Source organism: Nomascus leucogenys, chromosome X (assembly GCF_006542625.1).
Source record: "Nomascus leucogenys isolate Asia chromosome X, Asia_NLE_v1, whole genome shotgun sequence".
NCBI classification, from domain to species: domain Eukaryota; kingdom Metazoa; phylum Chordata; class Mammalia; order Primates; family Hylobatidae; genus Nomascus; species Nomascus leucogenys.
In genome coordinates this window covers 107,728,204-107,872,382 of record NC_044406.1, presented here as the reverse complement: position 1 = coordinate 107,872,382, position 144,179 = coordinate 107,728,204, and positions in this window count along the sequence as shown.

Sequence of the window (144,179 nt, the reverse complement as noted above, 5' to 3'; positions counted from 1 at the left end):
TCTCTTGCCTGATTGCTCTGCCTAGGACTTCCAATACTATCTTGAATGGGAGTGTTGTGAGACAGCGTACTTGTCTTGTGCTACTTTTAAAGGGAAATGCTTCCAGCTTTTGCCCATTCAGTATAATGTTGGCTGTGGGTTTGTCATAGATGAGGCATGTATATTTTCCAAAATTCCTCTTGTAATTAATTTCTAGACTTATTCCATTGGGCTCAGAGAAGATGCTTCACATGATTTCAGTTTATTGAATGTTTTAAGACTTGTTTTGTGAGACCTAATATACAGTCTATCCTTGACAATGATCAATGCGCCAAGGAAAAGAATGTGTATTCTACAGCCATTGGATGAAATATTCCATAAATATCTGTTAGGTTCACTTGGTCTATAGTGCAGACTAAGTGCAATGTTTCTTTGTTAATTTTATTTCTAAAAGATCTGTTCAATGCTGAAAGTGGGGTGTTGAAGTCTCCAGCTATTATTATTGCATCAGGGCCTATCTCTCCCTTGAGCTTTAAGCTTTATATATCTGGGTGCTTCAAAGTTGGGTGCATATATATTTGTAATAATTATATCCTCTTGCTGAATTGACCCATTTATCATTATATACTGACCTATTTATCATTATGTACTAAATTTCTTCCCATATATAATACAAATCCCCCTATTTGCAGCCCACAATAGTAATTTTCTCATATCTCTATTACCCTTCAGTAAGTTTCCTTACCACTGTTCCAGTTACTCAGTTCAAAAACAATGACATACATTTCAAGTTTTTGTTGCAGACACACCCCACTTCTGGATGCCAGTTATGTTTCAGTTATCTATCACTCTGTAACAGACATTACAAAAGCCAGTAACTTAAAATAACAATGATTTATTTCATACAATTCTACAGATTGACTCAGCACGTGTTCTGCTCCAAATGGCATCAGTTGGAATTATTCATATAATTTTACTGAACTGGGAGTTCAGTTGGGTCACCTTAGTTCTCCCTGTATTATAGATTTTTTGCCAGAAGGCTTCTCATCTCCTGGGGTTTTTCTACATGTTCTCCCTAGTAGAAGAATGAGACAGATTCTCTTACAAAAGAGCAGGTGGTTTCCAAGAGCAAAAGAGGAAGTACACAGGTTCTGATGATTCCTGGAAGTGGAAGCAGCACCACTTCCACTGTATAATATCAATCAAAAACTCACAAAGACAATTAAGATTCAAGGAAGGTGATAATAGACTCTAATCTGTTTATGAGAAGAGTACCATACCATATTGGGAGGGGGAGGGAAATTTTTGACAACCAATATTTCGAACATAGCAACCTACAGAAACAAGGACCTCAGCAACCCCTGATTAAGATACATACAAGAAAACCCCAGCTGAGTGCTTATAGTAAAATGGCTGCTAACTAATGAAAATGATAATCTTAAAAGCTTCCAGAGAAAAACTAAATGCTACATAGATGGAAACAACAATAAGAATGGCAGCAAAATTATTATAAAAAGTAAGTTGGTGTAGAAGATGATGGAATTACATACATAAAGTGTTGAAAAACATATTAAGTTATAATTCTATACATTGAAAATATATTTCCCATCAAATAGACTAAATCAGGGCATTTGCAGACATACAAAAGCCAAGGAAGTTATTTCCAATAGGAGTATACCTCAGGAAATGCAAAAGAATGTTCTTCAGGAGAAAAAGTAATAATACTAGATGGAATTGTAAATTGTCAGGAACAAAATGAAGAGCAGCAGAAAGGGTAAGTACATGGTTAAATATTTTTAAATATATTAAATAAAAATCAAAGATTACATATATGTTTATAGCAATAAATTGAGGGTTTTATAACGTATGTGTATAATAAACTGTATTACACCAGATTATATATATTGGAAGAGAGATATGGAATTTTACAAATGCAAGGTTCTTATATTGTATATAAACTAATGAGATATGTGAAATTAGACTGTAATTAGTTCAGGATTTATACTATCGTATTTTAGAAAAAGCACTAAAAATAACACAAAATATAGCTGAAATTCAATAAAGTGATAACATCAAATGCCAAAATAACCTTAGTTAACACAAAAGAGAGAAGAAAAGAAGAAATGGAAAAACAGACTACACAAATACAAAACAAATAGCAAGATGGTAAACTAAACCAAACCATAGGAAAAATTATACCAAATATAAATGGGCTAAAACACAACCATTGAAAATCAGATTATCAGATAAAAAAAATAAAGCAAAGCCCAACTCTGTGTTTTACAAGAAATACACTTTTAATATAGGAACATAAATGAAATTAAAAGAATGGAGAAAGACATACCATGGCAGTACTAATATTAATATCAGAAAATGTAGACTGTATGGAAAAGGGTAATGCCAGAGAGAGTGAGAGAGTCTGTTCATACTAATAAAATGGTTACTTTATCAAGAAGACAAAATGTGTATTCACCTAAGAAGAAAGCTTCAGAATATCAAAATAAAAACTGAAATTTAAAAAGAAATATATAAAGACATAATCATAAACAAATATTTTAATGCTTCCCTCATAAAGATATGACAAGTAGATACACCAGTAAAATATAGATTTGAATATTACTCATCTTGATCTAATGTACATAAGTCAGAAAACACAATCTATTATTCAAATTTACATAGAATATTCACCAGTGCAGAACAAATTCTGCGCTATAAAACAAGCTTCAGTAAATTTCAAAGGAATGAAATCATATAAAGTATGCGCAGCGGTTACATGGAATTATATTACAAATCAATTAATAATCAATTATCTATAATATCCAGAAATACTTGATAGTTAGTTGATATATCTATGATTCAAAGAAATTATATGAAAAATTAGAAACTACTTTGAACTAAATTATAAAGAATGCAGAGCATATCAAAAGTTGTGGTTGCCTGGGCAACATGAAGAAACCTCATGTCTACAAAAAACACAAAAATTAGCTGGTTGTGGTGGCACATGCCTGTAGTACCAGTTATTTGGGAGGCTGAGGTCGGAGGATTGCTTAAACCCAGGAGGTGGAGGTTGCAATGAGCTGTGATCACAAGACTGCACTTCAGCCTTGGTGACAGAGCAAGCCTTGTCTCAAAAAAAATGTGGATGCAGCTAACATAGTGCTAAAAAGTAAACATATAGCTTGAAATGCTTAAATAAATAAAAAAGAAAGACTTTTTATTTTGAATTTCATACATAAGTGAGATTATACAGTATTTATCTTTCTCGCTCCGACTTACTTCATTTAGTAGAATGCCTTAAAGACTCATCAATGTTATTGCAAATGGCAGGTTTCTTCTTTTTATGACTTAACAATATTCCAATTATTATTATTATATAATACACAGACAGAGACACACAATTTTTTATCCATCCATCCACTGATAAATACTTGGATTGTTTTCATGTCTTAGCTATTGTGACTAATGATGTAATGAGGAGATGTTGGTCAAAGGGTACTAACTTTCAATTATAAGATGAGTAAGTTTGGAGGATCTAATATATACAGCATGGTTATACAGCTAACAGTACTGTATTTTATATACGAGGAGAGTAGATCTTAAATGTTCTCACCACACACACACACACACACACACACACACACACACACACACAATAACTATGTATAGTGATAAATAGGTTCATTAGCTAGATTGTGATAATTATTTCACAATGTATACATATATCAAAATGTCATGTTGTACACAGTAAATAGCTTCAATGTTTATTTACCATTTATATCCTGGTAAATCTGGAAGTAAGAAGAAATGTTTAAAACTAGTGACCTCAGCTTTAATCTTAAGAACCCAGAAAAAGAAGAGCAAATTCAGCCCAAAATAAATAGAAAAGATAAATTAATGATAATTAAAGTCAATGAAATAGAAATTGAATAAATGACACATAAAATCAACACAGTCAAGCATTTTCATTTAAAATTGAATAAAAATAATAAATTACTAGTAATACTGATAGAGAAAAGGAATAACATTATGATATGGTTTAGCTGAGTTCCCACCAAAATCTCATCTTGAATTCCCATGTGTTGCGGGAGGGACCTGGTGGAAGGTAATTGAATCATGGGGGCAGGTATTTCCTGTGATATTCTCATGGTAGTGGATAAGTCTCATGAGATCTGATGGTTTTATAAGGGGGCGTTTCCCTCCACAAGTACTCAAGCACTCTTTTGTTTGCCTGCTGACATCCATGGAAGATGTGACTTGCTCCGACTTGCTCCTCCTCACCTTCTGCCATGATTGTGAAGCCTCCCTAGCCATGTGGAACTGTAAGTCCATTAAACTCTTTTTCCTGTGTAAATTTCCCAGTCTTGGGTATGTATTTATCAGCAGTGTAAAAACGGACTAATACAGTAAGTTGGTACCAGTAGAATGGGGCACTGTTGAAAAGATACCCAAAAATGTGGAAGCGACTTTGGAACTGGGTAACAGGCAGGGACTGAAACAGTTTGGAGGGCTCCGAAAAAGACAGGAAAATGTGGGAAAGTGTGGAATTCCTTAGAGACCGGTTGAATGGCTTTGACCAAAATTCAGATAATGACTTGGACAATGATATCCAGGGGGTCTCAGATGGAGATGAGGAACTTGTCAGGAACTTAAGCAAAGGTGACTCTTGTGATGTCACAAGAGACCAGCAGCATTTTGCCCCTGCCCTAGAGTTCTGTGGAACTTTGAAGTTGAGAGAGATGATTTAGGGTATCTGGCAGAAGAAATTTCTAAGCAGCAAAGCATTCAAGAGGTGACTTGTGTGCTGTTAGAGGCACTCAGTTTTAAAAGGGAAACAGCATAAAAGTTTGGAAAATTTGAAGCCTGATAATGTGATGGAAAAGAAAATCCCATTTTCTGAGGAGAAATTCAAGCTGGCTGCAGAGATTTGCATAAGTAACAAGAAGCCCAATGTTAATAGCCAAGATGATGGACAAAATGTCTCCAGGGCACGTCAGGGGTCTTCACGGCAGCCCCTCCCATAACAGGTCTGAAGGCCTAAAATGAAAAAATAGATTCCTGGGCCAGGCCCAGTGCCCCCCTGCTGTGTGCAGCCTAGGGACTTGGCACCCTGTGTCTCAGCTGCTCCAACCATGGCTAAAAGGAGTCAAGATACAGCTTGGGCCATGGCTTCAGAAGGTGGAAGCCCCAAGCCTTGGCAGCTTCCACGCGATGTTGAGACTGTGGGTGCACAGAAGAATTGATATTTGGGAACCTCTGCCTAGATTTCAGAGGACGTATGGAAATGCCTGGATGTCCAGGAAGAGGGGTGCTGCAGGGCAGAGCACTCATGGAGAAGCTCCACTAGGGCAGTGCAGAAGAAAATATAGAGCTGAAGCTCCACACAGGGTCCCCAATGGGGCACTGCCTAGTGGAGCTGTGAGAAGAGGGCTATCATCCTCCAAACTGCAGAATGGTAGATCCACCTACAGTCTGCACCACTGTGTGCCTGGAAACCCACAGACGCTCAACACCAGGCCATGAAAGCAGCTGGGAGGGAGGCTGTACCCTGCAAAGTCACAGGGGCAGAGATGCCCAAGACCACGGGAACCCACGTATTGCATCAGCCTGACCCGGCTGTGAGACATACAGTCAAAGGAGATCATTTGGGAGCTTTAAGATTTGACTGTCCCGCTGGATTTTAGACTTGCATGGGGCCTTTAGACCCTTTGTTTTGGCCAATTTCCCACATTTGGAATGGGTGTATTCACCCAATGCCTGTATCCCCATTGGATCTAGGAAGTAATTATCTTGCTTTTGATTTTACAGGCTCATAGGCAGAAGGGACTTGCTTTGTCTCAGATGAGACGTTGGACTGTGGACTTTTGAGTTAATGATGAAATGAATTAAAATTTGGGGGACTATTGAGAAGGCATGATTGGTTTCAAAATGTGTCAATATGAGATGCGGGAGGGGCCAGGGGCAAAATGATATGGTTTGGCTGTGTCTCCACCAAAATCTCATCTTGAATTCCCACATCTTGTGTGAGGGACCTCATGGGAGGCAATTGAATAGTGGGGGAAGGTCTTTCCCATGCTGTTCTCATGATAGTGAATAAGTCTCATGAGATCTGATGGTTTTATAAAGGGGAGTTGCCCTGCACAAGCTTTCTGTTTTGGCCTGCTGCCATCCATGTAAGACATTACTTGCTCCTCATTGCCTTCCACCATGATTGTGAGGCTCCTCCAGCCACGTGGAACTGTAAGTCCATTAAACCCTTTTTCCTGTGTAAATTACCCAGTCTCAGGTATGTCTTTCTCAGCAGCATGAAAATGGACTGATATACAGGGCAAATTACTTGCATGAAGAATGAGTGAGGGGACATCATCACAGTTTCTGCAGACATTAAAAATATAAAATCAGGAGAGGCCAAGATGGCCAATTGGAAGCAGCTGTGGTCTGTGGTCCTTACACAGAGAAATAAAAGGAGCGAGTGAAGTTAGCACCTTTAACTGAGATATCCAGTTCTCGCACTGAAACTGACTAGGCAAACAGCTCAACCCACAGAGAGTGAAGAGAAGCAGAGTGGGGTGACCGCCCATCCGGGAGCATCAGGGAGCCAAGGGAACTCCCACCTCCAGCCAAGAGAAGAGGTGAGTGATTGTGTCACCCCACCTGGGAAATCATACTCCTCCCACAGATCTTTGCAACCTGCCGATCACAAGATCCCCTTATGAGCACACACTCCAGGACCTTGAGTGCAATACACAGAGCTGTGTGGAGTGTCGGCAGAGCAGCCACTCAGGCACACACAGAGACACGGAAGTTTTGCATACTCCCACCCTGGGATCTGCAGCAAGGCGGGAAATCCATCTGTGCATGACACTAGGAAGGGGGCTGTAAGTCCAGGGAGCCAAGTGGCATCATTCATTGGGACCCTTTCCATGATGGCTCTTGGGTTGAGACCCACTGGCTTGGAATTCAAGCCATCCAGCAGCAGCAGGCTGGAGTCTGCCTGAGTCATGACTGAGTTCCCAAGGGGAGGGGCTGCTGCCATCTCTGAGATTTGGTAGACTCGGTTGTTTCAGCCTGTCAGCTTTGAAGAATACTGGTGATCTAGATGAGAAGTCCTCCACAGTACAGCACAGCTGCCTTTCCAGATAGTGCCCAGACTGCTTCTTTAAGCAAAACTCCAATCCATTGCTCCTCACTGGGTGAGAACTCTCTGCAGGGGCTTCAGCCACTCAAGCAAGGGTTCTACAGACAGAGCTCTTTTCTCTCCCTGGGATGAAGTTCCCAGTGGGAGTAGGGGCTGTCATCTCTGAAATTTGGTAGACTCAGCTCTTCCAGCCTGCTGCTTTTGGAGAATACAAACGGTCTGGATGAGGAAGGGTGCCCCCAATGTGGTGCACTTGCTCTACTAAAGGGCAGCCAGCCTGCTTCTTTGGGCAGGTTCCTGATCCTGTTTATCTTGACTGGGTGAGCCCTCCCTGCAGGGGTCTCCAGGCACCTTCTACAGGCATGTTCAGGATGGCAACAGGTCAGTGTCCCCCTGGGACAGAGCTTCCAGAGGAAGGAGCAGGCCGCCATCTTTGCAGTTTTGTAGGCTTCACTAGTTATACTTCCAGGTACAGGAAAAACTGAGGCAACTAGGGTCTGGAGCCAACTCCCAGCAAAATGCTGCAGCCCTATGGAAGAATGGCCTGACTATTAAACGAAAAACAAACAAACAAACAAACAGAAAACATTAGCAACAACATCAATAAAAAACACCCCACCAAAAAAAACCCTCCTTTAAAGGTCAGCAGCTTCAAATATTGAAGGTAGATAATCCCGTAAAGATGAGAAAGAATCAACACAAAATGCTGAAAACTAAAAACACCAGAGTACCTTTTCTCCTCCAAATGACTGCAAGACCTCTCCATCAAGGGCACAAAACTGGGCTGAGGCTCAGATGACTGAATTGACAAAAGTAGGTTTCAGAAGGTGTGTGATAACGAACTTTGCTGAGCTAAAGGAGCACGTTGTAACCCATGCAAATAAGCTAAGAATCCTGATAAAACAGTACAGGAGTTGATAGCCAGAATAGCCAGTTTGGAGAGGAACATAACTGACCGGATAGAGCTAAGAAACATAACACAAGAACTTCACAATGCAATCACAAGTATCAATAGAAGAACAGAATAAGTGGAGGAAAGAAACTCAGAGCTTGAAGACTACTTTTCTGAAATTAAGCAGTCAGAGAAGAATAGAAAACAAAGAATGAAAAGTGACAAACAAAAACTCCAAGAAATATATGATTATATAAAAAAACAGACATATGACTGACTGGGGTACCCAAAAGAGATGGGGGAGAATTTAACCAACTTGGAAATCATACTTCAAGATATCATCCAGGAGAACTTCCCCAACCTAGCAAGAGAGGCCAACATTTGAATTCAGGAAATGCAGAAAATTCCGGTAAGAAACTCCACAAAAAGATCAACCCCAAGACACATAATCATCAGATTCTCCAAGGTCGAATGAAAGAAAAAATGTAAAGGGCAGCCACAGAGAAAGGCCAGGACACCTACCAAGGGAAGCCCATCAGACTAACAGTGGACCTCTCAGTGGAAACCTTACAAGCCAGAAGAGATTGGGGGCCAATATTCAACATTCTTAAAGAAAAGAATTTCAAACCCAGAATTTGATATCTGGCTCAACTAAGCTTCATAAGTGAAGGAGAAATATGATCCTTTTTAGACAAGCAAATGCTAAGGAAATTCGTCACCATGAGGCTTGCCTTGCAAGAGCTCCTGAAGGAGACACTACGTACGGAAAGGAAAAACCATTACCAGCCACTACAAAAACACACTGAAGTACACAGACCAGTGAAACTATGAAACAAACACATAAACAAGTCTGCAAAATAACCTGCCAGCATCATGATGCCAGGATCAAATTCACACACAACAATACTAACCATAAATGTAAATGGGCTAAATTCCCCAATTAAAAGGCAAAGAATGGCAAGCTGGATAAAGAGCCAAGACCCACTGGTATGCTATCATCAAGAGACCCATCTCATATGCAAAGACAGATAGGTTCAAAATAAAGGGATGGAGGAAAATTTGCCACACAAATGGAAAACAGAAAAAGGCAGAGGTTGCAATACTAGTTTCTGACAAAACAGACTAAATCAACAAAGACAAAGAAGGGCATTACATAATAGTAGAGGGTTCAATTCATCAAGCAGAACTATCATAAAAATATATCACCCAATACAGGGGCATCCATATTCATAAAGCAAGTTATTAGACACATACAAATAGACTTAGATCCCCACACAATAATAGTGGGAGACTTCAACATTCCACTGTCAATATTAGACAGATCATCAAGACAGAAAATTAACAAAGATATTCAATGTGTGAACTCAGCTCTGGATCAAGGGGACCTGATAGATATCTACAGAACTCTCCACCCCAAAACAACAGAACATACATTCTTCTCATTGCCACATGGCACTAATTCTAAAATTGATCACATAATTGGAAGTAAAACATCCCTCAGCAAATGCAAAAGAACGGAAATTATAACAAACAGTCTCTCAAACCACAAAACATCAAAATAGAACTCAAGATTAAGAAATTCACTCAAAACCACAAAACTACATGGAAATTGAACAACCTGCTCCTGAATGACTCTTGGGTAAATAATGAAATTAAGGCAGAGATCAAGAAGTTCTTTGAAACTAATGAGAACAAAGAGACAATGTACCAGAATCTCTGGGATGCAGCTAAGGCAGTGTTAAGGGGAAAATTTATACCACTAAATACTCATATCAAAAAGCTAGAAAGACCTCAAGTTAACAACCTAACATCTCAATGAAAAGAACTAGAGAAATGAGACAAATACACTCCAAAGCTAGCAGAAGACAAGAAAAAACCAAGATCAGAGCTCAACTAAAGGAGATAGAGACACAAAATACCCTTCAAAAACATCAGATTCCAACCTCTTCAAGGAGAACTACAAACCACTGCTCAACGAAATAAAAGAGGACACAAATGGAAGAACATTCCATGCTCATGGATAGGAAGAACCAGTATCATGAAAATGGCCATACTGCCCAAGGTAATTTATAGATTCAATGCCATCCCCATCAAGCTACCAATGACTTTCTTCACAGAATTGGAAAAAACTACTTTAAAGTTCATATAGAACTAAAAAAGAGCTCGCATTGCCAAGACAATCCTAAGCCAAAAGAGCAAAGCTGGAAGCATCACGCTACCTGACTTCAAACAATACTACAAGGCTACCGTAACCAAGACAGCATGGTACTGGTACCAAAATAGAGATACAGACCAATGGAACAGAACAGAGGCCTCAGAAATAACACCACACATCTATAACCATCGGATCTTTGACAAACCTGACAAAAACAAGAAACGGGGAAAGGATTCCCTATTTAATAAATGGTGCTGGGAAAACTGGCTAGCCATATGCAGAAAGCTGAAACTGGATCCCTTCCTTACACTTCATACAAAAATTAATTCAAGATGGATTAAAGACTTAAATGTTAGACCTGAAACCATAAAAACCCTAGATGAAAACCTAGGCAATACCATTCAGGACATAGGCAGGGGCAAGGACTTCATGACTAAAACACCAAAAGCAATGGCAACAAAAGCCAAAATAGACACATGGGATCTAATTGAACTAAAGAGCTTCTGCACAGCAAAAGAAACTACCATCAGAGTGAACAGGCAACCTACAGAATGGGAGAAAACTTTTGCAATCTACCCATCTGACAAAGGGCTAATATCTAGAATCCACAAAGAACTTAAACAAATTTTCAAGAAAACAAACAAACAACCCCATCAAAAAATGGGCAAAGGATATGAACAGACACTTCTAAAAAGAAGACATTTATGCAGCCAGCAGACACATGAAAAAATGCTCATCATCACTGGCCATCAGAGAAATGCAAATCAAAACCACAATGAGATAACATCTCATACCAGTTAGAATGGTAATCATTAAAAAGTCAGGAAACAACAGATGCTGGAGAGGATGTGCAGAAATAGGAACACTTTTACACTGTTGTTGGGAGTGTAAATTAGTTCAACCATTGTGGAAGACAGTGTGGCAATTCCTCAAGGATCTAGAACTAGAAATACCATGTGACCCAGCAATCCCATTACTGGGTATATACCCAGAGGATTATAAATCATGGTACTATAAAGACACATGCACACATATGTTTATTGCGGCACTATTCACAATAGCAAAGACTTGGAACGAACCCAAATGCCCATCAGTGATAGACTGGATTAAGAAAATGTGGCACATATACACCATGGAATACTATGCAGCCATAAAAAGGATGAGTTCATGTCCTTTGCAAGGACATGGATGAAGTTGAAAACCATTATTCTGAGCAAACTATCACAAGGACAGAAAACCAAACACCGTGTGTTCTCACTCATAGGTGGGAATTGAACAATGAGAACACTAGGACACAGGGTGTGGAACATCACACACCGGGGCCTGTCGTGGGGTGGGGGGCTGGGGGAGGGATAGCATTAGGAGAAATACCCAATGTAAATGACGAGTTAATGAGTGCAGCACACCAACATGGCACATGTAAACCTATGTAACAAACCTGCATGTTGTGCACATGTACCCTAGAACTTAAAGTATAATAATAATTAAAAAATCAATTATTCCAGGAGCTGGTTTTTGAAAGAATTATTAAAATAGATAGACTGCTGCCTAGACTAATAATGAACAAAAGAGAGAAGAATTAAATCAACACAATCAGAAATGATAAGGGGGTTATCACCACTGACCCCCAGAAATACAACCATCGGAAAATACTATAAATATTTATATGCACATAAACTAGAAAAGCTAGAAGAAATGGATGAATTCCTGGATGCATACACCCTCCAAACGCTGAACCAGGAAGAAATTTAATTCCTGAATAGACAAATAATGAGTTCTGAAATTGAGGCAGTAATAAATAACCTACCAACCAAAAAAAAAAAAAAAAAAAAAAAAAAAGCCCCAGGACCAGACAGATTTGCAGCTGAGTTCTACCAGAGGGAATTGGTACCATTCCTACTGAAACTATTCCAAAAAAACTGAAAAGGAGAGACTCCTCCCCAAGTCACTCTATGAGGGCAGCATCATCCTCATACCAAAACCTGGCAGAGATACAACAAAAAAGAAAACTTCAGACCAATATCGTTGATAAATATCAATGCAAAAATCCTCAATATAACACTGGCAAATCAAATCCAGCAGCACATCAAAAAGATTATCTGCCACAATCAAGTAGGCTTTATCCCCAGGATATAAGGTTTGTTCAAAATACACAAATCAATAAATGTGATTTATCATACAAACAGAACTAAAAACAGAAGCCACATGATTACCTCAATAGATGCAGAAAAGACCTTTGATAAAATTCAACATCTATTCATATTAACAATTTTCAATAAACTATGTACTGAAGGAACATATTTCAGAATAAGAGCCATATACGACAAACCCACAGCCAACATCACAGTAAATGGAAAAAAAAAAAAGTTTAAAAAAAAAAAGTCAGAAACATTCCCCTCGACAAGTAGCACAAGACAAGGATTCCCTCTCTCACCACTCCTATTCAACATAGTATTGGAAGTGCTGGCCAGGGCAATCCGGAAAGAGAAAGAAACAAAAGGTATTCAAATAGGAAGAAAAGAAGTCTAATTATCTTTTTTTGAAGATGACATGATCCTAAACTCCATTGTCTCAGCTCAAATCTTCCTAAGTTGTTAAGCAACTTCGGCAAATCTCAGGATACAAAATCAATGTGCAAAAATTGATTGCCTTCCTATACAATAAAAACAGGCAAGCAGAGAGCCAAATCATCAATGAACTCACATTCAAAATTGCTACAAAAAGAATAAAATACCTAGGAATATAGCAAACAAGGGAAGTGAAGGACCTCTTCAAGGAGAACTACAAACCACTGCTCAAAGAAATCAGAGTGGACACAAACAAATGGAAAAAAACATTCCAAGCTCATGGATAGGAAGAATCAACATTATGAAAATGGCAATGCTGCCAAAAGTAATTTATAGATTCAATCCTATTTCCATTAAACTACCACTGACATTCTTCACAGAATTAGAAAAATCTATTTTAAAATTCATATGGAACCAAAAAGAAGTCCGAATAGCCAAGACACTCTTAAGCAAAAGAATAAAGCTGCAGGCATCACACTAACTGACTTCAAACTATATTACAAGGCTACAGTAACCAAAACAGCATGGTACTGGTACCAAAACAGCATGGTACTGGTACAAAAACAGACATGTAGACCAACGGACCAGGATAGAGAACTCAGAAATAAGACCACACATCTAAAACCATCTGATCTTTGACAAACCTGACAAGAAACAATCAAATGGGGAAAGGATTCCCTGTTTAATAAATTGTGCCGGGGTAACAGGCTAGCCATATGCAGAAAATCGAAACTGGATCCCTTCCTTACACCATATACAAAAATTAACTCAAGACGGATTAAAGATTTAAATGTAAAACCCAAAACTATAAAAACTCTAGAAGAAAATCTAGCCAATACCATTTAGGACATAAGCACGGGCTAAGATTTCATGATGAAAACATTGAGAGCAATTGCAACAAAAAGAAAAGTGGCAAATGGGATCTAACTAAACTATAGAGCTTCTGTGCTTCTGTGCTTCTGGGCTTTCTGTGCAGCAAAAGAAACTGTTATCTGAGTGCACAGATAATGTGGCAATTCCTCAAAGACCTAGTGGCAGAAATGCCATTTGACCCAACAATCTCATCCCTAGTTATATACACAGAGGCAAATAAGTCATTTTATTATAAAGATGGATGCATGTATATGTTTATTGCAGCACTGTTTATAATAGCAAAGACTTGGAAATAACCTAAATGCCCATTAGTGACAGACTGGGTAAAGAAAATATGGTACATATACACCATGGAATACTATGCAGCCATAAAAAGAAATAAGATCATATCCTTTGCAGGGATATGGATGGAGTTCAAAGCCATTATTCTCAGAAAACTGAGGAACAGAAAAACTAAACACCAAATATTATCACTTATAAGTGGGCACTGAATGGTGAGAACACATGGAGGGGAACAACACACACTGGGGCCTGTTGGAAGGGTTGTTGGAGGAGGTAGAGCATCAGGAAGAATAGCTAATGGATGCTGGGTGCAATAAGTAGGTGGTGGCATGATCTTTGCAGCAAAACATGATGGCACACATTTATCTATTTAACAAACCTGCACATCTGGCACATGTATCACTGAACTTAAAAGTTTAAGGAAAAGAAAATAAAGAACAAAAAACATGAAGTGGAGATGTTATGAGCAGCTGTATGCCGAAAAATATGACAACATGGAGGTAATGATAAGTACTTGGAAGACAAAAATTAACAAAATTTATCCTAGAAAAAAATATAAAGTGTAAATATCTTTCTATCTATTGAAGAAAATAAATCCAAAATCAAAATCCTTCACACAAATAAATCTCTAGGACCATACGGTTTCCCTAGTGAATTATATTAAACATTTAAGGAAGAAATACCAATTCTACACAAACTCTTTCAAAAATTAGAAGAGAGAACACTTCCCATCTCATTTTATGGGGCTATTATAACACTGTCACCAAAATCTGACACAAAATTACAAGGAAAGAAAATTAGGGATTGATATTACTCATGAATATAGAAGCGAAATTTCTTAATAAAGCAGTAGCAAAGAAATACCACCAAAGTATTAAAATGATATTGCATCATTACCAGGTAGAGTCTATTCTAGCAATACAAGTTTGATCTATCACTGTGAACTAAATTTATGAAATTCACCATAATAATAGTCAAACTAAAACCATATGATAATCTTGATAAATGCAGAACAAATATTTAATGTACTTCAGCAGTGACTTAATTAATATTAAAACTTTCAGCATATTAGGAATAGAAGAAAACTTACTGAACCTGATAAAGGGTGTCTATGAAAAATTTACCATCTCAATTAGTCTAGATTTTTCAGGTAGAAATGTTTGGCTGTACCTGACTGGAATTGAAAGTAAAGTCAAAAAGAAAAAAGAAAAAACAAAATAATTATAAAGCACAAACTAATATCCCACTTGGATTTAAGCCCCAGTCAGAACCTTATACAAGAAGTGTGTACACATAAACACACACACACACACACACATACACAACAGATATATGTTTACAGATATTAAATAAAGATAGTTACTGGAAATTTTTAATTCTGCTTTTCAAAATGTTGTAACTCAGATGGAGACAGCAAGTCAGGTGTGCCATATATGGTTGAGCAGCTTGTGCACTGCACAACTAATGGGTCACCATTCACAAACAAAATGACATCTCCTGGAACAGTAAAATGTTGCAGCCCTTTACTATGATATTTGCCTCTGGTAAAAACATAAAGGGGATATGAATTACACCTACCAAATTTCTTCTTACCAAACTTGTAGTCCAATACTAGATAAAGAAACCTGGCTACTACTTAAAAATAAAGTAGACTTTCATATTTATTTCTAAATTTGTTTTCATTGTTCTGCAAACCTTGTGTTGCATTTTCATCCAAGGTACAAAAGGAAGCACCACCTTTGCCCTTCCAAAGTAGTTGTCTGATGCAATATATGTATCACATTTTCCTCCCTCAAAATAAAGTGTGTCTTGAGCGATATGTTCTCAAAAGGGAATCTGAAGAATTACTGTCAAGGGCTAATATTTGATAATTTTTTATTCTCTTCTATTATTTACAGAGATTAACAGAGTTCACAGTATCTTCCAGAGTGTTTTGTTTTGTTTTGGTTTGGTTTTTAGAAAAAATAGAAAAGGTATATCAAACATCTGTTTCTTATACTGGCCCTTCATAAAACTCAAGGTCAAATCATTATGCTATAACTCAAGTGAAAGTATTTTCACTGTATACTCAGTTAATAGAGCCAAGGTCTATTACACTCTGTAGATCTAACTTGATATAGAGATAGAACTACAATTTAGAAAAATTGGTAGATAATATAGCACAGGCATTGTCTCCCAGATAAGTTGTCTCGATTGCACTTTTGGCAGGATCTGTGTAGCAGTCACTTGAAGGTTAAGCTCTCAAAAGTGTCTAGAATTCTGATGCCCCAAGCTATTGATTAAAGTGAAACCCATATGCTTTAGATGAATCTGACATTATGTTATATGACAATTTAAAGACCTAACTTGTATTGTTGCTGAGGCAGAGAACCAGCCCACCCATACATAGAACTGACTGCAGGGGTGCTTTCAGGCATGGCCAAATGTTTTCTTAAAAAAGAAATTTTGGAGACACATGGCAGAATAGGAGGCTCATGACTAGCTCTCATTTCACAGTCACACTGACTAAGCACCTACAAATGGATCAATTCTCTCCAGAGAAAACCAGAATGCAATGGAAAGACTCCTACACACAGGATGACTAAAAAAAATCCACATCAAAATGGGTACAAAAAGTGGAGATTCACTTACATACTAACACCACCCTGAGCACTGCATCTTAAATATGGGAAGGAAATCTCAACTCCTAGCTTCTTCCCAAGAGGTGAGGGGCTTGTACCACACATATAGTGTCCAATTTTTATTGTCCCTGCAGGAGGGATCTTAAATAGCCATACTTTAGGAATACCAGCAACAGTTCATCACAGGATTTCCCTCAAGCACAAAGAACAAAGGAAGGGTTTGGCCATACCAGCACTCCCAACAGTTGTAGTCTGCAGGATGAGTCCAGCTTTAAATTTCCTTCTGGAAAGGGTTTGGCTGCATGCTTCTCCAGCAACTCCCTGTGGCTCTGGCCTCTAGCAAACCAGTATATGGGAGTCTACATAGGAAATAATAAATGTCTTCTAGCCTAAAGGGGATGGAGGGAACTCCCCATGCCTTCTTTCCAGGGTTGCTCCAGTGACAATTTCACCCTTACAATGTCTCCTTGGAAAGAGATTGGAGGCCTCGGCCAGCAAGGAAAGGAGGGCAGCACTTCCCACACTTTCTTTCATGACTTGCTCCCGGGACAAATGTCTTCAGTCTCTCATTAGAGGGAGGCTAGGGTACCTCCCTGTGCCTGAAAGGGAAAAGAGGGCCTCCCTGTGCCTTTTTCCCTAGAATCTGTCAGCAATAATTCTAGACCAGAAAGCTCTCCTCACAAAGATGGTATGAAACTTCTTGCTTGAACAGAGAAGGGGCATTCCCAGCACCTTCTTCCTTGACTTACTGATATCATAATTCCAGGCCTACAATATCTCTGTATAAAGACATTGGAGGCCTCTGCCAGCAAGAACAGGAAAGTGGTACTCTCCACACTTTCTTCCCTGGCGTGCTCCTGAGATAAATTTCTGTGGTCTCTTATTAGAGGAATGCTAAGGGACTTCACAGTGCCTGAAAGGAAAAGAGTACACTCCCTGCACCTTCTTCACTGGTGTACTTCAGATTTAACCCCATATCAGAAGGTTCTTTCTGCAAAGAGGGTGTGAAAATACTGCTTGTTTGATCAGGATAAGTATTTCCTTTACCTCTCATTCTGCCTTGCCCTAGTGATAATCCCAGCCCTAAAGTCTCTTCATACAAAGGGGTGTGGAAGCTTCTGCCAGGAAAATGGCAGAAATGGCACTCCCTGCACCCTCTTCCCTGGCTTGCTCTAGAGATAAACATCTCTAATCTCTCTATGAAAGCAGCCTGGGAAACCAATGTGTCTGAAAGAGAAAATGGGCACTCCCTGCGACTTCCGCTCCAGCTTGTTTTAGTGACAAGTTCAAACTAGAAATCCATCCCTGCTGGAAAAGTGTGAGACTTCTGCTTCCTCAAATAGAAGAGTAGGCACTCACCTCCCATACCTTCTTCACTGGCTTGCTCCAGCAATAAATCCATATTGGCAGGCTCTCACTAGAAGTAGTTTTTGCATGCATTGAGTGTCCCTATTTTTACAGCTTTTACCTAACTGGATCCTAAATCATCTAGCTATGAGAGTTTATGGAGCTGTGCTCTGCTGAGTCTCCTAGACCACAGAAAACAAAAGATGACTTTTAAACTTGTAAACATTGTAGATTCTGGATATTAGCCCTTTGTCAGATGAGTAGGTTGCGAAAATTTTCTCCCATTTTGTAGGTTGCCTGTTCACTCTGATGGTAGTTTCTTTTGCTGTGCAGAAGCTCTTTAGTTGAATTAGATCCCATTTGTCAATTTTGGCTTTTGTTACCATTGCTTTTGGTGTTTTAGACATGAAGTCCTTGCCCATGCCTATGTCCTGAATGGTATTGCCTAGGTTTTCTTCTAGGGTTTTTATGGTTTTAGGTCTAACATGTAAGTCTTTAATCCATCTTGAATTAATTTTTGTATAAGGTGTAGTAAGGAAGGGATCCAGTTTCAGCTTTCTACATATGGCTAGCCAGTTTTCCCAGCACCATTTATTAAATAGGGAATCCTTTCCCCATTTCTTGTTTTTGTCAGGTTTGTCAAAGATCAGATAGTTGTAGATATGCGGCATTATTTCTGAGGGCTCTGTTCTGTTCCATTGATCTATGTCTCTGTTGTGGTACCAGTACAATGAACTCAAACAAATTTACAAGAAAAAAACAAACAACCCCATCAAAAAGTGGGCAAAGGACATGAACAGACACTTCTCAAAAGAAGACATTTATGCAGCCAAAAAACACATGAAAAAATGCTCTCATCATCACTGACCATCAGAGAAATGCAAATCAAAACCACAATGAGATACCATCTCACACCAGTTAGAATGGCCATCATTAAAAAGTCAGGAAACAACAGGTGCTGGAGAGGATGTGGAGAAATAGGAACACTTTTACACTGTTGGTGGGACTGTAAACTATTTCAACCATTGTGGAAGTCAGTGTGGCGATTCCTCAGGGATCTAGAACTAGAAATACCATTTGACCCAGCCATCCCATTACTGGGTATATACCCAAAGGACTATAAATCATGCTGCTATAAAGACACATGCACACGTATGTTCACTGCGGCACTATTCACAATAGCAAAGAGTTGGAACCAACCCAAATGTCCAAACAACGATAGACTGGATTAAGAAAATGTGGCACATATACACCACGGAATACTATGCAGCCATAAAAAATGATGAGTTCATGTCCTTTGTAGGGACATGGATGAAACTGGAAACCATCATTCTCAGTAAACTATCACAAGGACAAAAAACCAAACACCGCATGTTCTCACTCATAGGTTGGAATTGAACAATGAGAACTCATGGACACAGGAAGGGGAACATCACACTCCGGGGACTGTTGTGGGGTTGGGGGAGGGGGGAGGGACAGCATTAGGAGATATACCTAATGCTAAATGACGAGTTAATGGGTGCAGGAAACCAACATGGCACATGGATACATATGTAACAAACCTGCACATTGTGCACATGTACCCTAAAACCTAAAGTATAATAATAAAATAAAATTTAAAAAATAAAAATAAAAAAGATAAACTTGTAAACATTCAGCAGCTATTTCCCCAGGTTCAAAGTAAGCCATCTGATCAAGAGTATGGTAAACTGCCACAGAGCCTCCCATTGGTGTAGGGCAGAGCAAGTGGATTATAATCACTGGCTCTGAGATTCTTTGCAAGGAAAGAAGGAATTGGACTACATATCTAAGATTCCAGCCCCTCCAACTGCATCTCCAAAAAACTGAGTTCTATTCCACCTTTCTCAAGGCAATAGCAAGACTTGACACTCTCTAATTTCTTGGGGCCACTAAGAACAAAGATAGCTAGTTGGAAAAGCAAAAAGAGGCACCTAGAATCACTGGCTGAGCTAATTATGGAAAAATATCTCCTACAAAAGACCATACTAACAAGACTGGGAGAGGTGGTTCTCTTATCTAATGTGCTGAACCAACATAGTCAAGGAAAATGAATGAACAGGAAACTATGTTCCAAATAAAAGAACAAGATAAATATCCAGAAGCTGATACTAGTGAAATGAAGATATGTGACTTACCTGACAGGGAATCCAAAAGGACAGTAATAAAGATGCTCACACAAATAAGGAGAACAATGCAAGAACAAGCTGAAAATTTGAACATAGATAGAAAATATTAAAATGTACCAAACATACACAGTTGAGCTGAAGAATACAATAACTGAACTCAGAAATTCAATAGAGGGGTTAAACAGCAGATTATATCAAGGAGAAAAAAGAACTAGCAAGCTCGAAGACATGTAATTAGAAATCACCTAATCTAATGAGCAAAAGAATAAGAAAGAATTTGGAAAGCCTAGGAAAGTTATGGAAGACCATCAAGCAGAATAATGTATGCATTATTAAAGTACAAGAAAAAAAGAAAAACTTCCCAAGTCTTGGGAAGAAATGAGAAATCCAGACCCAGGAAGCTCAACAGACACTAATACAATGAATCACAAGCAACCCACACTGAGACATAGTATAAGCAAATTGTCAAAAGTTATAGACAAAGACAAAATATTGAAAGTTATAAGGCAAAAATAACTTGTTACATACAAGGACACCTCCATCACACTATCAGCAGATATTTTAACAAAAACCATGCAGGCCAGGATAGGATGAGATGATATATTTAAAAAGCTGAAGGAAAATAAAGCTGAAACTAGAATACTATACCCAGTAATCCTGTCTTTAATAAAGGAGAGATTAACAACCTTCTCAAGGAAACAAAAGCTGAGGTAATTTATCACCACTAAAACTGTCTTGCAATACATGCTAAAAAGGGTCCTTCAAGGTGAGAGAAGACATTGGTAGCAACATAAAAATATATAAAATATAAAACATTGCTAAAAGCAAGTATATAATAAAACTTAGACACTTGTACTGGTGGTGTGAAAATCAACTATATCTCTAGTATGAAGATTAAAATACAAAGCTATTAAAATCAGCTATAGCTTAAATTTATTGAGGTATATGTACTATAAGAGATACAAAATATATCATCACAAAGAAATGTGGGAGAAGGGAATAAAAGAATATTGATTGTATGAGTGATAAATGTTAAGTCATTATCAGTTTAATATAACCTGTTATTATTATAAAGTGTTTTAAGTAAGCCTCATGGTAATCACAAAGCAAAACCTCCTTAGTAGTTACACAAAATATGAGAAGAAAGGATTCAAAGCATGCAACTACAGAAAACTATCAAACCAAAGAAAACATTAACAACAGAGAAAGAGAGGAACAAAGGATCTTGAATTAACCAGAAAACAATTATCACAATGGCAAGAGTAAGTTGTCACCTATCAATAATTATAGATTAAATTCTCCAATCAAATGACATCAAATAGCTGAATGGATTTAAAAAGCAAGGCCCACCTACATCCTGCCTGGAGGAATCCACTTCACCTCTAATAACGCACCTACACAGAAAGTGAAGGGATGAAAATAGATATTCCATGCAAATGGAAACCAAAATAGAGAGGGTGTAGTTATATCAGACAAAATAGATATTAATTTAAAAACTGTAAAAAGATACAATGAAGGTTATTACACAATAATAAAAGGGACAATTCAGCAAGAAGTTATAACAATTTTAAATGTATATGCATGCAACATCAGAGCACCTAAATATATAAAGCAAATATTAACAGATCTAAAGGGAAAGATGGAACGCAATACAATGATAGTAGGAGACTTCAATTCTCCCTTTTAACTTAGAGAGACCATCTAGAAAATAATTTAATGAGAAAAGAGTGGACTTGAATTACACTTTAGGACAAATGTACCTAACAGATATTTACAGAACATTACATCCATAAGCAACAGTATACACATTTTTCTCAGGAATACATGGAACATTCCCCTCGATAGATCATACATCAGGCCACAATACAAATCTTAAAAATTTAATAAAATTGAAGTCATATGGAGTATCTTTTCAGACCATAATTACATGAAACTGGAAATTAATAAGAGGAGGAATTTTGGAAAATTCACAAATATGTGGAAATTGAGTAACACAATCCTGAACAACCAATGAGTCAAATGAGAAATTAAGAGGGTAAGTTAAATATATCTTGACACAAATAAAAAGGAAACATAACATAACATACTTATATAATACAGCAAAATAAGTCCCTAGAGGAACGTTTATAGCAATAAATGCCTAAACCAAAAAAACAGAAACTTTTGTAAAAGTAGCCTGAAATTACACCTCATTTCTCAGAGGAACTAAAAAAAGAAGACAGTAAGTGGAAACTTAGCAAAAGGAAGAAAATAAAAAAGATAAGAGCAGAAATAAACAAGATAAAAACTAGAAAAACACTAGAAAAGTTTTTAAAAACAAAAGTTGAATTATTTGAAAATATACACAAAATTGACAAATCTTTAACAAAGAAAAAAGAATACACAAAATCAGTAGCATTTCTATTTGCCAATAGCAAACATTTTGAGAAAAAAAAAACAAGAAAATAATTCAATTTACAATAGCAACAAATAAAATGCAATACCTATGAATAACTTTAATCAAAGGTGTGAAAGATCTCTACAATAAAAACTATAAAATATGGATGAAATAAATTGAATGGGGCACACAAGAAATTAAATGATATTCCATGTTCATACATTGGAAGAATGAATGCTGTTAAAATATTCATACTTCCCAAAACAATCTACAGATTTAATGCAATTCCTATCAAAATACTATGTTATTCTTCACAGAAATGGAAAAAAAATCCTAAAATTTACGTGCAATCACAAAAGATTGAGAATGGCCAAAGAAATCCTTTGCAAAAAGAATAAAACTGGAGAGAGAACATTAGCAGACTTCAAATTATAGTACTAAGTTATAGTAACCAAAATAGCATGCTACTCACATAAAAACAGGCACTTAGACTAATGGAAATAAATAGACATCCCAGAAGCAAATCTACACATTTACAGTCAGCCCATTTTTGAAAAAGGTGCCAAGAACATATATTGTGGAAAGAAGAGCCTCTTCAATGAATGGTGCTAAGAAACCTGGATATACACATGCATAAAAATGAAACTAGACCCCCATCTCTTATTATATACAAACCTCAAATCAAAATAGATTAAACTTAAATCCAATACCTGAAACTATGAAACTACTAAAAGAAAATATAGGTTAAACACTCTGGGTCATATGTGTTGGCAAAGGTTTCTTGAGTAAGATTTCAAAAATATAAGCAACTAAAGTAAAAATGGACAAATGGGACCACATCAAGCTGAACAGCTTCCGCACAGCAAACGGAACAACATACAAAGTGAAGAGACAACCCATAGAATGGGAAAAAATATTTGCAAACTATCCATTTGACAAGGAATTAATAACCAGAATATATATAAGGAGCTCAAACAACTAAATAGGAGAAAAGAAACAATCTGATTTTAAAATGGGCAAAATATTTGAATAGAAATTTCCCGAAAGAAGACATACAAATAGCCAACAAGTATATGCAAAATGCTCAACATCATAACCATCAGAGAAATGCAATTAAAACTACAATGAGATACCATCTCACCCCAGATAAAATGGCTTTTATCCAAAAGACATTCAATAATGAATGCTGGTGAGGATCTGGTAAAGGGAAAATTCTCGTATGCTGTTGGTGGGAATATAAATTAGTACAGTCAGTATTAGAAATAATAAAGTAGTTTCTTAGGAATCTAAAAATGGAAGTACCATATGATCCAACAATACCACATATTTATGGTCAATTCATTTTCTACAAAGGTGCCAAGAACACATGATAGGAAAAGAACAGTCTCTTCAATAAATGATATTGGAAAAACTGGATATCCATATGCAGAAGAATGAAATTAGATCCTTATCTTAGACCAAAATCATACCAACATAGATTAAATATTAAAAGGTAAAAACTGCAAAATGTAAAACTACTAGAAGAAAACATGAGGTAAATATTCCCTGACATTGTTCTGTGTAATCATTTTTTTAAATATAACCCCCAAATCACTGGCAATATAAGCATTTTAAAAAATGGAATTATATAAAACTAAAAAGCTGCGTAACAAAGGAAATAATCAACGGACTAAAAGAGACAACCTAGATGGAAGAAAACATTTGCAAACTATGTATCTGATGAGAAGTTATTACCCCCTAAATATAACGAACTCAAACAACTCAATACTTAGAAAACAACACAATTAAAAAATGAGCAATTATCTGAATAGACTTTTTTCAAAAAATGACAGGCAAATGGCCAACAGGTATATGAAAACATGATTTTTTGGCTCGTAATGCCTTTCTTATTTCCTATATTATTAAAAGATATATTCGCTCAGCAATAATTATAAATCTATGTTGGTGGGCATACAATATACACAGATGTAATACGTGACACTATCAACATAAAAGAAAGGCAACAGCACTGTATAAGAGCAGAATGTGTTATTACCACTGAAGCTAAGTTGATTAATTCAAACGTTTCTTTTTTAAATTTAAAATATCAGTTGCGGTCCTTATGGTAACTACTAAGAATACAACTAAAATATACAGAAAAGAAAATGAGAAGTAAATAAAAATGGCACACTAATAAAACTCAATCAAACACACACAAAACAGTAAATAGAGGCATCGAGGAACAAAAATATATGGTATAGAAATATAAATAGAAAATGGCAGGAGTTATTTCTTATCAGTGATTATTTTAAGAGAAAATGGCTTAAACTTGTCAATCAAAAGACAGAGCGACAGAATGAATTAAAAAATAATCCAACTATATGTGATATACAACAGATGCAATTTGATCTAAAGACACAAATAGGCTGAAGTGAAAAATAAAAAAGATATTCCATGGAAACAGTAACCAAAAGAGAGCTAAGGTAGCTATACTAATATCAAATAAAAAATCACTTTCAGCAAAAATTATTGCATAATACAGTAAAGACATTATATATTGATAAAGGGGTTAATTCATGATGAAGATATAACAATTATAAACATATAGTACCTAACAACTGAGCTCCAAAATATATGGAGCTGCAGAAAGGAGAAACAGATGGTTCTACAGTATTAGTTTGAGGTTTCAATGCACCACATTCACTAATAGAACAACTAAATGAAAGGTCAATAAAGAAGAAAACAGGAGACTTGAACAACATTATAAACCCAGAAGACCTGAAAGATATGCCAAAAAATCCACCCAACAACATATAAGTATACATTCTTCTACAGTGGAAATAAAACATTCTCCAGAATAGACCATATGTTAGGTCACTAAACAAGTCTCAATAATTTTATTGAGATTAATTAAATACTGAAATCACCCAAAATATTTTTTGACCACAATGGAATGAAACCAGAAATTCATAATAGAAAGGAAATTGAAAAATTTACAAATATGTGGAAATGAAACAATGCAGCCTTAAATAGCGAAAGGATGAAAGAAGAAATTTTAAGGGGAATTAGAAAATACATAAAGATGAATGAAAATGAAAACATGATATACTAAAACTTATGTGAAACACCAAAAGTAGTATTCAAAGGGTTACTCATAGTGAAAAGTGCCTCACTGAAAAATAAGTAAGATTTAAAATATTAACCCAAGTTCTCATCTTAATGAAAGTAGAAAAAGGAGGGCAAATGAAACTCAAAGGTGTCAGAGGAAAGGAAGTAACTATTATAGTAATGATAAATCAAATAGAGTACAGAAATATAATAAAGTAAATGAAACCAAATACAGATATTTTGAATAGATCAATAAAATTGACAAAACTTAACTAGAAGGACTAAGAAAAAGAGAGAAGCACAATTTACTAACAGCAGGAATGAAAGAGGGGACATTCTTATTGACATTATATAAATAGAAAGGATTACAATACTACGAATAATTGTATGTCAAAAATTAGATAAACTAGATGAAATGAGCACATTTCTAGAAACACACAAACTGTCAAAACTGATTTAAGAAATAGAAAACCTAAATAGTCCTGTAACAATTATAAAGATTAAATCAGTAATCGAAAACCTCCCCAAAACTAAAAATCTCAGGACCGGGTGGCCTCATCAGTGTCACTGAATTCTGTCAAACATTTAAAGAAGAAATAATCCAAATCATTCTAAAACTTTTCCGAAAAATGGAATAGGAGGGAACACTTGCTAACACATAACATGAGGTCATCATTACCCTGATACTGAAGCAAAACAAAGATATAATACAAAAACTATACACCAACAGTCTTTAAGAATATAGATGCAAAAACTCTCAACAAAATATTAGCATGCTGAATCAAGCAGCATATTAAAATGATTATAAACCATAACAAAATTTACTTTATCCCAGAAATTAAAGGGCTATTCAATTAATGAAAATGTAATATACCAGAATTAATAGAATAAAAGGGAAAAAAAGGACTTGATCATTTTTATCGATCCATAAAAAGCATTTGCCAAAACCTAGCAGCCTTTTATGATAAGACACTCCAAAGCCTAGGAATAGAAGGAAGTATCCTCAACCCAATAAAAGTCATTTATAAAAAACTGACACCTAACACCATACTCAATGGTGAAAGACTGAAACCTTTCTCCTAAGATCAGGAACAAGACAAGGATATCTTCTTTTACTACTTCTGCACAACATTGTACTGAAAGTTCTACAAAGAGCTATTATGAAAAAAAGAAGAAGTATCCAAATTAGAAAAGAAGATAGCTTTAATCTCTATTTTCAGAGAACATGAGCTAGATAGCCATATACATATATATATATATATATATATATATATACACCTTCTTAAGAATCAATATAAAATAAATATATTGAAATTAGGATCTCAAAGAGATTTTTGCACTCCCAAGTTCACTGCAGCATTATTCACAATACCTAAGATATGAAAATAACCTAAATGTTCATTGATGGATGAATGGACAAAGAAAATGTGGTCTATGCATACAATGGAATAGTATTCAACCATTCAAAGAAGGAAATTCTGCCATATGCGACAACATGGATGAATTGTGTGGATATTATGTTAAATGAAATAAGCCAGCCACATGAAAAATATAATATGAGTCTATGTACATGAGGTAACTAAAGTAGTCAAACACATGAAAGCAGAAAGTACAATGGTGTTTGTAAAGAGCTAGGGAGGGGAGGAAATGGTGAGTTGCTGTTCAATGGATATAAAGTTTGAGCCATGTAAGATAAAAATGTTCTAGAGATCTGCTGTAAAATTTGCTTTAAAAATTTGTCCTTATAGTTAACAATACTATACTGTACACTTTAAAAATTGTTAATAGAGCTTATAAACAAAGTAAGAAAAGTTTCAGGATACAAACTCTACATGCAAAAGTTAGTTGTATTTTGACATACTAGCAATTCTTAAACCTGAACAATAATTTTTTTAATTCCTTTTACAACAGCTTGAATGAGAAAAACTTTAACCAAAGAGGTACAAGATTTGTACAGTGAAAACTACCATACATTGGTGTAATAAATTACAGAAGACCTCCATAAATGGAAGAACATAATATATTCATGGATTTGAAGAATTTATATTGTTGAATTGTCAGTACTCTCCAAAGCATCTACAGACTCAATGCAATCCTTATCAAAATCCCAATGACCTTTTCTCAGAAATAGAAAACACAATTCTAAAATTCATACAGAATCTCAAGGGAGCTTGAACAGCCACTTCCCAATTTCAACTTACTCCAAATCTCTATAGTCAAAATACAATGGTAATGCATAAAAAGACATATTAATCAAATAGATAAAATTGAAATAAACTACAAATAGAACTACCATATGATCCAGCAATCTCACTGCTGGGTATAAATCCAAAAAAAGGGAAATCAGTATATGAAAAAGTCATCTGTCTTCCCATATTCATTCCAGCTCTATTAATGATAGCCAAGATGTAGAAAAAACTTAAGTGTTCATCAACAAATAAATGTATAAAGAAAATGTGGTATATGTCCATAATGAAATATTATTCAGCCATATTGTTTCTTAGCCTTTTGGCTAAGATGGAGTGGAATGCCATTCAGCCATAAAAAAGAATAAACTCATCGTTTGCGGCAACATTGATGAGCCTGGAGGACATTACATTAAGCAAAATAGGCCAGGAATATAAGAATAAACACCAAACGTTCTCATTCCGATTAATGTGTGGAAGATTTAAAAAGGAGCACTCTTATAGGAGTAGTGCATAAAATAGTGGTTATTAGAGTTGGGAAGGGTAGGGAGAAGGGTGGCTAGGAAAAGGTTGGCTAAAGGATACAAAATTATAGGTAGATAAGAGAAACAAGTTATAACACTCTACAGCTCTATACGGTGACTATATTTAACAACAACTTATATATTTTCAAATAGCTAGAAGAGATGAATTTAAATGTTCATAACACAAATAAATGATAAATGTTTGAGGTGATGAATATGCTAATTACTCTGATTTGACCATTATACATTGTATATATTAAAATATCACTGTGTACTCCATAAATATGTACAAGTATTACGTGTCAATTAATAAAAAAGAAATTAAGAATTGGGAGTCCAGAAATAGGCCCATACATCTATGGTCAATTTATTTTTTACAAGGGTGCTAAGATAATTCAATGGAGAACAATGGTCTTTTCAACAAATAGTTCTGGAACACATGCAAAAGAATGAAGTTGAGTACTTAACTCATATCACATAAAAATTAAGTCAAAATGGAGTACAAGCCTAAATATAAAAGCTACAATTATGTAACTCTTAAAAGAAAACATTCTGATAAATTTTCATGAACTTAAATTTGGCGATGTTTTCCTAGATGTGATACCAAAAACACAAGCAACAATGGAAAAAATAAATAGGAATTCCTCAAAATTGAAAACTTTTGCACATCAAAGGACACTATCAAGACAGTATAAGCCAACCCACAGCATAAGAGAAGATATTTTCAAATTGTATATTTGGCAAGGCCCTGTGTATCCAGAATATATATATATATAACTCTTACACTAAAAAACAAAAGTCATACAGTTCAATTAATAAAGTGGGAAAATGACTCGAAGACACTTCTGCAAAGAAGATATTCAACGTCCTTAGACGTTAGGCATCATTAGACATGCAAACCAACACAACAAGGAGGCATCACTTCATGCTTGCTAGAATGGCTATATTAATTTAAAAACAAAAACAGGAAATAACAAGTGTTGTTAGGATATTTAAAAATTCTTACTCTCATAGATTGCTGGTCGGAATGTTCAATGGTGCAGCTTCTGTGGGAATCAGTTAGGTGGTTCCACAATAAGTTAAATATAGAATCATATAAGAGCTATCACTTCTACTCAGGAGTGAATAGCCAAAATAATGGGTTTTCAAAAAGAGTTCAAACAAAAATTTGCACACAGATATCCATAGTACCATTGTTTATGACAGTCAAAAAGTGGAACCAACTTAAAGGTCCATCAATTGATGAATGGATAAACAAAATATGATATATCCACACAATGGAATATTATCCAGCCATAAAAATAAATGAAACCCTAATGATGGCTACATGATGGATGAACTTTGAAAGCAGTATGTAAGTGAAAGAAGCCGGACACAGAAAAAGTTACATATTGTATGATTCCATTTACATGAAATGTCCAGAAAAAGCAAATCCAAAAGGATAAAAATAATATAGATTAGTGGTTATGGGAGGATGTGAGAAAAGGGACAACAGGGAATGATTTCTGAGTAGATACAGGGTTTCCTTTCAGGGTGATGAAATTGTTCTGGAACTAGATAGTGGTGATTGTTTCACAACATTGGGAATGTACTAAATGCCACTGAATTGTACAGTTTAAAATAGTTAAGACGGTAAATTTATGTCATGTGTATTTTACCACAATAAAAATGGGCAAAGTTTCTGAATAAATATTTCTCCAAAAAAGATATACAAATGGCCAATAAGCACATGAAAAGATGCTCAAACAACATTAGTCATTAGGGAAATGCAAATCAAAACCATGTGATACCACTTTACACCCACTAGGATGGCAATAACCAAAAAGACAGATGTCTTTTGGAGCCCTCATACGTAGCTGGTGGGAATACGACATGCTGCAGCCACTTTTAAAAAGAGTTTGGCAGTTCCTCAAAAAGTTAAACATAGAGTTCCCATATGACCCAACAATTTGCTTTAAAATCAAGAGATATAAAAACATGTATCCACACAAAAATCTGTACATGGATATACATAGCAGCATTATTCATAATAGCAAAAAAGTAGAAACCATCCAAACGTCCATCAACTGATGACTGGATAAAAATGGCATATATCTATATGGCAGAATATTATTCAAACATAGAAAGGAATGAATTACTAATGCATGCTACAACATGGATGAACCCTGAAAACATGATGCTATGTAAAAGCAGACAGACACAAAAGGCCACATGTGATTCCCTTTGTGTGAAATGTCCAGAATAGGCAAATCCATGGAAATAGAAAGTAGATTAATCATTGGCAGGAACTTGGAGTCTGGGCAGTTGTTGCAGGGCCGGGGGATGGTATGAATGAGTAGTAACTGCTATAACTGCTATTGCATGTTGGGTTTCTTTTTGGATGATGAAAATATTTTGAATTTAGATAGTGATGATAGTTGATAACCTGGTGATTCTACTAAAAATCCACTGAATTGTAGAATTCAACAGAGTCAAATGTATGGTATGTAAATTATATCTCAATAAAGTTGATTTTTAAATGTTATTTCTTTGAGAAGAATGGTTTTATATAAGCTGAACTTCTAAAGTACGATGACTTGCAATGCACAGATCTAAACATTATCTTTTAATGATTATAGAGACGACCTACTATGAAGCAGACACCATGCTCTATGTACATTTTCTCATTTAGTCCTTACCAAAAAAAAAAAAAAAAAGATACGCTGAAAGCCCCATTTGATAAATAAACTTAAGCTCAGTCTGCTGAAATAGCTTGCCCCAAGTCACAGAAGACAGCAGACAAGTTTTGGTTAAAACCCATGGTGTTTTAAGTACATAGGTAAAACTTCTGACTACTGTGCAATCCTGCCTTAATTTATTCAGTGAATGAATTGTCCCTTAGAATGTCGTAATAAACTGCGGGCAGCTACTTCTCCCATAATCCTGATTTTTAAGTCAATTATATGCAGTTATTTAATGTGTGGTATGACATGGAGAAAAAAATGGTTATAATAGATGCTGCACTGCTTAACCCATATATTCCTTCATGATTGAAGGAGTTATTCCTCAAGTAGCCAGGATGCTGACTGTTGACAACCCTTAGCTTTTAGTTCTATCCAGGAACTGACCTTCACTGTAGAGACCCACCACACCTAAAATCACATCTCCTTCCTCGAGCAGCCCATATCCAATCGTTGGTGAACTCCAGAGAACAAAGGGCCAGTGTCCCTTGTAGAACTTGGGACAATTCTCAAGGGCCAGCCCAGTTTACGATTTCCCCATAGAATCAATTGAGGCCATCTTGTGTCTGCACTTGAGACAAACTTCTTCCTCTGCCCAACCCTGTTCTTTTCCATTCTCTTCCCCACGAGTGTGGATCCCAATAAACTTTGAATTCTCACCTCTATCTCAGAGTCTGCTTTTTTGGGGAATGCAACTCACAGAAATAGGGATATAACATTTTCTGTCCCTATGGAATTTAATGTTCTTTAAATTCTCAACAATGTATAAGAAAGAAAAAGCAGTGTGAGCTTTGTAATTCCAAATAACAGTTATATTACAATTTCTAGAACATATAAAACAAAGTAGATTGTGGTGACTGTCACATTCGCCTTCCTTGAACATTTCATAATAATTCCCTTGAAAAATAAATAATCTATAGCCACATCTGTCCTGTCATGATCTGTTTAAGCCACTGCTGGGCAGTGGATTACTCACAAAAAATGAACAAGAGCATGAATTTATAATAGAAAGGTGGATTTTAAGGATGTTATACTAATGCTTGAAATAACAAAAGACACCTGAGAAGTGGAATACTTAAATTTCTAGATCATTCCTTTGGGGAAACCCAAAGTGCAAGGGAGAATAATATTTTTATCCCCACATACTCTAAGTGACAATGAGAATCAAGAATCCTGGGGTAGTTCTAGCTCAAATTTCCTGTCTACCAATGAGAATAATGATACAAATGTCAAAGAATAGCATTTATGAAGTTCCGTGAAAATGAATGATGTAAAATGGTATGTATACTATATTACAGTTATGTAAAAATTATGTGTAAGTATGTTGTACATTCCTATGGCATTATACGCTTCTCTTTAATGTTTTTCTCACTTATTTCTAATTACTTATTTAAAGTCAATATTTCCCCTTACTTGAATATAAATTCCATTAAGGCAGTATTCATGATTGTCATATTCATTGTTGTATCCCCAAAGTGTCTGGCACTTAGTAGGCACTCAATAAATATTTGTTGTATAAATGAATAAATGCATGAGGAAACGAGTGAATTAATTTAAGAAGGAAGAAACAAAAGGAAGGAGGAAGGAAGGGAGTTATGGAGAAAGGAGGGAAGAAAATATATAGTCATACTTAAAAAGCATAACCATGGGAGTCTTAAAATTGAATACATATCAGAATCATTCTGGAATCTGGATAAAATTATATTCCCGGGATACACCCCCAGATACCCTGATTCAGTGGATGTAGAGTGAGGTCCATGAATCTGTACTTAATAATGGTTTGCCAACCACTAATATACTGAGCTATACAAATATAAGGGCTTGCTTATTATTATTACTCAGCAATAATCATAAAGTAATGGGGTTCCTAGTTTAGTCTGAATCTTCTACTTATTCAATCTGGAAAACTGCCATTTTAGTGGCTGATGGTAATCTCTGCAATGTGACCTATAAATGGAAATTTATCCTTGAAATAAACTGTCTCTTTAATTTGGGGAAAAACATCTGAGTGCCTCCTTTTAGTGCATGGAAGTAAGTTTCATATCTAATACTCGTGGAAGCTAAGGACATAGTTGAACATTATAGGCTTTGTAAGGGCCTTGAGTTGCAATGTTTTTGGTGGCTGAAGCCAGACCCCTACCACAAATGTCTATTTTTATTTACAGGTTTTCATAGGCCTTAGGAAGCTCCTAGGAGAAGAACTGGTAAATATCCAACTTTTTCCCAGGTAATGTCAAGGTTAGTAAACCATGTCTGATAGACTGAAATGACCCCAGCTAATACAACTTGGCAGGAAATATTTTGAGCCTGGAAGACAAGAAGAAGCCTTAACTGATATACCAAACTTAATATATGGGGTTAAATCATTGAAAGGAAGATCTGATTCTGGACATAGTGCATGACTATTTTAGACTTGTTCCTGACACTGCTATGCTGGCACCACAAACACTGCCTCATAAATGGTTGTATGTATTCTTTAGAAAATATGATTAAAATATTTTCTAATATAGAGTGAGCAATTTTACAGATGGGTTATCTCTGAATAAGCACAATAGTTTAAAAAAAGATCTTTCTCCCTTCAAATTTAAAGAGAAAAATGAATGGGGCATTTAGATTTCTTCGATTCTGAGGTGATGATATTTATATCTAGTGGTGAGCAGGGACTTTATTTTAATTCTGCCAGGATTTTCCAGGCTTTAGGGATGACCTCCATGCTCTCCGACTAGAAGCGAGGTAACACTCAAGACAACTATGACTAACAGAATGAGTTGTAGAGACGTCAGCATTGGTGAAGGTTAGGCTCCAACAATTTTGGAAGATGGATAGTGTTAAGAAAACCAACGTATAGACTAGGAAATCTAGGAGGTCTTTGAGAACATCCATGGAGAAGAATAATGGAAAATTTCCTCCTAATGTGGACCACTGGTTTCTGTGAGTTATGGTATTTTGGTTAAATCAAATTATCCACCTCTTCAGTGCCTGTAACCACGGACCTGAACATGTCTGGAGAAGAAGACATAGCCACAAATACAAGGCCACAGATTTTGAGTAGGCCTTTAATGCTGCCCAATTTTATCTAGTTCATTCACTCAGACATCTTCCTAAATTATTATTTCACATTTTTTTCTTCTCACACTTTTAGCACCTCATTCTTCATCCTCACTCTCAGCTGATGCTCTTTTCTCCTACTTCATTGAAAAGACTTATGCAATCAGAAGTTTTCAAAACATCCACCACCTCCTCCTGCTTATCTGCATCTAAAATCATATACTCTTCTTTCTCTTCTAGTATAGTAAGTGACTTCCCTGTATTCATAACTAATGTCAATCCATTCTCTTATGCATTAGATCCCATCCCATCTTACCCACTCAAAGACTATTTCAACAGTGTCCTCTCTACTATATCACCCATTTTTTCTGTCTATTGAATCATTCATAATTTTTCTTTTATAGGAGAAAAAAAACCCTTCGTTGGACCCCACTACTTCTGCCAGCTACTGCCTCATTTCTCTGCTTCCCTCTAATAGTAATACTCCTTAAAAGAATTGTCTATACCAACTGTCATCAACTCCTCTTTAGTCATTCTCTTCTGAATTTACTCCAAGCTAACCTTTACAAGTAAGATTATTAACTATTGGTAATTCCCACAGTCAATTCTCAGCCCTAATGTTTCTTGAACATATCAGTAACATTTTCCACTCTATATCACTACTTTCCCCTTGGAAACACTTTTATTTCAGGATACCATACTGTCTTGATTTTCCTCTTACATTATTAACTTTTCAAGTTACTTTTTCTAGTTTTTTCTCTTCTCTACATTTATTTACTATGGACTATTCCAGGGCTCACTCCTTGAACTGTTTCTTTCTCTACAATCACTTCATAGGTGATCTCATCTATTTTATGTTTTTAAATCCAATCTGTACATTGTTGACTCAAATTTTTATCCTCTTCTTAGACATCTCCCCTGAAATACAGACTCCCATATCCAGCATCTTCACCTGTGTGTCTAATAGGCAACTCAAGCTTAACATGTTCAACATGTAGTTCCTGACCTTCACTTCCACCAATTTGTTTCCTTTCTTAATTTGTAATCTATTGCTGCATAAAAATTTACAAGACATTTAGTCGCTTAGCACAACACAAACTTATCATTTTATAGTTTCTGTGGATCAGGAAAGAGCTTTGCTGAGTTTTCTGCTTTCAGTGCCTTTCACAAGGTTGCCATCAGGGTATCAGCAAGGCTTGGGGTCTAATCTAAAAGGTTAACATGAGAAGGATCCACTTCCAAGCTCACATTGTTTTTGATAGGATTCAGAGCCTTGCTGGCCACCTGCCAGAAGCCACTCTGGTTTTTTTTTTTCTTTTTTTGTCACATGGACCTCTCTAATACATTTACTTGCCTCATCAGAGCCAGCAAGGGAGAGAGTCTGTTAGCAGGATGGAAGTGACTATCATATCTGTAATGTAATCTTAGAAGTTACTACCATCATTTTTTTTTCATATTCTATTGGTTAGGAGGAAGTCACTGGTTCCTCTCACACTCAAGAGATGGCAATTATAAGAAGATGTGAAGAGACATAGGCCTGAATCACATGGTGCCATCTTAAAGTCTGTCCACTACACTCAGTTAATGGCAATTCCATTTAAGCCCAAAATCCTTGACATTGTTCATGGTTTCCCTTTCTTGTATACACCATATATCCGATCAGTAAGTAAACCCTGTCAGTTCTACTTTCAAACTATCCAGAATCCAACCAGATCTCACCACTTCCATTTGTACCACTCTAGTACAAGTGTCCATCATTTCTTTTGGATTATTTTAATAGCTCTCTTACTGGTTACCCTGCTTCCATGCTTATCATCCCTTCATGGTCTAAGTTTCATATAGCAGCTGTAATGATCTATTTGAAAGATAAATCAACTTACATCTCTTCTTTGCTCAAATCCCTCCAACAGCTTCTGGCCTCACTCAAAGTAAAAGCCAAATTTCATACATTGATGTACAGGCCATACACAATCTGTGCACCTGAACTTCTTTGACAGCATCTCCTACATTCCTTCTCCATGATAATTCTACTTTAAGCATACTGAAAATTTGTTAGTTTAACATTTTACCGTTACATCAGGTTTTTTACTGTTACATCAGGTTTTTCCTGGATGTTACTGCTACCAGGAACACTTTTTCTAGGTAGTTACATGTCTTTCTTCCTCTATTCTTCAAAATTTTTGCTCAAATGATATTTTTTTCAGAAAGGCTTACCCTCATTGCATAATGAATTTTGTAAGCACTTATTCGTTTTTATTCTAGCACTCCCAATCCCTTACCCTACTCATTTTTTTATCCCACAGGACTTAATGTCTTCTAATATACTACATAATGTACTTATTTATTGGGTTTAGTATGCTTGCCTCAAAAAATAAAAGTACAAAAAGATTAGTAATATTCAGTTTTATTTGTTGATGTATCTATAGTCAGAATAGTGTCTCGTACAAAGTACATGCTTAATAAATGTTTGATAATAAAATAAATGAAAATCTTTATTTTGAAACCACAGGATAGTGATTTCCAGGGTCAAGTGAATAATGGAAATAACCACTAACATTTTTTCAGCAATTACTATAGCACCAGAAATGTTAAAATTGAAATTTCACCTACGTTATATTATTTAATTTTAAAACTGTACATGGTAGGGACTATCCTTATGCGTATTTGATATTCAAGAAAACTGAGATACTGACATTTTCACTGATGTTTTTCAGTACTGCACGGGTATATAAGTGATGAAATCAGTTTTAACTACTTCTTATGTGATGAAAACTATGTAGTATGTTAATTCTATATATCTAGCCTACTTATAATGATAGTAACAGTAACAGCTATCATTTAATGAATGCTTCCTATAAGCCAAGCACTGTATGATGCACTTTACATGCATTTTTAAATTTACCCCTTACTATAACCCTGTGGAATACTACTACTATTAGTACACCCATTTCACAAATAAAGAGTAGAGACATAGCCAAGGAAACATAGGTAATGCAGCAGAGTAAGTTATCACACTCAAATCTGCCCAACTTCAAACTTTATCTTCAATTTTTTTTGGTCACAACAAATATTTATTTATTTAATATGTACAATTATTATTTGCGAATTAAAAATATATTTTTGATTTGCTTGTCCCTGATGATTAGTGATGTTGAGCATTTTTCATATATTTGTTAGCCATTTTTTTGTCTTCTTTTGAGAAATGTCTGTTCAGATCATTTGCCCATTTTTAAAATGGGATTGTTTGGGTTTTGGTGCTGAAATGTTTGAGTTTCTTGTATATTCTGGATATTAATCCCCTGTCTTATTACTAGTTTTCAAATATTTTCTCCCATTCTATATGTTATCTTTTTACTCTGTTGTTTCCTTTGCTGTGCAGAAGCTCTTCAGTTTGACATAATCCCATTTTAAAAATGGTTTTGTTGCTTGTGCTTTTGAGGTCTTACCCATAAAATATTTTCCCAGACCAATGTCTTGAAGCATGTTTTCTTCTATTAGTTTCAGAATTCCGGGTCTTACATTTAGATCTTTGATACATTTTAAGTTAATTTTTGTAAAGGGTTGTAAGAGGGGGCTTGTTTCATTCTTCTGCAAACCACGATGAAGCATCATCTCAAATTAGTTAGGATGGCTATTATCAAAAAGACAAAAAATAAATGCCAGCAAAGATACAGAGAAAAGGAAATTCTTATACACTATTGGTGGGAATGTAAACTGTCTCAGGAACTATGGACAACAAGATGGAAGTTCCTTAAAAAACTATAAACAGAACTACCACATGATCCAGCAATCCCACTACTGGGTATATATTTTTAAAAGTATATTGAAAAGACACCTACAGCCCCATGTTCATTGCAGCACTGTTCACAATATCCAAGATACGGAACCAACCTGAGTCCATCAATGGTTGACTGAATAAAGAAACTGTAGCATATACACACAATGGAATACTGGTTGGCCATAAAAAAGAATAAAATCCTGTCATTCACAGCAACATGAATTGAACAAGAAGACATTATGTTAAGTAAAATAAGCCAGGAACATAAAATTAAATACTACATGTTCTCATTCATATGTGGGAGCTAAAAAAAAAAAGTTGATTTTATAGAAGTAAAAAGTAGAACAGAGGATATTAGAGGCTGGGGAGGGTAAGGGGAAGAGATGTATAGGGAGAAATTTGTTAAGGAACAACAAATTACAACCAGATAGGGAGCATAAGTTCTAGTATTTTATGACACTTTTGAATTACTATAGTTAACAGTAATATATAGTTTCAAATAGCTAGAAAGAAGAGATTAAATGTTGTCAATGCAAAAAAATGATAAATGTTTGAGATTGATATGTTAATTACCCTGATCCATCCACTACATATGTATCAAAAAGTCACTATGTACCCATAAATAGGTACAATTATTAGTTGTCAATTTAAAAAGAAAAAAGAAAAAATTAAAAATCTATCTTTTTAATCATTAGGTTTGAGTTCTTCAGAAATTTTATTTCTGATATGTGAAATCTTAGCAAGGACAAACTTCTTTAGAGTAATCTGGTGTAACTTTTCTCATTTCCCTCCTTTTCTCTCCTAGTACTTATTGTTCTGTTCCTCAAGTGTTGGCTCTAAAAAATTAATGTACAAGTTTTGCAAACTCTACCCCCTCCTTGGTTTATATATTACAATCCATTCAGATGCATGGTATATTTTCCCCCTCATTTTCCTTCAAAGAAATCAGAGACTGGATAACACAGTGAGCTGAAGTGGACAGAAATAGGCAATTCTTTCTAACAGTTATACCAGATAAACAGAAATCACATAATTAGAAACATATTTGAAATTGATTCCCATGGCAAGCTAGTCTCATTTCAAAGTAAGACTAGCAGATACAGGGAAAATTAATACTTTAGTCAACATTCTCTGCATTTATGATCTTTGCAAAAATCAAAGGAAAGAAACAACTCAAACTCCTCATTTACCATGGACAGCATTTGTATCAGAGACCTCTTGGGGCTCTAGAGAAGCTGCTTAAGCAAAAACTAGTTGAAGCAATAATTTACACAGGAAGCCTGGAGAAACCTATTAGCTAAAAGAAGGATCTGTGCAGCAAATTGGGCCTGTTTAATTTATGAAGGCCACAAACTCCTGGAAAAAGAGAAGTCTTTTTTCAATGACTGAACTCATAGAGAAGTATGGGGTATCTGAACACCTACAGACACCAAGAGCTGAGAAACAGCAACAGCAGAAGCAGCTCCAGGTTAATTAAATAGCATCACATAGCCTCTTGATACATGGCAGAGGTGGTGGTAGGGCTGGAAAACTGAAATTTGCTGCAGTGTGTTTGGGGGCACTGGGTTACTGGAACTAAGGTGAGCTCTACCATTACAAAATCAATTTACATCTCTTTTTTATTTTTTTACAATTTCCACATAGATAAGCAATAAGCCTCTCTGTGGTTTCTAGATTCTAATAAGAGAGATAACATGTGACGGAGATATTTTTTAAAAACCTGCTGATTCAAGCCATACATTTGAAGAACACAAATGGAAGACATCCTAGTGGATAATTTTTAGAAATTTCATGGAGTACTGAGAGAAAGGGTAAGCATGTAGAATTCATCAATTCGTCAACCTCAGTCACAGAAAGTCTCCAGGCAAATACATTAATTTATTTCCTCATAGGAGTTTAGTTCACAGCCTGTGTTCCCACTCTGAACACATGTTCCTTTAAACTGTCAACCTTTTGTTTTCAGAGTCCTACAGATCCCATTTACTAACCTAAAAAAAATGCACTGCTTAATTTCCTTATTATAGCTAGAATAGGTGATGGTGTTAACAGCTGCAGTATTTTGAAAGAATTACAAGCCCACAAGCAGGATATTTCCACACTATAGTATTTACATCACACAGGACTTGAAGCAGGAAAGAAGAAAAGAAATCAAGGTGGCCTGTTTGTGTTTTTTAAACTCTGAATCTTTTTCAAAAATTCTCCCCCTACCCAGGTCATGTCTGCATCTGAGGAGAAATGAGAAGGGAAAAAATGAGTTCTAGTGGAGGAAGGAAAATAAAAAGAGTAGAACAGGTAGCATAAGTGGCACATTAAAATGGTCTGTAGCTGTGTTGCTTTTGGGAAATAGAAAGTTAAAAAAAAAAAGAAAGTTAAATCTCACTCCCCAATTACCCTCAAAACTCCATAAAATGCTACCATACTGTCTATTGCATAATGGCCACAAATGAGGGGGCATCATGCTAAAAGATATAGACATTAAACTGGTTAATCAATAAATAAAATTATAATTACAAATAGTGATAAGTAATGTAAAAATAAACAGAACGATACTATAAAACATAATGAAAATGGTCTAGTTTGGACTAGTTAGGGAAATGTTTTCTGGAGAAATGACATGAAGGAAAAATAGGAATAAGCGATGGTGGTGGTAGGAGTAGTGCTGGAGTAGCTATGTGGTATAGATGAAATTAAGCATGCATTACATTCATCTTTTCTTGCAATGTAATGATATAATTTTCCACTATCTTATTGCCTAACTACAACCCTACCAGGCAGTAAGGGATGGTTCAATACCATTTTATAAATGAGATGAATGCTTACTCAGAGAGGCTGTTTACTCAGTAACATAGCTAGAAAGGGATGTATTAGGCCCTTAGTCCAGGGTACATTCTAGAACACAATTATACCTGAATGAAGTGGAAAGGGAAAACAGAGATAAAGGGAAGGTGTGTCATTTCTACTGGGTCAAACCATTTCTTGTCACACTGTATACTGAATTCATGACAGAAGCTTTGTACTTTCAACATAAATCAGTGATATAGCTGTATACAGAAATTAGTTTGTTTGCATACATTGATCCAATAAAGAAGAGATTCTTAATCATAAATACTACAAGAGGAGAGCTGATCATAGTAGGGTAGTTCATAATGCCAATCCACAAGAGGCCTCAGGGTGGAAGTGCTCAAGTATATATATTTTTAAATTTTCAATATTGATAATAGCTAATGCATACTTATTATATGCCAGGCACATTTACAGGTGCTTTACGTAGAACTCATTTAATCCTTCCAACTATATGAGGTAGGTATTATCATGACCCCTATTTTACAGATGGCATAGAAAAGTTACTTAACCTACCTAAGGTTATGCAGCCAGTACACAGAAAAGTACAGATTTGAACCCAACTGGATTGTCTCTGGAATCCCCACCCTTAAAATTATGCTTCTGTTCCTTCTATTACTAAATTGGAGACTGGCTCAAATGCCCTCTTAATGTATGAGGATGAAAACATAATTGGTGATGTTACTTGAGGTTATTGTACTGTACAATAAAAAGTAAGCCTTCCACCACAACTACCCCCCTCTAGCTGCAAGAACAACTCTTTAATTGATTGATCTGGGGGAAAAATATAGAGATTTCACATAATGATGGGCCAATGTCCCCGGTTCTCTAGAAAACTCCTACAAGGGGTTGGATTGGTGTCTAATTTGGGGTATAGAGTGGCGTTAAACCCTGGAAGAACAAGACATAGGAATTACCCTTAGTTATTAACAATCTGAATCTCATGAGTGAGAGAGACTTCTTCATAGATGGCGTTAAGGCCCAGAGCAGAGCGAAGATCTGATCTGGTATCTCCTTCAGCGTCAAACCCCACAATCCACACTTAAGAGTACTTTTGGAATGATATAACTCTCTGGTTCAAATGTTAGATAATTCACTATAATTAGGCTAAATAAGTGTTAAATCATCCCCACCCCCAGGACTCACAGGTAAACATGCAATAGTTTTAGCTTCTCTGTCTCTGTTTCAGTCCGGGGTTGGTGTCAATTGTAGACCAATAATCACCCTATGGATACAAATAACATTAGTGGTATTCAGAATAACCAAGAATATTCAAGAGAGTGAAATAGTAAGCTACAGCCTTTCCTCCGCTCATAGAGCCACTGGGTTAACAACAATATATGTGCCAGAATACCTCTGTGAGAACTGTAGAGACCTGGTGAGAAGCTAAAGTACTCAGGCAACTGTAAAAACAAGAATGGATTCCAACAAAAGGAATAAGCAAATTTGTAACATTTGCCACAATCTTTTGTGTCTCTCTCCCATATAGCACAATGTGGAGCAACTGGGAAGAAATCTGCCATAATGAAGTTTCTCCCTCAGGACAAAAACAAAAGAGTGAACCACAGACCCAACAATGTACTGGCTTCTGTGGGTGCTATCTGAGGGATTGTTTTCTGTTCCACCTGACATGGACTGCTGATAGGACTGATACCAATTTGGAAACTGCTGAGGAACAGAGGCAAGGAGCACATTTGAGCTGCAGCTCCAGGGGCAGATGCAAGGGGAAGTAAGACATGAGAAAATGTCTGAGAGGTCCTAGAATTTCCAGCAGGGAAGACTGCCGAAGGTCTTCCCCTGTACAACGACCGGGAGTGACTATTGTTATTTCGAATGCCGAAACTGCGGCAAAAATTAACGAGCCATACAAAGGAACAAGCAACATGGCCCCATTAAAGGAATAAGATAAAATTCCAGAAATTAAACCTAAAGAAATGCAAATCTATGATCTGCCTGAAGAAGAATTTGAAATAACTGTCATAAAATGATCAATAACTTAAAAGAAAACAGATAGACAAAAAAATCAGGAAAAAATGAATGAACAAAATAAAATATCAATAAGGAGATAATTACTTAGAAAGAATCAAACACAAATTTTGGAATTGGAAAATAGCTGAGCTAAAAAATTCATTAGAGAGGTTTAACAGTAGATTTTATTAGTAAAAAGAATCAGCAAACTTTAAGACAGATTATTTGAAATCATTGAGTCAAAGGAGAAAAAAACAAGAATGACTGAAGTGAGCATCAATAGATGAATGGATAAAGAAAAGGGGGCTATATACACAATGAATTACCATTCAGCTATAAAAAAGAATGAGATTCTGTAATTAGAAACAACATGGATGGAACTGGGGGAAATTATGTTAAGTAAAACAACCCAGGCACAGAAAGACAAACTTCACATGTTCTCACTAATCTGTGGGAGACAAAAATTAAAACAATTAAACTCATTGAGATAGACAGTAGAATGATGGTTACCAGAGGCTGCAAGGCAGTGGGGATGCAGGTGGGGAAAGTGGGATGGTTAATTGGTACAAAAGTATACTTAGATAGAATGAGTAAGATCTAGTATTTGATAGCACAACAGGGCAACTACAGTCAACAATAATCCATTATACATTTTTAAATAACTGAAGAGTATAATTAGGATGTTGGTAACAAAAAGAAATGATAAATGCTTCAGGTAATGAATACCTCATATACCCTGATGTGATTATTACACATTGTATGCCTGTATCAAAATATTTCATATATTCCATATATATGTGTATATATATATATATATATATATATATATATATATATACGCCTACTATGTACCCACAAAAATTAAAAATAAAAATACTTTTTTATATAAAATAAGAATAAATTAAAGCAAGGACGGCCTAAGGGACTTATGGTGAACTTCAAAGCAGACTGATATTTGCATTATGAGAATCAGAGGACAAAAAGAAGAGAAAGAAGCAGAGATCTTATATGAAGAAATAATGCCTGAATAAAAAAGGAAAAAAAGGAAAATAAGTAATAATAAAATGGTTAGTTTTTTTAAAGAAAACTTACAAAATCTGACAAAACTAAACTCACATCCCTGCACAGAAGTTATTTTATTTCTGAGTTTTTATTTCCTCATCTGCAAAAGGAAGATAATGATATCTAATTCATATAATTGTTATTAGGACTAAATTAGATAATATACCAAGAGAGCCTGGTACATATTAAGTATCTGACAAATAATAATAATAATCTGTCATTGATTAGTGACTGCCCTCTGTAGATAGGGCACGTACACTCTGATTTGGTGCCCATCTTTTCACACCAGATTTTTCTCCCAATACTGACAATGAACATTAGTTACCACTTTATCAGTACACTTGCACTGCCATGTTCCATATAAAAAGAAACCTTCTATTTTTCTAAACAAATTATAAACTGAAAGGGCTTTTTATTTCAAGAAAAATAGGGAATAAAAACACTAAAACACAAAATGATCTCCAGATATTTCAAATACTGATTTATAAGCAAGGTGGATTGTAGTCACTCTGAAAAGTGCTACTTTAGTTCTTCTACCCATTTGGAAGAATGGTTGTCCTCACACAGTGTGTTTCAAACTGGTTGTTTTCAGTCTCTAAGTTTTAGGATTTCAAAGATCCCAAGATACCTGACTAGTGCATTAAAATAGAAGCTGGCATTATTTGCTTTCAAAAATTGGTTTGAAGCCCAGATGCATTCAAGAAAAAAGATGTTTCACCTTCTGAGGCTGTGATACTTATTCCCTGTTTGTCCCTATCTTCTCTTCTGCAGATCCATTCTCTACCCTTTCTTGATCTGCTCTGTGCTCTTGGAAGGCTCATCTTTTCTAAAATAATCACTGGAACTCTTTTCCAGGCTTTCATTTTTTATTATTATTATACTTTAAGTTTTAGGGTACATGTGCACAATGTGCAGGTTTGTTACATATGTATCCATGTGCCATGCTGGTGTGCTGCACCCATTAACTCGTCATTTAGCATTAGGTATATCTCCTAATGCTATCCCTCCCCCCTCCCCCTACCCCAAAACAGTCCCCGGAGTGTGATGTTCTCCTTCCTGTGTCCATGTGTTCTCATTGTTCAATTCCCACCTATGAGTGAGAACATGCGGTGTTTGGTTTTTTGTCCTTGCGATAGTTTACTGAGAATGATGGTTTCCAGTTTCATCCATGTCCCTACAAAGGACATGAACTCATCATTTTTTATGGCTGCATGGTATTCCATGGTGTTTATGTGCCACATTTTCTTAATCCAGTCTATCGCTGTTGGACACTTGTGTTGGTTCCAAGTCTTTGCTATTGTGAATAATGCCACAATAAACATACATGTGCATGTGTCTTTATAGCAGCATGATTTATAGTCCTTTGGGTATATACCCAGTAATGGGATGGCTGGGTCAAATGGTATTTCTAGTTCTAGATCCCTGAGGAATCGCCACACTGACTTCCACAATGGTTGAACTAGTTTACAGTCCCACCAACAGTGTAAAAGTGTTCCTATTTCTCCACATCCTCTCCAGCACCTGTTGTTTCCTGACTTTTTAATGATGGCCATTCTAACTGGTGTGAGATGGTATCTCATTGTGGTTTTGATTTGCATTTCTCTGATGGCCAGTGATGATGAGCATTTTTCCATGAGTTTTTTGGCTGCATAAATGTCTTCTTTTGAGAAGTATCTGTTCATGTCCTTCGCCCACTTTTTGATGGGGTTGTTTGTTTTTTCCTTGTAAATTTGTTTGAGTTCATTGTAGATTCTGGATATTAGCCCTTTGTCAGATGAGTAGGTTGCAAAAATTTTCTCCCATTTTGCAGGTTGCCTGTTGAAGGCAGAAGTAAAGATGTTCTTTGAAACCAGCAAGAAAAAAGACACAACATACCAGAATCTCTGGGACACATTCAAAGCAGTGTGTAGAGGGAAACTTATAGCACTAAATGCCCACAAGAGAAAGCAGAAAAGATCCAAAATTGACACCCTAACATTACAATTAAAAGAACTAGAAAAGCAAGAGCAAACACATTCAAAAGCTAGCAGAAGGCTAGAAATAACTAAAATCAGAGCAAAACTGAAGGAAATAGAGACACAAAAAACCCTTCAAAAAATTAATGAATCCAGGAGCTGGTTTTTTGAAAAGATCAACAGAATTGATAGACCGCTAGCAAGGCTAATAAAGAAGAAAAGAGAGAAGAATCAAATAGATGCAATAAAAAATGATAAAGGGGATATCACCATCGATCCCACAGAAATACAAACAACCATCAGAGAATACTACAAACACCTCTACGCAAATAAACTAGAAAATCTAGAAGAAATGGATAAATTCCTCGACACATACACCCTCCCAAGACTAAACAAGGAAGAAGTTGAATCTCTGAATAGACCAATAACAGGCTCTGAAATCGTGGCAATAATCAATAGCTTACCAACCAAAAAGTCCAGGACCTGATGGATTCACAGCCGAATTCTACCAGAGGTACAAGGAGGAACTGGTACCATTCCTTCTGAAATTATTCCAATCAACAGAAAAAGAGGGAATCCTCCCTAACACATTTTATGAGAGGCCAGCATCATCCTGATACCAAAGCCTGGCAGAGACACCACCAAAAAAGAGAATTTCAGAGCAATATCCTTGATGAACATTGATGCAAAAATCCTCAATAAAATACTGGCAAACCGAATCCAGCAGCACATCAAAAAGCTTATCCACCATGATCAAGTGGGCTTCATCCCTGGGATGCAAGGCTGGTTCAACATATGCAAATCAATAAATGTAATCCAGCATATAAACAGAACCAAAGACAAAAACCACATGATTATCTCAATAGATGCAGAAAAGGCCTTTGACAAAATTCAACAACCCTTCATGCTAAAAACTCTCAATAAATTACGTATTGTTGGGATGTATCTCAAAATAATAAGAGCTATCTATGACAAACCCACAGCCAATATCATACTGAATGGGCAAAAACTGGAAGCATTCCCTTTGAAAACTGGCACAAGACAGGGATGCCCTCTCTCACCACTCCTATTCAACATAGTGCTGGAAGTTCTGGCCAGGGCAATCAGGCAGGAGAAGGAAATAAAGGGTGTTCAATTAGGAAAAGAGGAAGTCAAACTGTCCCTGTTTGCAGATGACATGATTGTATATCTAGAAAACCCCATTGTCTCAGCCCAAAATCTCCTCAAGCTGATAAGCAACTTCAGCAAAGTCTCAGGATACAAAATCAATGTACAAAAATCACAAGCATTCTTGTACACCAATCACAGACAAACAGACAGCCAAATCATGAGTGAACTCCCATTCACAACTGCTTCAAAGACAATAAAATACCTAGGAATCCAACTTATAAGGGATGTGAAGGACCTCTTCAAGGAGAACTACAAACCACTGCTCAATGAAATAAAAGAGGATACAAACAAATGGAAGAACATTCCATGCTCATGGGTTGGAAGAATCAATATCATGGAAATGGCCATACTGCCCAAGGTAATTTATAGATTCAATGCCATCCCCATCAAGCTACCAATGACTTTCTTCACAGAATTCGAAAAAACTACTTTAAAGTTCATATGGAACCAAAAAGGAGCCTGCTTGCTTTTAGAAAGAGTTCACTGAGCCACACTTGCTCAGACCTTGCCCAAATCTGACTTTGTCCTGAGGGGCTTTTTCAGTTGATAAAATTCACTTACTATCAAGTTCACTATTTAAAAGTATATCACTTAGTAGTTTTTAGTATATTTACAAGGTTTTACAACCATCACCACTGTCTAAATTGAGAATGCTTTCATCATCACCAAAAAAACCTCCATACACAGTAACAGTCACTCTCTACCCACTGTCCTCAGACCTTGGCTGGCACTAATCTACTTTATGTCTCTATGATTTTGCTTATTCTGGACATTTCATACAAATAGAATTGTACGACATGTGTCCTTTTGTGTCTAGCTTCTTTCACTTAGAATGTCTTTGAGGTTCATTCATGATGTGGCATACATCAAACTTCGTTCCATTTTATGGCTAATATCCCATTTTATGAATGTACCATACTTTGTTTCCCCATTCATTAGGTGATGGACATTGGGCTTGTTTCAACATCTTTAATATTATAAATAATAGTGCTATGAACTTTCATGTACAAGTTTTTGTGTGAACATATCCTTAATCTTTTAGATTAAATATCCTCTTCTCAGTGAGCCCTGACCTAACAATCTTATCTAAAATAATAGCATCTCCTTCCATTTCCTGATATTCTCTATTCCTATTCTCTGGGCTACTTTTTTGCATGACACTGGTGGCATTTTGCTTATTGTTCATCTTTCTTCACTAGAATGCAAACTATATGAGAGCAAGGAATCTTTTTTATTTTTTTTCACAGATTCTCGCTCTGTCAGCCAGGCTGGAGTGCAGTGGTGCAATCTTGACTCACTGCAACCTCTGCCTCCCAGCTTCAAGCAATTCTCCTGCCTCAGCCTCTCGAGTAAGGAATCTTATCTGTCTTGTTTAATGCTATAGCCTCAATGCTAGAAAAGGGCCTGACACAAAGTATATATACAATATGTGTTTGTTGACACTTTCTATGTCCTTCATTCAGAGCTATTACTGTCCCCACGGCCCCACATACACCATGCCATGGAAGGCCAATCCCAAAGAGAAGATTTTGCTCATACACCTTCTATACTAAAGGAACTGAAAGAGATATATGTGTGGATATGCTCTAGACACTCGATCTCCTAGATGCCACTATGCTCTCCTAAGCAGAATGGAGGAACTAGGAGTAACTTTGCAGGCGGATATGGGAGGAGGGCACATATTCCTCCCTCCCTAAAGAGAAAACTAATGTGATAGAACTGTCTAAATTTCATGAAATGTGTACTGTGGAGGATGCACATATGGGCTTTGGAAGCAAAAGGCCTGGGTTTGAATCCCTACTTTGTTGCTTTTTAGCTGTATGACCCAGAGTAATTTAGTTTCTTTACTTGAGTTTTCTGATGTGTAATACAGGGATAATAATTGTACCTATCTCATGGGGTTGTTGTGTGAACATACGTGTTAAGAAATGTAAAGCATTTTTAACAGTGCCTGGCATATAGTAATTATTATCATTATCGTTGTCATCATCATCACCATCTTATAAAATGTAAAACAGCTCATAATATTCTTTATTTCATAGTAGCATAGAAATTACAAAATTTCCATCAATGTGGAAAACAAAGAAAAATCACACCTTGATATCAACCGACAATGGCACTTCAAGCAAAGAATTTCAGATAATAATCAAAATAATTATATCAACTAAAATTTAATGAGATTCAGTGCAGTATGGTAATTAAGAACACAGTCTCTGGAGCCACACTGCCTGGGCTCAAATCCTCACTATACTTTTTACTAGCTATGTGTCCATGGGCAAGTTATTTAACCTCTTTTTGCCTCGGTTTCAATTAAATGAGGATAATAAGAGTACCTAGTTTATCGGGTTGTTATAAGAATTAAGAAAGTTTATACATGTGATGAGCTTATAGTAAGCACTCAATATATTTTAGCTGTTACCACTGGGTAGTATGTGCTAAGCACTGTGCATGAAGACCTCCACGACAACTACATCTAAGTAACCTAAATCACTCACAAATATTTCATCCATGCTGTACCTATAATAAAAAGCTTTAAGTAACAATGAATTTCTATCTTTTTTAAGTAACTACATCTCCTTAAGGGCCTATATCATTTATCTTCGTATCTCAAGTATCTAGGAGATTACTTAGACTATAGAATGTGACAGTCCCTAGAATATGGTAAGTAATTGATAAATGCTTGAGAGTAGAAGGACAAGGGGACAAAAGCATATAGGCCCCATTCAAGCTTACTGTTGCTACTGTTGCTACCCCTCTGCTCTGGAGTCTATTTCTCCATTTATTTTATACACAAGCTTTCTGACTCGTGGTTCTCTATGTTCTGCTCTCTTGAGCTACTAGGCTAAAGGGCTAACACAGGTAGCAGAGAAATCTCAGAGGTTCCTACCTCATTAGCAAATTAGCCATACATGTATCTAGAATAGTTAAGCCCCAATATGTAAGTTTCCAAGCAATAATTTGACAATTCTAACACTATTTTTTATGATCTAAATATGTACAGCCTCAGTTTTCAGTAAACTCAGAAATAACTACACTGATTCTAATAAACTTCTTCATAAGAAAACAGGAGACTCTGTCTAAGAAATTTTAAGATAGACTAAATTGCCAGGATAAGGCCTAGAAATAATGAAGAAATAATGAAGTAAAACAGGTCATTTTATAGTAAGTTTGGTCAACATCTGTCAGAGTAATTGCAAAACAGCATGATAGGGCAGGTCTAATTTTTACATGAGGAAATCAAAACTGACAGACAGTTGTATTTATGATTTTACATTTGAAACGAGCTGTCAGTATCAAAATCGAGTAGTTGACAATCCCACAGCAAACTGAAAATCACAAGCCAAATATAATAGTCATCATCTTCTGAAGTTTCTCAAATTTGATTTAATATACCAATATAACATCTAAGCTTTTAGTTAATACTAAAATAGATCATACAGAGAATTAAGTTACTCATTTCTCATTAAAAAAATTGCTATGGCAAAATAGCAGTGATCAGGGAAGTGTTTAAATCCAAGGCCTCCAAACAAAATTTTATTATTTTGAGTGGGTAAGGGGAGCAAAAGAAAAATAATTCTTCTAGCTTTATCCCCAGAAATGACATCCCCTTCTCCCCAAGCAATGTCAGAGGAACTATACTTTATGTAACAAAAACAAACAAAAAACACAAACAGAAACGCGTATTTTCCTGTGTTTGATTATCATTTCTTTTGTTATTCCCCAACCTTCAATGGTGTATGAAGAATTATCTAGCAATTCCAGGCTAACAAAGAGCAGAACTTCTGATCTAGAAGTGACAAACTACAAATAGGAAATGATGTATGTATAGTTGGATGCTCCTAAAAATGCTGAGGATTTACTCTTTCCAGGCTCTCTTGAACTTGTGAATTCAGCATTGTTACCTTTGATTTGGATATCCATCTACTATCCTCGTTGCCTGATTGAACTCTTTTTATTTTTTAAATATATTTTTAAGTAAAATATACGTATATAACTTACAATCTTTATCATTTTTAAGTGTACAGTACACCAGTAATAAATGCATTTATACTCTTTTTTTCCTCCTTTCTCCTCCTCCGTCCTCCCCTTCCTGGCCTCTGGTAACAACCAATCTATGCTTTATCTTCATGAGATCAATATTTTTAGCTCTCACGTGAGTATTTGTTTTTCTGTGCTCATGTCATTTAATGTAACATAATGACCTTCAGTTTCATCTATGTTGCTGCAAATGATAGGATTTCGTTATTTTTATGACTGGATAATATTTCATTTTCTATATATGTACATTTTTATTTTCCCTTATCTGTTGATGGGCACTTAAGTTGATGGGCAGTTAAGTTCTATATTTTGTCTATTGTGAATAGTGCTGCAGTAAACATAGGAGTGCAGGTATCTCTTTGATATATTGATTTTCTTTTTTCTGAATATACACCCAGTAGTGCAACTGCTAGATCACATAGTTGTTCCATTTTTAGTTTGTTGAGAAATCTCTATACTATTCTCCATAGTGGCTGTACTCATTTACATTCCCACCAACAAGTGTAACAAGAGTTCCCCTTTCTCCACATCCTTGCCAGCATCTGTTATTGCCTGACTTTTTGATACAAGCCATTTTAACTGGGGTGAGATGATATCTCATTGTGGTTTTCACTTGCATTTCTCTGAGGATCAATTATGTCGAACACCTTTTCATATACCTCTTTGTCACTTTATGTCTTCTTTGGATAATGTTCATATCTTTGCCCATTTTTAAATTAGATTATTTGTGGGTTATTATTATTATTATTATTGAAATTGACTTATTTGTACTCCTTCTATATTCTGGTTATTAATCCCTTGTCAGATGGACAGGTTGCAATTTTTGTCTCCCATTCTATGGATTGTCTCTTTATTTTGTCGATTATTTTCTTTGTTGTGCAGAAGCTTTTTGGCTTGATATAATTCCAGCTGTCTATTTTTGCTTTGGTTGCCTATGCTTTCAGGGTCTTACACAAAACAGTCTTTCCACAACAACGTCCCAGAGCATTTTCCAAATGTTTTCTTCTAACAGTTTAATAATTTCAGGGCTTACACTCAAGTCTTTAACTCATTTTGTCTTGATTGTTGTGTATGGTGAGAGATAGGGTTGTAGTTTCATTCTTCTGCATATGAATATCCAGTTTTCCCAGCACAATTTATTGAAAACACTGTCTTCCCATTATATTCTCTTGGTGCCATTTTTGTTTTGTTTTTTTTTGTTTTTAGTTTTACAATTTTTTAAACTTTTAAGTTCAGGGATACATGTGCAGGCTTGTTACCTAGGTATACTTGTGTCATGGGGGTTTGTTGTACAGTTTATTTCATCACCCAGGTATTAAGCCTAGTACCCATCAGTTATTTTTCATGATTCTGTCCCTCCTCCCACCCTCCACCCTTCAGAAGGCCCCAGTGGGTGTTGTTCCCCTCTATGTGTCTGTGTGTTCGCATCATTTAACTCCCACTTATAAGTGAGAACATGCGGTTTTTGATTTTTCTGTTCCTGTGTTAGTTTGTTAAGGATAATGGCCGCCAGCTCCATCCATGTCCTTTGTTGAAGATGAGTTGGTTTTAAATGCATGGATTTACAGCTGGGTTCTCTACTCTGTTACATTGGTCTATGTAAACTCTTTTTATTTTGTAAAGTCCTACTCAATTACCACTAATAGTTATAATATAAAGTAGAAAGTTGTAATACAAGGTAGAAAGTGGCACAGGCTGTGAAATGGTACAGTAAAAGTACTGTGGAATTCTAAATGTTAAAAAAAAAGACAATTAGTTTAAGATAGTATCTGCCAGATCTCTCCACAAAGTTACTTGCCAAAGAGCTTTCTTTGATTTTTGTAGTCAAAGGAATATCTCTTGATATCTTGATGTCTTAGAGTCCAGGGCTGGCCAGCAGCTGGAGGATAAAGAACAAAAAGCGAACTTGGTATCTCAGCTAAAGTATTGTGCCTGCTCTATTGGAGGAAGGGGATTGGCTATTTTATGCACATCCAAGTAAATGGGGTTTCTTGATTTGAGCTATAGCCATGGTTATTCAATTCCTTTCAACCCAGTGACTATTAATCAAGCACTTAGTAAGTGCTCAACTATGTGTTTGATGCTATTATGGGGAAAAGGAATATCAATATTGTTCCTGCCCTTCTGGAATTCATAACCTCATTGGATTAACAAGCATACACTGAAGTTAAGTAATGATTAAGTGTCCACCTGTGATGTACAGATTATACATTCTGAAGTAGTTCATAGGATGGGAAGCCCTGGTAAGTTAGACTAGTCAAGGAAGACTTCTGAGAAGAGAGAGAATGTGAGGTGGGTCATTAAAATATAAAATAATTTGAATCATGTTCTGTTTGAAAATATGTCTATTAACTGGAATTAGCAGAATGGTTAAAATATTTGTGAAAATATTTATGATCTCAGTTATTTTAGAAACTCGCAATAAAGATCTTAGGCAAATTGCTTAGCCTCATTAGACCTCAGATTTTCCATATTTAAAATGAGGGAGTTTGGCTAGATGATTTCTAGGAACCCTGGGAGTAAGACCACATTCAAGCTATGATTCAGCAATTAGTTTCATGCTATGAGAAATTATGTGCTTGAAAAGAATAGCTACCTTCTTTAAAAAGTATTGTAATTTTAATCTTTTACTAAGTCAAATTTTGTTTTACCCAGATAACAAGGTCTTTGGCAGTGTCAAACAGTTGCCTACAGGGGCCGACCTGTTGCATAAATATGTGAAGTGACAGGGTGTTTAAAACTTAGGATTTGTGGAAGTTGTGGTAAGTTTTAGAGTTCCTACCCTAGGTGCTTCTTAACTCTAGCTTACTATTGCCAGCATGAACGTGAGACCAATGTGGCAAGATCTTCCATGTTCAAAGGAAATCATAAATTTAGATTTTTAGGTAAAATATCTAGACTTTTCCAATTTTTCAGCCACGTGGAGGTCTACACACTCTTGCTAAAGCAATGCATGTGTGTGCATGCCAAAATCAGCCCAAGGATCGCCAGTTTGTAACCTCTCTTATACTAATACTCTCTATTGTTCAAGATAAAATTAATTCTTAGGTGTCATGACTGCTATAGTGTTGTCATTTCACATAGTTCAGGATGAAAACTTTATTTCACACACAGATGACATATCTGAATGAGCATCGGGCAGGCAAGAAGCTTGAGTCCGTTATGGGACAGAATTTATCCCAAGTCACCATACCTTCTCATAATAACTATCATGTGGCCAATAGCATATACTTGTAATATGGCTGGCTAAAGCCAACACAGGAGAGTTTATAAAGACTTTTTGTCTCTGCATGGATAAGTTATTCTATACCATGAGGTAGAAATGAACACATCATATGTCATTTTAAATTCTTGAATAGAAAAAATTTTGGTTTTGACCTATGTTCATTTTAGAGATCAAGCATAATTCTCTTGCTGTTCTTTGCAGCTGTTACTAACAGGCAATTAATAGGGAGGGATCTTCCCGCCCAGGAAAATTTTTAGCTTATTCCTAGAGAGATTTATATCTGAGATCTGATCCAAGCATCACTTCGAAACAATTTGAGAAGTAAACTGCTAATGTGTGTTAGAAACAGATACCATGGAAAAAATATACAATTTTCCACAACATCAGTGAAACATAGCGTGAGAATGTACTATCAAAAGTCACCTAGTATTGTCCAGTATTCCAAATCCTTGCAACGCTCTTCTCCATGACAACCTTAACATTTTAGACATGCTGTTCTCCCTGTGTGGATGCTTTCCCCTCTAATTGAAGTTAGCTAATATTATTGAGCACACATTCAGTACATAGCAATGTAATAGTCACTGAGAATTCTGGAATAAATAGGACATGACCCTTCTGTAACGTAGCCTCCAATCTCATGTTGTGTAGTATATCTAGCAAACTAAATATATCAATGAATTCAAGACTTGGCTTTAGACTCCTGTTACCCAATAGAAAGCTTTTCACAGCCAAGTGCAATGACATCACCATTATGATAATGGTGATAGTTATGAAGGTCATTAACTTTCTTTTGTTTATTTGCTACTTTGCTCTCATATTGCCTCAAATATGTATGGAGATCTAAGCAGCTGGATGTCAAGTTCTTCAAAGTGATTGACTAATCTTTAAAGCCTTTGTGTATACAGACACACACACACACATATGCTTTAAAGACTAGACTATGTATATATGTGTGTGTGTATAAAATATGTGTGCGAGTGTATGTGAAGAGCTGGGTGTGCAGCATAAAGTGGTTAATTCCACAAATATTATAGAATTAATAAATCTCATGTCATTTTGTTTCTAAACTGAAAGGCAAGTCCTCATATTGAGTAAAATGATAATTTATATCCACAGAATACATCTAGTTCAGAGAAAAGAGCATTACATATGATGAGGGAACACAAGATCAAGAGCTGTCTCTGATTTACTGTGTGACTTATGGTAAATCACTTCAAATGCCTGAGCTCCAATTCCCATCTCTGTAAAATGGGATAATGGCTTTCTCCTTTTATTGAAGAGTTCAGAGACTAAAGTTGCCAACCATGAAGTTTATTCTAAATTGGTAATTATTTTTCATTAAATATTGCTCCTGCTTTTCAATAATAATTGTTATATTTCATTAACACCCTTCCTTGTGGTTTCACTTCTTTCTACCAAATAACCTCCATTCTCTAAATATTTCTGCAGATTGCTTTACACTCCATCTGTATTACAAAACATTCCAAATAAATAAGGTGATAAGATATGTCTATACATGTTTTTGTAGTTAATCCAGGATCTCCCTGATTTCTATTAAGCCTTTAATAATAAATCCATTCTTTAACAAGAAAAATAATAAATGATGCACTCCATGTAATTATACTGTTTAATCACTGTTAATAAAGCTGCCAGGCATGGCATGTATACCTCGTTTTAATTTTTTTTTTTTTTTTCCGGAGACCGAGTCTCACTCTGTCACACAGGCTGGAATGCAGTGGCGGGATCCCAGCTCACTGCAACCTCTGCCTCCCGGGTTCAAGCGATTCTCCTGCCTCAGCCTCCCGAGTATCTGGAATTACAGGCGCACTCTACCACGCCCAGCTAATTTTGTGTATTTAGTAGAAACGGGGTTTCACCATGTTAGCCAGGCTGATCTCGAACTCCAGACATCTGGTGATCTGCTTGCCTCAGCCTCCCAAAGTGTTGGGATTACAGGCATGAGCCACCACACCCAGCCAAGCCTTAATTTTTTTAAAAAATATAGACTATAATAAAGTATTCTGATAAAAAATGTTTTATAGTTAAGAAGGCAATTAAGAATTGACAAGCTTATCTTAAAATACATATGGAAATGCAAGGTATCCAAAATAGATAAAATGATCTTAAAAAATAATAAATTTGGAGAACTCAAACTTTCTGATTTCAAAAGATATTACACAGCTGCAGCAAGCACAACAGTGTAGTAATAGCATAGGACTGACATATAGACCAATGGAATATAATTGAGAATCCATAAATAAATCTTTGTTGATTTTACCAAGGATGCTAAGACAATTCAATGAGGAAGAAACAGCCTCTTTAACAAACAGATCTGGGACAACTGGATATCCACACGCTGAGGAGTTTGGCTGCAGGCCAGACTTTTATGTGATCTTTCAGGACAGAACACAAGCAATTACAGAGTCTTTGTCTGGCAAGCTTCATAGGGGAAAGTTGCCTTCCCCACACCAGACTTGATACAAAGCCAGTGCATTTCAAGCTCTGGAGGGAGTTGCAGTCCAGGACCCAGCTCCCACTCCCACTCCCACCACCCACCACCCTCACTGTTCATGCTCTTACACATATCTTTATTTATGTCCCAGGTGTCTCAACACAGAGACTTCCTCATCAAGGACGTTGAAGGCAATTATCTCTAGTATGTAGTACTTTTTCAGGACAAGCCCTTGCCTTAGGTCCATAAAACAGCAGGAGCCCTTTTTTGGGGTGAATTCCTCAGTAAAGAGATGATTCCTCACCTGTGCTGATACACTTAATCTTCACCCTATGCCCTTCTCTGGGAAACAAATGGAATACTGGGGGATCTGGCACCTGCTTTCATGCTACTGTATGTTAGCAAGTTAATTAAGGCTTGATTGTTACTTTCAGTTTGGCTTTCTGTCCTAATTGAACGCCTTGATACCTGACAACTCATGATACATACAACAGAATGAAGTTGGACCCCAACCTCACAATATGCACAAACACAATCTCAACATGGATCATAAACCTAAATGTAAGTGCTAAAAATATAAAATTATTAAAACAAAACCATAGATATAAATCACCAAGACCTTGCCTTAGACAAAGTCTTCTTAGACACCAAGCACAAGCAACCAAAGAAAAAAAATAAGATAAATTTGGCTTCATTAAAATTAAAAACTTTTCTGTTTTAAAGAAAGCCAAGAAGAAACTGAAAAAACAACCCACAGAATGAGATAAAACACTTCCCAATCATATATCTTATAGGGAATTTGTATTCAGAATATATAAAGAACAGTTGCAACTCAACAATAAAAAGGACCAAGCACAGTGGCTCATGCCTGTAATCTCAGCACTTTGGGAGGCCAAGGTGGGTGGATGCTTGAGCCCAGGAGTTCAAGACCAGCCTGGGCAACATGGCAAAACTCCGTCTCTACAAAAAAAATACAAAAAAAAAATTAGCTGAATGTGGTGGTGTGCACCTGTATTCCCAGCTACCTGGGAGGCTAAGGTGGGAAGATCACCTGTGTCCAGGAGGTCAAGGCTCTAGTGAGCCATGATTGTGCCACTGCACTCCAGCCTGGGCAACAGAGTGAGACCCTGTCTCAAACAAACAAAGAAACAAAACCAAAACCCCCAAAACAAAAAGAACAAAGAAAAAACAAAAACAAAAACAATAAAAAATGATCTGAATAGATATTTCTCCAAAAAAGATATACAAATGGCCAACAACCACACAAAAAACTGTTCAACATCAACATCATTATGCATCAAATAATACAACTCAAAATCAATGAGACACCAGTTCATATTCACCAGATTGTCTAAAAAAGATAATAAACTGTCTAGCTAAATAAGAAACAGTCTTTTAAATATATATGTATATATATGTGTATATATATGTACATATGTGTATATATATGTATATATATGTGTATAAATATATATACATATATAGGGATTAAGTATTGTAATGGAAGTAGGCATGTCAGAGTGACATATGGTCATTTATTAAGATGGCCTCATCCAAACCAGATCCATAATAATATTAAAAAGCTTCTACCAAAAGGAGGGAGGCTCAGTCTGACAGAAAACCCACCAAGGAGAAAAAGTGAGTCATGGAACAGGAGAACTTAAAGGGCTCAAGTGAGTACCATGCACTGGTTCCAAAAATCACTGATTCTTTCCAACTGTGATGTTTTTTTACATCCCACTTCTGACACCACAAAAATCAACCTAGATAATAGGGAGAAATTTTCTAAAAGAAAATATATTTACTTGGGAATAAAGGATTATAATGTGAATACATATGTCATAGTAAACTATGTATGTACTCAGGGAGATAAAGGAAGACAAAGGCTTTTAAAGGGAAAAATGAGGAAGGTGACATAATTGTTTTGAAACAATCAGCCTTGACTATAAAGATCAATAACAAGAGTGATGCCAGTCTGAGGGTGGACAGACAGTTGCTGGGAAGATGCTCTACCAGAAGTATTTTTTTTGCATAAGGTTGTAATAGTCTTTGTGTAGATTTCTGATTTTGCAGTCTTTTTGTAATCAGGCTTATAAGCATGAAAATCCTATCTTTATAATCTTTTTCATCTACATTTGTCAAGATTTTCTTAACAATGGTGACTATTTTGATTTTGACAACTTTTACAAAATATTGGCAATGATGTGAAGAAATGTAAACTCTTGCATATTGCTGGTGATATTTTAATGGTTTAGCCATTTGGAAAATAGTTTGGCAGTTTGCCTAAAGGTTGAACAAAATAGCTATAATAAGATCCAGTGCTTCAATTTTTAGCTAAATAACAAGGAGAAATGCAAACATATTTTTGCAGAATAACTGTACATGGATGCTCATGTCAGTATTATTTATAATAGCCCAAAAGTGGAAACAACCTTACGGTCTACCAACTGATTAATGGATAAACAAATATAGTACATACATACAATGGAACATTATTTAGTTGTAAAAATAAATGAAGTATTGCATGCTATAACATGGACAATACTTGGAAACATTAGGCTAAGTGGAAAAAGCCAGTCATAAAAGATCATATATTGTATGATTCCCTTTACATGGCATTACCAAAATAGGCAAACCCATAGAGATAGAAAATAGGCTAATCATTGCCAAGGGTTGTGTGGAAGGGGCAAAATGGGGAGTGACTATCATTAAGTACAAGCTTTCTTTTTGAGATGATAAAATGTTTTAAAGTTAGATATAGTGATGGTTGGTCAACTCTATGAATGTACTAAACATCATTGAATTTTATATTTAGCAGGGTTAATTATATTGTAGGGACACTTTGAGATCAGTATCTGGAAAGTCAATTATTATGACATTTAGCCAAACAATAAAATGCAAGTTAAGGGATTTGACAACGGATAGAATTCTTGGCAAATCCCTTTCATTGATCCTTTATTCATGTACACATCAAGCCTTTTTTCCATTACTAGAAATTATAACTACTTATTTCTCTGTTTCCAAAATAATATTATCTTATATATCTGAGCAGCAGAATGATATAATAAAGAATGGGCTATTACTGAAAAGTCCAGGATGCTAGTCCCGATTCTGTCTCTGTGTGACTATATGCAAGAAATAAGCTTCCCTTATTCCAACCTCCATCTGAGAAATTGGAACCCTTGTACATTGCTGGTGGAAATGTAACAGCCACTGTGGAGATAGTTTAGCAATTCCTCAAAAGATTAAACATAGGATTAACATATGAACCAGTAATTCCACTCCTAGGTATATACTCAAAATAATTGAAAGTGGGAACTCAAACAAATACAAGAATGTTTATAGCAGCATTATTTATAAAATTCAAAAGGTAGAAACAGCCCAAATGTCCATCAACAGATGAAGGAATAAACAAACTGTAGTATATATGTACAATGGAATATCATTCACTCATAAAATGGAATGAGGTACTGACAAATGTTACAACATGATTGGGTCTTAAAAAAACATTTTGCTAAGTAAAGGAAGCCAGACAAAAAAAAATGTCACACGTGAGAGAAGGGGAAACAATTGGTTAATGAGTGCAAAAATACAGTCAGATAGAAGGAATAAGTTCTAGTATTCGATAGTACAGTAGGGAAATTATAGTTAACAAAAATTTATTGTACAATTTAAAAGCTAAAAGAGAAAATCTGTAATGTTTACAACACAAAGAAAAGATAAACATTTGAAATGATGCATATCCCTATAGCCCTGATTCATTACACACTGTATACATGTATCAAAATATCACGTGTACCCAAAAAGTATGCAGAACTATAACATTAAAATTCACATATTATATGAGTCCATTATATGAACTATCAAGAATAGAGACCAAAAGCAGATTGGTAGTTGCCAAGGGCTGGTACAGAAAAGAAATGGTGAGTGACTACTTAATGGATATAGGGTTTTATTTGGGGTTGATAAAAATCTTATAGATCTAAGATGAAGATGGTGATTGTACAAAATTGTGAATGTACTAAATGTCACTAATATGTTCATTATAAAATGGTAAATCCTATGTTATGTGAATTTCACTTAATAAAATTAACACAGTAGGATATGCATGTCTGAAAAGATAATTGCCTAGAGAATCTGTAAAGATTATCTGCAAACACATAAATCCTTAGCCTCACATACCTTAGTAATAAAGCTGAATAAAGCTGGATGCCAACTTTTTGAAGCTGTCATATCCTAGGATAAGTTCTGAAACTGTTCCTATAAAATTTTCATCCAAAAAAGGATGTACTGATGGAGAATGTGCAAAATGCCAACTTTCACATTGTTCTATGAAAATAATTTATCAGTCTACATAAAAAACAAAAATTTTTGTAAAGAATTTAACAGTATAATCCCTACTTAAATGTTATTCTTAAATGACTATAATTTTTATGTATATTTCCTTGTCATACCCATCTTCTCTGCAAGAGTCTCCCAGTCATTGTAATAAGTATTACTCAGAAATAACATGAAGCGCCTGTGGTATATAACATTATCAATATTAAAAAGGGTGCTGGACTCCTAAATTTGAACTCCTCTCTACTACAGACAGGTTGCTAACAACTTAGATCTAGTGAGCCTAACAAATTGAGTACCATTAAATCTGATACTAGCCAGAATTCATGAATGCATATGCATGTTTTCATTTCTATGTATGTTTTCATTTCTATGTGCATCCATGCAATCCCCACTGCACAACCTTCTAGCTACATATTCCTTTTTAAAAGCATCTTTTCCCGTGAACGGAAAGTGGACTACAAAAGTTTCATCTCTGAGATTTACTCCACAGAAAGAAAGAAATAAAACTAGCAGAATGGCAAGATACATGCCAACTATTGGGTATGAGCCCGGTTACATAGCACTTCCTTCTACAAACTCCAGAGGCAGAGTAGGCTTAGAGAAGCATTTCACTCTCTAAAAAGTGTTTTATCGTCTACATACCAAGACTACAGGTTCCTTCGAAACACAATAATATGGAGATAATGTCAATTCTAAATATGAACACTCCAAGTGTGCAATTATTCCATTAGCTCATAGAAGACTATCTAATCTAAATTGCCTCTTTTGTGAAAATATAGGGCAGGTATTGCTGTTTGGCATTACATTTTTACTTCACTTATCTTGGTACTACACTTAGTGAAGAGAGAATATTTGGTTAAGTGTGAAATTACAGTTATCCAATTGAAGAAAAACCTGCTGCTTTCACATACTTCTAATTTCTGAAAAATATGAGAAGTGCCCAATGATGTCCCCACTGTTATTTAGATAAAAGAAGGTATAAAATGCCAAAACAATTAATTACCCATTTACTTATATTTTTGCCTGAGAGAGAAGAGGTCTTACTGAACTAATTAAAAGTGAAACTAAACTCAGGAGAGCCTACATTACTCATTCTTCTCAACTGTCTTCTAGAGAAAATAGGAACTTGTTACAATGTGAAGTTTAGAGATACTTTCTCCAGTTCTCATTGCATTCTCTTCCACTGGTCAAATGGGTAATGGTTTACTTTGTCCATCCCTGTTAATATTGTGATGTCGGAGAAAGCAGGAAAAGAGAGAAAGGGAAATTATGAAAATACACATTGGATATACACATTTGAATGATACATTTACGTCTTTTCTGGATGAAACTTCAGATAATTACAATGAATGAAAAAAAGCAGTTCCTAAAATGCTATATATTTCATTCATATAACATTATTAAAAAAAAAACATAGAAAGCAAAATGTATTATAATTAAAAGGGGAAATTAACAAGTCTACCATCATAAGGTTTTTTTTTTTTAAATTTCCATAGGTTTTGGGGGAACAGGTAGTGTTTGTTTACATGAGTAAGTTATTTAGTGGTGATTTGTGAGATTTTGGTGTACCTATCACCAGAGCAGTATACACTGTACCCAATTGTACTGTTTAAATGGCAATATCATACAAAGTGTAACAGATAAGTTGCCACATGATAAGAAAGGGTGAAGGTAGGGGGAAATAATGAGAGTGGGTGGTACTCTATTAAAGAGCAATATGAAGGATCCCTGTGGTGACAGAAATGTTCTGTATCTTGACTGTATCAATGTCACTATCCTGGTTGTGATGTGCTATTACAACATCACAACATGTTACCAATGAGACAAACAGGATAGAGTGGAAGGGAGAGTTCTTGGCTTCATTCAGGAAGGAATTCAAGAGCAAGTCAAGAGTGAAAGAAAGCATGTTTATTAGAGCAACAGTATACAGCAAAATGGCTGCTCCATAGACAGAGCAGGGCTATCCCATAGGCAGAGTGGCCCAGAGTAGCACTCATGGATTGCTGGCTAGCTGTATTTATACCCATTCTTAATTATAGGCTAACCAAAGGGGTGGGTTATTCAAGAACTTTCTGCAAAGGGGCAAGGAGTTACCAGAATCATGAAAGGTAGCTTCTGGATCATTGCCATGGCATCATTCACAAACTGTCATAGCACTGAGTATCTTATGCAAATGTATTATAATTAGTGTGTAAGAAGCAATGAGAGCAACTAGAGGTCTCTTTTATCACCATCTTGGTCCTTGCTAGTTTTGGCCCGTTTCTTCGCTACATCCTGCTTTGATTAGCAGGGTCATGACAGGCTCACAAATCAAGTCCTACTGATCTCCCACCTCAAAATCATTCTTGCCAAAATCACAGACATCCTTGTAGTTTAATCTAACGAATCCTTTCACAATCCTTAACACAGAACCTTCAGATGCCGTTGACTACCAGCTCTTTTTCAAGGTGTTTTTCTCCCTTGCTTTTCACAAAACCACATTCTCCACATTTCTCTCTTTTTAACCTGTTTTGATGGCTACTTTTAATATGGCCATCCCTTAAACAGGGCTTACTTCTCAGGGATCTGTTCTGGACCCTTTTCCTGCTAGTCAATGTACTCTTCCTGGGATCTCCCAACTCAAAGGGCTTCAATCATTGCCCATATGTTAATGACTATCAAATCCATGGACTCCACACATACTTCCAACAGCTTCCTAAATTATTTCAGTGGAATGCTTTACTGGGAAAACTAAATTATTATCCCTCCCATTCCTTAATCTTTCTCCAACAGTGTTGTCTGTTTTAGGAAATGTTCAAACCAGAAACAGAATGTGTTACTGGGTCTCTGATCTCTCACCACATGCCTTGGCAGACACATCACCAAATCTTGTGAATTGTAACTCCAAAATCTCTTGAATCCACCTTTATTGCCACAACCCTAATACGTGCCTCCATTTTTCACACGGATTGTTACAACAGCTCCCTTAATGACTGCACTGCCTTTGCTCTTGTCCTCCCACTCTGCCTTCCTATGCTGCACACAACAGTAAGAGAGATCTTTTAAAATATATCTGGTTGTGTCACTCCCCTGCTTAAATTTATTCAATGATTTCTTTTTGTAATCAATATTAAGTCTAATACATGGCTTTATGGTTCTTATTGTGTAGCTTCTGCTTCCCCTCCAAGCCTTTGTTGTTGTTGTTGAGACGGAGTCTCGCTCTGTCGCCCAGGCTAGAGGGCAGTGGCGCGATCTCGGCTCACTGCAACCTCTGCCTCACAGGTTCATGCGATTCTCCTGCCTCAGCCTCCTAAGTAGCTGGGATTACAGGTGCCCGCCACCATGCCCGTAAAATTTTTGTATTTTTAGTAGAGACAGGGTTTCACCATGTTGGCCAGGCTAGTCTCGAACACCTGACCACAGGTGATCTGCCCGCGTAGGCCTCCCAAAGTGCTGGGATTACAGATGTGAGCCACCATGCCTGCCCCTGCTCCAAGTCTTACCTATTACCACTCTCATCCTCAAGCTGTCTTCTGCAGCACTAGAGATTCTGAGCTTGTTCTCATATCCAAATCTTTTTATAATCTGTTTTCTCTATATAAAACCACATCAATTCCTCCATTATTCTCTTAGCTAACTATTCTATTATTTACTATTTATATCTCATCTATGTTAATTTCCTCTAGAAAGCCTTCTCTGAAATTTTGGCAGACTTAGATACTTTCAGTCTGTGTACATATTACTCCGCACTTCGATCTTTGCATTTATCACGCTGTATTACAATGTGTTTACATGTCTATATTCTATATTACACTGTAAACTCCAAGATGATATGGGCCATACTCTTGTTCACCAATAAATCACTAGAGTTTAGCACAAACACCTGACACATAGTAGATGCTTAATAACAATTTTCTGATGAAAGGAAAGGAGAGGAAATAAAAGACAGAAAAGAGAAAAATTCTAAAGAGCCAGTCAAAAAGACTTACCTCCTTATTAACTGTTTTATTAAGTATCACTAGCTCAAAAGACAATCTGGCAGTTTCTTGAAATAATAACTTTGTATTTGTATGTTTATTTTTAACCTTTTCTATTAAAAGAAGAAATAATAGTCCTCATCCCCCAATTCTTGCCTGTACAAGCTTTAAACTTCTGATAAAAAATAATAAATTCTTCCAACACCATGGCATTTCACAAGTCTTCCCAAAAGAATATGCTGCAGCAACCCCAATATCAATTAAAAGTTGTGATTTTCTAGAAAGACAGTCAAGACCTTATTACTAGCAATATAGTTCATCTCATATATAGGTCAACTGCTTGGAGGCATGAGGAACATTACCAATTCCTCAGACATCATATGTTACTTATGGAAATTTTTTAAAGCACAATTTCAACTTTTTCCCCAACCAATTTATTATACTTTTCCATTTTAAAAACATATTTGCCTTATGTATACTGTATGAGCCTCACAGGTTAATTTTAATTTGTTTAAAATATTTCCTTTAATTCATTTTTTAAAAATTTAACATGATTAATTCCATTTCAAGGATTCTCATTAAAGTTACTAAGTGGAAAACACATTTATCAAAATCCAAATAATGAAATTATCCATTCTCTCAAATCACTTCCCAGTGTGCTTTTTCACTGTACGACGCTTTTTCATTGTAATTGATTCTATACAGCCTTTATTGAGATATTTAGTTCAGATTATTTATGACCTTGACTCTATTCCCACTAGTGCATTTCATTCCAGAGGTTTTTATTTTCTTGGGAATGTGTCGAGAGATTACTTTTCAGAGTCCAAGTTGGAGCAACACAGTAGGATATGAGTGTCTGAAAAGATTATAATTGCCTAGAGAATCTGTAGATTATAGCATAGCTCCCTGATTGACATTATAAAACAGATACAATTCTGCTCCTTATTACATTATCTCAAAATCATACACAGCCTGTATTAAAGGTCTGAAAGAAGAATGAGTAAAGCAACATTTGCTCTTTAGGCTCTTAAGATTAAAGCTGTGTCTACAAGTCAACTCCAGGGGCCTGAAAAGGAAAAATGTCCTGTTATACTACCACTTTGATGTATTAATTTGTCCACAGGACCCAAATAATCTGTTTCACTGAACTCTATCACTGGATTGACCAATTTCTTACAGAAAGTGCAAGCGATGGGACCACAATATTTTTTAACTACCATAATGAATTGTTTCTGAGTAATGAAATCCCCAGCAGTTGATCTGATTCAGTAGTTCAGACAATCCAAACATATCCGTTATGAACATATTCTTTTGGACAGAATTGGGCAGGTAGGATTTATAAATCTTCTTGCATCCAATTAGCAAATACACATAAAAATTGGTGTTGTCTACGTTTTCCACCTTGAGAAACAGAGTCATTGATTATTTTTCTTTTTCCTACCCCCAACCTATCATAGCCACTGCTTTTTTGTCTGACCTATCTTACTGCTTTTGTTTATATTTTGAAGTTTCCTCAAATAGCACAACATATTGACTTGGCTATGTCAACATATTTCGTTCCCTCTTGAGAAATAATAATTCTAAGTATCCTATGAAATTGTAAGAATTTATACCTAGGTAGTATGGTGACATACAGACAAGCATGGATAGTTTTACCTAAACTCAAATCTAAGACTGGTCACATATCAACTGTATGATTTTAAGCAAGTTACTTAGTTTTCTCAAATTTCATTTATAATCATTATAAGAATAATAATAATAATGATCTTACAGGGTTGTTATAATTAAATAAATTATATGGGATATGGAAAGTGATCAGTAACTCATGGTCCTTTCTCTTCCTGTTTTGTGAATTCATAGAGTTTTCTAAGCACTTTTTAAATTAATATAAGTCTGTCACTTCCTCTACACAGTAGAAACTGATGTATTCCCACTGGGTATGACCCACACACTGTCCACATTTGATATAATGTCCTAAACTATTGAAGTACACACCAAATGCAGCTACTTTATTTATTGAAATTTTACTAGTTAATCATTTCTCTTGCTCCTTGTAGCTCTTGTCATTTCCTTTCACATTGAATAGTTCTGGCAGCATTGATGTTCTGCAATTCCAATCACCATGACAGGGCAATTTTGAAAGTTTAATATAAAAGCAACCATTCAGCCATGATCCTTTAGTTTTATTTTCTCTAAATTCAGACAGTAAAAGTTACTGAAATTTCCTAAATGCTAGGGCAAGGGAAAAAAAACCAGGAACATTTCTATGTCAATTTACTTAATTCTACAATTGTGTAGTCATGAGCAAAAATTGCTTGGTATCACAGAAGACTGGTCTCTATATAAGGGTTTCGACTTTATTCAATGTTGGGAATATGTTAAGAAAATTGTAAATCTTATGCAAGTACAAGAGTATAGGACGAGCATGGTATTTGGCATCCAAGTCTAAGGATTATTGATAAGAGGCAATTCTCTGAGTTTCTCATTTTCTGCACATCTGATTAGAAGCATTGAGAGCTTTTTACCAGACTATCTTTTCACAGATATTTGCATAGCAAACAACTCTGGAAGATGGAAATAGTGTGTTCTTCTAGGAGAGAGAGCAGGTCTATTTGCTGTTGTCTGGGATAATAAAGACAATGTCTTCCTCCAAGTGCAAATGTTGGGGAGGTTAAAACATTGAGGTTTCCTAAGCTCAGGGTTCCTCATCTGCGAATTACATTACTGAATGTGCAGCAGCCACCTAAGCCACATCAGATTACTCCAGTGATACTTGAAGGGCAATGGGAAAAAAACAAATTTTTAAGCTTGCAACAAGCAGAATAAAATCTGATATTTCACAGTTCTTGACAATTACGGTATTGAACGTTCACGAATTCCTACAAGCTTCAGTTCATTTATTTGTTCAAAGCAAATGATAATCATAATTAACACATCTATTTTGTAAAGCCATTAAGAAGACTAAATTAGATAATGGTTTGGAAAGTTATTTGTAAACTAGAGAGCACTGTACCTATAAGATAATAATTATAGTAGTCATCTCATTTTAACTATTAGATTAATGTGCTTTTCCTGCTTAAACCTTCAGTGTTTCCCATTACCCTTAGAATAAAGCTCAAACTCAAAAACTGGCTTGTAAGATCCTTCATGATCTGGCCCCTGCTTCTCTCTCCAGATTCATATGTCCTGTTCACACTAGTGTATTATATGCACCTGCTGTATTGAATTCTTTCTAGTTCCTTAAAAGTCCCACATTTTTTTTTTTTTTATCTCTGGGATTTGTCATATGCTGTCCTATCTGCCCAGGACTCATTCCCATCCTCCCAGCCCTTGGTTCACTTATCTACCTCCTGCTATTTCTTTAGGATTCAACCTAGAAGGAGAAAACAGAACTTAAGAGTCTACCCTTAAATAAATCACACACAGACATTCACACACAAACACACACACATTCACACACACTCACACACACACACACACAAACACTCCTTAAGAAGTGAATTGCTCTGGATACATGCTATTTGTTTCTTTCTCTATGTTAGCAGGACTTCAATCATTACCAAGTTTTTTTTTTCACAGCATGCCTATTTAGTAATTTTTCTGATAATGATTACATCCAAGCAAAACTTATATCAAGGGATGTTTAACTTGAGATCATGAGTTATACCTTCATTCAGGAGCGCTAGTTGCTCTTGGAGAATCAAAGTACGAAAATCCTCTGAGAAAACTAATATTTTGAAAAGTAAATCGATAAGCTCATGAGAGTAAGCGTTTTCCACAACAGGATTTGCTCTTTGCTGACACTTTCCTAATGTCATAATGTTGTCCTAAAGTACAGAACCCATGACTTCAGCACTTTCAGGAAACCTTTAAAAATAAGATTATGCCTCCAGAAATCTTGCCTAAGACAATTCTTATGAAGCTTCTGTCCCAACAGAGAGACTTTATTTCCTGTGAGCTTTGCACTCAGACTCTAGCTGTTGAGAAAAGACAGAGTAACACTGCTCAAAATCAGACTTCAGTTCCTGCCAACTTCTGGCTACCTAAGTTCTCATTAAGAGAGGCCCTATAAGTAGGTTCCATTACATAAGATAACCAACATTTCTTCACCTTGAATCATGGGCTGTGGTTACAAATTATACAAACTGTAATGAGCCTGAGAATTTGGCACATAGCATTGAGGAAGGTTTGGCTGGTAGACAGTAGCACTTCTTACTAAGCAGAATAAAAATATGACCTCCTTTTCCTGATAAGCACATTCTCAAATCTTAGAATTACATTTTACTATAGATCTAGAGAGAGCAAAGAATTTCTATAAATTTCAAGAATGACCACATCCTCTTTCAATACTGTTAAGGCTAAAAATAATAACAATGTCATGGAAGAGGAAGAATAAATTTGCTGGTCATTCAAGGTATTGATTGTTTGCATTAATAATGGGGAGCACTAGTGCAGAAAACAAAAAAAACAGGTAATACAATAAATGTCCTCATTATTCCATATCTATGGTAAACTAAAAGTAAAAATTTAGGTTAATATAAAATAACCTCTTCAACATTTATTTATCATCATGTAGGGTTCTGTTTTCCTTACCAAATGGTCACTGAGTAGATAAACTAAATAAATTACGAGGCAGAAAACTGTAGCAAATTAATGATGGGCAAAAATAAACCCCTGGAAAATCAGAATGTAATGGAGCTCATCTGTTCATCAGCAAATGTAACAAATGCATCCCTGACTATAGTGGGGGGTGACCTTGTTTTCTCTTCAAACTTTTTGAGCCTCAGGCCAAATGCCATGAATTCAGTTTGATATGCCATCCTTAAACTTACAATGTTCTAGCTGAAATATTTAGAATCCTTCCTGTGTCTCAAAGTGAAAGCAAGTTCAGACCAATATGTTTCTGATTAATTTACACTGACTCATCAAAACATACTTCTTCCTCTTGTGGCACTTTATACACAGACTCCTTGGATTACTGTGATGAACCATGTTAGCATTGTTCTCCTTGTATAAACAGGAAATCCCATTTTACATGAACAAACAAACCATAGATGATCTCGTTGAGAGATGGTATAAGCTTTAAGTGATTTGAGTCATTAAATGTGTGATTTTAGATGTGTATTACAAGTCTCCCCACCTCAATCTATTGTATACCCAGCACCATCTAGTCTCACCACAATACTGCTTACTTTTCTTAGTCAAAAAGTCTTATCATAAATCAATACATTGTTTTACTAGTTAAACCACAAATGTCCGTAGTTATATTCCAAAGGCCACTATTTAAATGGATGACAGAGAGCACTATATCAAATTAGTATGTTTTTTCTCTTGAAAGGTAAAGAAAGTGGTGCCCTTAGGCAATGGGCAACAGAAGGCAATTTTTATCTTTGGCAAGAAGTGTGAATTAGTAAAAGAGGAACAAGTAAAATAACTATGAAAAGCAGGTCAAGATACTGTGAAGATCAAGGCTTCATACAATAAGGTAGATGGCTATGGTGCCAATCAGTTTTCTAGTTTCCCCTTTTTTATATACAGTTGGCTCTGTGAATTTCAAAGGAAATGTGCCTGTGTACAACTGTTACAGACTCAAACCTTATTCTGATTATACATACATTTAATTCTGAAGTTATTGTGGTTTTTCTAATCTCTATTTTTATAAATTTGAATGTATGCATGGTGTTCATTTAATATAAAATACACAGCCAAAGGAAAACTAATTTTATCACCTCTCAAAGAAATCTTAGCAAGGCTGTCATAATCTACATGATATTATACTATCTAATGGATTCACTGCTATATTAGTTCTACTCAGGTCAGAAGTAACTTGACACTGTCTTTTTAAAATTGCTTTTTATCCTTTATCCTGATTGCAAAAGTAAAATAGAATTTAGTAAAATACTCAAATAACACAAATGCAAATGAATAGAAATGGGAAGTTCTTTGAAATTCCACCCTATCTCAACCCCAAAATATAAATACTTCCTTCAATTTAATAGAGTTCAACTTGACCACTCGTGACCATTTACAAAGTAGCAGGTTTCTACAAGTGCACTATGTCATATATATAATTTCCCTAAAAGCATTCAAGCAGGAACTGTGCACTAATGATGTATATTAAATGAAGAAGTGAATATTCAGCATTTTATATTGCTTGAGTACACAATAAACATGTCTATTATAGAGCAAGTAAGCATATAAATAATAAACAGAAATGTTTTTATGTGTACACACACACATTTATACACACACATGCACCTGTTTTATATAAATAAGCATTTAAATGAATTCAGTTCCTCAGATGATCATTTTCCCAAACTGCTTCTCTCAGGAGTATCATGCCTCTATACTACATAAATATTCCAACAAGACGAAAGTGTGACAAGTCTCAATGTTATTTATATGGGGGTATTTAAATAGATTGAGTCAAAATTCAACAACAATTTAAAATCAAACAATTAATTTAAACCATGTTTTATTCAACAAAATTAAATTACTTTCTGGGATCTAGCTTTCTCTTTGACAGGAATAGTATATGTGTGTCTGTGTGTTTATATGTGTGTGTGTGCATACAAGGCCAATTGGTATGACTCAGACTAAAATATGGTATGCTCTTCCCTCTAAAAATAGTTATATTTGCAGAAATATCACTATTCATGTGAACTATAAATACACAACCACTGGAACTATTTAATAAATGGCAAAAATCTCTCCCCCAGTCCCTACTGCAATATCCATTTGAATACATTCATTTGTAAATGTCCTTTGCGTACACTCATTTCCAGCCTCAGGCCTTAGAAATTCTGATCTCTCTTGTCAGTCTCCATATTTGTTAGATAAACGTTTCTAATTAAATTGTCAACTGCTCACTCTTTGCTATCTAAATACTGGGTACACAGAAATGAATAAGGGACATTCCCTGGCCTAGAGAAACATACAGACTACTGGGAAGATAGACAAGTAAATAGACCATATAACCTAATAAGTACTTGAATAGAAGAAAACACAGAGTGCTACATGATCACAATGGTGATGCATTAACTCAGACTTGGAACGTAAGGCTTCAGTGAAGACTTACCAAAGGAGGTGATGATTGAACTAATTCTGGAATACCAATAAAGAATTACAGACAGATGATTTTGTGCAAAGGTACAGAAATAAAGAAAATATGACACACTATAATTGTACATTGCTATGGTTATAGGAAGATCACGGCAGAGGCCAGATCACGTGGAGTCTTGTATCATGCTAAAGTGATTTTATTTTATCTTGAAGACTTCTACCCCAAATTATTACTACAGCGTATAATGCCTTTATACTGCATATAGTCATTTCAGCTCCATCCTATGCTTACCTAAAATAGATATTTGGATGAAGCAGGTTTTTAATGAAGGAAGATAGCATATCCGAAAGATCTACAAAATGCATCTTAGTCACTTGGTAACATGGAAAATATAACTCAATATAGTTACTTGTGAATCAGAGAAATTTTCCTTTGTAAAATTCTACAGGCTTCTACTCTAAAACAAGGAAATAGTGAAGAATCAAGCATCAAAATTTCATTTTGGATTACATGAAAACCTGGAAAGTCCTGAAGAAGAACCCAAAGGGAGATTTTGTGATACCAAGAGAGAGGAATCTGGGCAAGCATATGTTTTACTGGGAAAATAAAGGAGGAGAAAATATAAGAGGGAAGGAGGAGAGTATTCTGAGCACAAAATGTAGCATCAAGAAGAAGAGCTGATTCAAAGCCTCTGGATCTGAAACTGCACCTGAGACCCTACTCAGAATGTACCTGAAGCAACAATGGGGTAAGAATCCAAAGCCAGACTAGGCATGAAAATAACCTTTGGATTGGAATGTTTGAAGTGGTAATAAAGAAGAACAAACTGGAATTCTAATCAAGAGAGTAATATTTGTATCTTTAATGAAGTCAAGCTACTAGACATAAAGTATATTTCAAATAAATAATAATAACATAATTTCTTAGTATGTACCATGAACTAGGTGTTAAATATAGCATTTCTAAGTTTTATTACTTTTCTTTCCAAGTAGACAGCACTATCTACATTTTACAAAGAAAAAATTAAGGCTAAGAGATAATAAGCAATCTTCTAAACAACAAGTAAATTATGGAGTCAAATGTTGAACATAAATCTGATTCTATGGCTATTCTTTTTCGACTGTTCACCAAGCTACAAACTATCCCTGTTTGTATATAAGGGTGGTGATATTTCAAGACTCCTGGGAAGAGAATGGGAAAACTGGAGACATATCAATGTTATTCTTTTTTTTAAAAAAGGAAAGAGATGGATGGGGCAGGAGTTCATTTTATCATTGAAAAGATGATTTTATGATCACTTTTATAGGATTTCACATGGATTCATGGAGAACAAGTTACACCAAAGTAATCTCATTTCTTCTTTTGGTAGGTTTTAAGTGACTGGTAGATAAGGGAAAGTGTTGTAAGTGTACTGTATCTGGCCTTTAGCAGGGCACCAGACAAAGCCTGTCTCAATACCCTTAATGCAAAAATATAGCAAAATATGAACTGAGTTTTGGTAGACTTAGACTGATTTGTGTTTGAGATATCTCACAAGAATGTGGTAATATGTGAAGTAGTGTCAACCTAAAACTTCAGTGGCATTTTATGGTAATTCTTGTCAAAAATTATTATTAATTAGTTGAAAAAAATGTTGCAGTTTGGCTTACGATTTTGTCAGTGATGTGGAACTTGAATCAGAGTGAACACTTTGGATGACAGAGGCAAGCACCAAAAAAATTAACAAGAAGAATTATACCCAGGATTGCTATAGAATCTTGCCCCTGGGTCTAAATAATAGTGTTCAAGTAAAGACTGAAAAAATCATGAATCTGCAAGCACATATATCAACAAACTAAGATTTGAGTAGACTGACTACACAATTAATATGAGTCAGCTGTCTAATATGGCTGTTTAAAAATTAATGTGATCCCGGGATACTGCTGTAGTTTGAATGTGACATCTCTAAAATTCATGTGTTGTGAATGTGATAGTATTAAGAGGTGGGGTCTTTAAGAGGTGATTAGGTAATGAGAGCTCCTCCCTCATGAATAGGATTAAACACCTTACGAAAGAGGCTTGAAATAGTCTTCATCTTTCTTTCTCTTACACCATGTGAGGGTGCATCAGGAAGGTCTTAACCAGAAGCCAGCAACTTGATCTTGGATTTCTCAGCTCCCAGAACTCAGAGAAAATACATTTCTGTTCATCATAAATTACCCAGTCTGTAGTAGTATGTTACATAGCACAAAATAAATAAGACAGATGCAATCCAAAAACTTTGATTAGTAAAACAAGTGAGATGATAGACCTGTATACTCTAGAATAGCCAGATGAACTACTGTGTTCTTTGGGACTAGGTCATTTCTGAACTCTATATTGGCAAATCACATATTCAGAGGAGAATTAACACAATGGTGAGGTGGAAAGAAACCATACTATCCAAAGAAGAGCTTAAAGAACTAGGGGTATTGAGCCTAGCAAAAAATAGGATTGTGAGTGGCTTCAAATATCTGATGGACTGTTACATAGAAGAGAAAATCAGATTTGTTCCATTTTCCTTCTATGATCAATGTATGGAAGTTATTGGAATGCAGATTTTGGCTCTACATAAGAAAACTATTTTCCAGTGAATAGAGATGTATACAATCGAAATTAAGTAATTCTACAGATAATGAGTTTCTTGTCACTAGAAATGTTCAAGTGAAAACTGATTAACAACTTAGAATTTTAGAGTTCTAGAATCTTGAGAGTTAGAAGGGATCTTAAAGATAAACTTCTAGCCCAACATTTTTATTTTGCATTTATACAGACTAACCTAGAAAGGAGAAGTGACTTCTCCATGGTGTCACAGGCAGTACTTAAATCCATGCTCTCTGATTCTAAGTCAGGTACTCTTTACTCCATAAATGGCAAATCATGCAAATGCAGCAACTTACCCTTCAACTTAGAAGGAATATTTTGATATCCTTTGTATCAATCAACCCTTATAAATTTCACTGAGATAGAGGACTCCTGAAGTTTTGTCAGATTTTTTTTTCTTTTTCTTTTCTTTTTGCGGGGAGGGATGGAGTCTCACTCTGTCGCCAGGCTGGGGTGCAGTGGTGCGATCTTGGCTCACTGCAACCTGCGGCTCCCGGGTTCAAGCGATTCTCCTGTCTCAGCCTCCCGAGTAGCTGGGATTACAGGTGCATGCCACCATATCTGGCTAATTTTTTTGTATTTTTAGTAGAGATGGGGTTTCACCATGTTGGCCAGGATGGTCTCAATCTCTTGACCTCATGATCCACCCACCTCAGCCTCCCAAAGTGTGGGATTACAGGCATGAGCCACCGTGCCCAGCCTTTTTCTTTTTCTTTTTCTTTTTTTTTTTTTTTGAGATGGAGTCTCACTCTGTCGCCCAGGCTGGAGTCCAGTGGTGCAATCTCGGCTCACTGCAACCTCCACCTCCCTAGTTCAAGCAATTCTCCTGCCTCAGCCTCCCGAGTAGCTGGGATTACAGGTGCATGCCACCATGTCTGGCTAATTTTTTTGTATTTTTAGTAGAGACGGGGTTTCACCATGTTGGCCAGACGGGTCTCGAACTCCTGACCTCAGGCAATCCGCCTGCCTCAGCTCCCGAAGTGCTGGGATTACAGTCGTGAGCCACTGTGCTTGGTCTGTCAGATTTATTTTCTATCCTCTGATATGCAAAGATCTTACCAGTAAGTCTAGCTACTACTTGCTCACCAGGTCAAATCAGTACAAAGTAATCAGTGAAAAAGAGCAGGGTAGTATCTTGTAGAAATGAAAGATGATCAAAACCCCTGCAAACTAAATTATGATGTAGGGCTAGAAATAGGACAGTTATGGTATGTTGATGGCCTTTCCAGTTCAAAGCAAACTGGATTTGGTGGGCCTTTTTAACATGTAAGGAAAAAAAGTATTTGTTATTTCAGTACCTGCATACCAGGAACCAAGGGATGTGTTAATTTATTCAAGCAACGAAGTCATATTTAGTATAGAAGTTGCAGTCAGAGGCACCACCTGGTTAAACTTAAGATAATCCACTGTCATTCTCCAAGATCCATTCATCTTATGCACAGGCAAAATAGGTGGGTTGAATTGGGAAGTAAGTGTGTCTTTCAAGTCCTTAGTGGTAGCACTAATCTCTGCAATCCCGCTACGAAAACATTGCTTATGTTTTACTATTTTCCTTGGTAAAGACAGTTCTAGGGGCTTCCCTTTTGCCTTTCCCGACATAATAGCTCTCACTCCACAGGCCAGGGAATTAATGCAGAGTTATGACTAGCTGCTGAGTATATCTATATCTGTTCCAATTATGCATTCCAAAACTGGGTAACTGACCACAGGACAGGTTTCTGGTCTATTTTTTCCACTTGAGATAAAGCTGGCCTAAAACTCAATCGAACACCTAACCTCCATGCCCCTACTCTGACTGCTAGACCAAAGTGGCATTCTTGGTCTCCTGGAGGCAGTGTCAGTTCGGAGACGTTGTCCAGTAGTCTTCAAGAGATCTAATTATTTCCTTCACCCCAATGTACCCCCAATGTACAATTACCCTAACAAAAGGCCGTAGGTCCTTTTGGGGGATGCTGGAAGAAAGATTAAGATGAGTGGGTCAGTGGGGCATAAACACCTAGAAAGCAAAAAAATTGACTACAATATGGATGTCTGAAAAAATTCATGGAAATATATTCATGTTTTCCTTTCAACCAATTACTTTGGCAAATCATCTACTTCATAAAAAATTGGGTTGAGCTTTCTAATCCTAGCCAAGGTGGAGTAAGTCAGCTACCCCTTATCCTTCCCACTAATTACAATTTTTGATCAAAATATACAAGTTTCTACCTGAAGGCTCTGAAAAGTAAATAGGAGACAAGTTGGGATGATAGTTACAGCTTAAATAATAGTAAGCTTCACATATTATTTTCCTCTTTGTATCCTGAATTTGACCTAAGATGAGATATAAATGCACAACTGTGTAGTGAACACTACATACACAGATATTCAGGATAAGCTGCCTATTTACAGCCAGAGAACATTTAAGAGAGTCCCGTGAAAGCTGAAGAATATAGCACAATCTTCATTCTTTCTGTTTTTTTTATTTAATATAGAGCAGTTTTAGATTACAGAATTACTGTGAAGATAGTATAGAAAATTCCCAAATACCTAATATCAGTCCCATTATTAACCTCTTAGATTATAAGGTAAATTTTCCACAATAATGAACCAATATTGATACATCACTGTTAAAGTTCATACTTTATTAAGAGTTCATGTTCCCCTAGATACTTATTAACTGTTTCTTAGACGTTCCTCATTGCTGATGATAATAACAGATTTGAAAAATTACTGGTCAGATATTTTGTAGAATGTCTCTCAATTGGGATTTGTCTAATGCTTTTCTCATGATTAGACTGACATAATAGGTTTTTGGGAGAAAGATTATAAAGTGCCATTCTCATATCATCATATCAAGGGAACATAGTATCAATATGACTTCACACTCCTGATGTTAAGCTTGATCACATGGCTTGAAGCAGTGTTTATCAGATTTTTTCATTGGAAATTTATTTTTTCCCTCTTTTTTCATAATGTAATCTTTGAAAGAAAGTCAGACACTATGTGCAAACCAAACTTCCCAAATTGGGGAGCCATTTTCTATCTCCTTAAGGGCAGAACATCTGCATAAATTATTTATGATCCTTCTGCCTATGTGATTTGTCTCTTCTCTATACATTTATTTGCTCAATCATTTATTTATATCTGTACTTATGAATATTTATCTTCTACTTTAGGTTATAATACTACTTTATTTATTTTGTTTTACAAATCATTCTATCTTTGGCAATTGTAAGCTCTATTACTTGATGATATGGTTGGATTCCATGTCCTCATCCAAATCTCATCTTGAATTGTAATGCCCATAATCCCCATGTGTTACCGGAGGGACCCACTGGGAGGTGATTGGATCATGGGGGCGGTTCCTCCATGCTGTTCTCATCAGAGTGAGTGAGTTATCACGAGATCTGATGATAAGCATCTGGCATTTCCCCTGCTTGTACTTCTCTCTCCTGCCACCATGTGAAGAAGGTCCTTTCTTCCCCTTCTGCTATGATTGTAAGTTTCCTGAGGTCACCCCAAACAGGCAGAACTGTGAGTCAATTAAACCTCCTTTGTTTATAAATTATCCAGTCTCAGGAAATTCTTTATAGCAGTGTACAAATGGACTAATACAGTAAATTAGTACTGCAGAGAGTGTGGCACTACTATAATGATACTTGAAAATGTGGAAGCAAGTTTGGAACTGCAGAATGAGCCAAGGTTGGAACAGTCTGAAAATATCAAAAGATGACAGGAAGATGTGGGAACCTTTGGAACTTCCTAGAAACTTGTTGAATGGTTTTGACCAAAATGCTGATAGTGATATGGACAATAAAATCTAGGCTAAGGTGGTCTCCGATGGAGATGAGAAACTTGTTGGGAATGGAGGCAAAGGTCACTCTTACTATGCTTTAGCAAAGAGACTAGTGGCATTTTGCCCCACCCTAGAGATACGTGAAACTTTGAACTTGAGAGTGATGATTTAGGGTATGTGGCAGGGGAAATTTGTAAGCAGCAAAGCATTCAAGAGGTGACAGAGTGTAAAAGTTTGGAAAATTTGCAGCCTGATAATGCAATGGAAAAGAAATTCAAGCCAGCTGCAGAAATTTGCAGAAGTTACAAGGAACCAAATATTAATCACCAAGACAATGGGGAAAATGTCTCCAAGGCATATTAGAGACCTTCATGGCAGCCCCACCCATCACAGGCCTGAAGGCCTAGAGAGAAAAATGGTTTCGTGGGCCAGGACCAGAGACCCCTGATGTATCCAGCCTCAAGACTAGGTGCCCTGCATCCCAGCTGCTTCAGCTCCAGCCATGGCTAAAAGGGGCCAAGGTATAGCTTAGGCCATTGATTCAGAGGGTACAAGCCCCAACTCTTTCGCATGGTTTGGGGCCTGCAGGTGCACAGAAGTCAAGAATTGAGGTTTGGGAACATCCACATAGATTTCAGATGATGTATGGAAATGCCTGGCTGTCTAGGCAGAGGTCTGTTGAAAGGGCAAAGCCCTCATGGAGAATCTCTGCTAGGAAAGTTTGGAAGAAAAATGGGTTGGAGCCCCAACACAGAGTCCCCACTGGGGCACTGCCCAGTGGAGCTGTGAGAAGAGGGCCACCATCCATCAGACCCCACAGTGGTAGATCCACCAACAGCTTGCACCATGCGCCTGGAAAATCTGTAGACATTCAATGCCAGCCTGTGAATGCAGCCAAGAGGGGGGCTGTAGCCTGCAAAGCCACAGGGATGGAGCTGCCCAAGAACATGGGAGCCCACCTCTTACATTAGCGTGACCTGGATGTGAGTCATGGAGTTAAGAGATTATTTCAGAGCTTTAAGATTTAATGACTGCCTCTCTGGATTTCGGACTTGCATGGGGCCTGCAGCCCCTTCATTCTGGTCAATTTCTCCCATTTGGAATGGGAGCATTTATCCAATACCTGTACCCCCATTGTATATTGGAAGTAACTAACTTGCTTTTGAGATGGAGTCTCACTCTGTCGCCCAGGCTGGAGTGCAGTGGTGTGATCTCTGCTCACTGCAACCTCTGCCTCCCAGATTCAAGCGATTCTCCTGCCTCAGCCTCCTGAGTAGCTGGGATTACAGGTGCACGCCACCAGGCCTGGCTAATTTTTGTAGTTTTAGTAGAGACGGGATTTCACCATGTTGGTCAGGCTGGTCTCAAACTCCTGACCTAGTGATCTCCCCGCCTTTGCCTCCCAAAGTGGTGGGATTACAGATGTAAGCCACTGCGCCCAGCCACGGAAGTAACTAACTTGCTTTTGTTTGTACAGGCTCATAGGCAGAAGGGACTTTTCTTGTCTCAAATGAGACTATGGACTTGGACATTTGGGTGAATGCTGGAAGGAGTTAAGACTTTGGGGGACTGTTGGAATGCATTATTGTGTTTTGAAATGTGAAGACATGAGATTTTGGAGGGGCCAGGAGCAGAATGATATGGTTTGGCTCTGTGTCCCCACCCAAATCTCATCTTAAATTGTTATCCTCATAATCCCCACATGTCAGGGGAGGGACCCAGTGGGAGGTGATTGGATCATGGGGGTGGTTTCCCCCATGCTGTTGTCATGATAGTGAGTGAGTTATCATGAGATCTGATGGTTTTATAAGCATCTGGCATTTCCCCTGTTTGTACTTCTCTCTCCTGCCACCATGTGATTAAGGTCGTTGCTACACTTTTGTCATGATTGTTAAGTTTCCTGAGGCATCCCCAGCCAGGCAAAACAGTGAGCCAATTAAACCTCTTTTGTCTATAAATTACCCAGTCTTGAGTAATATATTTATAGTAGTGTGAGAATAGACTAATACAGTATGTTCCTGGCATCCTTTAATATATATAATCCTTGTGTTTTGGTTATTTTTTTGGAGTACGGGGCATGGGTAGTACTTTCTCACTTTCAGGCACTATAAGATGCTTAAAGCTCATCTTATGTATGTCCTGCCACACCCTTAGACTCAGCCATTTCTCCAAGGGTCTCTAGTTCCTTTTGTTGGAGAATGGTATTACACACCACGATCTGGGTGATAGGTGTGCTCACTGGTACAGGATTGTTGTTGCTTCTAGGCCTTATAAACTGACAGAGCAAAAATCTTATGGGTATACACTAATCCATATATATACATAGATCTATAAATATTTCTGTATATATCAATTTGTACCTGAATTAAGCTAAACCCGAATTCACACTAATCTCTCCAACTCTAATTCATTAACACACTGATCATTCTATCCTATTCTCTTGCTTATTTGTGATCTCTCAATCCAGCAGTAAAAAACCTGGTTTCCACCACCTACTATCCATTTACTTAATTCTTCCTGTCCAGTTTACATGTATAGTAATTTCAGAATTGTCAACCAATGTCCCAAGAGAAAACAACATTATTAGGTAGAATGTAATGTTTATATATGGTTACCAGTTGATTTAGTCTTATAGACTCCACCAATTTTCAAAGTTACCTGTGCCAGCACATTATTCCCTCACTCCTTTTAGGTATTTTATATATTCATATTCTTTTAGAATATAACTAAAACACATTTAGACTCTTTTAACACATCCTGCATTCAATCCTGGGTTCCCCTAATCTCCTAAAGAATTTTTAAAATATGCGTGCAGAGTCACTCTTTCCTATAAAGTTTTATGGTGTCTGAGAAATTCATAATTTAAATAGCCACCATACCAGATACAAGAATATATAATATAAAAAAGTTAACCAATGAAAAATAATTTTAGGTGCTTCACTTATTCAACCTCTCCCTTCCCATAATCCTATGCAACCACTAGTATTTTTTTTTTATTTCTGTGGGTACACAGTAGGTGTATGTGTTGTGAAGTACATGAAATATTTTGATACAGGCATACAATGCACATTAATCACATTAGGGTAAATGAGGTTTTCATCACCTCAAGCATTTATTATTTCTCTGTGTTACAAATAATGTAATTATACTCTTTTAATTACTTTTAAATGTGCACTAAATTATTGTTGACTATAGTCACCCTTTTGTGCTATGAAATACTAAATCTTGCTCATTCTCCGTAAGTATATTTTTGTACCCATTGGCTATCCCCAATTCTCCTGCAATACTATCCTTCTGAGCCTCTACTATCTCCATGAGTTCAATTGTTTTGATTTTTAACTTTGAGAAAAAAGTGAGAACATGTGAAATTTGTATTTCTGTACCTGGCTTATTTCACTTAACATAATGGCCCCAATTCCATCCATGTTGTTGCAAATGACAGAATCTCAGATTTTTATAGCTGAATAATACTCTACTGTGTTTAGGTACCACATTTTCTTTATCCACGTATCTGTTGGTTGGCACTTAGGTGGCTTCCAAATCTTGGCTAAGGTGAATAGTGCTGCAATGAACATGGGAGTGCAGATATCTCTTTAATACGGTGATGTCCTTTCCTTTGGGTGTATACTTAGCAGTGGGATTGCTGCATCACACGATTTTATTTTTAGTATTTTTAAAGAACCTACAAACTGTTCTCTATAGTGGTTTTACTAAATGACATTGCCACCAACAGTGTACAAGAATGTCCTTTTCTCCACATTCTTGCAAGCATTCATTATTGCCTGTCTTTTGGATAAAAGTTATTTTTAACTGGGGCAACACAGTATGTCATTGTAGTTCTGGCTTGCAGTTCTCTGATGATCAGTAATGTTGAGTACCTTTTTATATACCTGTTTCCCATTTGTATATCTTTTTGGAGAAATGTTTATTCAGATCTTATGCTCATTTTAAATTGGATTATAGTTTGTTTCTATTGAGTTCTTTGAGCTCCTTATATATTCTGGTTATTAATCCCTTGTCAGATGGATAGGATGCAGATCTCTTTTCCCATTCTCTAGGTTGTCTCTTAACTTTGTTGATTGTTTCCTTTGTTGTGCAGAAGCTTTTTAACTTGATGTGATCCATTTTGTCCATTTTTGCTTTGATTGCCTGTGCATGTGGGTATTACTCAAGAAATATTTGCTCAGACCAAGGTTCTTCAGTGTTTCTGTAATGTTTTCTTTTAGTAGTTTCATAGTGTGAGGTCTTAGATTTGAATATTTTGATTTTTCTACATGGTACAATATAGGCATCTAGTTTCATTGTTCTGCAAGTGGATATTTATTTAATATCCATTTATTAAAGAGAATGCCTTTCCCTAATGAATATTTTTGTCATCTTTGTTAACAATGAGTTCACTGAAGGTGTATGGATTCATTTCTGGATACTCTATTCTGTTGCACTGGTCTATGTGTCTCTTTCTATGCCACTATCATGCTCTTTTTTGAAAAGAAAAAAAAAACTCTGTAGTATAAATTGAAGTCAAGTAATGTGATTCTTCCAGTTTTGTTCTTTTTGCTCAGGATAGCTTTGGCTATTATGAAACTATTGTAGTACCATATAAATTTTAGGATTATTTTTCTATTTGTTGAAAGAATATCATTGGTATTTTCATAGGAATTGCACTGGATCTGTAGGTTGCTTTGGGTAGTATGGACATTTTAACAATACTGACTCTTCTAATCCATGAACATAGAATATTTTTCCATTTTTTGTGTATGTCTTCTCTGAAATTTCTTGCATCAGTATTTCCTAGTTTTCATTATAATGATATTCTGCTACTTTGGTTAAGATTATCCCTTGGAATTTAATTTTATTCGTAGCTATAATAAATGATATTACTTTCTTGATGTTTTCTCAGATGTTTACTCTTGGCATATAGAAATGCTACTGATTTTTGTATGATGATTTGTATCTTGCAACTTTACTGAATTTGCTTATCATTTCTAATGGTATTTTGATAGAGTACATTTTTCAAAATATAAGATCATCTCATCTGCAGACAAAAATAATTTAACTTCTTCCTTTCCAATTTGGTTGCCCTTTGTTTTTTTGTTTTTTCTTGTCTGATTGCTGTAGCTAGGATTTCCAGTACTATGCTGGATAACAGTGGTGAAATGGGTCATCCTTGTCTTGTTGTAGATCTTAGAGGAAGATCCACCTTCATTATGATACTAGCTGTGGGTCTGCCATACGTGGCTTTTATTGTATTGAGGTATGTTCATGATAGCTTTATTATGAAAATATACTGAATTTTATCAAATGCTTTCTCAGCATCGAATTAAATAATCATATGTTTTCCTTTATTCTGTTGATATAGTGTATCACATTTGATTTACATATGTGAGACAATCCTTGCATGCCTGGGATAAATCCCAATTGGTAATAATGAATAAACTTTTAAAATGTGTTGTGGAATTCAGTTTACTAATATTTTGTGGAGAATTTTTGCATCAATATTCATCAGTTATATTGGCCTGTAGTGTTATTTTTATGTGTCCTTGTCTGGTTTTGGTATTAGGGTAATACTAGCCTCAAAGAATGAGTATGGAAGTATTCCCTCCTCTATTTTTTGGAATAGTTTAAGTAGGATTGGTAGTTCCTTATTTTCCAAACACAAATGAAGTCTCTCTCACTTGGCTGAGCTCTCTGGTGTGGGTAGGCAGGTGACACAAGCACCTTTGCAGCCACCACAATTGGAACTATGCTGGGTCAGACCCAGTCAGCACAGCACTGGATCTCACCCAAGGCCCACAGTGACCGCTGACTGGCTACTGCCTATGTTCACTCAAGGTCTCAAGGCTCTAAAATCAGTAGGTCACTAATCCAAATGCTTCTGTCCTTTCCACCAAAACAGCAAATTTACCCCAGCCTTGGGTGGGTCCAGAGATTCTGCCTGGGAGCCAGGGCCTGGATTCATGAATCTTAGGAATCTACCTGGTGCTCTATTCTCCTGTGGCTTAGCTGGCACTCAAGCTACAGGAAAAAGTCCTCCCCAATCTTCCCTCCCTTTTCCTCAAGCAGAGGAATCTCTCCCCATGGCCATTGCCAAAGCCAGTGCTGCCCGGCTAGTGCTGATGTTTACTCAAGGTCCAAGGGATCTTCCATCAGTTTATGATGAATGCTGCCTGTCCTGATTCTCTTCCTTTAGGGAAGTAGGCTCCCTTCTTGCCCAGGGCAGGTCCAGAAACGCTGTCCAGGAATCAAGGCCTGGAATTGGGAATCCCAGGAGCCAACCTGATGCTCTGTCCCCACTGTGGCCAAGCTGGTACCCATGCTGCAAGACAATGTCCCCTTTTACTCTTTCGTATGCCTGGGTGAGAATCAGAGCTGGCTACCACTGGTGAGTATTCGAGGACCGAGAGCGCTTTAGTCAGCAGGTGACAGGTACGGCTGGGACTGGGATGTTCCCTTCAAGGCAGCAAGTTGCTTTCTGGCTCAGGGTATGTCTAGAAATGTCATACAGGTGCTATGGCCTGGAATGATGCCCTCTGGACTCTGCCTGGTCCTCTATTCTATTGTGTCTTACTCGGTATCCACTTGCAAGACAAAGTCCTTTTTACTCTCACTTCTCTTGTCTTCAAGCAGAGGGATGGTGTCTGTCCCATAGCTTTGAGCTGCTCCGCCTGTGGTTGGGGGAGGGTAGACACTAGCACCTTGGCTGCTGTAGCTGGTGTCCTACTAGCTCATGTGCACCCCAAGTTGGCTGTCTTTGAGCCCAGCACAGTACCAGAACGTGCCCAGAAATTGTGGTCTTTGTGGCCTAGATGGCCTTTCAAGTTCATTTAGGACTCTAGAGAACTTTAGCCTTGGTGGTGGGGCTTGTTGGAACTCAGGTTCCAATAGCTGGGATGGGCAATTTATCTCTGCTTAGGGCTTACCTAAATTATGTCTTCATGGGTCCTGGCTGACTTCCGCCTGATGTTGTTTTCCACTGTGACAGGACACCATTGAGTTTCAATGCAAAGTCTCACAACCACTGCAGTATCCATTCCTTAAACACACAGATTCTTTGTGCTACACAGCTACTGGTAGGAGATGGGGGAGGTGAGGTGTAGACAGTTCAAGACTATCTTATGCTTTTCAGTGCCACCTTATTTGATACAATGTTAAAAACTGGTAAGGTAATTGCTCACCTGATTTTTGTTTTTTACGAAGGTGCTCTTTTTTGGATGTATAGTTATTAAATTTGGTGTTCCTTGGAGCAGGGAATGATTGTTGGATGCTTCTATTTAGTCATATTGCTCCACCTCCAACATCCACTAATATTTTTTACTGTCTATAGTTTTGCTTTTTCTAGAATGTCATGTAATTAGAATCATAGAATATGTAACCTTTTCAGACTGAATTGTTTCATTTAGCAGTGTGCATTTAATGTTCATCTATGATTTTGTGGTTTGAGAGTTCACTTTCTTTAAAACATCACTACATTTTAATGTAAGAATGTACCAAAATTTGTTCATCCATTCACCTATTTAAGAACATATTACTTGCTTTCACATTTTGGCAATTATAAATAAGGCTGCTATAAACATTCATGTGAAGGCTTTTGTGGGGATGTAAGTTCATATCATTTAGATAAATACCAAGAAGTATAATTGCTGGATCATATTACCAGACTATATTTATCTTTGTAAGACACTACCAAACTATCTTTCAAAGTGATTGCACCCTTTTGCACTCCCACAGTTCGTTGATGACAGTTATTGTTCTGTATTCTCACTAGCAGTTGATATTATCAAATATATATATTTTTTATTTTAGCCATCCTAATAGGTATGTAGTGGTATTTCCTTGTTTTTAATCCTATATTTTGTTTTACTTTTTTTTTTTTTTTTGAGACAGAGTCTTGCTCAGTCGCCCAGGCTGGAGAGCAGTGGCTTGATCTCCGCTCACTGCAAGCTCCGCCTCCTGGGTTCACACCATTCTCCTGCCTCAGCCTCCCAAGTAGCTGGGACTACAGGCACCCGCCACCACTCCCAGCTAATTTTTTGTATTTTTTAGTAGAGACGGGGTTTCACCGTGTTAGCCAGAATGGTCGCAATCTCCTAACCTCGTGATCCACCTGCCTTGGCCTCCTAAAGTGTTGGGATTACAGGCATGAGCCACCGCACCCAGCCGTGTTTTACATTTTTATAACTCTTTTCTCTTTATTCTTGACCCTGGGTAAATTTCTATGCCCTAAGTTGCACTGCTGTGGTGGCAGCAGCCTCACTTTCTAAAACTCCAAGGAAAGAGCTCTCTGGATAGAGGAATAAAGACAAAGTATCACACTGTTCAAAGTGTTTATGAACAATGTGACACTTTCTACTGATTCATTATCTTAAGAGAAACAACTCAGAAACAGAAAGACAAATACTGCATGTCTTCACTGATAAATGGGCTCTAAATAATGTGTATACATAGACTTGGAGTGTAGAATAATGGACATTGAAGACTCAGAAGGGGGGTAGGGGATGAAAGATGAGAAATTACTCAGTGGTTACAATATACATTATTTGGGTGATGGTTACACTAAAAGCCCAGACTTTACCACTAGACAATATTTCCATGTAACAAAACTTTACTTACAACCCTTAAATTTGTGCAAATAAGAGTGTGTGAAGTATCCTTTTTTATTTGTTTTCTCTTTCTTTTTTATTGCCACTTTACTCCAAATGCAGCTAAGTTGAAAAGACTGCACAACAGTGCAGGATGCTAACCCCTCCCCCCCCAAAAAAAAACCTTTCTTTCTAGCCAGATAAACTGGTGTAAGTGGCTCTTGGGAGCTGGGGAATATGGTAAGAAGGCCTCTGAGAAGAGAACTGGAATAGGAGACCACCTAATTCTGTGAAGTAACTGACTTAAGTCCCAAGCTCACCCAAATCTGTGCATGAAAAGAACAGACATAGAGTAACATAGAGTAACACTGCAGAAGTTTTGAGAAGAAAAATACAATATCAATCTGACAATCTGAGTCCCAGAGTAACTGGTGAGTGGTACATGTGATGGTCAGACTCAAACAGAATAGCAAAGGCTAGAGAAAATGAAATGACATTGAAGCCACCACTCACATAAAGCAAGACAGAGCTGGCAGTCTGAACACAATTGTGGTAAGCTAATAAGCTAACAGAATGAACTTTCTCCAGTAGATTTTAGGAAGATCTGTACTCTCACAAAATAACATTCAAGATTCCAAGAATACAATCCCAAAGTATATGCCCTAACAACAACAACAACAAGGAAATCTGGCCAATTCTGAAGGGTAAGGACAATTAAAAGATGCCACTCCCAAGACAAACCACATGTTGGAGTTATCAAACAAAGAAATTAAAATCATCCATCACAAGGTAACATACACACTTTACAAATTAAAGATATAATAAAAGTTTTAATCAAATGATCAGATATTATAACAAAATAAAAAAATTTCTTTTGAAACTGAAAAATCTGATATCTAAAATAAAAACTTCATTGTGATGGACACAATAAGAAAATGGAGAGGATAAAGAAACTATTAAGTATTTTGAAGATGATTAAACATTATATAATCTGAATAACAGAGAAAAACAAATTTTAACAAAATGAACAGAGTTTCAGGGACCTTTTGGACAATATTAAAACCCTAACATTTGTGTTCATGAAGTCTCTGAAAGAAAAGAGGAAAAGATTAGTACATAAAACATGCTTGAAGAAAATAATAGCTGAAAACTGTTCAAATTTGATTAAACACATAAATTCACATATTGGCCAGGTGTGGTGGCTCACACCTGTAATCCTAGCACTTTGGGAGGCCAAGGTGGGTGGATCACTCGAGGTCAGGAGTTCAAAACCAGCTTGGCCATCATGGTGAAGCCCCGACTCTACTAAAAATACAAAAAATTAGCTGAGCATGGTGATGTGCACCTGTAATCCCAGCTACTTGTGAGGCTGAGGCACGAGAATTGCTTGAACCTGGGAGTCGGAGATTGCAGTGAGCCGAGATTGTGCCACCGCATTCCAGCCTGGGCAACAGAGCAAGACTCCATCTCAAAAAAATAAATTAATAAATTAATTAATTCACATATTCAAGAAGTACAGGATACCTCCAACAGAATAAACTCAAAAGAAAACCATGACCAAATACATCATAATCAAACTGATTAAAATCAAAGATTAAAATATTTTAAAAGCATCCAGAGAAAAATGCAACATTATATATAAGAAAACAGCCATTTGTATAATTGTGGATTTCTTATCAGAAACCACAGAGGCAAAAATAAAGTTAAAAAACAGCACTGAAAGCCTCAAAGAAAATAAACATCAACCTTGAATTCTATATCCAGCAAAGTTACAGGCATTTTTCAAATAACATAAACTAAGAGAACTTGTCATCGGTGGATTTGAGTTTATAGAAATGCTAAAAGAAGTTTTCAGGCTAGAGAGAAATAATACCAGAGGGAAATTTAGAACATCAAGAATGACAGAGAATTGACAGAAATGATAAATATTTAGGCAAACTGTAATAAAGCATTTTTTCCACTTAAATTCTTTAAAATATGTGTGACTCTTGAAAGCAATAACTTTGCCTGTGGGAGGGTATCAATACATGTAAATAAAATGCATTATGACAACTTGAACATCACGGGCAAAGAATAAAGAGCATTCTATGGCTGAAAATCATCTACATTTTACTTAAAGTGGTAAAATATTTATGTGAAATAAAATTTGAAAATATAAATATACATATTTTAGTAATTTGAGAAACTACTAAAAATATGAATGCATATGGGCAAAAGAAAATAGATGAATTAAAACGAAATACTACATGCTATGCAAATAATCAAAAAGAAGACAGGAAATGAATATCAGAGAAACAAAAAAACCAAAAAGAAAGAATAAAATAATAGTCCTAATTCAAGCAAAAAATAATTAAATTAAATTTAAATGGCACAAGAACACAAACTAAAACACAGATTACCAGATTCATTTAAAAAATCAAGACCTAACTATATGCTTTCTATAAGAAACTCACTTTAAATAAGAAGACATTGATAGGTTAAAAATAAAAGGCTAAAAAAATATATCAGGCAAACACAAGCATAAAAAAGAGGTGTAGTAACTATATTGAGATGAGACAAAGTAGACTCACATATAAGGAACATTAGCAGAAATAAACAGGGACATTACATAAGAGTAATAGGGTCACTCCATCAAGAAGAAATAACAATTCTAATTCTGCAGTCACCTAAGAATGGAACTTTTCAGTAAATGGTTCTGGAACAACTAAATATCCTTATCCAAAATATGAATTTCTATTACTCACATCTTATATAAACATTAACACAAAAAGAATTAGAAACTTAAATCTAAAATGAGAAAATACAAAACTTTTTGCAGAAAACAGGAGCAAAATATTTGTTGGGGGGATCTGTCAAATAATTCTTAGATTCAACATCAAAACGCAATGAATTCAAATTAATAAATTAACAATTTGGACTTCATCAAAATTAAAATCTTTATCTCTGGAAACAACTCTACTAAGAGGATGAAAATACAAGCCATGCACTGAGAAAAAATAATTAGGTAACACATGGTCCCACAATAGGCCATCTGCAAGCTGAGGAGCAAGGAGAGCCAAGCCAAGTTCCAAAACTATCCTATCAAGTTGACACTGCATATTAACCATCACAGGAGTGCAGAAGGGAAATGTGGATTTGGAGCCCTCACACAGAGTCTCCACTGGGGCACTGACTAGTGGAGCTGTGAGAAGAAAGACACCATTCTCCAGACCCCAGAATGATAGTTCCACTGACAACTTGCACCATGTGCCTGGAAAAGCCTCAGACACTCAACACCAGCCAGTGAAAGCAGCCCAGAGGACGGCTGTACTGTGCAAAGCCAAGAGAGTGGAGCTGCCCACAATGGGAGTCCACCTCTTTCATCAGAATGACCTGGATGTGAGACATAAAGTCAAAGAAGATTATTTTGGAGCTTTAAGATTTAATTACTGCCTCATTGGATTTCAGACTTGCAAGGGGCTTGTAACCCCTTTGTTTTGGCCAATTTCTCTGACTTGCAATGGGTGTATTTACCCAATGCCTGTACATCACTTGTATCTAGGAAGTAACTAACTTGCTTCTGATTTTACAGTCTCATAGGTGGAAGGGACTTGCCTTGTCTCAGATGAGACTTTGGGCTTGGAATTTTGGGTTAATGATGGAATGAGCTAAGACTCTGGGTGACTGTTGGAAAGGTATGATTGTGTTTTGAAATGTGAGGACATGAGATTTTGGAGGGGTCAGGAATGGGATGATATGGTTTGGCTGTGTCCCCACCCAAATCTCACCTTGAATTGTAGTTTCCATAATCCCCACGTTGGTGGGAGGGGCCAGGTAGGACGTAATTGAATGATAGGGGCAGTTTCCCCCCTGCTATTCTCGTGACAGTAAGTTTTCACGAGATCTGATGATTTTATATGAGTCTTTCCCTTTGCTCAGTTCTCATTCTTCTACCTCCTGCTGCCTTGTGAAGGACATGTTTTCTTCCCCTTCTGCCATGATTGTAAGTTTTCTGAGGCCTTCTCAGCCATGCAGAACTGTGAGTCAATTAAATCCCTTTCCTTTATGAATTTCCCACTTTTGAGTATTTCTTCACAGCAGCATGAGAAAAAACTAATACAATATTCCTTTGGATATATTTCTTATTTATTTCTGAAGGATAGCTTTATAAAGATATGTACACATGCATGTTCATTGGCACTATTCATAATAGCAAAGACATGGAATCAACCCAAAAGCCTATCAATGATAGACTGGATAAAGAACATGTGGTACACATACACCATGGAATACTATGCAACCATACAAAAGAATGAGATCATGTCCTTTGCAGGGACATGGATGGAGCTGGAAGCTGTTATCCTCAGCAAACTAATGCAGGAACAGAAAAACAAATATTGCATATTCTCATTTATAAGTGGGAGCTGAACAATGAGAACATATGGACACATCAGCAGGAACAACACACACTGGGGCCTACTGGCTGGGGGGGTGGGGAGAGAGGGAGCATCAGAAAGAATAACTAATAGATGTTGGGCTTAATACCTATGTGATGGGTTGATCAGTGCAGCAAACCACCATGGCACATGTTTACCTGTGTAACAAACCTGCACATCCTGCATATGTAACCCAAAACTTAAAAGTGATAAAAGTTGAAGAAAAAGAAGAAGAAGAAATAAAAACTTTACCAGACAAACAAAAGCTGAGAGTTCATCATGACTAGATGTACCTTATGATACATGCTAAAGTTATTTAAGAAGAGACAAAGGATTACAATGAGTAACACGAAAACATCTGAAAGTATAAAATTCACTGGTAAAAGTAAATAAATAGGAAAATTCAAGACTCTCTAATACTGCTAGGATGGTGTGTAAATTATTTTTAATATGAAAGATAAAAGATAATATATTACAAATAATAAGTATAAAAATAAAATGTACAATATAAAAACATGTAAATCATGGCATCAAAAATTTCAAATGTACAGGAGGTGGAAATAGAGTAAAAGTGTCATGTTTTTACATTTTCAATCAAAGTTAAATTATTATTAGCTTAATATAAACTATGATAACTATACTATGTTTTATGGAATAACTATACTATGTTTTATGGAATAACTATACTATGTTTCATGGTAATCACAAAAAAAACCTAAGATAGATTCTCTGAAAATAAAAAGCAAAGAATTTTAACATATAATTAGAGAAAAATCACTTATTTATAAAGCAAGACATTATGTGAGAAAAGAAAGAACAAGAATCTACAAAACAACCAGTAAACAATTAATTAAATAGTAATAATGACTTCTTACCTATCTATAATTACCTTGAATGTAAATAGATTAAATTCTCCAATCAACCTGTAGAGTGACCGATTGGATTAAAAATGACAGGTCAAACTATGTATTGCCTTTAAGACGATTACTTCACTTGTAAGGACAGAGACGGAGTAAAACTGAAAGGATGGAAATAGATATTCTATTGAAAATGAAAACTGAAAGGGAGCAGGAATAGATATAACAGATAAAAGAGACTTTAAGTCAAAAACTGTGAAAGGACAAAAAAATGGTCATTATATAATCATAAAGGATTCAATTTAGCAAAAAGACATAGTAATTATAAATATATATACATCCAATATTAGAGCACTGGAATATATAAAACAAATTTTAATGGATGTGAAGGAAAGACAGACTAAAATACAATTATAGTGGGGGCCTTAAATATCCCACTTTCAGCAATGGACAGGTTATTCAGACAGAAAATCAACCAGGAAACATTGGACTTAAATTACCCTTTAGACCAAATGGACCTAGCAGGCATATGCAGAACATTCCATTGAACAGCTGTAAGAATACACATGCTTCTCAACTGCACTTTCTCCAATATAAATAATACGTTATGCTATGAATTTTTTTTTACAAATTAAGAGAAACTGAAATCATACCAAGTATCTTTTCTGACCACAATAGTATCACTTGAAATCAATCAGAAGAGGAATTTTTGAAAATTCACAATACATAAACAACTTGCTTCTGAACAAACAATAGGTCAAAGAAGAAACTTAAAGGGATATTTAAAAATTTCTGGAGAAAAATAACAATGGAAACACCATCTACCAAAATCTATGTAATACAATAAAATCAGTTTTAAGAGGGAAGTTTATAGCAATAAAGGCCTACATCAGAAATAAGAAAGATCTAAAAAAAATTTTGATGCTGCTCCTTAAGAAATTAGAAAACCATAAACAAGCTAAGCCTACAGTTAGTAGGAGCAAGGAAATAATAAAGATCACGGTAACAATAAATAAAATAAAGGTAAAAGCAATTTTAAAATTCAAGAAAATAGTAAGTTTTTTGAAAAGGTAAAATTAACACTTTTAGTTATAGTACCTGATTGGAAAATAGAAAAGATTAAAATGTTAAGTTAGTGCAAAAGTAATTGCAGTTTTTGCGTTTTTGGAATTTGACTTTTGATATTAAAATGCATTATTAAATAAATGTGGTTATGTTATACATCATTTTAATGTGCATTTCTCACTTTTTTGTTTGTTGCTAATGACATTACTTGCTGCTTATTTTATGTTTATTTTAGACTATGGGAATAATGTTAGACAAAAAGCAAATTCAAATAATTTTCTTATTCAAGTTCAAAATGGGTCGTAAAGCAGCAGAGATAACTTCCAACATCAACAACGCATTTGGCCTAGGAACTGCTGACGAACATACAGTGCAGTGGTGGCTCAAGAAGTTTTGCAAAGGAGATGAGAAACATGAAGATGAGGAACATAGTGGCTGGCCATCAGAAGTTGACAACAACCAATTGAGAGCAATCATCAAAGCTGATTTTCCTACAACCACACAAGAAGTTGCCAAAGAACTCAATGTCAACCCTCTCCAGTCATTTGGCATTTAAAGCCAAGTGGGAAGGTGAAAAAAGCTCGATAAGTGGGTGCCTCATGAGCTGACCGAAAATAAAAAAAAAATCATTTTTAAGTGTCATCTTCTCTTGTTCTATGCAACAACAACAAATCGTTTCTCGATTGGATTGTGATGTGTGATGAAAAGTGGATTTTATACGACAACTGGCAACAACCAGCTCAGTTGTTGGACTGAGAAGAAGTTTCAAAGCACTTCCCAAAACCAAACTTGCACCAAAAGAAAGTCACTGTTTGGTGGTCACTCTGGTGGCCTGCTGCTAGTCTGATCCACTACGGCTTACTGAATCCCATTAAAACCATTACATCTGAGATGTATGCTCAGCAAAACTATGAGATGCACCAAAAACTGCACTACCTGCAGCTGGCATTGGTCAACAGAAAGGGCCCAATTCTTCTTCATGACAACACGTGACCACACACTGCACAACCAATGCTTCAAAAGTTGAATGAATTGGGCTATGAAGTTTTGCCTCCTCTGCTATATTCATCTGACCTCTCACCAACTGACAACCACTTCTTCAAGAATCTCAACCACTTTTTGCAGGGAAAACGCTTCCAAAACCAGCAGGATGTAGAAAATGCTTTCCAAGAGTTCGTGGAATTCCAAAGCACAAATTTTTTACTACAGAAATAAACAAACTTATTTTTTGTTGGCAAAAATGTGTTAATTGTAATGGTTCCCATTTTGATTACTAAAGATGTGTTTGAGCGTAGTTATAATGATTTAAAATTCATGGTACAAAACCGCAATTACTTTTGCACCAAGCTAATAAATAAAATCAAAGCTGAAAAAGGAGACGTAACAACTGATACCACACAAACACACAGGATTATAAGAGACAATTAGGAACTATTATGCACCAACAAATTTGATACCCTAGAAGAAATGGAAACATTCCTGGACACATAAAACCTATGATTATAAAGAAATAGGAAACCTGAACATGCCAGTAATTAGTAAGGAGATTGAATCTGTAATAAAGTGTCTTCTATCAAAGAAAAGCCCTGGACCTAATACCTTCACCGCTGAGTTCTACCAAACACTTAAAGAGGAACTGGCCTTTCTCAAAAGAAAACATACAAATTGCCAAGAGGTATATGAAAAAGTGCTCAGCATCACGGATCATCAAAGAAATGCAAATCAAAACCACAATCAGATATTAACTCACTTCTGTTAGAATGGATGTTATCATTATGACAAAAGATAAAAAGCGTTATTGAGGATGTGGAGAAAAATAATCCCTTGCTCACTGTTGGTGGGAATGTAAGTTAATAAAGCCATTATGGAAAAATAGCATGGAGGTTTTTCAAAAAATTAAAATTAGAAGTACTACATAATCCAGCAATCCCGGTGGTGAGAGTATATATACTAAGGAAATGAAATCATCATGTCAAATAGATATCTGCACTCCTATGTTTATTGCAACACTGTTCACAATAGAAAAGATATGGAAACAACCTAAGTGTCCATCAACAGATGAATGGACAAAGAAAATATGGCATATATGTACAATGGAATATTACTTAGCTTTAAAAGAGAAGGAAATCCTTTCATCTGTGAAAATGTGGAAGATCCTGAAAGACATTCTGTTAAGTGAAATAAGCCAGGCACAGAAACACTAATACAACATAACCTCACTCATATGTGGAATCTAAAAAAGTTGGTGTCATGGAAGTAGAGAGTGGAATGGTAGTTACCAGAGACTAAGATGGTTAGGAGAAAGGTGGATGTTGAGATGTTGGTCTAATGATGCACAATTGCATTTAGATAGGAAGAATACATTCAAGTGGTCTGTTATGCAGCATGATGACCATAGTTAATGACAATATATTCCTGAAAAATGTTAAGAGAGGGGGTGTTAGATGGTCTCACCTCAAAAATGATAACTATGTGAGGTGATACATTCATTACTTAGCTGGATTTAACAATTTAATAATGTATATGTACTTTATAACATAATACACAATAGGTTAATACATTTTTATAAGGCAATTTAAATAAATAAATAAATTAGAAAAAATCTATCATGATGAGATGGCACTACCCACCTATTATAATGACAATACCAAATTTTCGGAGAGGAGTAGAGCAACTGGAACCGTGTAGCATTGCTGATGGGAATGGAAAATGATAAAGCTACTTTAGAAAACAATTTGGTAGTTCCTGATAACAATAAACACATACTTCCCATTTGACCTAGCAATCCTACTCCTATGTATTTATCCAAGAGAAATGCAAACTTATGTTTACATAAAAGCCAGTATGAGAATGTTTATAGCAGTTTTGTTCATGATCAGCAAAAACTGAAAATGGCCAAATGTCCATCTGCAGATGAATGTATAAACAAACTGTGGTGCACTCATGCAATGGGACACTACTGAGCCATAAAAAAATACTGATATATTCAACAATATATAAATCTCAAATACATATATTCTGAGTAAAAAAAAAAAAAGCATCAAAAAGCTACATACAAGGTATGATTAGATGTCTATGTCATCCTGGAAAAGAAAAAATTGTAAGGACACAAAATGGATTGCCTGGGGTTAAATGTGGGAGGAAGAAGTGTTTGCTTACAAAGGCATAGCACAAGCATTCTTCTGGAATGTAGAAATTATTCTGTATGTTCATCTTGGTGATGGTTATATGACTCTATGGATTTGTAAAGAATAGGTAAACTTATTGCGTATCAGTTTTTAAAAGTCAAGGTGAGACAAAGGAGGGAATCATAATCATTTTATAAACGTTTATGTTCCAGAAGAACATCTGTTATCATCTTTGGTTTAGATAAAAGTCCACTTTTTGATTTTGTTGCTTTTGTTTTTATTCTGAATATACTGCTATGCTTTCCATGGTGCAAAATCTTAGTGGTGGAGATCATTAACTGGAAATCATAAACTAGCTCTCTGGCCTTTATTTCTGTCCTCCTGCATTAAGTAGATAATGCATTTCCGTATCTTATACAGTACAAAGGCTTTAATTTCAACCTACTAGACAAAACACCTTTTATAAAGAGGGCACAGCAGCCCAGAACAGATCTAAATGCTTTTCATTCTTTATAAACAATGTATTATATAGAGTTCAGCACACAGTTTATTTATAAAGAGTGAAAGAAGTAGTCCTAAACTCGCCTGATAAATTGGCAATTCCATCTCCTGCATAATAATATAAAAATATCTGTCATTTTCAGTTTTATTGTAAACTCTAAAACTACTTTCCACTCCTGCAATTACTTTCAGCTGAGACTGTTAAGAAGCTTGCTGTCCAAGTACTAAGGCAGGCTTGCCTTATAATCAGAGCTTGATATATTCTCAAATAAATATTCCTTAACATTTGTATATTGCTGAACTTTTAAAATGCTCTTATATTTAACATTAGTGGATTCTTTAAGCACAATCGCAAATGTAGGTAGGGCTGATTTTCAGTGTCTTCTTTTTACAAATAAAATCTGCATCTCCGGGAAGTTATATAATAAGCACAAGATCACACAGTTCAGAAGTAATGCAGCTGGGACCAACATTCAGATCTTGTGACCCTGATGGAGTTCTGAGAATATTTTAATTTAAAGCAGAAACTGATTTTGGTTTCACCCATAATTGAAGGTTTGTTTCTCCTGCTTTGGGACGAATAGTATATTGAAAAGAATTTTAATCATTCCTGGATGAAGACTTTATAGTGGTTCAGGGTCTTCAATTGTCTGACCATTCACACTCATCATGATGCCTATGATTATTTATTATTGGGGGCAAGATAAGAGTTTGAAAATACACAAGTTAAAGCAGAGTTCATGGATATTGATTCCGTGGATGAAAGAGCCTCAGTTTGCCTCTAATCTCAGATTACTGGAAGCTCTTTGACCTTTACTCTGACCTCCTGATTAGAGGCCCATAGCTTAATTCCAGCCACATCTAACTCCCTGAACTCTGCCTTAAGTTCCAGTTTCCCAGTTCTTGCATAATTTCTTCCCCAGGTAAAACTGCCACTTTATTTAAGTCCATTCTGTGCTACTATAATAGAATACCACAGATTGGCTAATTTATAAAGAACAGAGATTTATTTCATACAGTTCTGAAGTCTGAGAAGTCCAAGACTGGGGGGACTGACATCTGGTGAGGGCCTTCTTGTGTCATCCCATGACAGGAAGTCAAATAGAGGGTAATAGAGACTGAAGAGAGATGAAGATATTGAACTCAGAACCTCAATTCCTTTCATAATTGGCATTAATTCACTCATGATGGTGGAACCCTCATCGCCTAAACATCTCCCATTAAATCCCACCTCCCAACACTGTTGCATCGGGGAATACATTTCCAACACACGCTTTTGGGAGGACACATTCAAACCACAGCATGCCTTCTCCCCCAGTTATTTATTAAGGAGACTGAAGGTCTGTCTGATTCATTCTCAATCAAAGACATAGCAAATTTCCTTTGGGACACTTTCCTTAGTGTCACAAAGAGCTACACCTTTGTCTATTATTAGAAGTATTTTGAACTCCACTATAACTCTAACACCTAACAGAGTGCCCAGCATATAATAAAAGCTAAAATATTTGTTGAGTTGTTAAGTTAATGAATCAATGAAATATACATGGTTCTTATCTCCTGGGAAGAAAGTTGGCACCTAAATGTATTTTGATACCTTACCACTAAGGAGATAAAAGTGGTGGCCACTGTACCAAGCATACTGAGAAATATTTGTAGGTGGTCAGGAAATTTAAAACACACAAACAAAAACGACTATAGCTATAATTGTGCTGTGATCCAGACTGGAAGAAGAGTCATAAATATAGGATCACAGTGATGTTAGATTCCTTTGTGTCTTTTTACTGTGAAAAGGACAGTTCAGTAGATATTTTTAATGAGCATAAGCCTTGAACAACTTTGCATTTTCCCTATTTTGGTTTAAAAAATGATATTCACGTTTTAATTTTTTCTCTAAAATCCTCTTGGAAACTTAAAAAACTCACAAATGTTGTCAATCTAAACAAATATCTCTGATTGAAAATTTACTTCCTAAACACTCATTGAGGATTATGCATTTCAGGGTTTTTATAACTTAATCTGCATAACCTTGAAGAGTCTCTTCATCTTTTAGTTGATTAAAAATATTTTTCACAGCCTGTAAAGCAAGATATGACTTCATTCTATGGCTATGTGTATTTAATAAAGGAAATATGCTTTATGTGCTCCATTAAGTCGTTTGTGAAATTGCATTAGTGCCATGCCATTAGTACACCTCTTTCAGATACAGCTGTGGCCCTCTCTTGACAGGAAAATTAACAGTTTCATTAATCTACTCATAGATTTGTAATGACCTTCTAATATAAAGAAAAATATCTGTCTTATCAGGAATTGCTGAAGAAATCAAACATAATTTTCAATAGAATGCCAGAGAAATGAATGGGACAAGATAATATCATACTTCTTGATGGATGATAATGGCATATTTTAGAGACATTATTAAATTATATTTATGAGGCTGAAAAACAAAATATAGCATGCCACAAAATAGATAATTATAAGAATGATGTATAAAATATGGTGACATTTTTAATATTCTAAGAAAATTATTAGAACAGAAACCAAACATGTTTCTGTAGCATGAAAACTTAAATTACAAGCATACTGTTAAATGCTGACAGTATCCACACAGCAAGTGTTTCTTTTGTAAAAATCACCCATTGCTCATTCTAATTTTTTGGCTATTGTATGAAAGCCCAGTATTGCAGCAAAGTAGTATCATCTTTATCTCTCTTGCCCAGTGCTTTTAATATGATTCATTTTGTAACCATTTGGAGGTAGATTTCAGTTGTTACTTCCCAATTCCTGTCTTTGGTTCTTCGTTGTCTGAACATTTACTGTTAGTGTATATTTTTCCATAATAAAAAATTATAGCAGAAACAACTTTTTCTGCTGTGTCATTGTCTCAAATCATCAAGTATCTTTATAGTATTTTCGCTTCCCTATACCACTCTCACCTCACAATTTGTGCTTTATTATGGACTGAATGGCATAAAAATTAACATCACCACCTTCTCTGTGTCCACTCCAGTCCAAAGTGCCTTCCTTTGAATTTTCACAACACTTAATGTCTATTCAGCTCATTTTATAAATGTCATTTGGTATTGTTAGTAATAATTTCTTAGGTATATCTCTTATCTTTTCAACTAGAGTATAATTTTTTTGTAGGTAATACGTAAGATGGTTGAAACTCGGGTCCAGCACCAGATAGGCTTGGGATCCATTCCTAGGTCTGCCAATTGACTAGTTATGTTACCTTGAATAAGTTGCCTTATCTCTCTACATTTTAGTTTCCTCAGGTGTAAAATGAGTATGACATTACTGCCTGCATTAGAAGATTATGGTACCCCCCGACAGTATTTAGCACTCTGCTGCATATGTCGATGAAACACCACAAAAATTGTGGATGGACAAATTGTCTTACTTCAGTGTAGCCTTTGAAATATATTGATACAAAAGTCATATGACTGAAATTATATTAATTTTATTTTTTAATTTTATAAAACTGAGTTTCAATCTCATCTGCCTAAAACTCTAGAGCCCACTAGAAGAAGTGTGCTAAGAATATAGGATCTGGAGTCACACTACCTATGCTTAAATCACACCTTTGTATTTACTCTCTGTGAGACATTGGGTAATTTGCCTAAACTCTTTAAGCCCCAGTTTCTTATCTGTAAAATGGTTGGTGATAATAATAGTATCTTTATCATAATGTAATTGTAAGGATCAAATGAGTTAATGAATATTAGTCATTTTGAGTATCATTTGGCACACAGCACTAAATACAATGTTAGCAATAATTGTTATGTATGTGCTATTCTTTCAAATATGCTGGGTTCTCAAATTTTGATCCTTATAAAAATTTTTTTTTAACTGTTAGCATTTAGAGAAAAATTATTATGGGTAAGCTCATAGAAGGAGTGAAAATCAGACTGCTGTTCCCATCTGTAGGTTCAGGAAACTCATGGAGTATCCAAAGCATTAAAAACTACCTCCTAAATTCTGTTTCTAGTTACTTACAGTTGGTAGCCCATACATTTTTCTGAGTTACACGTTGTGTAGCACTTATATTGTTTGCTCTAGGGATATAAGAATTACCACTCCAAATTAGATTTATGATCCATTTATTCTCTAAGACTAAGTTCAAGTATTGCCTTTTATAAGAAACTCACCATACTAGCTAGCATCCTTCTTGAGATCCTACAGTATTTTATCATCTATAGCAAAAGCCAGCAAACTAGTATCTCTGGTCAAATATAACCTCAAGACTGTTTTCGCATGGTTTGTGAGTTAAGATTGGTTTTATATTTTTAAAGAGTTGTAAATTAAAATAAATAATATGTGAAAGAGACCATATGTGACCTGCAAAACCAAAAATACATGTATTTACTATGTGCTCCTTCACAGAAAAAAAGTTTGCTGAACTGTGAGCTGTTCACATGGCTAGACAGGATTTTAAGTTATATCTGTTTTACTTGAAAACTCATGTTTTTTGGGTTTTTTTTTCTTACTGTGGCTCACTGCTGTTTTGTTCTCCTAAACCATTTAAATTGTGTGCATGTGTGTGTAGGCCTAGATTACAAACTCCTTAAAGGCAAAGACCACTTGTCCTCTACAACATTTAGAGAACGCTTCCTGCATAGTGGATGTTTAAAAATATTTAGTAAATGCATGAATAAATTGATTTGGGACAATGTTCAATTTTGTTTTACAGGTCCACTGAGGGATATGTTATTAAACAACATAATCTTATATTCATAAATTAGGGTTGTACCTAACACTTCATAGCATTCCCCAAATCCCTAAGTAAATCTTTCTAATTAGGCCTTTTTTTTTTTTTTACTCTAGACTAAAGCAATGTTCAAAATGTTTTCCATAAGTTACATTCCCTAGCTCCTCCCTCCCTCTCTCTCCCTTAATTCTTTCCTTTCTTCCTTCCCTCCTTCACTTCCTGTTTTTTCATTAAGCAGATATTTAGCATATTGCTTAATATATGCAAGTTAAAGTGGTAGACAAAATAAACATGGCCTACATAAAATAGTAGTCTACATCCCTTTGTTCTTGCTTGTATTTACCTTAAATGGATCATTTTCAAAATTTAAAGCATATCATTTAGCTCTCATTGACATCTAGATGTCAACTGGAATTACCCTCCCCTTATGGTCCTGGTAAATTTGCCTTAAAAGGACAGTTGTCATGGGACTCTAATATATTAATCTGATATTTCTGCATATCCTGGGAATTTAAGTTTTTGCTAATTTTCTGTGGCACTGATTCATAGATTCTGCTGAATCTTCTTTTCCACTATGCATCTTACTGCTGCTCCTTTATCAGTGCCCAGCCTTCAACCAATTACCAGATATTGTTCCTTCTCCTTCATACTAATCCAACTTCCACTCTCTAGCCATCGCACCCAGTAGCATGCATGCAATAAAAGTGAATGTAATAGACTTTAACTGGAGATGTAAATGCAGTGATATTTGACCTTCTAATAAACAAATAAACAAAATATAACTCTTACTCTCATGAGCCCCACAGTCTTTACAGAAAACACATATATTTATTCATAATAGATCTGCCACCATGACCCAAATACCTCCCACCAGGCCCTGCTTCCAACACTGTGGATTACATTTCAACATGAGAACATACCTAAACGACATCACATGACTCATGACAGTTTATTTCTATAAGCCTAGAAGAACATTCTAAAAAGTTATAGACCAAACTTTCATCAGCAGTGATTTCAAGAGAGCAGGATTGTTTATACAAGTAGTGTTATGGTTTGAATATGTTTTCCTCCCACCAAAACTCATGTTAAAGCTTGGTTCCCAATATAATGGTAATTGGGGGGTGGTGCCTTTAAGAACTGATTAGGTTGTTAAGATAGATTCTCTTTCACAGAAAACGGTGTTAGTTCTTGTGGGAATTGATTTATTTCCCCAGGGAGCAGATTGTTATAAAGCAAGATTGCCTCTTATGTTTGGTCTTTTTGGCATGCATGCTTCTACTTCTCCACCATGTTGTAATTTAGCACAAGGCCCTCACTAGAAACTGAGCAGCTGCCAATGCCATCCTATTGGACTTTCCTGGCACCAGAATTGTGAGCCAAACAAATCTGTTTCCTTTATAAATTACCCAGCCTGAAGCATTCTGCTATATTCACTGATATGATTTGTCTCTGTGTCCCTACCCAAATCTCATCTCAAATAGTAATTTCCACATGTGGAGGGAGGGACCGACCTGGTGGGAGGTGATTGGATTATGGGGGTGGTTTCCTCCACACTGCTGTCATGATAGTGAGGGAGTTTTTATGAGATGTGATAATTTAAAAGTGGCAGTTTCCCCTGCATGCTCTCTCTAACCTACCACCATGTAAGATGTGCCTTGTTTCCCGTTAGACTTCTGCCACGATTGTAATTTTCCTGAGGACTCCCCAGCCATACAGAACTGTGAGTCAATTAAACCTTTTTTCTTTATAATTACCCAGTCTCAAGCAGTTCTTTATAGCGTGTGAAGATGGACTAATACAGCGACATTAAAGAGACTAAGATAGCAGAGAGAAAACACTTTCACTTTTTATCTTTATACATTTCTGTATTTAAATATGAATAGTGGACACATTTTATAAGTAAAACATAAATAAAAGTCAACCAAAGGGTCATCTGGTTGACATAAACTGATTGTAAAGGCACAATCATTTTATTGAATTTATTAGATTTTTTGGTTGTGGTTATACTTGCACACAACAAGGCACTTTTTGCAGTTTAGGAGTGGTTCTAATATATATTAAAGAAATTTTTCTAATTTGGGTCATTGCTGTTTAAGTACTTTCAGAAAGTCTCATTCTTCATGGTACACGAATGTTAATGTTACCAATAGGTGAAAAAATTGTGAATAAATAGAAATATTCATTTGCAAGTAGTATATCCTTTGGACCAATTTGTCATTTCCACTCATTACTTTTTCTTTTTTTTTTTTTTGATGCAGTACCACACTCTGCTGCCCAGGCTGGAGTGCAGTGGTGTCATCATGAGTCACTGCAGCCTTGACCTTCCCAGGCCCAGGTGATCCTCCCACCTCAGGCTCCTGAGTAGCAGGACTACAGGCATGAGCCACCATGCCCAGCTAATATTTTTTTTGTTATTGTTGGTCTTTTGTAGAGATGAGGTCTCAGCATGTTGCACAGGCTGGTCATGAAGCCCTGGACTCAAGCAATCCTCCCACATCAGCCTCCCAAAATTCTGGGATAACAGGTGTGAGCCACTGCACACACCCTATTTTCAACCATTTTTTTTTTCTTTACCAATTCACCTGGAAGTACTTGGTAGGGGCTTTTCAGGATTCACTGAAAAGGAATATGGGCATATATCCTGATTTGATGAAGTGCTATCTTTTGAGATGCTAAAATGTAGAATGGAATGGGTATGATTTTGTATGTTGAATGACGGTATATGGATAAAAATAAGAACACGAATTAAAAATGAATGGAATGGTGATTGCTTTAATAGAAAAGGACTAGAACCAGTATAAACAGCCATAAATAAGTATTTGAATAAATGAATTCACTATGATACATCCATGTTATATAACCATAACAATGAGGTGAGTCGCTGGGTGTGGTAGCTCACGCCTGTAATCACAGCACTTTGGAAGGCTGAGGCAGGGGGATCATTTAAGGTCAGGAGTTTGAGACCAGCCTAGCCAACATAGTGAAACCCCATCTCTGCTAAAATACAAAAATTATCTGGGCGTGGTAGTAGTTGCCTGTAATCCCAACTACTCGGGGAGGCTGAGGCAGCAGAAACTCTTGAACCCAGAAGGTGGAGGTTGCATTGACCCGAGATCATACTACTGCACTCCAGCCTGGGCAACAGAGCAAGACTCTCTCAAAAAGAAAAAAAAAGAGGTGAGTCTATATGTATTGTCATAGAAAGGTTTTCAAAATACATGAGAGATTTTAAAAAATGCAAAAGAGGACATGTAGTATGATGGCATTTTCATAAGCATAATAGATTGATAGATAGGCTTCTCTGCCTGTAGAATATATTTGAAAAGATATACAAACGTCTAAGGAAAGACCTTGGATGGGCCAGGGTTGAAAGAGGGTGGGTACAAAAGACAAAAACTTTACTTCTTATCTTATTCTCTTATCTACCATTTAAATTATTTACACAATGTATAGATTGCTTAGTTAGTAATGAAAGGGGAAAAGATATCCCAGGCAGACAAAATAGCATGTGTAAAGGTTTATTATCAACATCACAGCCTATTTTTCTTTGTTTTTCTTTTCTCTCATCTCATTACCACTTATAAGGTCTTCTCCTTTGCTTTCTTTGCCAATCTCCTCATTGACAGCTTGTCAAAACCTCCTCAGTTTCAGCCCCAAGTGAATTGTCTATCAGTGCAGTCCCTTTAAAAATGTGCCAGTTAATTGTGAGTAAACAGAAAAATTGGGGGTGGAGACACCTTCCCAGTTATTTAATAAATGATACAAAAATGGATCTACACACCACTCTAGGTATAAGGCCAACTACTTACTAAGCTGAAGTAAAAAATATTTGGAATGGAAGTAATTATTTGAACACAATATTGAAGATTAATTTTTGCTCACCCAGGCAACAATATCAGAAAGGAAATCTTTAACCTTTGTTGAACTGGCAAACAATGTATCTACAGAAGAATAGACCACCCACTGCCCTCTTAATGCCCTTTCCCTAAATGCTAAAGTTGTTCAGTGAAATAGTGTTACAGAGAAAAGATGCACTGGCTTAGAGGCAGACACATCTAGATTTGAATCCATATATATGGTCAGCTGTGTGATGCTGAGCAAGCTAACTTCTCTGAGCTTCATTTTCTTCATCTATAAAAGGGAGAGAGTAATACCTAACTAACAGGTTTCCATGTGGATTAGAAATGGTGTCTATCAAGTGACTATCACAGAACCTGGAACATATCAGGTGTTTTGCTCAATGGTGGTCATTATTATTAACCATAATTTCAAATGAAGACCATTCAGGTATTTAGCTCAGTTGAGTAAGTAGGAGGACATCTTGTGCAAATAAGAGGAAAGTCTTGTCTCAGAATTTATTGAGCCTTTTTAATGCATCATTGTGTTTAATAATCACAACAATCCTTTATGAGGTAGGTATAATTATCATCTGCTGAGATTTTTTAAGAAAAGAGATATTCAGAGAGGTTAAATTTTTATCTCTACAGCTGCTAAAACAAGTCACAGTCATGCCATTTTCCCTACTCTGTAACTTCAACTCATTCACCAAATTTCATATCACCTATTCAAAATTACAGATTTGGGAGAGAAGAGCCAAGATGGCCAACTAGATGAAGCCTGGACAAACATCTCCCAATGAGAAACCAGGCTATCAGGAAGACTGGAACACTATGAACAGATCTTCAGAGAGAAGGCACTGAGAGTGGATGGAGAGAGGATACAGAACCTAGGCTGAGTGGGAAGGAAACTGGGAACACTGCACAGGGCTTCTGAGCACTGGGACTCATTCCTGGCATCCTTGGAGAGGGGTGAGTTAAACAGGCGAGGAGTGGCATGCTGTTGCCATAGACCTCTGAAATCCTAGCTTCGGGACACCCCCACGACCTTCATGAGCACTAGATCTGGAAGGGAGAGATGTATGGAAAGGAGGCAGGGATAGGACTCCAGCCTGTGAGGAGCCCAGCAGGTTTGGAGTGGGAACAACTGCAGTGAAGCATAGCCCTGGATACCCATCTCCTAAGACTCACCATGCTCCTCTAAGTGACCTTGGCATTTGGTGACTGCCACATCTGGATAGAAGATGGCAGTCTTGCTTGTGGGAAAGTGCCAGTTTTTCTGAGCACCCCCAATCTGCTGGCTGAGACACCGATGCCCAACCAGGGTGCTTCCCAAGGGTATTCATCATAGTACTTTCACAGGCAGATTGTGCCTGACTACCAGAGAGCTCCAGCAGACTGGAACCTGCTAAGGTACAACCACCTACTTAGAGCCTCCCCCAACCACAGGCTCCTCCTGCCACTTGGCTGGCATGCATTTGCCCACGGACACCCCCCACAACTTTGCCGGTACACACACTGTGGCAGACCTCATCTCCTTTTCCCTGTTGGTGCAAACGAGTATGCTCAGAAACCACCACCCAGCCCTTGCAAGCTGGTACCCTGGCCCTACCGATGTGTAGTCACCCCTCTGTTCTGCCACTGCTAGCACAAGTGCATGCACAGACACCAGTACCCTGCTTCTACTGTGCCCCACCCCTGCCAATGCACAAGAACCCTGCTGCACAGTGGCTCCTGATGGCATGCACACACAGGCAAGGATCCTGCTGCCACTGCCCTGACTAAGCACCATGGTTGGCACCCTTCATTGGAGTGCTATTGCCAGGGGACTGACTGGGAACATCTCAGCCACCCTGGTGCAGCAGGTTTCGAACCTCAAAAGACCAGAAAACAATGCCAAGGGCGAAGTACCAGCCCTCCCCTAAACGTTATATAATGCAGTCCAAGAATGATGAACTAAGCCTTGGTCCCCTGAAATCTTTCAGTAGTGAAGACGACAAACTGAACTCACCTTTTACCCCAAACAAACCCTCAAAAGTATCAAAGACTATAAAAGCAAAATGAAAGAAAAAAAAATCCAAAGGACAGCAACTTTGAATGCTAAAGGACCATCAACCCACACAAAGAGGGGAAAAAAAAAAAAACAGTGCAAGGACACTGGCAACACAAAAAGCCAGGATGCTTTCTTACCTCCAAATGATTGCACTAGTTTCCTAGCATAGGTTCTTAACCAAGCTGAAATGTTTGAAATGACAGACATAGGCTTTAGAATCTGGATAGGAATGAAGATCGTCAAGATTCAGGAGAAGGTTGAAACCCAATCCAAGGAATCTAAGGAATCCAATAAAATGATACAAAAGATGAAAGATGACATAGCCATTTAAAAAAGAACCAAACTGAACTGATGGAGCTGAAAAATTCACTACAAAAATTTTATACTACAATTGCAAGTGTTAATCAGCAGAACAGACCAAGCTGAGGAAAGAATCTCAGAGCTTGAAGACAGATAATTTAAATAACTCAAACAAAACTAAAGAAAAAAAGTACAAAAAATAAACAAAACCTCTGAGACCTATGGAATTATGTATCTGTAGTTCATTGGCATCCCTGAAGGAGAGGGAGAGAAAGCAAGCAACAAAGAAAACACATTTGAGAATATTGCCGACAATTTTTTTTCAACCTTGCTAGACAGGCTAACATTCAAACTCAGAAAATGCAAATAACCACTGTGAAATACTGTATAAGATGACCATCTCCAATACACATAATTATCACATTCTCAAAGGTCAACAAGAAGGGAAAAAATATGAAAGACAGCTACAGAGAAGGAGTAGGTCACCTGCAAAGGGGAACTCATCAGTCTAACAGCTGACCTTTCAGAAGAAACCCTACAAGCCAGAAGAGATTTGGGGCATATAGTCAGTATTCTTAAGGAAAAGAAATTCCAATCAAGAATGTCATATCTAGCCAAACTAAGCTTCACAAGTGAAGGAGAAGTAAGATCCTTTTCAGACAAGCAAATGCTAAGGGAATTTGTTACCACCAGTCCTACCTTACAAGAAGTCCTTAAAAAAGTACTGACTATGGAAAGGAAAGATTATTACTGGCCACCACAAAACCATACTTAAGTACAAAGACCATTGACACTATAAAGCAACTACATAATTAAGCCTACATAATAAACACTCAACATTACGATGACAGGAACAAATCTGCAAATATCAATATTAACCTAGAATGTAAATGGGATAAATGCCACACTTAAAAGGCACAGAGGGGCAAGATGTATAAAGAAACAAGAACCAAAGCTATGCTGTCTTCAAGAGAACCATCTCACATGCAGTGACAGCCAAAAGTTCAAAGTAAAGGGATGGAGAAATACCTAACAAGCAAATGGAAAAGAAATAAACAAAAAAACAGGGTTTGATATTCTAACTTCAGACAAAACATACTTTAAACCAACAATGATTTAAAAAGAGAAAGAGTGGCATTACATAATGGTAAACGTTCAATTCAACAAGAAGAGTTAACTATTTTAAATATATATGCACCCAACACAATAGTACCCAAATTCAAAATACAAGTTCTTAGAGACACTTATGAAACACTTAGCCACACAATAACAGTGAGAGAATTCAACACCCCACTGATAACAATAGACAAATCATTGAGGCACAAAACTAACAAAGATATTTGTGACCTGAACTTGACATTGGACCAAATGGACCTAACAGAGCTCTACAGAATTCTCCACCCAAAAACAAAAGAATATACATTCTTCTCATCTGCATCTAGCACAAACTCTACAATCAACCACACAATCAGCCATAAAACAATTCTCACACACACTTCAGGCAAATATCCTTGATAAACATAGATGCAAAAATCCTCAACAAAATACTAGCAAAGTAAATCCAGAGCCAGAAGCACACTAAAAAGCTAACCTATCGTGAATAAATAGGCTTTATCCCTGGGATACAAGGTTGGTTCAACATACACAAATGAATAGGTTATTCATCACATAAACAGAACTGAAAACAAAAAGAACATGATCCTCTCAATAGATGCAGAAAAAGCTCTTGGTAAAATCCAACATCCATTCATGTTGAAAACCCTCAACAAAATAGGCATTGAAGAAACTTATTTCAAAATAATGAGAGCCATCTAGGACAAACCCACAGCCAATGTCATAATGAATGGTCAAAAGATGAAAGCATCCATCTTGCGAACCAGAACAAAACCAAGATGTCTGCTCTCATGACTGTTATTCAATAGAGTACTGGAAGTCCTAACCAGGGCAATCAGGGAAGAGAAAGAAAGAAAAGACATCCAAATAGGAAGGGAGAAAGTCAAACTATCTCTGCAGAAAATGTGATTCTATACCTAGAAAACATCATGGTCTTTGCCCCAAAGCTCACAGATATGATTTTAAAAAACAAAAACTTCAGTAAAGTTTCAGGATACAAAATCAATGTATAACAATCAGTACCACTTCTATATATCAAGAACATTCAAGCCGAAAGCCAAATCAAGAATGCAATGTTGTTACCTTAGCCAGATAAAATAAAATACCTAGAAGTACAGCTAACAAGAGAGGTGAAATATCTCTAGAATGAGAATTATAAAACACAGCTGAAAGAAATCAGAGATGACACAAATGGAAAAACATTCCATGCTCATGGATAGGAAGAATAAATATTGCTAAAATGTCTGTACTGCCCAAAACAATCAACAGGTTCAATGCCATTTCACTGAAATCACCAATGACATTTTTCACAGAATTAGTGAAAAGTATCATAAAATTCATACAGAACCAAAAATCAGCCTGGACAGACACAGAAATCCTAAGCAAAAATAATAAAGCTGGAGGCATCACCTTACCTGACTTCAAACTATACTACAAGGCCACATTAACCAAAACAGCATGGTACTGGTACAAAAACAGATACATAGACCAATGGAACAGGATAGACAACCCAGAAATAAATCTGTACTCCTATACCCATCTGATCTTCAACAAAGTTGACATAAACAAGCAATGGATAAAGAATTTCCTATTCAATAAATGGTGCTGGGATAACTGGCTAGCCACATTCAGAAGACTGAAATTGAACCCCTTTCTTACATCATATACAAAAATAAACTCATGATGGATTAGTAAATTAAATGTAAGAACTAAAACTATAAATGCTCTAGAAGAAAACCTAGGAAGTATCATTCTGGACTTAGGCCCTGGCGAAGATGTCATGATGAAGGCTCCAAGAACAACTGTAATAAAAGCAAATATTGACTAATGGGACCTAATTAAACTAAAGAGCTTTTGCATAGCAAAAGAAATTACAAACAGATTAAACAAAAACCTACCTAATGGGAGAAAATATTTGCAAACTACACATCTGACAAAGGCCTAATATCCAGTATTTATAAGGAACTTTAAAAAAGCAACAAGCAAAAAACCAAACAAGCCCATTTAAAAATGTGCAAAAGAAATGAATAGATACTTCTCAAAAGAAGACATACACGTGGCCAACAAGCATATGAAAAAGTGCTCATCATCATTAATCATCAGAGAAATGCAAATCAAAACCACAGTGAAATACTGTCTCGCATCAGTCAGAATGGCAACTATTAAAAAGTCAAAAAATAACAGATGCTGGCAAGGTTGCAGACGCATATACACTGCTAATGGGAATGCTTATATACTGCTGATGGGAATGTAAATCAGTTCAGCCACTGTGGGAAGCAACATGGCAATTTCTCAAAGAACTTAAAACAGAATTGCCATTTGACCCAGCAATCCCTCCATTTGGTATATACACAAAGAAATATAAATTATTCTACATTAAAGACACATGCATACATATATTTATTGCAGCACTATTCACAATAGCAAAGACATAGAATCAACATAAATGCCCATCAGTGGTAGACCGAATAAAGAAAATGCGGTATATATACAACAGGAATTACTACACAGACATAAAAAAGAATGAGATCATGTCCTTTGCAGCAACATGGGTGAAGCTTTAGGCCATTATCCTAAGCAAACTATCCTAAGCAAACTAATTTCTGTTCCAAGGAACAGAAAACCAAATACCAAATATTCTCACTTATAAATGGAAGCTAAACATCGAGTACACATGGACATAAAGAAGGGAATAACAGATACTGGTGTGTGCTTGAGGATGGGGGATGGGAGGGAATGGATCGATTGGGTACTATGCTTATTACCTGGGTGACAGAATAATCTGTACACCAAACTCCCATGAAATGCAATTTACCTAGATAACAAACCTGCACATGTACCCTTGAAACTAAAAGTTAAAAAAAAAAGAAATTGTCTCTTGACCAATCTATCTGTGTGAATAACCATTGGCACTAGAACCTCATGTAGCTCCATTATAGAATTACACTGTAATGCAGAATGCTTTGTAGAAAGGCTTTTCGGTATGTCAACTTCTGAATATTTTCAACATCACCTAAGTTGATCCTATATAATGCTAAATTCTTTTTTGTGCTAAGTGAAGTGGCCCTCTCTACCAGAGAAAAATAAATTCAACAGCTTTAGAAAGAAATGAGAGTGAAAAAGTGAGTCACACCAAATAATAGCTTCTTTCCAAACAATTGAAGCTCCTGCATACTTTCCTGAGCAAATATTTGCAAATGATTGACAATTAAATGTTGCCTCCTTTCTTTAGTGGTAGATATTCAATAGAAAACAACCTGTCAAGATGACAAATGAATCTAATATAAGCTAAAACAAAGTGAAACCAATAAACCAATGAGTTTCCAATTCTTCTCATGTGACCATCACACTGTATGTGGAATGAGCTGAAGTTTAATCAGATTTTTTTATAGACTTGTCACAGAAAAGAACCTCCCACTTTCAGAGCCATTGGAATGACCTAATTCCAGAGACCAGATGATTTCAACAATACTTGCTACTTATAACTGTATGCAGGAAATATATCTTGCTTTGCAACTAGGTCCTTGTGATGGTTAACAGTGAGTGTCAACTTGATCGGATTGAAGGATGCAAAGTATTGTTCCTGGGTGTGTCTGTGAGAGTGTTGCCAAAGGAGCCTAACATTTGAGTCAGTGGACCGGGAGAGGCAGACTCACCCTCAATCCAGGTGGGCACCATCTAATCAGCTGCCAGCATGGCTGGGACATAATCAAGCAGAGGAACATACAAGGGTGGAAGGACTAGATAGGCTAAGTCTTCCAGCCTTCATCTTTCTGTCATGCAGGATGCTTTCCTGCCCTCCAACATTGGACTCTAACTTCTTCAGCTTTTGGACTCTTAGACTTACACCAGTGGTTTGCCAGGGGCTGTGGGACCTTCAGCCACCGACCATAGGCTGCACTGTCGACTTACCTATTTTTGAGGTTTTGGGAGTCAGCCTGGCTTCCTTGCTCCTCAGCTTGCAGACAGCCTATTGTGGGACTTCACTTTGTGATTGTGTGAGTCAATACTCCTTAATAAATTCCCCTTTATATATACATCTATCCTATTAGTTTTTCCCTCTAGAGAACTCTGACTCATACAGTCCTCATTGTTCTCAATGTTGATTCTGCTCTAGCTTAGCCATCTAGTTAGCCATTGCTAACTATCCTTTGTTGTTTGACCTTTATTCTCAGGGTGTTTAAGTCCATCAAGCTATTAGCCTAGCTTTTTTTATTACTCTACCAAGAAGACTTTTGATTTATTAGATTTTTCTAAAAGAAAAGGAAAAAAGTGAAGGAACTCCATGAGTGCTACTATGCTGTGTTCTTCACTTGGTCTAAACACTCATACCCTTCTGCACTTCAGGTAGTTAAGGGCCACTAGTCATTCAGATCTCAGTTTAATCATCATTTTCTCAAGGAAACCTTCTCTGACACTTTGAAATAGATGAAGTTCCCTTATTATAAGCTCTAATTGCTCCCTCTACTTTTCCTTCACATGTTGTTATGTCCTTCCTTCACATTATGTTACTACATTAGGTTGACCCATATGACACTGTTGTTTACACAGATCAGAACTATCAAGTATTGGCAGTTTCATATGATTAATCCTAAAATACTTATTTGTTGAGTTAATAAATTAATTCCTATGTCTCTCACTATACCATGAAGTCTGTGAGATCAGAGAACAATCTTTTACTTTTATATCCCTATTTGTCTATCACATAGCAGTTTCTCCATAAACATTTGTTGAGTGAGTTAATGAATGAATAGCCTCTGAATTCCAGTTTCAAGGATCACATATAAACTCTTAAAACAAGTATTCAAGATACTCTAGACTAGAACAATAATACTGTGTGTGGAAGGGAGAGCATGCTTTATTATGAGGAGATGTCTTTTTTATTTTACAAAGAATATAGCTTGTTCACAATAATTTACTTTATGTTTCCTAGGATCCTAGACACCTCTTCACCCCCCACACATACTCCCAAGTCAGAATTACTATTGTAGGCTTATGTTATTGATGGATGTCTATCATATCACTCAGGAATTTTGGGCCAAAACAAATAATGAGATTGAACACAATTGCTCTGGCTTATGACTCCTACTTCCTGGTGAACCTTATCTCCCACTGTGTTCTTAGGTGAAATTTTTACTCAATCAAATTGGTCTGCTTGTTGTTCTCCACATAAATTTTGGGCTTCTTTCCATCTGCAACTTCATTAATGCCCCTGTCTTCTACTTGTTGATATTCTACCCATCTTTCAAATCTCAGCTCATATCCCTTCCTGTTTCTGAATCCTTTCATGGCCAGTCAAGGTAAAGTTTCTCCTTTAAACTCCTACAACACTTACTATGTGTCTCATACAATGGTTTTGTCACTTAGTTACTGACTAGTTTGACAATCATTTGATCATGGGAGGATCTGTTGTTCTTTTGCCCATTCTTATCCCTCATTACCAATAATTTGGGGGAGAGGAGGTGTGGGAGAAAGCCTGCCTATTTTGAAGAAGATATATCAATATTTTTATAGTTGAAGAATTTAAAATACACTCGCTTTAATATACAATGGAAAGTTTATGCATTTTTTTAATATTTGGCAAAAGGAAGCATTCATTTTTAAGAGTTGAGAAACACTTCCAAAGAGAAAATAACAAGCCACTGTAGGCATTATGTGGTTACAAGGTAGACAAGTGCCCTGATCTGGAGGGCGGAGGAGAGGGTAGACGTAGCCTCTTTCCTCTTCTACCCACAGAATGTAGGGACATTACAAAAATATAAGGTAAAATTTTTTAGTGACACACATGGTTACTATAAAAACTCTTTTCATTTCTTTCCTTTCTGTTTTGTTTCTAAGAGTAGCAATTTGGACCATTAGACTTGGAGATAAGCAGTTTAGGACTGAGGTAACTTTTGCTTAGTAAATACCTTAGGTTTTGTTTCACACTCCGAGGTAAGAAATTTTGAGTGATTGTAAGTTTTTCTCTAAGTGATCCAGCCTAGATTCTCCAAGTAGAGGAGGAGATAAGAGGAAGGGCAGATGCTTTGTTCATCCAAAGACAGTCATTTGGTTGGAGCCATTTCTAAGATGCTCTTTCTAGCTACGATTTTATGAAAGACAAATTGATGCCTTTTAGTAAATGCTAGAGAACCACAGAGATATCTTGTCTCTCCTCGAAAATTTTAAGTTCTTTGTAAATAATGGTCACACTTGTACTTTTATTGTGCACAACTCAGGGTATTACACATAGTAAGTTCTCAACAAATATTTTATTGAATAACATAAATTTGGAACTGACAGTTAACCTAGAAAACATTTAGTTTAATGTCTTCATCTTGTAGTTCATGTATGCAACACATATTTATAATGTAACTACTCTGTGCTGGGTAGTCTGTCCACAGAAGTCTTAGAGACAAATAAGACAGTTCCTGTGTTTGAGGGCAATTACAGAATGAGAAAACAAGCTAAAAGAGGTAACTTCACTTGTCTAAAATCATGAGGCCTACAGGTAGACTTGGTCATGCATAGTTTAGTACATGAAAAAATAATAATACCTCAGTTGAGTCCATGGTGATCAATCCTACCTCATTCTGGATCCTGGTACCTGATGCTTCCCTAAGTCTGGAAAATTATTTCTTGCTCTTATCCTAACCCTAGAAGATGAACTGCAATATTTAAGACCTGGTACTTCATTAGTCCTCACTGTGTGTAAATTAAGAATTTATTCTTACAGTAAGCTTTCTCTTTTTTCTCTATATGTTACTTTCTTTTATTTGGTTGCATAAAGATTTGTAGATCTTAGCCATTAGCTTACCTTTTCCCTCTACTTTCTTTCTTTCTAATCGGGTTTCTTTTTATCTGACCCTTTGTCCCATTTTAAGATAAACTCCTTCTATAGAGTCCTCTCTTTTTTATTGTATCAAGAATATTTTATTTATAGCAAACTATTTTCAAGTTAATTGTGAGAATTCTAAAGATACAGAATATATAGACAATAAGAATCATACGTAACATTATATATCCAGAAATAGCTACCCAACTTTTTAATATAGTCAGCCCTCTGTATTCATAAGCTCTGCATCTGTGGATTCAACCAACCACAGGTCAAAAACATTTTTTAAAAACTACAATAAAAATAACAATTTAAAAAATATAAATAAAACCAATAGAGTATAGCAATTATGCGCTTGGCATTTACATTGTGATAGATATAGGTAATCTATAAATTATTTAAAGTATAAATCAATCAAGGATGAATGCAGGCTGTATACAGATACTATGCCATTTTATAAAAACGACTTGTGCATCTGCAGATTTTAATACCTTGTTGGGGGTCCTGGAACCAATCTCCCATGGATACCGAGGGACAATTATACATTAATCTTCATATATAGACAGACAGAGAGTTTTTGAAGTGGAGTAATAATGATGTAATTCTATAATCTTTGACTCTGCAATCTGCTTTTGCCCTCAATAATATATTATGAATATCTATTCACATCAATAATTATTCTTCTACATTAATTTTAATGGTTGCATAATATTCTACTGTATAGATGTCTTTCTATCATGTGACTGCTATATGCAAGTTATGGTGCTTTAAAATACATGATGGCATAAAAAGAGTTCTAATGAAGGATTTAGGCATAAACATCTGACTGCAGAGATCCATTTAGGAAAAAAATAATATTTTAAGAACATAACCTAATAAGCATTTTGGGAGTGAACAATTAATCTCTGAGAATGTAGGTTTGGAGAAAACTTCTAGAAGCACATATACTCAGATATTTATTGCACATCACATTGGGCCATGTTTCTGCATATTACCTGTAACCAAAATTTTTAAACAGTTACATACACAAATAACTATATAAACACTTATGTGCATTATGTACCAGATACTTTCGTTTTGTAGTGCATTTAATCCCCCAAATCAGTTTATGTGTTATATGCTTTTATTTCCATTTCACTAGTGACAATATTGAGGTTCAGATGAGTTAAGATATTTGCTCCATATTATAGAGGCTTTAAGCGTCTGAGCCAGATGTGATTCAGGTATGGCTTTTTCCAATATGCCACATTGCTTAAACTACAAAAGTACCATACAGAGAGGTATATCTTACACCCAAGCAACATCTGTAAAGCTTCAGAGCACAGAAATTTAAACTATCAAAAGTCACCTTAGGAAGCCATAAACTAACCTTCTTTTACCACATTAGTCCAAAACTAAAAGCCCTCTCCTGGTGTATGATCAGAGACTTACAGGTGATATGGACAGGACACAGGGAAATACCAGGTAAAAAAGGGTGGTTTCCTGCAAAGGCCCCACCCTCAAGCCTGGAGACCCATGGCCTTAAGTGGGAACAGGCATTTCTGGTTTTTTGCCCAGAAAGTTGCCTTTTGGCCCATCGTGGTCCCCTATCCTGTACCCATATAAACCCCAAACCCCAGCCACTCCATCTCCCTTCCAGCTCTGCATCCATCCAGCTGAGAGCCACCTCCACCACTCAATAAAACCCCCCATTTATCCTTCAAGCCTGTGTGTGACCTGATTCTTCTGGGAAGAGCTTGGGATACAGAAAGCTGTCACACTGGCCCTCTGCCCTTGCAAAACAGCAGAGAGTCCACTGAGCTGGTTAACACTTAAGCCATCTGCAGATGACAAGGCTAAAAGAGGATAGTAACACTGGGGCTGCAGCCACCCACCCTTAGACACTACCATGGGGCCTGAGCCTAAAGCACTCACCCCAGCTCCTGCACCTGCCTGTCTTCATGCTCCCCCTCCTGTCAGGGATTTGAGCATCAGTGGGGACCAAACACACCAGCCACACCCCTGTCATACATCCTGCAAGTGGGATCGGGGAACTCTCCTGTTTCAAAGGTACTATCAAATAATGAAATTACTTAGAATATATATATATGATATATCTGAATCCTCTGCCTGTTGAGAATAATATTTGCACCACTGGAAAAAAATAATATTTTTCTTAGTAGCAGAAAACCATTTTTAGCAAGAGACCTGCTTATTGGATGAAGGAACAGGGGCAGGGTGGGGAGTGAGGTGGATATAGGAATGCAAGGTCCAGATAAACAACACAAGATGAAAGGGCAAGACCCCACAAGGGTCACGCTTGAAGTATTATTGAATGTTTGCTGAGATGTTTTCTAAGAGGGTCGGATTAGGTAAACTAGGGGGTCTTTGCTTTGCTAACTTGGAAGGCAAGTTTGGAAAGAGTTGAGTCACTCAGGCAATGGGAAAAATTAAAAAAATCTGTGTCAGGGAACTAGGCAAAAGAGGGAAGCGAGGTAGGGAATTGCCAAGTAAGAACATTTAAAAAGAGAACAGAAATATTTCAAAAGTAACTTTGGATTAAATTTGCTGTGTAGTGAAAAATAATATTTTCTTCATCTAATGATGGAACATCAGCAGCAATATTTAATAACAACAATAACAACAGATGCTAAGATTTATTGATTGCTTACTTTATGTCCATCGCTTAACATGCATTATGTCACCTGATCTTTATTTTAACCCTACAAGATAAGCACTTTTGTTATCCCCACTTGACTGCGAGAAAACTGAGACTTAAGAGGTTAAAGGACTTTTTCCAAAGTCACAGCTAAGAAATAGCTGAGTCAGGAGCCATACTCTAATCAGCATGCTTCCACAGTCTATGCTACCAAGGGCAAACATCTAAGTATGGGAGCAAGAAGAGACAAGAGAAAATAAATCATTTCTATCTTTTCTTCTTTCCCCATAGTCTCTAATTCTGTTCAAGAAAATCTTTCATTACAGTATTAGAGATCAATTTGTCTTGCATTCAACAAAAGCAAGCAATCCCATTTCTGAAGTTTGCTTGGTGGCCCCTTCTTAGTCCTCAATCTTGTAAAAACTCCACAAGTGAAGCAAGATCCTTTGAAGAAAAATCATAAATAAAACTGGAGATTCAAAATATGCTTGCACTAGTTATACACAGAATTCATTAGCATATTTGCTTTCCCTCTGTACAAACAACTAGCCATTGAGTTCATGCTGCTTCTCCAACAGTGATTTGGAAAACACTAACTCTGAAAAGGACAAGAAACAAACTTCAGCCCTTTAGAGTTAATTAGCATTTGCAGTTGGCTAAAAGAAAGGGATCACTGTAGATGTTACCAGAAGAAATGAACACAGTTTAACTGAAGATGATATTGAAAATAATCATGAAAATTAATTTATTTGGATAAGTCATTCAACCTTGCAAATTCTGAATTGTAAATTGAATTCTAATCTCTGAATTAAGGGTTTGTAGATGCTTTGAAAACAGCTTTTTTCAAAGCTTATATAATTGGTGAGATTAGACATAGACTGATAGAAGAGCACTTAAATAGTGTAAAAAATAAATGTGTGCATTGAATTTCCCTTGAATTTTCTTTATTAGTCTCAAAGTGAAAAAAAAAACTATTAAGATATTTTACCCCTCCAAGGGTATAGCTAAAATTTATACCCAGGAACTTATTGAGAACTCATATAAAGGATCTAGACAGCTAAACACATCACAGTGAAAGAGTTTATAAGTAAATAATCAGGATCACATCTTTTTTAAGGACTGAAGAGTTACATAGGGCTATTCTAGTCTAATCCCAACATTTTAGAGTTGAGGAAACAGTTGATCAGAGATTAAGTTGATTCTCTTAGTCCATTTGCACTGTTGTAACAAAATACCATGGACCGGGTAGTTTAGAAACAACAGCAATTGATTTCTCGCAGTTCTGGAGGCTGGGAAGTTTAAGATCAAGGTGTCAGCAGATTCAGTGTCTGGTGAGGACCTGTCTCCGGATTCATCGATGGCATCTTCTCTCTGTGTCTTCACATGGTGGAGAAGGCAAACCACCTCTCCAGGGTCTGTTTTGTAAGGGCACTAATCTCATCCATTGGAGATCTGCCCTCATGATCTAATCACCTCTTTTGGTCCCACCTCCTAACATCATCACATGGTGATTAGGTTTCAACACACATATTTTGGGGGGAAACAAACAATCAGATCCTAGCATTCTGCAAAGATCACAGAGCTAGATAATGGTGGTGATATATGAGACGTAAGTGGGAAAGTGGCAGGAGATGTATATGAAAAATCTGGCAAAAGTGAGGGACTGGAAACAGTATTTGAAAATCAGAAAAAGCTAGGTCATATAGGGCTTAGTAGAACTGGTTTAAAATGTAGATTTTAACTTTAAAACTTTGGAAAATGAATGCTTTTAATCAGGGAACCAACATGATTAGACTTATATTTTAGATAATCCTGCCCTAGAGGAAGTTGGAAAACATATTGCAAAGGAATAAACTCAAAGAAAAAAGATTAGTTAAAATGCTATAACATTTTTTAGGCCAAACACACACCCACACACACACACACACAAAAGCAAAAGCAACCCATGAGGTAGGAACCAGGGACTGAAGAATAGAATGACAACAGTGGATATAGAGATATAGAAGATGGGATAGAGCCATCTTATTAATGATGTAGCTATACTCAACAGCAGTTTATGACCAAATTAGATGGGGCAGGTGGGAGATACCAAACAGCAAGCATAATATGTGGCATGAAATGGTTAAGCACATGGACACTGGGCCAGACAGCCTGGGTTCAGATTTTGGGATTTTCTATTAACTGACTACGTGACATTGGTCACGGTGCTCAAACCCTTTATGCTTCAGATTTTTTACCTGTAAAATATGCATAATTAGAGTACCTACTTCATAGGCTGTTGTGAGGATTAATGGACTGAATTTTATAAAATACTAAAATTAGTGTTGTGTACATAGTAAACACTATATAAGTTGTTCAATAAAATTTTGAAAACGCCCTCAGATTTCTGTCTTAAGGGACTATCAGAGTAACTGCCATTTTTTTTTTAAATTCTCCTTTTGCCAGAAATCTTTTTTTTTTTTTTTTTTTTGAGATGGAGTCTTGATCTTCCCAGGCTGGAATGCAGTGGCGTGACCTTGGTCACTGCAACCTCCACCTCCCAGGTTCAAGCAATTCTCCTGCCTCAGCCTCCCGAGTAGCTGGGATTACGTAACTGCCATTTTTTAAGTTAAAATTTCTTCTTATGGAGAGTAATATGGAAAATATGAGTAAATAGCATAATTCTCATAGATACGTTAATTTTATCTGCCAGCATTCTTTCCTTGGAGTGGACATATCACTCATACTATAAATGGTTCTAGTGAGACTGTTTACCCATAGCACCTGACCTTTCCCTGAATATATTGATACATGTGACCCAGGCTCTGCCAATCACGACATCTTATTCCCTATCCAAGACACAGGCCTGTGATTCAAGAATGAGTAATCAGAGTTCTACCATAACTTTTCAACGTTCACATTGGGAGTGAGAGAAACTCTTTATAAAGTACAAACTATAAAGTTGTAGGCTTAGGGCTGGCTGTAGCCGTCTTTCTTGCCACATGGAAATAGCCTCTCCTAAAATTATGTCAATACACAGAGAGAATTAGTGCCCCAGATACAGTAGTAACTGGTATTTACCCTTAGGCTTCCCAATTATGTGAGCCAATTAAAATTTTTTTGACTTAAACTACCTTGAATTGGTTTATTGTTTCTTTAACCACAGTGTCCTGATTAGTACAATATATTTGAGATAAATGTTCAGGAAGATTTCTTAAGGGATTACTGACCTTAATTAATTAGCATATAAGCTTACCTATGACACAGATATCCATGGAATACAATGAAGGGAGGAAAGACACATCAGAATAGAAAAATCATTCAAAATGTTGTGGTAGCAGAAAAATTAGATGGACTTCTTCATATGCAAAAGTTGTCCAAACTTAGATATAAGAAGGAGAGAACAAACTAGAGAGGACTAAATGGAGAGAAAGAACAGATATACCACATGCAGAAGAAAATAAGGTAATGGAAAATGGAATTTAGCAACGACTTCTAAAGATAGTCTTGTATTAGGAATTGTTGAAAATAATAGAGTGAGGTAAAGATTAACACATGATCACACTGTGCTAAGGAGCCTGAGTTATCCAAGAATTGATCGGTCCACTTAATGACTCGCTGGAGCTACAGTGAAAATGGATTTTAGAACAACTGAAATATCATTACTCTATGGCACTAAACTAGATACCATAGAAAAGAGCTACACAATATTTGAGAACATCAGAAATGTCTCCTAGGGTTAGGCAAAGTGATTGATTAACCATTGAGATTCTGTCTCTCTTACAGGGGGAGCAGAGTAAAGAGAAATGCAGAAACAAACAGGAGTTGAAAATACGTTGTCTGGGAAAGACTACAAAACTGCGACTGCATTTAATGTCCTCCCACAGACCTGCTATGGATCTAGTATCGGAAAATGACCTCTTAAGAATATGTTCAGGCTGGGCACGATGGCTCACGCCTGTAATCCCAACACTTTGGGAGGCTAAGGCAGGCGGATCACTTGAGGTCAAGAGTTCAACACCACCCTGCCCAACATGGTGAAACCCCATCTCTACTAAAAGTTCAAACAAATTAGCCAGGCATGGTGGTGCACGCCTGTAATCGCAGCTACTTGGTAGGCTGGGGCAGGAGAATTGCTTGAACCCGGGAGGCGGAGGTTGCAGTAAGCCGAGATCATGCCAATGCATTCCAGCCTGGGCGACAGAGCAAGAAGAAAGAGCAAGAAGAAAGAGCAAGAAGAGAAGGAAGGAAGGAAGGAAGGAAGGAGGGAGGGAGGGAAGGAGGGAGGGAGGGAGGGAGGGAGGGAGCGAGGGAGGGAGGGAAGGAGGGAGGGAGGGGAAGGAAGGGAGGGGAAGGAAGGAAGGGGGAGGGAGGGGAAGGAAGGGAGGGGAAGGAAGGAAGGGGAAGGGAGGGAGGGAAGGAGGGAAGGAAGTTCACAATTTAAGAAACACCTTCAGAAAAGGTGTTTCAAAATGGCATCTCGGGACTCAACAGCTAGTAGCTCCCTGGACTAGCAACTCCTGGCTAGCAGCTCATGAATCAGCCTCTCACAACTTAATCAGAAAGAAAGAAAAAAACTGCCAAGGCTATGTAATTTGAAGATTAAAATACAATTACTGGAGGTATTGCTTGCCACCCCTAAGTTTGAGAAGACAGTTCAAGAGTAGGAAAAGTAGAAATGAGTGAGACCAAAGACAGGATTGTGCTAAGCCATTTCCCTTTCTCTTTCTCTCTTTCATTACTGACCATGCTACATCACCATTCACTCTTAGTAGGTTAATGTGCTTTCCATTTCATGTAAAATAGAAACTTTGTTATTTTCTGATCACTATTTTCACAACTTTTTTTGCATTCACATTCATTCTTCTCTTCCGCCTTCCTATTACAATGAAAGAGGTACCTTTTGTTCTGCCTAAGGCTAAAATCTCATTCGTGCTTTGTATCCCATCACCTCTCCTTTGCTCAGAAGAAAATTTAAGACTGTTCCTTTTCCTCTTTTTTATCTTCAAATTCTATCTACTAAGTCCTTCCCATCAGCATTTAAGTAAGCTCAATTTCTCCTATCTAACAAACCTAACTCCCTACCCCTCTCAAATTACTACCTTATGTCTCCCCTCCAGGTTACAATAAAACTTCTTATAAGAACCATTTACAGTTGCTACCCCCATTTCTAATCTACACTCAGTACCCATCTCAACAAAATTTGGTTTCAACTCCCAGTAATTCACCAAAGCACCTCTCACCAAGGACACCAAGGAGCTCCTTATATTAAATCCAACAGATATTCCTCAGACATTATCATACTTGTCCCATCAGAAGCATTTGATATTGTTGACAAAATCTTTGTCCCTAGAAATACTCTTTTCCTGCTAGCTTTCTCACCAGGGATTGTCTTCCTCTTTCTTCTCCTGGTATTCCTTAGGATTCCATGCTGGAAGTGCTTTTTTATATTTTCACCACATTTTCAGATGATGGGCAATCTTGTCTGTTTTTTTAATTGCCATAGATATACTGAGGACTTTCAAATCGATCTTTTTTAATCAAAGTTCTCAAGCTTCAAACACATATGTTCAACTTCCTACAAGGAATTGATATTTGATGTAGAATAGACATCTCAATCACCACATATCCAAAACCAACTGTCCTATTTTTTTTTTTGCCAAGATCTCATGTCTGGACTTCTGTTATATTTTTAACTACTTATTTAGGACTTCCACAGGTTAGAGTGTCCAACAGGCATCTCAAACTCAGTATATCCAAAACAGAACTTTTGATTCTCTCTCCCAAGCCGATTACTGCCTAAGTCTTACATAACCTCATAATTTGTTCCATTTACTTAGGAGCCCAAACCAAAACCAGATTTAATCCTTGAGACCTTGCTTTCCCACATCCACTCATGGAAGTTAGTTTAACCTTAAAATTATTCTTTTGGCAAACATATATTTTGGTTAAAAATTATATTTCTATATTTTTATAATAAAATGTTTACCTTAAACTTGCTAACTCTGACTGCCAATGCTAGCTAATCAGAATTTCCTGACAACCTGTCAGCCACATAAGTCCCCCTATTTTCACTTAAGCAAAGAAATGGTCTCTGAAGCATATTCCCTATAACATTCCACTAATTCGTGGGCTATATGACATCAATAAATTGTATAAAACAGTGCATGGTGGCTGGGCATGATGGCTCAGACCTGTAATTCCTGCACTTTGGGAGGCCGAGGTGGGCAGATCACGAGGTCAGGAGTTTGAGACCAGCCTGGCCAACATGGTGAAAACCCGTCTCTAGTAAAAATATAAAAATAAATTTGCCGGGCGTCTCCATCTCAAAAAAAAAAAAAAAAAATTAGCTGGGTGTGGTGGTGTGCACTTGTAATCCCAGCTCCTCCGGAGGCTGAGGCAGGAGAATTGCTTAAACTCAAGAGTTGGAGGTTACAGTGAGCCAGCCTGGGTGACAGAGCAAGACTCTGTCTCGGAAACAAACAAAAACAGTGCATGGCACAGATCAAAGACAGAAGACCCAGTACCAAGTTCAATCTAATCACACATGCTACTTAGTAATATTTTGCTTATAGACTCATTACTAGCTAATCCCATCAGCTCTACCTCCCACATTTCTCAAATTTATCCTATCCACTCCATCCCTACAGCCACTACCCTAGCCCAAATCATACTTTTTTGCTTGGACCACTGTAAAAGTCTCCCAATAGTCTTTTTACTGCCTTTAATTTTGCCTCCTAAAGTTTATTCTCTACAAAGTAGCCAGAGTAAATCTTTTCAAAGAGCAACTCATACCACACTACTTTTCTGTTTCAAACCTTTTACTGGTTTAACACTGCACTTGAAATAATATTCAAATTCATTGCCATGGCCTACATAATCTCTGCCCCACCTTCAACTTTATCTATTTCCCTGCCCTCTATTCCTTACATATAAACTGTGAATAAAGTAAGATAATTTAGAAATTAGAACCAAAGTGCTTTCTATGATAAGGATACCAAATGTCCTGATATCATTCATAATTTGGTACAGCAATAATACTAATAAATGAACATTATTTTAGGAGTTGTAAAGTATTTTCACATATATTAACTTATTTGAACCTCACAGTATAAAAAACAGATGGAAAAAGTTTCATTATCCCCATTTTACAGATGATAAAACTGAAGCAATAGAGATAAGACCAGAACTAGTTTTCCTGACTCTCAGACTGGTCTTGTACTATGTTGCATTACAGAATCATGGAAATGTGAAAAGTGGCACTATCGCATATCACTTTCATTTAGAGTTGTCTTCTGTTAACAAATCATATACAGCTGTCCCCTGGTTTCCAAGTGAGATTTGTTCCAGAACCCTCTGAGGATACCACAATCCATGGAGGCTCAAGTTCTTTAACTAAAATGGCATAGTAGCATAGTATTTGCATACAATCTATGTACATCCTCTCATATACTTTAAATCATCTCTAGATTCTTATTATACCTGATACAATGGAATACAATGTAAATACTATGTATATAGTTGTTGTACTACATTTTTTCTAATTTGTATTATTTTATTTTTGTATGGATATTTTATTGGGCTTTTTGAATACTTTTGATCTGTAGTTGGTTGAATCTGCAGATATGGAACCCCTGAATACAGAGGGCTGACTGTATTCTGTCGTTCTTCTTCAGATTTTTTTGTTGCTATGGAGACTTGAAAAAATAGAAGCATTATTGCTTTAAAAAATACATCTATTCCTTTAGGGACAATGAAAAACTTGAAAACATATTTAACTAGAATTGCATGCCAAGTGTACGACTTTCTTTTCTAAAAAAGTTCTTTATGCTATTTCACTTTTTATAAGAAAAAATAAAATGCTTACTTCTAAAATTCTGGGATTATCCAACACCCTATTTCCTCACCATACTATAATCTCCAGGGCAGTAGCCATGTATACACATCATGGCATGTCTAAAAACTTACACAGTGCCTGATACAGCAAAAGTTCCTAATATATTAATGTTGAATAAATATAAACATTCACTAGCAATTATTTCAGGCTAAGTGGCTATCAGTGCAACAGAGAAAGCATGCAGTCTTGCCTATTCAGTAAATATACTTGCCTTTATCATTGTACAGATGCTCCTTGACTTCTGATGTCCCGATAAACCCATTTTAAGTAGAAAATATCGTTAAGTTGAAAATTCAGCCTATCTTAAACATGCTCAGAACACTCACATTAGCTTACAGTTGGGCAAAATCATCTGGCAACACAGCACACTACAGAGTATGTTTTGCTTACCCTCATAATTACACAGATGCCTAGCATCACAAGAAATTATGGTATGACATACCACTAGCCTGGGAAAAGATCAAAATCCACAATTTTAAGTATTGTTTTCACTGAATGCATATCATTTTCACACCATTGTAAACTGGAAAAACCATAACTGAATCATTGTAAGTTAGGGATCTTCTGTTCTCATTAAATTACCGAATAATTTGGTTTTTTATAGGTATTCACTAGATTTTAATTGAACTATTTACCTAGAAATTGTATCTTCTATGTTTTAGTACATTGTACCATGGCCATAATTATTTCCTAGGTATGACAGAGATTCCTAAATGCCTCCTTGTACTCATTCTTTTCTTCTTAGTTACAGCTGGGAACATGACTACTCAGCTAGAAACTATATTCCTCAGCCTCTCTGCAGTTAGGCATGCCCACCTTACTAAGTTCTGGACAATGGGATGTGTGTAGAAGTGCAGCGTGCAGCTCGTGAGTCTTCTTAAGGACAAAGCTACTTGCCCTGGTCTGCCTTGGACTGTTCTGAGAGACAGAAAGTTACTTCTTTCATGATGGAACCTACTCTTGTTTTGGACTCTTTATTATAACAGCTTAGCCTATTCCCTAAACAATGAATTACATCCACATTAGCTGATGAGAAAGAGTATGAAGTCAAAAAGTGTCATCTTGTCTGGGGACTAATTTCAACTTGCAAGCCTCTATTTTGAATGGGCTTTAAGATACATAAGGGTTTATACCCAAGTACTTAGTATTTCAGAATATGTATAGTCAGAGATAAAAGACCTACTATATACCATCTAAGAGAGGTTACTGACTGTCTGACTTTTTATGGCTGTTTTAAATAGATTTCTCTAAAAATAGTATTTACCAAACTGTTCCCCATAGATCACTAAAACCCCCCAAGAATTATATAGACATTGTGTGTTTGTCAAGCACCGACACTTATAAAGGGGGTGAGAGAGTGATATTAAGACAGGAGCATCCTTATGTCACATTTGGTAAACTCTTGGTTTAAAAGCTTGATTGACTATAGGATTTCTCAGGGTCTTTAATATGATTTAATATCCTATTAGCTTGGTTCTTTATTACCACAGTCTAACGAGCTGCCATGTGAGGATAAAATCCATTAAAACACTATCGCAGACTCAAATAAATTTATTTAAAAGAGGGATACATTCTCTAGTCCACCCTGCCATTAATAAATGTCCCATTTCTAGTTTCCTTATGAATTTATGTTACCTGCTTAGTTCTTAAATACATTTAAATTTGTAATCTCTGGTTTAAACAAACAATTCTATATTTTAAGTCTGGACTCCTTGACCTGGCTTAAGCCCCATGCCAATTTATTTCCAATGAAAGTTTCCAAGAACCATTAAAGCTTACCAAACTGCTCCTCTTTGAATATCACCTGATAAAATATGGAGAACTCGAGCTTCAGACACTGAACAATCCCTTTTTTTGGTATTTCCACTAACTGATACAAAAATAGTTTTCTCTGAATAAAGTTTCTTGGCACTGAAAATAATAACTGTACCTTGCTTTTTCTTTATAAAGGAAAAAAAGGAAAAGTTTCTTGCTATAGCTTTCCATACCATCAAATTTGCCTCTGATTGCTATTGCTTCAAAATCATAAACTCCAATGAAGCAAGCTAGCTAGAATCTGATAATACAATAAAGCTACCTTTGGGGAATTATAGAAGGAGGCTGAAGAAAAAAAAAGTACTCAACCTAGAAGCAGCATGGATCTTAGATATTTGAGATTTCCATCCCACTAAATAAACTTTAAGCAAAGATATTATGGTATTGGTTTTCATTCATACTAAGCAGCTAGAGAATTACATGTTTCAATTATATATAATTGCCTCACAGCAAAGTGATTGCTATGAATCTGTGCTCTTAGCCAATATCGATCAGCAACACTTTGCAAAAATACAAGACAATCCAAAATACTTCATCAATGAAGCAGTTTACGTGAGGTGAGGAAATGATACCACTTGTGCCACTCTATAGTCAATGAGGATGTCCCTACTTCTTCTCTGCCTTTCCTCTCCACACGTTATAAAAGTATAACTGAAATGAGTTTTCAAACTAGTTGAGAGAAAAATATCTTTGAGGATAGGGCCCTTAAGTATATTTTGGAGCTCATTACGGTTAGTAATGAAAAGACACTAATAAATCCATGATTTACTGCAGTAAATTTTCTAGCCTTCAGAGCACCACAAAGTGAATGCTCACCAAACCCACTGATTTTTTGTTTTCAAGTAACCTCTACACTTTAGAAACTTCATTTGGTACCACTGAACAAATGGTTAGTGTCTCACTTTTAGGAAATGTCTAGATTTCTACAAAACAGTTAAATGGAAGAGTCACGTTATATGTGACTTATGATTATCTAAGGCAAAGATGATATGCTTTCTCATGGCAACTGGGGTCAGTATTCCTCTTCATCCTTTTTCTTAAAGAAATTCAAAATGACCATATAGGTATAGCCTAAACAAAGTTTTCAATATCCAAATAATATAAACTATCTATTGTGGTCCACTCCTTTCAGTCAACTAGTGTTTTAAGTGGAATTATAGAAAGAATGTAGTTTCTTTTCAGATTCTATTCTTAAACCCTCTGAAAAGCTATCCTACTACAGTATATGTATTTTAAAAGACAAAATTATTTATAATTTGTTTTACTTGTCTGATGGCATAAATACAGAATAACTTTCTTACTGAAATTAATACCATGAGAAAAATAAATATTGTGAGCTACCAAAACTGCATGTGTGTATATTTCTCTCACATGAACAGAGTGAAAACCAGAACACTGACAACTAGCTCTTTCGCATACCATTGAGTTTTGCAATTTTGTCATTTTAACAATTTGGCTTTTTCTGTGCAATTTTGAGATTTAAAAAAGACTGCATTTATGGTTTTGGCAGAATTTAAGCAGCAGGCATTAATAGGTGGTCCAAGAAGGCAGAAAATTGAAGTCAAGGAGGTCTGGTAATAAAGACTAAACAAATTTCCCTGACATAGGTGGAGCAAAGTGTTCAAATGGTGGATAGGGAGGATAGTGTGTCAGTCCATAATGGGTAAAGATCTAGTTAGTGCCGCCTCATTCCACAACTCCAAGAAGCACTATTCACATCAGAGTCTGCACAATGGTGTCCCCTAGGGTTTGCAGTGTATAGTTTATGTGACCAATATGTGACAGCCCCAAGGGCTAGGCAGATAGACAGTGAGTGTCAAAGAAATCAGATAGCACTTGACATGGGGAATGAAATTCTGGATGTGGACTTCAGTTTCTGGAAATAAACAATGTTACAGAAAATGAAGGAATACAATATTAAAATAACTACAGTATTTGGCAAAGGATCAAGCAAAAGAGAAAGGCCCTAATTGAGGGCATTAGAGAACAAGGCACAGACCTATTGCATCATAGGAAACAAAACTAAAAAGGGCTCAGTTATTTTACAAAGTCAGAAGTATCTTCAGCACGAGTACCTTGATGTTGAGCTATTGTTACATAAATTCCCCTTTCTAAAGAATAAAACTATTGCTACAATTTTGGGTAATTTTAAAACAACTGATAGTAGGTGAATGAACTCGAACTTTTAGGTTCAATGACAGAATTGAGCAAAGCCCCTCTTAATATACTAGCTCCCATGTTTGATGCTTTGCTCTTTAAACAATGCTAAAATACAAAGGTTGTCTAAGTCTATCAAACACCAAAATATCTGTACAAAAATGAAAAAGCAATCCAACTACAGAGAAGGTTTATCTGCCCTGTGCCAAAGACCTATGCATTTCCAAACATGATGAGAAAGAGAGAAGTATCTGAATGACTAAAATCTGTTCCCATATAAATTATTTAAAATTTTTTAGCTATAACAATCCCCCCCATCTCCACACTTAACCTATTATCTTGGTTACCCTAGAGATACTTTAAGTTGAAGCACTCTTCGTTTATATAACTTCTTATCTGGAGAAAGAATATATTTGGGGCCTTTTCTTTATGCGTGTTACTGGAGTGTTTGCATGCCTGATGAAGCTTGAGAGTCACTGAAGGAGAGCATCGGCAGAGGAATCTTTGCCAAATATTGCATACCCTGGCTAAGCATTTAAAATCCAAGTTTGTTTGCAGGAAAGCACGCTGAAATAGATCTAGAATGTTTAAGAATTATTAATTCATGTTCACAGACCTGAGTACATGTTCTATTAAAGTAAATACATTCTGCATTAAAAGAGATTTCTCATGTGTTTTTGGATGAACATTCTCATGCATTGGTAAATCAAAACCCTGAAAACTCCTTAGTTTTCATTATCCATGCTTAAAGATGGTACCATTGAGACTTGAGAAAATGGTGATTTCATTAAAGAAATGTAGAAAGTAAAGAGTTTTGCTTAGGATTAGGGATAGGGGTTTAGAAATGTAATTTTAGATATGCTGAGTTTGAAGTGATATGGCATAAAGGACAGCTTATAAAAGTAGTCAAACACTTAGATGTCAGAGCACCTGAGTTCAAATCCTGGCTTCACCATTTACTAGTTTATGTGAACTTGGGAAAGTTATGAAATTTCCCAAATTTGTTACCTGATCTGTATCATGAAGAATATGATAGTACCTACATCTTAAGGTTGTCGATACAATCAAGAGTTAATACATACAAAGTGCTTGGGACAGTGCCTGGCAGTGCTCAATAAATAATTTGTTTTGTTGTTATTGGTGTTGTTGTTATTGTTTATGTTTATGCTGTTGCTATACGGTGGGGGGGGAACGCCAGCAGATATTTATAAAAGCAGAAACACATTGGGAAAGAGATTTGGACAGGGAAATATAGGTTTGATACGGCATTGGTGACTTTTAGGAGTACAAATTAAGTAGAATGATGGGAAGAAATTTCAGATGAGGTATATTTAGGTTAGCGTTTAAAGGATTAAAGAGGGACTGGGTAATAAACAGAATAAACTTATAAACAGAAGTTTATTTGTAAAAGAAAGGAAAGAAATAAGGACAAGTAAAGAAAGTGCATTTGGGTCAGTAAAGATGATTTTCAGGAGAAGGGAAACCTGTGAGAGAAGTTATCATTTGCTATTCACTATTTCAGTAAGTTCCATCTGCTTTCTTAGTTCAGGTAACAAATTGTCGCTCTCCATCCCCTTTTCCTCCCCTAATTACTCAGCAGTTTTCAAACTCAATTATTTTTCTAATTCCTCCTCCCAATTTTGTGCTCCAATATCTCCCTTACTTGTTCTGCTAATAGGCTTCTCTCCCCCTGAAACAGTGCAAGGAGGGGCTATGTAATTTTCACAGAGAGCACAGTTGTCCTCAAAGAGAGAACAAACAAAGGTTCTAATTTTCTCTGCATCTGGATTCAGCATGCTCTTTTGATGACCTACTCCCAGAAGTAAATTTTCCACTGTGGCCTCTAAATTTGTGGACAAGATTCTTCTCAAGGTTACAATCTGGTTGCAGGTGCAAAAAAAAAAAAAAAATGCATGTGAGGGAAAAATATTCTAAATGGAATCTATAGCTCATCAAGCTGTTTCTGTCTTTTCTTAGTTACTTAAAACTAATTTTTTCTTTCCTTTACCATAGAAAATATGTAATATGACAGTATGGCAGCTATAGTCATAACAAGGGCAAAGCTGGCTGATAGTTTCAGGATGGTTTCATTAGATCAATAGCTTTAGTGGAATCTTTCTTGGTCCAAGTTCTGGCACTCAACTCTGTAGGTAATAAAACTATGATTCACTCAAGTCTAAATAACAGGAGACTGATTTATGAATGAAAATGTGACTGTATTATAACAGGGTATATTCTTATTTCTAGTAACTTCCTTATCTCAACATCAAGGCATCTTGAATGCCAAATTTGTAATGTCTGGTGAACTGAACCATGGAAAACATAAATCTTTTCATTTTGAGTGTGATAGAGATTAATGAACTACCCTGCTCCAAAATATAATTATGCTAGTACTAACTGGGAACATCTGTATGTACTGATTTAAGATCTGCACTGCACAACTCTAGGGGGTGCCATTCACACGGTAATGTATGTGAATAATTCACCATGGAGTTGTGTACTATCCAATTTGTGAGGCTGTACACAAATAATCTTGATGATTTTATGCTTCTCCTTTGTGTGGTGTTGGCTAACTCCTAATAATTGGTGCCATTGTATTCCAAGTCATTACAAAAGCTTTCCATAGTATGATAGAGTTCCCATTTTGTATGTTATTTTCCATTCATCATATTTTAGTGGAATTTCATACAGAGAACACTAAGCAATGGTTCCCAAAAGTTATTATGTAAAAAGAAAGAAAACAACCTTCCTTTCAAATGCAGATTACATGTGCCTGCATCCAGGGATTCTGCTTCAGTTGGTCTGTGCTAGAGCCCAGAAATCTGCATTTTAAAAAGCACTCCAGGTGGTTCTGAAGTAAGTGGAAACACTGACTTTAAAATGCAGATTAATCATTTACCTTTTTCCAAAACACTCTCTAAGATGTGGTATTGCTCATCAAGTTTTCTTTACACAACTAATTTCATCCATGCTGTAGAGATTTTTTTTTTTTTTACTTCAGCAGCAGATATGGACATTTTTCTGATCATAAGATCTATCTCTAAAGCCTATGGTCCTTTGTCTGTGGACTACACCAACACTTAGAACAACACTTCAAAGTAAATTGCATTTTTTTTGGAAAGAAGTTAAAAATTCAGTGTGAATCTTCTCATTGCTTGAGAATTTTATTTAGCCTAATTCTATTCTAGTGACTGCCAAATGCTCACAGCATGGCTGATTTCCAGTCAGTACTCTCCTTAGACTAAAATATCTATTTTTGATCATTTTCCCTGCATGATTGCTTTTACTTGATAGGTTAAATCTGGCTTTCTAGTTTGCTTATATCCTTAACCTCTCCCAAAGAGGTTATTGTTTGGAATCTCAATGATGTTCACAACGCTTTCTCCTTACTATCACTTCAAATTTAATTAACATGTCATTTAAGTACTTTTCAAAGTCATTAATAAAGACATTAGACAAACAGAAATAACATCATCCCTCTGCAACTGGAAATAATTTCATCTAGCGAACAAGACCCATGTTTCAATTGCTTCAGCTTCATTTCAAGTCTGCTACAAATATAGGGCCACTCATTGCTAACGAATATTTACAGAAAAAAAAAGTATTAAAACCAAGATAGCATACATATGGAACACAAATAACTAACCATTAAAACGTAAATAGTCACATAAAATTAATCATATTGACATATATATTGCATATCTTTTCCCCAATAGTGTTGCTGTCATTCAACTTATTATGGTAATTTAATTTTCATTACACAGAACTTTTTATTTCTTATATAATAAATATACTATTTTTTTCTTTGTGATTTTCAATTTCTTCATCATGCTTATAAGTAATTACCTCAAAATATATTTCCATTCATCTATATTTTTATTCTATTTTGTTTTTCTACATATGTGAACTTTTGATTCACCTGCAACTTATATTGATGCAAGGAGTGAGACAGGGATCCAGAAACTACCATTTATTGAAGATTTACTGTATGTAAATTATGTATTACTATATGTAAATTGTACCAGGCACATACATTATTTCATTATGATGTAAGTATTACTGTCCCATTATACAGATGATGAAACTCATATTCACATAGGTTGAGGAAATTAATGAAGGTACACACAGCTAATAAATGACAGATCAGGGGTTTGAACTCAAGACTGCCTGACTCTAAAAAACATTCTTAATCATTATTCTGAACTGTAGATTTGTGGTGGTAAATTTCAATGGTTACTGAATTCTTAATGTACTTAATAACCTGCCTTAAGTCTCCAATCCATTCCATTTCTAGGCCAGCAATGCAGTTTTAATTTCTGGATAGCTTTATAATAGGCTTTGAAATTTGGTAAGGCAATGCCTTTTCTGGCTATTGTCATATGTTTACTCTTTCAGATAAACATTAAATCACTTTCCAAATTACAAAAATGCCCCACTGGAATTTTTATTGGGATTATCAAAACAAGTATTAATTAATTTAGGGGTAACTAAAGTAGTTACGATCAGAGAAAGAAGTACATCTCCACATTTATTCAAGTATTTTTTATATCCCTCATTTATGTTTTATAGCTTTGTCTTATAGGTTCTATTTATCTGTTGCCTATACCGTGTTTGTTAATGTTTTTGTTGCTATTATGAATGGGACCTGATTTTGTGAGTGTGTGTGTATATATATATATATCTTTCTTCTATATTTTATTTGCAGTTTATCTAATTGTAAAAAATTATAGTAATTTAAATCTGATTTTACTTATTCCATAAGTATTTGCCAACTTACGTTGTCTCTTTTAAAAAATATTTATTAAAATAGTTCCAAGATACAAAATTTTATATATATTAACATATATAAAAGTTGAAGATAAATATAATATGCCATCATGTGCCTATGTGAAATTCTTACCCATTTTGCCTAAAATTGGTAGCTGTATTATCCATCTCAGGCTTCCATAACAAAGATGATAGACTCGGTGACTTAAACAACAGAAATGTATTTTTCACAGTTCTGGAGCCTTGGAAGTCCAAGATGAAGGTACTGACAAGTTAGGTTTTATTCTAAAACTGCTTCTCTTGCCTTGCAGGTGTCTGCAATCTCATTATGTACTCACTTCTCTGTTTATGTTTATGTTCAGAGAGTGAGAATGAACTCACTAGCATCTTTTCTTTTAAGGATGCTGATCTGATTATATCAGGGCCTCACCCTTATTAGCTTATTTAGCCTTAATTTCTTTCTTATAGGCCCTGTTTCCAAATATAATCACACTGGGGATTAGGGCCTCAACATATAAATGTTGAGGGAAAATAACTCAGTCCATAGCAGTAGCCTACTATTTTACTCAATCATCATATTGCTTATTTTGTTTGGTTTAGAAATTCTTCCTGTTTTTTTCTAGATACACAATCATGAGTAAATAATGGTAATTCTGCCACATTACTTAATCATATTTACACTTTTGGATTCATTATTTTGTATTATTGCTTTAGGAGAAATTCCAAAAAATTTTATATAATAGTGATTTACACAATACTAATGGTTTTTGAGACTATTGTCTTCTTCCTGATTATAACAGAAATGATTGTAGTGCTTGACTATTAAATATGATTCTGGCTGCTACTTTAATAAAGCAAATCTGTACTTTACTTTTTATCAGTAATAAATACTGCATTTTTTTTCTTTTTTAACATCTGTCATGATTGTATGTTTTATTTTTCTTTTTGGCATATTATTAGTGTTGCAAATGTCATCAGATTTTCTAATACTTACCTTGCATCTCTGGAACAAAATCTATTTGCTCATGTTATATTCTTATTCTATTTTAATCTTGGGTTCTATATATTAATTACAAACTTCTGATTTTCCCATCTGTATTCAAAAGTATAGTTGTCTCACTATTTTTTAAACTCTTTCATGTTTTCTTATCAGCCTACTGCTGGTTCTGTAACAAAAACTCCCCGTTTTACTCTATGATGTATACAATATAAACTACATCAGAAATATTTTCTAATTGAAAGTGTGAAAGAAATTGTCAGTGAAATTATCTGGACTGAATTTTTTAATGGTTTTCTCATTTTTTTCCTAAGCTATTGTTTTCTTAGATGTTGACCTTTTATTCACTCAATTTTAGAAATTAATATAGCATAGAAAAACATTTCAAATTTATTAGCAAAGTGATATATATTGTCTTAAAACTTGTATATCTGCTATTTCCTCTTTTATGATATTCTTACACAGTATATTTGTCTACTTTTGCCCTTGCTTATTATCTAAATTAGTGATTTATCTTTTTCAATATTTACAAACTGTTACATTTTTTTCTACTTTTAAAATTTATTTATTCATGTTATTTTGACTAACAGCTTTCTCTGTAGCATAGATCTACTTATGTATTATATTTCCACCTTAAGTTACAATATTGATTCATTTTTTAATCCGCTCATGAAGATGTTTAGGGATTTTAATTTGCCTTTTAATACACCTTTTGCCTATCTCAAATGTTCTAGCTTGTAACATACTCATTCCTTATGAACCATACTTTTCCAATTCTCTGTAAACCGGGTTTGGCTTTCCACTTTGTATACTTTCATTTAGGAAAATAGTTTTGTTCATTATTAACATTTTTAAGTAATTTGGTTTTCTGCATCTTTATTTACATTCATTTGTAGTTTTATTGCTTTGTGTTATAGAACATGATTTATAATGTATGTATTCTGGCAGATTCTTTTTAAACTTTTTAAAATATTTAACTTATATGGGTACATAGTAGGTGTGAGATATTTTGATACAGGCATACAATACATAATAATCACATTAGGGTAAATGAAGTACCCATCACCTCAAGCATTTATCATTTGTGTTAAAAAGTGTGTTGTACCCACTAACCATCCCCATTTACTCCTAACCTACTGTTACTCCCAGCCTCTGGTAACCACCATTCTACTTTGTATCTCCATGAATTCAACTGTTTTATTTTTTAGCTCCAACAAATAAGTGAGAACATGTAATGTTTGTCTTTCTGTGCCTGGCTTATTTCACTTAACATAATGATGCCCAGTTCCATCCATGTTGTTGCAAATGACAGAATCTCATTCTTTTTTATGGCTGAATAGTATTCCACTGTGTATATGTACCACATTTTCTTTATCCACTCATCAGTTGATGTACACTTATGTTGCTTCCAAATCTTAGCTATTGTGAACACAGCTACAACAAATATGGGAGTGGAGATATCCCTTTGATATTGTCGAATCATATGGTAGCTCTATTTTTAGATTGTCTTTTGTATGTCTTCTTTTGAGAAATGATCATTCAGATATTTTGCCCATTTTTAATCAGATTATTAGATTTTTTTCCTATTGAGTAGTTTGAGCTCCTTATATATTCTGGTTATTAATCCCTTGTCAGATGGAGAGTTTGCAAACATTTTTCCCATTCTGTTGGTTGTACCTTTGTGGACTGTTTTCTTTGTTGTGAAAAAGCTTTTTAACTTGACGTGATCCCATTTGTTTATTTTTGCTTTGGTTGCGTGTGCTTGTGGGATGTTACTAAAGAAAAAATTGCCCAGACCAATGTCCTGTAGCATTTCCCCAAAGTTTCCTTTCAAGCAGTTTCACAGTTTTAGGTCTTAAATTTAATTATTTAATCCATTTTGATTTGATTTTAGTATATGGCTGGAAACAGCAGTCTAGTTTCATTCTTTTCCATATACATATGCAGTTTTCCCAGCCCCATTTATTGAAGAGATTATCATTTCCCCAATATGTGTTCTTGACATCTTCATCAAAAATGAGTTCACTGCAGATGTCAGGATTTCTTTCTGGGTCCTATATTCTGATCTATTGGTCTGTTTCTGTTTTTATGCCAGTACCATGATCTTTGGTTTACTATAGCTCTGTATTGTAATTTGAAGTCAATGACTGTGATTCCTCCAGTTTTATTCTTTTTGTCCAAGATGGTTTTGGCCATTATGAGTCTTTTCTGGTTCCATATAAATTTTAGGATTAATTTTTCTATTTCTGTAAAGAATATTATTGGTATTTCCATAGGAATCACACTGAATCTGTAGATTGCTTTGGGTAGTGATATACTTTGTATATTTGTCCTTGTCCAAATCTTATGTTGAACTGTAATCCCCAGTATTAGAAGTGGAGCCTGGTGGGAGGTATTTGGATCATAGAGATGGATACCTCTTGAATGGTTTGGCCTGAATCCCTTGGTGATGATTGAGCTCACTCAGTTCACACAATATCTGGTTGTTTAAAAGCGTGTGGCATCTTTTCCCTCTCTTTCTTCTGCTCTTGCCATGTGATGTGCCTGCTCCCCCTTTGCTTCCCGCCATGATTGTAAGCTTCTTGAGGCCTCCCCAGAAACAGAGCAAATGACAGCATCATGCTTTCTATAAAGCCTGCAGAACCGTGAGCCAATTAAACCTATTTTAAAATAAATTACCCAGTCTTAGATATTTCTTTATAGCAATGCAAGAACAGACTAATACAAGTTTTATGAGCATTTTAACAATACCAATTCTTCCAGTCCATTAACATGAAATATGTTTTCATTGTTTTGTGTCCCCTTCAATTTATTGCATTAATGTTTTATAGTTTTCATTGTAGAGATCTTTCACTTTAGTTAATTCCTTGGTATTTTATTTGTTCCTATTGTAAACGAGATTACTTTCTTGATTTCTTTTTCAGATTGTTAGCTGTTGGCATATAGAACTGCTACTGATTTTCTATGTTGATTTTGTATCCTGCAACTTTACTAAATTTGTTTATCAATTATAGTAGTTTTTTTGAAGAGTCCTCAGGGATTTCTTTATAGAAATGTGAGAATGAACTAATGCAATCTCATTGTACCATCTATGTTTTTAAAAGTTGTTGTAGTTATTAGTGTAGTTATTAGCGTGATCATTTCATCTTTTAGTCTTTCTACTCAAGATCTGAGTATTAGAACCTCCACCACAATTATAGTGTTACAATATTCTGTGATTTTCTCTGTACTTACTATTACCAGTGATTTCTTACTGCTTATTAAGTCCTCTTCTTTCAGCTTGAGGAATTCCCTTCAGCATTTTTTTGTAGGACAGGTCTGGCATTGATGACATCTCCCAACTTTTTTTTTGTTGGGAAACTTTTTATTCCTCCTCCATGTTTTAAGGACATTTTCACTGGATATACTATTCTAGATTAAAAAGTTTTTTTTTTCCCTTCAGCACTTTAAATACATCATGCCACTATCTTCTTGCCTATAAAGTTTCCACTGAAAACTCTGCTGCAAGACGTATTAGAGCTCCATTGTATGTTATTGGTTTATTTTTTGTGCTGCTTTTAGGATTGTTTCTTTATTCTTGACCTTTGTGAGTTTGATTATTAAATGCCTTGAGGTAATCTTTTTTGGGTTAAATTTGCTTGGTGTTCTATAACCTTTTTCTACTTAAATATTGACATTTTTCTGTAGATTTGGAAAGTTCTCTGTTCTCATTCTTTGAAAAAACTTTCTACCGCTATCTCTCTCTACCTCCTCTTTAAGGCCAATAATTCCTAGATTTGTTCTTTTGAGACTATTTTGTAGATCTTCTAGGTGTGTTTCATTGCTTTTTATTCTTTTTTCTTTTGTCTATTCTGACTGTATTTTCAAATGGTCTATTTTCAAGCTCACTAATTCTTTCTTCTGCTGGATGAACTCTTCTGTTGACAGACTCGAATGCATTCTTCTCTATGTCAAATACATTTTCACTCCAGAATTTCTGTTTAATTCTTTTTTAATTATTTCAATCTCTTTGTTAAATTTCTCTTCTGGGATTCTGAATTTCTTCTCTGTGTTATGCTGAATTTCATCGAGTTTCCTCAATGCAGCTATTTTTGAATTCTGTGTCTGAAAGGTCACATATCTCTTTATCTCTGGGATTTGTCTCTGGTGCCTTAGTTTGTTTGGTTAGGTCACGTTTTCTTGGATGGTCTAGATGTCTGTGGCTGTTCATCGTTGTCTGGGCACTGAAGAGTTAGGTACGTATTGCAGCCTTTGCAGTCCGGGCTTGTTTTGTACCCTTCCTTCTAGGGAAGTCTTTCTAGGTATTCAAAAAGGACTTGGGTATTGTGATCTAAAATTTTGGTCACCGAAATTGTATCTACATTAGGGGGCACCCCAAGCTCAGTAAAACTGTGGTCCTTGCAGACTCATTGAAGTATGATCTTTGTGGTTTTAGGGAAGATCTGGAAGAATTCCATGGATTATCAGGTAGAGATAATTTTCCTCTTCCCTTACTTTCATCCAAATATTAATGAATGGAGTCTCTCTCTCTCTCTCTCTCTCTTTCTCTGCTGAGCTGTGTGGAGTTGAGGAAGAAGTGACTGTAGCAATCCTGTGGCCACCACCAGTGGAAATGTTGTGTGTCAAACCTGGAGCCAGTCATGCACTGGGTCTCAACCAAGGACTGTGGTTACCACAGATGGTGAGGCCAGAAATACTGTGCCCTTCCTTTTAGGGCAGTGAGTTTCTGCCAGCCCTGCATGGGTCTAGAGACGCCAGAGATCTGGGAGTCAGGATCTGGAGTCCAGAATCCTAGGAATCTACCTGGTGCTCTATTCTCCTGTGGCTGAGCTGGCACCCATGCCACAAGACAAAGTCCTTTCCATGCTTCCTTCCCTTTTCCACATGCAGAAGAGTCTCTCCATGGCCATAACCACCCCAGTTGCACAGCAAGTACTGTCTGGCTACTGTCCATGTTCCCTCAAGGGCTAAGGGCTCTTCAGTCAGCTTGTTGTGAGTGCTGTCAGGTCTGAGTCTCTCCCCTCAGGACAACAGGCTCCCCTCTGGTCCAGGGCATATCCAGAAATGCCACCCAGAACCAAGGCCTGGAATCAAGGACCCTGAGTGCTTGCTTGCTGCTCTACCCTACTGTGGCCAAGCTGGTACCTAAAGTGAGAGACAAAGTCACCTTTATACTTCCTTTTCCTGTTCTCAAGTAGAAGGAGTCTCTTCCCATAGGCACACAGCTGAGAATATCCTGAGTCATATCTGAAGCCAGCACGTGTCTGAGTCTTACTCAAGGCCCACAGCAAGTACTGCCTGGCAACCACTTCTAATTATTCAGAGCCCAAGGTCTCTTTAGTCAGCAGGTGATAAATTCTGCCCAGACTGGGTCCTTCCCTTCAATGCAGAGGGTTCCCTTCTGGCCCAGGCTATGTCTGGGAATGTCACCCAGGAGCTAGGGCCTAGAATGAGGGCCTCAAGACTCTGCCTGATGCTCTATCCTACCGTGGCTGAGCTGGTATCCAAGTAGCAAATCAAAGTCCTCTTTACTCTTTCCTCTCTTTTCCCCAAACAAAAGGAAGGAGTCTGTCCCAGAGCTTCAAACTGCACTGCCTGGGGTTGGGGGAAGGGTAGTGCAAGCAGTCCTTGGCTGCCTTGGCTGGTGTCATACTAGGTTATATGCCCCCCAAGTCTACTGGCTCTGTGCCCAGCGCAGCACCAGGACTTGCCCAGGAATTGCAGTCCTTGTGGCCTAGATGGCCTGTCAAGTTTATTTAGGACCCCAGAGTACTTTTGCCCACAGTTGCAAGGCTTTCAGAACCCAGGTTCTGTCTAGGGCTGGTCTCAATGCTCCCTCCGTGAGTGCCAGCTAAGCTCTGCCCAGTGTTGCTTTCTGCTGTGGCAAGGCAGCACTGAGCTCCAATGCAAAGTCCCACAATCATTGTGCTTTCTCTCCTTGAATTGCACAGATTCTCTCTCCATGCTACGTGGCTGCTGCCGGGAAATGGGGGAAGGATGGTGCAGGTGATTCACAACTGTCTTTCTTACCATCTTCGGTTCCTCCTTCAGTGATATGGCATTAAAACCAGATACTGTGATCACTCACTTGATTTTTGGTGCTTACAAAGGGGCTGTCAGTGTGGATAGTTTTTCAATTTTGTTTTCCTTTGGGGAGGGCAATTGGTGGAGGCTTCTATTCAGCCATCTTGCTCTGTCCCTCTAGGGGATTCTTTGAGGTTTGCTTTGTCATCTATGCACTTTTTATAAAAGTAATGTGGTGCCATATTAGTTTTCTATTGCTGTGCAACAAATTACTACAAATTTAGCAGCTGAACACATTAATTATCTCACAGTTTCCGTAGGTAAGGATCTAAGCACAGGTGGCTCAACTAGTTCTCTGTTTAGGGTTTCACAGAGTCAAAATAAAGATGTTAGTCAGGCAGGGCTTTTATCGAGAGGATGTAGGAAGAATTCACTTCCAGGCTCATTTAGATTGTTGGCAAAACTTAATTCCTTGCAATTTTAATATTGAGGTTCTCAATTTCCTGCTGATTGTCATTCTTGTCACATGACCTCCTCCATCTCTAAACCAACAATGATTCTGTCAATTCCTTCTCATCCCTCAAATTACTCTAACTTCTGCTGATCTCTCTGGTTCTTCTACTGCATCTTTCTGACACCAGCCAGAGAATGTTCTCCACTTTAAAGGGTTCACATGATTAGGCTGAGCCCACCTGGATAATCCAGGATAATCTTCCTATCTTAAAGTGCATGCCTTACCTTTATCTGTCTCTTCCACCAGGTAAAATAACAGTCTCTTCTACCAGGTAAAATAACATATTCTCCACTTCCAAGGATGAACCTTTGTGAATCCATCTGCCTACCACAGGTGCTTACGTTAAAAAGACTTCTTGATTTTCAGAATATAAAACTGAATATGTTTAATTATATCACACTTATTGTGTTATTCAGAAAATATTTATTCTTATTATCTACTTGCTCTCTCATAGACTGAAATTTATTGGTAGAAGCACTTCTATTTCTATCTCTCTTCATATTTTCAGCAGTTTATAATTGTAAACTCTAAGCCCTCACAATATTTCAGAAACCATCCTAAGTGCTTTACATATAACAACTCGCTTAATCCTCACAACAACATTGTGAGGTAGATACGTTTACTATCTCCTTTTACAGATGAGAAAATAAGTGAAAATGAAGGATAAAAAATTTGGTTAAGGTCACATAGCTAATTGGTGGTAGAAACAGGATTTAAACCCAGGATATCTAGTTTCAGATTACATACCCTTAATAACTATATGCATATTTGTGCTTTACAAATCTGTGAATTATCAAATATTTCAAATCTGTGAATATATCAAATATCAAAATTTCACATTTTATAATTCATTATTATATTATCTTTTGATAATTATTTTGTGAAGATATTTATTATCACTGTGGAATGCATCTTTCATCATTTTAAAATGACTGTTTTAGCCACACTTAATGCTTTTACTTTTAAATCAACTTAGCTTGAAGAAAAAGGGCAATCATTGCTTTTTTGCAATAGGATAAACCATATCAAAAGTGGTTGAGACTAGAAAATAACACATACCTCCTGTAAGCATTTAAACATTTCTGGAATCACTTACTTCATTTATAAAATTGATTACTTATAGTGACTACTTTAAAGCTAATTTTAAAGTATTAAATGAGCATCCATGTGAAACTTTTAGAAGTAGCTGACATGTAATTAACATTCAATATATATTATTGATAATGATGATGGTGATGATGAAGAAAAAACAAACAATATCCTTAAATTGATAAAGGCTGACAAAACAAACCCAGGAAGAAAGTGCTAAACAAAGACATTAAATAAAGATAAAATAAAACTTTGTGCCAAAGGCTGAAAACTTCTACATTAAGCATCAGATGCTCCTTATCAGAAATGAGAATACTAATACAACGTTATGCAGGTCAAATAGAAACTCTACATATTCTTAATTATGCAAAAAAGCAGGTTACAAAACAGCACGTACCTTGTGACAGAATTTCATTGTGTGTGTACACACACACACAAATACAGAAATGCATACATATTGACATATAAAATAATAATTTAATATGATTAAGCTTCCACTACGTTAGAGGAACTATGTGGGTTTTCTTAGGAAAGGGGTCTTTAGTTTGTATTTTCTGGCTTTCATGTAATATGCATACAAGGCTTTTGCAATAAAAGTATATAAAAGATGCTGTCTTTTCAAAAGTTGCAAGTGGAATATCTATAGCAATAAAATCATATGATAAGGAAGTATTTGATAAACAGACCTCAGACCTGTGCTACACACTGCAAAGTCAAAAACATACCATTGACATGTAGTTTGA